The sequence below is a fragment of the Trichosurus vulpecula genome, chromosome 7 (assembly GCF_011100635.1).
Source record: "Trichosurus vulpecula isolate mTriVul1 chromosome 7, mTriVul1.pri, whole genome shotgun sequence".
NCBI lineage: Eukaryota > Metazoa > Chordata > Mammalia > Diprotodontia > Phalangeridae > Trichosurus > Trichosurus vulpecula.
In genome coordinates this window covers 65196546-65340724 of record NC_050579.1, presented here as the reverse complement: position 1 = coordinate 65340724, position 144179 = coordinate 65196546, and the positions used below count along the sequence as shown (strand labels likewise).

Below are 144179 nucleotides of genomic sequence, written 5' to 3'. Positions count from 1 at the left end.
ACTAGTACCTCTGGTATGAAGGCAACTGAGCACTTTTTCAGGCCTGCTTTACACTTTTGGTGTCCATCTGCCACCTGTGGCTCCCACCTGTGGATCCAAAAAGCTGTAGCTTGCCTAGCAGCCATGCTCCAGTAAACTGTTTCAGCACATGGGCTAAGCCAGGTAGAGGGTAAACAAAGGCCCTCGAACCCGTAATTGAGTTGGGCAGGGGTATGTGTCTTTTCCAAGCATGTGAAGACTTTCCTGGCAGAATATTCAGATGTGAACAATTTATTCCAAGGGCCATTAAGGCAGCTGAAGCAGGAGGTATGTAGTGCTTAGAACTTGATTAGACATTGAAGATGCCAAATCATCTATTGCATCCCAAGACATTGCTAGACATCTTGGCCTGCCACTGGACTTTGATGACTCTGGAATAGAAAGTGAGGCTGACAATTCTGCCTATCTTAAATCTAGTTTGTGCACTAGTCAAAAGGAATCACCGATAACATTTTGCCATTGTTACCTAGTTTAAGGTCCTGTGGTAATGGGCAAGCAGTAAAGCAGCAGGTGCAAATACACTGGGAGTTGTAGTCACAACCCTGCACATATTCAGCCCAGGCCATAGGGTTGTCTTCTCCCTGGAATGATGCAACAGAGGGATTCAGCAGCCCCCTGAGTTTCTGAGCAGCCTTTCTTAAGGACCATACTGCTTACCTCCTGACATAAGGAAGGGGATAGAAAAGGTTTCCTAAAGGTTGTCTGCTTCATCTAACCTAACGCTGACTTGCTTACTACAGCAGGCAGGAATCCTACCCTATGACTGAAATACATATAAATATATATATATACCAACTTGTGCAAAGATGAATCCACTCACCATTGGTGCATGGAATGTGTGTACGCTTACAGACAACACAAAATTCATTAGACCTGAAAGATGGACAGATCTTGTTACAAGAGAACTTAGCGAGTATCATATTCAAATAGCAGTTCTGATTGAAACAAGGCTCATAAATGAATACTAGCTCACCACAGTCAGAGCTGGATACACATTTTTTCTGGAGAAGTCAATGTAACAGGGAATACTGTGAAGCTGGTGTAGGTTTGGCAATCAAATCTAATCTAGTCAGCAAGCTTGTAAGCCTCCCAAAAGGAGAGAACTATAGGCATATAACAATACAATTGCCACTTTCAGGAAAGTGCCATGCCACCAGCATCATCGGGGCATATGCTCCTACCACAATGAACCCTGGTGAGATCCAAGAAAAATTTTGTGAAGACCTTGAGGCCAAGCTTGTAATTTTGTGTGACTTTAATGCCAGAGTAGGCACAGACTATCACCCATGGCAGGGAGTCATTGCAAGAATGCAGTCATAAAGAGCAACAGCAATGGTCATTTACTAAAGAAGACTTGTATATCTCCTGACTTTCTTATCACCATCACTGTCTTCTATTTACCTAAATGCAATAAAACTTCATGCATGCACCCTTACAGCAAACATTGGCGTTTAACAGACTATGTCATTGTAAGGAGAAGAGATAGACAGGATGTGAGTTATGAAGGCCATGTTTGACACAAAGTGTTTGATCAATCAGTCTCATCTTTGTGACATATGAAAAGGTTGAGAGATCATTTCTGGTAATTAATCATTTACTTATGGCTAGCAAGTACTTAATAAAAGGATTGCCATTTGGCCTTCTTTCCTAAAGCAAAGATGTATCATGCAGGCCTCTCAGTGATTATATGCCCTTGGAAGGGTGGGTATTTCTGACAGGTGGAAATCTACTCTGATTTGTTAATAATTAATGAGAGAATGAATAGTATAATGAGAGGTGGACCTTTTCTAATGAAGAACTAGGGGACTAGACTTTGATTATGTCACTCTTACTCCCAGACCACCCCCATGCCTGGGGCAATCTACACAAATGGATCTACCCCCTCAAGCCTGTCTGAATAGAACACAATGGCCCAGAATTCACCTGGATTAAAATCTCTTTGTAAGGTTTTCTAGTTGGGTGGGGTAAGATGGTCTAGGTGGGGTAAGTTTTTGGGCAAGGGCAGAAATGTCCTGGAGAGACTGGACTTTGAATGAAGTACTAGAAAAAACAAGTCTCAATCTCAATTAATAATTGGCTATTAATATAAGAGAGAAATAATCATTTCCCTCACCTCTGCAAGCTGGATATTTGCATTCAACAAAGGCATTAGTCTCCAAGGCAAGACAAGTACCAAAAGACAATATCAACAGATTTGACTTTCTCAAAGCGTGAACAGTACCCTGCTAACTTGGAGGGAAAGCTGAGCCAATAAGTGATTCAGAACAATGGAGCAGAAAAGGAGTGGGCAGCTTTCAGAAATTTGGTATATGGCACCAAATTTACTTGTCTGGGCCAGCATCCTCAAAAACCTTAAGATTGGTTTTGATTTAAAACAACAACAAGAACAATGGAGAAATTCAGAAGCTGATAAAAGAAAAAAATAAAAGAAAACTCTACAGGTTTACCAATACTGTGGTTTTGATGAGGTCAGGGAATTGTTTTTAAGGGTGCTCGAGACCCCAAAATGCCAACACAATGAGTCCTGCTTGAATGAATTTGACTCAAGTCTTCTCACAGCCAAAGAAATACAAAGTTTATTAAAGGTTTGCCATAATGGGTTGCCTTTGTGATGCTCATTTTCACAAGCGGGCCAGGTTCTATCTGAGGTAGATGGAATCTGAGCACCTTCATGGAGGCAAGATGAAACTTATATACACAAAGATTTTGGGAGGTGTTTAGGGTGGTCCTGGGGTGATGGAGGGAGGACTTTAGGGAGGGTCTTGAGGAGGAGTCTAAGGAGGAGCTTGATGGGACTGGGATGAGGTCAGACTCCAGGAACCAAGAGAATGGATTAAGGATGGGAAGTAGCTGAAGGCTACCTGGAGATAAAAATGTGGGGCTGGGTTAGTTTAAGGGTAACAGATTTAGGCACAGACACTTTGAAACTATCAAGGGTGGAAACTAGTCAGATAATGGAGGGCTAGGCTAGGTTAAGAGTAACCTAGTCTAGAGATTTGGACCTCCCAATAATGAAAGTTTTATGGCCTCAGGCAAATTCCTCATCCAGTGGGAAGATTCAAGGGGAGTTCAAGGGGGCTCCCACAATCTAAACCTCATCAGTTTGTCCATCTCTTTGAAGGCAACATTTAACTTTGTTAAAAGTACAAGTGGATCTTGGAGAAATGCAAGAGTCTTGGCTCAGTAAGATGGCAGATGTAATTCAATTTTATACTGATAATAACAATCCAAAATGGTTTTACAGTGATTTGCAGGCTATTTATAGGCCAAAAGCTTACAGGGCATCTCAGTTACTCAGCACTGATGGAGCCCCACATTGATTAGAGATAAGAACATGATCCTGGAAAGATGGGCTGAACACTGTTCTCAAGAGACCATTGTCAACTAATGCTAAAGCCATTGACTCTAAACTTTAAACACTGACTCTAAACACCAGCTGAACTTCCAACTAAAGCGGAGGTGTTGAATGTCATTTGAGAATTCTTGTGTGTCAAAGCACCTAGTCCTGATTCTGTCCCAATGGACATTTACAAAGCAGAGGATCCATTGCTAATACAAAAGTTGACAGAAATCTTCTGAATTATATGGCAAGAGGAAGTTATCCCCCAGGAGTACAAGAATGTCTCTATTGACCCTGTCTGTAAAGGAAAAGAAAATAGGTTCTCCTGTGACAATCACAGAGGGGTCATTCTCTTAGTCATTACCAGCAAGATTCTTGCCAAAGTCCTCTTTAATAAACTGATCCTTCACCTGGAAAGTGGTCATCTACCTGAGAGTCAGTGTGGTTTCAGAAAGGGCCAAGGAATGGTGAACACGCTGTTTGCTCCTCTACAACTCCAAGAAAAATGCCAGGAGTAGAACAGAGCTCTGTACGCAACATTCATTTAACTGACCAAGGCCTTTGATACTGTCAGTTATGAGGGCCTGTGGAAGATCATGGCTAAATTCGGATGCCTGCAGAAGTTCATCAGTACTGTATAGCAGTTTCATGATGACAAGCTTGCATGGGTTTTGGATAACAGACAATGCACTTGAGCTTTCCCAGTCACCAATGGAGTGAAGCAGGGTTGTGTGCTTGCTTTCATACTGTTTAGCATGATGTTTTCAGTGATGTCAGATGCCTTCAACAAGGAAGAAAATGTTATCAAGTTCAGCTAGTACATGTGTCAATTGTCTAAGGCCAGATTTGAACTCAGGTCCTCCTGACTCCAGGGCTGGTGCTCTACTCACTGCACCACCTAGCTGCCCCGAGATCCTTTTTTAAGTTGACCTGCCAGGCATTCAAATTCTACTGCAGAAAGCACAACTCCAATGTGCTGGGCACATTGTTTGAATGCCAAACCTACATTTGCCTAAAAGGCAATTTTATGTAGAACTTACACAAGACAATCACTCATAGAGAGGTCTGAAGAAGCAATATGAAGACACTCTCAAGGTCTCTCTGAAGAACTTTGGAAACTATTGTGAGACCTGAGAGACAACTGACACAGGATTGCTCAGCATGGCATCCTCCCTTCAAAAAAAGCACTGTGCTCTATGAAGAAAGCAGAATTTCAGTGACTCAAAAGACACAGGAGATGTGCAAATTTAGAGTCATTTCCACTCCAAATGTTGATATGGTCTATTTGTGCTGAACCTGTAGTAAAGCCATCCAAGCTCATATTGGTCTAATCAACCAGTGTTGGACATAGAATATCTTGACTCTGACATAGTGATGTCATTTTGGTCCTCTTTGAGTATGAAGGACAACAACCAATCAACTTATCTTTTGTGTAAAGTTTATTTTTTTTAAACATTTGAATCAGTTCCATATGCATATATACATATATACATGCATGTGTGTATATTATATCATATGGATATGAGACTTTCATCAGATAAACTTACTGCCAAGATTTTTTTCTAATTACATGATTCCCTTACAATTTTGCTGTATTCTTTTTATTTCTATTTTGTTTTCTGTGATGCACTATATCACCTGCTTGGACAGAAACTCTTTTCATGTCCGTAATTGTGTTAGGTATTTGTTTTTCCTTCTATCTCTCTTACAGTAATGTTTTATATCTAAGTCATATGCCTATTTAGATCTTATTTTCATATGTATTGTGAAATACTTGGTACATACACATTTTCTGCCAGATTACTTTCAAGTGTCCTCATTTGTTCTTGACAAATAATGAGTCCTTATTCCAAGACGTGGGGTCTTTGGCTTTGTCAAACACAAAGCTGCTGCATTTATTTGCTTCTATTTTGTGTGTTCAATCTGTTCCACTAATCTATTTTAAGGGTAGCTAGAAGGTGAAGTGGATAGAGTGCTGGACCTTGAGTCAGTACTCTTAGTAGAAGTATTTTATATTTTAAAAACATTCATCTATTGTATTTAAGTTATAAAATCTACCATTCAATAATACTTAAGTCAATCTACCTGACAGGGACACTCAAGTATTCTAGGGTAGTTTGGATAGTAGGTCTTTGGTTCTTTGTATTTCTTTTAGTCTTTAACATGGTGCCTAAGATTCAGCTCCACCATATTATTTATCTTGTTCAATTACCAAGTGCTTGCTCTCTCTCTCTCACTCTCGCTCTCTATCTCACTCTTGCTCTTGCTCTCTAGCTCTCCTTCTCTCCTGGAGATAGATTATTATGTATGAATCACAGCATGGAGACAAGTGGCAATAGATCACAAAATACACAAAATAGCACATGGAGAGGAGCCTGGTAAGTATGGAAATGGCTAGGTTAGGAGAGTCTTTAAATGCCAGTTAGAGGAGTCCCTATCTGATCCTCCAGAAAATAAGAAGCCACTGGACTTTATTAGTAGTGGGGCAGGAGAAAAATTGTCAGACATTAGTTTGAGAGAGATTAATTTGACAGGTGAGTGAGTGGAGGATCGACTGGAGTAGCAAGAAACTCCAGGTTAGGAAAACAATCAGCAGACTACTGCAACATCCAGCTGTGAGGTGATAAGGGCCTGATAATAGTGGATGATCATTTGAACTACTTCTTAAAAAGGGGGTAATTTCATTTGCTTATGTCTACAAAAATCACTACCACAAAAACAATTGCAAATTTTGTACAAAATCATTTTATCATTTCAATGCTATTACAATTCAAAGTACAATTGTAATTTTTCCATTTTCTTCTTTAATACAACTTTGGTCTCATTGCTATAGACACAACCTCCACTGGTACAGATTGTATCATGCACTACTCATGCTTGCTTTTACACTGTGGTACTTGTCTGTGATTTTCCTTTTAATACTCAATGCAGAGAAAAATTCATTCTATGTGCCTATTATCCCTTGTTTTTGTTATGTAACAATGTCTTTTCCTTTTCTGGTCCTTTGTTCATTTATGTATTCTTTCATTCATTCAGCAAGCATATTTCCACACCCACTAGCAAGGCCCTACGTTAAACAAGGAAGATGCAGTGACAAAAGTGAAAATCTCTGCTCTCAAGGACTTACATTCTACTGGGCTGAAGAACCAAGTTCATCATTTATCAAAGTCTGAATTTTAACATTTCTTTGGATGTGTGACATTCAAGTCAAATATATTTTACAATTATTTTAATTTATTCTAATGAAATTTAAAGTGCAAAAACAAAACAAAACAAATTCCTAGACTAAATGAAGAAAATCCTATTGAACATTGTTTTCTAAAAAGTGAATAAACTTTTTTGCAGATGGTTTTACTTACCTTCACCAGCGCGCACTTTGCACTTCTCATTTCAGGCCTGGAAGTCAAGGGATTATAGTAATTAGAATTTTTATATACATATACATATATACACATATATACACACACACATTTACACACATATATACATATAAATACACACAAATGTATGTGTGTTTGTGTGTGCATGTGTGTGTGCGTGTGTGTGTGTGTGGTACAAGGCATTCCTGGGAAGGTATGTTTTGGACCACATGACTTCTGAGATCCTTTTCAACTCTGAGATTGTCTGATTCTGCAGTATCTGAATGTTCTATAATGGTTAGGGATCTTTGAAAAAAAATAGATTCAATCATTCTGCTATTACCTTTAAAAGGGAATACAATCATATCCAAATACAAGCAAGTGCTCATATGTCCCTATCTCATAGTGAAAAACAAAATGGGCCAAGAACTCTCTAATTCTCTAGTCTATTTCAGAAAATAAGCTAAAATGTTTGTGTGTTTGTGTTTATACAGAGACATCCTTGTTGAACTCACCTTTTTTTCTAAATGCAAAGATCATAAACTTTCAAATTATTATATAATTTCTCCTTTTCCTCACAGTGATCTTCAAAATTCCAGGCTCCTGTGAGGTGTCTCATATCATCCTCTTCAGTTTGATTGTTATTCAAGAAATGGTTGTTTTAGCCAGAGAAGGAAGGAGGAACATGCATATAGGGCTGGTTACAATAACTAGTGGTTATCTATGTGAACAGGTCCTGACTCTAGAGGAATTCTAGTATTGGATTTTTTAGCTTGGTATGTCTCACAGCTGCAATATTTAAAGGTAGAAGAAGTTTACGTACCGAAGATTAGAACACTCTTTGTCTCAGCATAAAACTCCTTCATCACCTAACATCTGCAAATTATCTCAAAATACTTGGCAGCTGGAGCTTAGGCTGAGATTCAGCAATACATTAGTAGCTTAACGTCCCTGAATCAGACCAAAGAAGTGAAAAGGGATAGGAACAAGGCAGGGGCATAGATGTTTTTTTATTCTTCTTATGTGATATGTTTAAACGGTGTGTTTATCAACAATATGCCCCATAGGTATGATTTTTCTATATTCCTTTAAATCTTGAACTTGGTATTATGACTTAAAGTGAAGGAAAACAAGAACAACATTGCCTTCAGTCCTTAAAAGAAAGAATAGGATTTAGTGTGTTTAGTTTGTGATGTGGTCTAAAGACCTAATGAAAATAAATGTAAATTTGTTAATTTAAGTCCTATATCAAGCAGTGGAATATTGAATGGAAAATCTTTTTGAGTTAATATAAAATAATATTATTTGACTTTTCAATTTTAAAAGGAATTTAATTAAAAGATTTAAAAATATTAAAACCTCTACAAAATATACATTTTAATTACTTGACTACAGCTAAACAAAAAGACAGTTCCATTTGGGCAATTCAACCAATATTTTACAGAAAAGATAAGTAATGTAATTCACACAGCAATAGAAGTGATTTACAACCCTTAGGCATCCAAATATGATGCTAAAGTAGATGCCTATCTGGGAGGTAAAATAATTCAGGGATGTCTTTTTGGCACATTTTAGGGCCATTATTTCTGATTCCTCCCTATTCGATTCCATTAGTAAAGTGAAATTCACTTTGTGTTAACACATTTAACAAGGCGGAAACCACTGAGGAGAGTGAGATGTAAATATAAGCCATCTGGGCACAGTGATATTTTCTAAATAATTCCCCCCATAGTTGTAGTCAGTGAGGGAAGGTAATTGCATGTATTGGTATGGCATCTTTGCAAACTCTCCTGAATTGAGAACAGTCAGAAGAGGGGCCCATTCCTCTGGCTCTTCTTTGTCTGAATAGTCTTGGAAAGGAACATAGATTTGAATGTATATTTTTCCCCAATATGAGAAAGAAAAAAATGAAAATTCAGATGCCTGCCATTCTGGTCATATTTTTAGTCTGTGTTTGCTCCAAATCTGGTGAGGCACTTCGGTCCTGTGGTGTTTCAGGTTATCAAATTGCACTGACATGACATTTCAGCGATGCTTTCTGGAAGGAATAGCAGAAAGGGGAGGGGGTGTGTGTGTGGGGGGGGTGGGAGCAGAATTGTGCTGGATGTCTGAGAGAGAGGGAGGAAAGAAAAGGAGAAAAAATTAAATAGACTGAATATAGACGAATGACAGGAATATGAAATAGTATGCTGGGGGCTAAACAGTGTGCTGGCAATTCCAGCCCTGGCAGTGGGCTTTTAATTCCATCTCCCCTGAGGTACTGAGTGACCAAGGGGCTGCTGTTTCAACATGGGTTACGAGGAAATGAAACATTAAGCTAACTTTCAGGGTACTCATGGCAAAATTGTATATGAATAAAATTACATTCTTCCCTTTTGAGAAACTGATTTTCTGTATGAACCTTTATCATAAAATATGGACAGTAGAAAATTGAATGGACTCAAAAGAATAAGGAGTCTCTAAAAACAGTGATAATAAACAAATAAACAAAAAATGAAAGTAAGCAATACATTTCCCTCCCCCTTCATTTTATTTCCTTGCTATTTTGAGGCACTGGAGAGGAAATAATAGCTAAACTTACTTCACTTTATGCATGTAGTTGCAAGCCTTCAGTAAAGAACATTCTTAATATTTTGTCTGTCTCATTGGGGGCTCAGCATATATGATTTCCTGATTGCATCCAATATTTATTGCAAAGCTCCACAAGGACAGCTAGAAACATGAAGGGTGAGAAGGAAGATGTGTGTTTTTGAGAAATGCAAAGAAAACAAACACTAATATAAATGGAATTTTTCAGTCTTGGCTGTTTTCTTTCATTTGAAGAAGAGCAAAACTTACAAGTTACATAGCCAATTAAAGAAGCTTTCAAAGTAATCATTGTCTTCCTCATTTACTATTATCCATTGATCGAGGCATTTCTTTTATTAAAAAAATCTCATAGTTACTTGCTTAGTACAGTGTTATATTTATTCACCAACTTAATTTCTGGATTTATACCTTGCTTAGTTATAGTTGTTTAATATAGATAGAATGGTTCAGTGAAGATTAAATGGCATTACATAAAATGCTTTAGAGATCTTCAAGTTCTATAGAAATGTCAGTTAGGATGAAGGTGATGGTGATATGCATACAGATAGAAAGAGAGTAATCATCAATGACTGCTGGCCTAAAAGGCAAGAATTGAGTTCCAGCCTCACCTGACACATCTTGGCTGTGAATCTTTGGGCCAGCATCTTACACTCTCAGTACCACCAGGAACTCCATTAAGATTATATGCCAGAGGGGCAGCTAGGTGGTGCAGTGGGGCAGCTAGGTGGCACAGTGAGTAGAGCACCAGCCCTGGAGTCAGGAGGACCTGAGTTCAAATCCGGCCTCAGACACTTGACACACTTACTAGGTGTGTGACCTTGGGCAAGTCACTTAACCCCAATTGCCCTGCCAAAAAGGAAAAAAAAAAGATTATATGCCAGAGGGATGGAGCCAAAATGGTACATTAAAAACAGGGTCTCCCCCAAGCCCCTCAAAATACCTGTAAAAAACGACTCTAAGCAAATTCCAGAGCAGCAGAAGTCACAAAATGACAGACTGAAATAGATTTCCAGCCCAAGACAATCTAGAAGGTAGACAGGATTGCACCAGGCTCAAAGCACAGCACAGACCAGTGTGGGCCAAGCCAGCACAGATGGGGCTGGAGCAGGCCTTAGGGCACTGAATCACTGGTAGCTATGGTGGTTTCCAAACTTCTCAACCCACAGACATCAAAGACCACTTTGAAGATCAGTGGGAAAGTGGCCTTATGTGAGAGAGGATCATTGTCCAGCCCTAGCCCCAGCCCCAGTCCTAGGGCAGTGGTAGCCACTGCCTCAGCAGTGGCTGCTTCTGAAGCTCTTAGCCTACAGACAATGGGGGAATTGAGCAGCTGATCTGGGTCACAGTCCTGGGTGGCAGTCCTGGGGCAAGAAGGAGTACTGGCATGGCAGAGTTTGTAGTGACACTGGAGAAGGAATCTTCCTCACAGTTCCAAGAGGGCTTGTGGTTTCTCACAGACCAGGGTACAGGCCAGGAAAGGAGTAAACACCTCTCCTTTGAGCATATCATTTGGGAAGAACTGAAAATTTACAGGTCCCTAGAAATATCTCTGAAAACAGCTGTACAAAACCCCTAAAGCTTGGAGCAGTACCTCCTCTACTTACTAAAGAATTCAAATGTCAAGTAATTGCTAGAAAAATTGGCTAGGAGGAAAAAATAAGACTATAGAATCTTACTTTCTTGGTCAAAAGGTATTTACTTATGTCCTTGGTGACGAGGAAGATCAAAATATACAACTGGGGAAGACAACAAAGTTAAAGCTCCTGCTTCCAAAGCCTCCAAGAAAAATATGAATTGGCCTCAGGCCATGGAAGAGCTCAAAAAGGATTTCAAAAATCAACTAAGAATAGTAGAGGAAAAATTGGGAAGAGAAATGAGAGTGATGCCACAAAATCACGAAAAACGGGTCAACAGCTTGCTAAAGGAGACTCAAAAAGTACTGAAGAAAATAACGTTAAAAAATAGACTAACCCAACTGACAAAAGAGGTCCAAAAAGGCCAATGAGGAGCAGAATGCCTTAAAAAGCAGAATTGGCCAAATGGAAAAGGAGGTCCGAAAGCTCACTGAAGAAAATAATTCCCTAAAAATTAGAATGAAGCACATGGAAGCTAATGACTTTATGAAAAATTAGAAATTATTAAACAGAGATAAAAGAAAGAAAAAAAAATAGAAGACATGTTAAATATCTCTTTGGAAAAACCACTGACCTGGAAAATAGATCCAGAAGAGATAATTTGAAGATTATTGGACTAACTGAAAGCTATAAGAGAAAAAAGAGCCTAGGCATCATCTTTTAAGAAATTGTCAAGGAAAATTGCCCTAATATTCTAGAACCAGAGGGTAAAATAGAAATCGAAAGAATCTACCAATTGCCTCCTGAAAGATATCCCGAAAGGAAAATTCCTAGGAATATTGTAGCCAAATTCCAGAGTTCCCAGATCAAGGAGAAAATATTGTAAGCAGCCAGAAAGAAACAATTTGAGTATTATGGAAACACAATCAGGATAATACAAGATCCAGCAGCTTCTACATTAAGGGATCAAAGGGCTTGGAATATGATATTACATTTGTCAAAGGAGATAGGATTAAAACCAATAATCACTGACCCAGCAAAACTGAGTATAATCCTTCAGGGGAAAAATGGATATTAAATGAAACAGAAGACCTCAAGCATTCTTGATGACAAGACCAGAGCTGAATAGAAAAATTGACTTTCAAATAGCAGAATAAAAGAAGCATGAAACAGGAAAGAGAAATCATAACAGACTTATTAATGTTGAACTGTCTACATTCCTACATGGAAAGATGATATTTGTAAATTCATGAAACCTTTCTCAGCATTATGGTAGTAGAAGGGAATATATATATATATATATATATATATATATATATATATATATACACACGTCTGTGTGTATATATGTGTATATATGCATATATATATGTATGTATATGTGTATGTATTTATATGCATGCATATGTATACATCAGTGTATATATGTATATATGTGTGTGTATGTATATATCTATATCCGTATATCTGTGTGTATGTGTATATATTTATGTGCGCATATATGTATACATAAACACATATAAACAAAGGGCACAGGTTGAGTTGAATATGAAGGGATGATATCTAAAAAATAAAATAAAGGGGTGAGAGAAGAATATATTAGGAGAAGGAAAAAGGGAGAGATAGAATGGGGGTAAATTATCTCTCATAAAGGAGGCAAGAAAAAGCTGTTACAATGGAGGAGAAGAGGAGGCAGGTGAAAGGGAATGAGTGAACCTTCCTCTCATCAGATTTGGCTTAAGAAGGCAATAATATACACACTTAATTGGGTATCTTACTCTTCAGGAAAGTAGAGGGGAAGAGGATAAGAAGGAGGGATGATAGAAGGGAAGGAAGATTGGGGTAGGGGGTCATCAGAAGCAAACCCTTTTGAAAAGGGACAGGGTCAAAGGAGAAAATAGAATAAGTGGGGGGCAGGATAGAATAGAGGGAAATATAGTTAGTCTTTCACAACATGACTATTGTGGAAGTGTTTTGCGTTACTACACATGTATAACCTATAGTGAATTGCTTGCCTTCTCAATGAGGGTGGGTGGGTAGGGAAGAAGGGAGAGAATTTGGAACTAAAGTTTTAAAAACAAATGTTAAAAATTGTTTTTACATGCCCCTGGGAAATAAGATATACAGGCAATGGGGTATACAAACCCATCTTGCCCTACAAGAAAGTGAGGGGTAAGGGGATAAAGAGGTGCTAGAAGGGAGGGCAGACTGGGCAAAGGGGTAATCAGAATGCATGCCATCTTGGGGTGGGTGTGGGGAGAGATAAGGAGAAAATTCAGAACTCAAAATTTTGTGGAAACGAATGTTGAAAACTAAAAATAAATAAATTAATAAAAATAGACTAACCCAAATGGCAAAAGAGGTCTAAAAAGTCAGTAAGGAGAAGAATGCCTTAAAAAGCAGGAAGAAAAAAAGACTATATGCTACAAACATCAGACAATAGGAGATCACCCCATGCCAAGTTTCCAGCATCAAGGAAACACACATCCAAACCCCCAGTGCTTTCCCCTCAAAAAAGTAAATAAATGGTGTTATATGTTAGGCAGATCTAGTCTTCTTTAAGTTACAATCACTGAAATGATCAAACTACAATTTATATCAACTACAAAATCTTTGTTGGTATACAGAATATAGTAAAATTATTAAAAAAAATTTTTAAGAAGAATTCAGAATTATAAAATATTTTTCTCTTCCATAGCACAAAGTTGCTTCCTCTGTTCTATTTTCATCATTATTTTCTAATTCTTTTTTGTCCAGCTGTTAATTCTTTTCTCTCCAGATTTTCACTGAACTTACTAATACATACAGTGTCTATGCTCACCAAAATTAATTAATTTTATTTTTTTAAAGAAGCATTCATAGGATGAAGAAGTACCTTGTTGCTGTTCATTCATTTCAATTGTGTCTGACTCTTTGTGACCACATTTGGGGTTTTCTTGACAAAGTTTCTAGAGTGGTTTGTGATTTCCTTCTCCAGCCCAACTTACATATGAGAAAACTGAGGCATACAAGGTTAAATGACTTCCCCAGGATCACATAGCTATTAAGTGTCTGAGGACATATTTGAACTCAGGTCTTCCTGACTCCAGGCCCAGCACTCTCTTCACTGTACCATCTAGCTGATCAAAATGTAACATATGGCATAAATATCTAAAGACCGTCATGTTACAGAGGAGGAAACAGGTCCATAGAGGTAAATTTACTTGTACAACATCATACACATAGCAAATAGTAGAGTTGGGATTCAAATTCAAATTCTGTGACTTCAAATTCATCACCCTTTCTAGAAGCACCCAAGGTAAAAGGTCATCACAGTATGGGAGGTAGTTTAACGCAAAAATTTTACTTGTCACACTTTCAAATTAGTGAAGCTGCCTTTGATGAAATGCAGTCTTGGTGCTGTTAGGTTTTCCTGGGGGTGGGGTTGGGAATGGGGGGAGATTAATTAACTGAGCCTTCTTATCATATAAATATGCAAAGTGCTCCCTTCTCCACTGACAGTATCTCAGGATACAGGTCAATCATGAACAGCTATTATAGAAAATGAAGTGGTATAAAACTCTCTTTTAGCTTACTATCTCTCAAGGGAACTCTATGTTTTTAATGACAGTTCTGTGCCAATTGAAATATTTGCCTTGAAGAACTGATTCTCCTGAGGAAAGGGGTACTTCTCCTATGATCACATGCACATATTCATGATATTGTGCCCTTTAAAGAGGTAGATGTTTCGGTTGGGGTGAAATATCCAAAGAGAGTCTGGTAATGGATTTTCAATATGGTATTTCCCTCTGAGAAATACTACTAGGGAAATACGGCTTCATGAATGCTGCTACTGAACTATCAAATTTTTTCTATGTCTCAAGGAATTTAAGGAGACAGATGACACACAGCCTTCTGGGTCAAGGCCAAGTTAGACTTATTTTTAAATTGGAGGAGGAGGAGGAACAGCAGCCACAGCAGCAGTAGTTGTAGTAGTAGCAGAAGCAGCGGCAATTGTAGTAGCAAGGCAGTGGTAGGAATAGTAGCAATACCGATACTACTAATGTAATAGAGACATGGAGTGGTGATGGTGGTATTTATGTAATGGTGCCCTATGTTTAATAAATCTCTCATGTGTGGCAAGGTCCATCCTCAACATGTGGCATGGGGTTTTACTTTGTAGTTTAAAGGGAGGCAGATTAGATATCTCTAGCTTTTTCTTTTCCCATCCTTCTCCAAGGGAGATTTTAATTTGGTTACAGGCAGAGGCCAGGGTTCTGCTCTCCTCAGAGAGAGGGTATCAAAATATCTATCTGCTCTCTTAAATATTGTTAGTCTAGGAGATGTGATTAGACAAGCTAACTTTTGATTGTTGATTCATTATTGGAGGGAAGCAGGATCCCAATTTTATGTCTAAGATTTAAGCCCTTTCTCATCAAATACCATTTCCATAATGAACACAGGCATAGCAATTATCAAAGAAATCTAATTTATACAAATAAGCAGCAAAACAGAAATCAGAGAAATTAAACATAGGAAGAAATATACCAGAGAATACAGAGTGAAGGAGCTCTCTCACGTAGGAGACATTACTCAGCTCAACAAAGAGCAAGAGAGGACAAGATATCACCCATGGGGGAGTTCCATCAAGTCTAGTAAATCAAGATGGACATAGGGACAAGGTGGAGTCTGCCAGTTCCACTCACGTCTTCCCAGAGTCTTTTTCTGCAACAACCTGAAGTAGGGTTGTCCATCTCTCTCTGGAAGCTGGAAGAAGGCTAAAAAGAGTAAAATTGTTATTCTTGCCAGATCTTCCTCCACCCCTCACACAGAGCAGGGAATTCATCTCCACAAATGAGGAGAGATGTCCTGAACAATGGACTTTGGCACTAGGGATATAGTAGTAATAGTAAAATAATAGTAGCAAAAAAAAAGTAATAACTTGTACTTTAAGGATATATATATATATATATATATATATGCATTTATGCACACATATGAAGTTCCTCTATTTCTCTCTATCTCTTTTTCTCTGTCTCTTACCTCTTTGTCTCTGATTCTGTCTCTCTGTTTCCTTCTATCATTCTGTCTTTCTCTGTCTATCTCAAATAGGGAGAGAGAGAGACAGAGAGAGAGAGAGAGAGAGAGAGAGAGAGAGAGAGAGAGAGTTTGGTTCTCTCAGCAGTCAGAACATTTCATGCAACATATGTTTTTTCATCACCCAGTGTTCTGCATCTTATCTTTCATGCTGAGCTGTTTTAGCTATAGTTAGTCTTACATTAGCATGTTGTCACTCCCATCTACCAGTCATTCCCAGTTTCCTTCTAGATCCTGAAAGTTGAGTCAAACACTCACTCAGGGTCATACTTGAGCAAACAAACAATTAGATTAGATAGAATGATAAAAGTCAAAATGTTAGCCTCTTTTATCATAACAAATGGTACTTCAATCAATTGTCTATACAAACAGAAAACCCTCTCAGGAATTACTCAAATTCTTCCCCCTTTGATCTTGCAACTAAAACTTGGGAGTAATAGATCCTCGATTCAAGAGTTCAGCATATTTCAGTCTTTGCCCCTTGGAAATTCTGAGCAAAGTTCTTAAATAAAGATTAAGGATAGTTAACTTCTAGTTCTCCCTAAGTATGGATGAGGAGTTGCCGTCATCAAAAGTGCTCAATACACCAACTGAGTGTGGGATTTTAATCAATCTTTATTTTCATTATAGAAAATTAAAAGATTCATAGGAAACCATAAAATTTCTCTAAAAAATAAAACATGCAAATAAACGATAGTGTTCATTAGACTTGCCCTCAACATTTAAAATACTTTATGTCACTATTAAAAAAAAAGACTTCCCTTTTACCTTGTACTTGAATCATCTGAGAATCTCACAACAATGTTTGAAGGGTTGGTAAGATCCAAATCTAAATAGTCAATAGTCAATAAATATTGATTAAGTGCCTACTATATGTCACACACTGTGCTAAGGACTGTGGGTGCAAATCAGAAAAAAAAAGATAGTACCTCACCTCAGGGGGCTTACTATCTAATTCAGGAAGACAACATATACACAAAATGAAGCTGAAAGAAAGGGGCACCAGAGGGTGGCTAGTGTGAGGACAACAGTCCAGAAATGGAAGGTTTACTTGACAGAATGTTTTTTGGGAAAAAAGAGAATATCAAGGTAATCACCTTGCACTTGGAGAGCCCTCTATAAAGGGAGTGTTTTGCAGAAGTTCATTTTTGCTCTGCCCTCTAGACTTTCAGTTAGAGCAGAGAAGAAACTAAAGAGACTGAAGTACTGATGATGAGATTTCTAGTGAAGGGCTTATCCTTGGGGAAGCTCAGGGAACATTGTTTGTGGAGTCAAAACCAAGCCAAGAAACTAGGGGAAATGAATCTCTCAGCCCTTCATAATAGGGTTTTGCCCTGTTCCTCTTTGGGAACTACTCTCTCATTTAGACAGCAAGACCCGTATACCATAATCCCATAAAATTGTTTGGAAGGAAATCAGAAACTTTTTCATGAATACCCTTGGCTAAGACTAACTAAATTGACCAGTGAGAGAGAGACCAGCAGTTCATCCTCCACTGACTTAGAAAAGTGACCTTCATAAAGTGCAGGTCTGACCATGTCATTTCCATATTCATTAAACTGCACTAGCTCCCTGTTGCCTCCAAAAATAAATGTTAAATCCTCTGGCCTTTAAAATCCTGTATAATCTAGTCTACTTTTCTAATCTTCCTGTTCTTTATTCCCTTTCACTTAGTTGATGATCCAGTAATAGTGCCCTCTCTGCTAGACAATCCATAACCAGACTGTGTATTTTCCCTGATTGCTCCAAAAACTTGTATTTCCCTCCCTCCCCACCTAAGTTTCCTGGCTTCCATGGCTGCTTTCAAGTCTTGGATAAATTCACCCTTTCTTCAAGAAGTCTTCCCAATCCTTCTTAATATTAGTGACTTTCCTCTGAAATTATGTCCAATTTTTTCTGGTCTAACTACCATTTGTATAATTTATTTGTGTGAATTGTTTGCATTATATTGCTTTCTCCCCCATTAGACTGAGCTCCTTGAAGGTAGGGACTGTTTTTGCCTTTCTTTATATCCCTAACCCTTAGCATGGCACCTGAAACACAGAGACTTTAATAAAAGCTTATTCACTTGACTTATCTTGACCAGTCTCTCTAACTGTAAATTTCTTTTCTCTCTCTATTAATATACCACATGATGCTTCTGTACTATCTATGCCAGTCTCCACTTCCCCAAAACAACATCCTAAAGGTTCCAGGATGAACAGAGATAAATTAAGCTATCTATGCTGTGGTATGAATACCAGCATGATAGTAGGAGGTATCAGTAAGTGAATCAGTCAGTCAACTAGTATTTCTTGGTGTATAGAGTGGCAGGCCTAGAGTCAGGAAGACTCATCTTCCTGAGTGTAAATCTGGCTTCAGACACTTACTGGCTATGTGATTTTGGCCAAGTCACTTAACTCTGTTTGCCACAGTTTCCTCATGTGTAAAATGAGCTGGAGAAGGAATGGCAAAGCACTTCAGTATCCACCAAGAAAATCCCAAATGGGGTCACAAAGAGTTAGACGTGACTAACATGTCTAACAATCATTTTCTAGGTATTGTGATAAGTTCTGATGGTGTCAAGAGAAGTTTAAAAACAGCACTTGATCTCAAGGAGATGACATTCAATTAGAAGAGAAAATATATGCATATATAGACATAGACATAAACAAAATCCATGTAAAATAGATACAGAATGATTTGTGAAGAAGACACTGAATATTGAGGTGATAAGCACAGGCCTCATGTAAGTACAGGTGTCACAAAATCATATTTAAGTTACTACTATAAAGTGGCCTCAGAAAATATTCAATAGATAAGGAATCAGACATTCAAAGAGAAGTTCAAATTCATAGCACTAGTGTGTGTTAGAAGTGGGATTCAAGTCCAGGCTTCCAAGGTTCCCATTCAGTTCAATCTGTACTAGGCCAAGCAGAAAAAATGCTCTTGGGTGATGATCAAAGTAACGATCATTTCCCTTCATTTTAAAATTGTGTATTAGGGAATATCTACAGGGAAGAGCAATTTTCCAGTAAAATATGTTTCTGAAAACAAGTGTTTTATTTGGCAGCATCCTAATGACCCAAATACAGATTTCAAAGACAAGTGCTTATTTCACTGGTAAAGGTTCTAAAATGCCAGTATGTGTTTCCATCTTCAAAGCAAAGTAAACATTTGCTGTTAATGGATATTGCTAACACTTTCGTAACTGTTTTCAAAGACTAGTATCCATTTACGATTTCTTTCAGTACTCTCTCTATATGCATACACACATACACTCAAATATGGAACACCATCTGAGCATATCTATGTATTCGTGCATGTGTGTGTGTGTGTGTGTGTGTGTGTGTGTGTGTGTGTGTGGAGCATCATCAGAGCGCATGTGTGTATATGGAATATATTGTTTGTCCATTTTCAAAGAACACCAATGATATCACAGTGAAATATTGACGTGCATGTGAATTGAATTTAAGCAAGACAGAGCTGCACAAAGTTGTTAGCTTCACTCTCTTCTAGAGTCACCAGAGACATTCCAGGGGCAAGACAAGTCAAAATGACAGGCAATAGCCCAGGATGCAGTGAATGCAGTTTCATGTTTGATGTCTGACCAAGTTCTAAGTGCTCCAGTGTGCTGGCTTCACTACCCTTCATGGTCACTGGAACAAGTTGTTCTCATCTGACCATTCCACTGGAGGGTGGGTGTGGAAAATCTTTACATATTTTGGGTAGACATCCCCCTCACTCACCAATGGATTTGTGGCCCATCACTTACCATCAACTTGCTTTAATCCATCTGCTGAGATAATTTTGCCAGGCTACTGCTTAGGCTACAGCTTCTTGGAGCTACAGGTGTGATCTCTCTCTCTCTCTCTCTCTCTCTCTCTCTCTCTCTCTCTCTCACACACACACACACACACACACATACACACACACACACATGCACACACGCATATTATAAATAATTTCATACGAATCCTCTTACATTGAGAGGCAATGTGGCATAAAAATAAAAATCTGGCCACATTACTAGGATGATGTGGATCTTTTCATTGGCACATACTGGCTGTCTGAATCAGGACCAGTCATAAACTCTCAGTGCCCTTGACAATTTTCTAAGGCTTTAAGTTGCAGAGTAAGTTCATCATTGGAGATTCACTACACCAAGCAACTCACAGATCAGCCCCTATTCCTAAACCTCTAGAATTTCTCTCTCTAAAAAGTGAGCCATATATATGCAGCAAACTAATATATTTTAAATAGTCAAATACTGAAATGCATCTGTGATCTTATCAACATGGATGTTCCTTCCAACTATACAGATTGTCTCCATGAGCTTTTTTCCTTTGAGATTCTCATCCATGTCCTTCCAAAGATTATTACAGAGAGTCTACCCAAAATGCTAGAGATCACTCTTGCTTTTTCTTAACATAGTGAGAATACCAGTGGAACTTGGGGACTTTCAGTCTGTTATCTGTCACTCTCTCCATGTGACCAAACAATTTCCTTTTTCAATTATTCATTTTTTTTAATACTCTCCTTCAGTCAATAAGTACTAAGTACCTACTGTGTTCCAGGCACTATCTAAGGTACTGAATATACTTAGGTATTAAATAAGGTACTAAAAAATAATGAAATCATCTCTACTCACAATGAGCTTACATTTATAATATATACATAAATAATATACATGTACACATGCGTATTATATCACATATGCACATAATATATACACACATGTTCACACATATATGCACACATATGTTTGAGATTTTACATATATTTGTACACGTAATTAGTTAGATATAGATATGTTCTCTTGTTATTTGCTTACTCACACCCTTCGTTGACCTCTGAGGGAATTTGTTTCAGAGAATATAGAATCATTTGGACCTAGAAAACTAAATAAGGATCTTGGTATTAAAATGAATAATATTTTAAATAATATTTAATTTGTCATATTTAAAGATTTCACCAAAGGTTCAGGGATGGTACAAGGAAAACTTTTTTTAAAAAAAAAGTCTTCATAATTTTATTAATTTAATAAAGATTTACTAGACTCTTATCAAGTATAAGGCATTGTGTTATAAGCCGAGAATACAAAGACAAAAATGAAAATCAATCCGTGCAACCACAAAGAGGGAGGGAGAGAGAGAGAGACAGAGAGACAGAGAGAGAGAGACACAGAGAGACACAGAGAAAGAGTTAATGTTTCATTGCACATATGGATTAACAAACCTGAGGAAGAACATTAGCAGGAGGAACACAAGGACCACTTCACAGAGAGGATAGCATATGAAGTGATCATTGAAAGAAAGGAAGGATTCTCAGAGGAAGGCGAAAAGAAGGAAAATCTTCCAAGGAAAGTAAACAGCCAAGTTAAGGCCCACAGATGCCTTACCATCCAGTTAAGGATGGTAGAGTACATACAAAATAATATGAAATAAGTTTTCTAAGTTAAGTTAGAGTCAGATTATGGAAACTCTAAACAATTTATTGAGAAGTTTGTATTTTTATCCTGGTGGTGATAGGGAGCTATTACCACCAGATGATAATGAATGGTTTTGACCAAAGGAATGACATAATCCAGATAAGAAATGATGAGGTCATAAACACTTATCATCTCTCACCTGGACGTTCACATACTTCCTAATAGGGATCCTTTAATCTAATCTCTACTCTTTCTAACCCATCCTCCATGCAGCTGCAAAATTGATATTTACAAAAAAAAAAAAAAACAAAACATTTGGCATATATCCTGTATCTTACTGGTTATACGAGTTGCTTTTCTGATCTAAAAGTTACCTTGACTCCTTATCTCTAGGATAGAATGCATTTACATTTTACAATTCAAATTTTTTCAGGGTCTAAAACCATGAGACATTTCTAGAATTACTGTATCTTGCTCTCCTTTACATGATATATATTCTAATCAAATTAGTCTTACTGCTATGTCCCACATTTAACATTCCATCTCTCATCCCCATGCTGAGGCTGACTCTCATCTAGAGGCTGACTGTCATCTAGAATCCACTTCCTCTTCACCTCCATCGTTTAGAATCCTTCCTAAAAGGCTCAGCTAAAATCCTCCTACACAATATCTATCTTGATTACCACCACCCAGCATGACTTATTCCCACAATGGAGGCCCCGGACCGAACCTCAACAATAGGACAAAGGGGCCGCATAGCAGAAGGATATTCCAGGATACCCTATAGTGAGACAGCAGAGAATGGAAGCTACAGTCATCCTACTATATGTCCTACTATAATCCTACTTATAGTGAGGAAGACCTGAGTTTGAATCCTGCTGTAGAAGTAGTAGTAGTAATAATAGTAGTAGTAGTAGAAGTAGGAGTAGTAGCAGTCATAGTCATAGTAGTAGTAGTAATTGTAGTCATAGTAGTAGTAATTTTTTTATTATAAAAGTTTATTTTTATCTATCATTTTTAAAATACTATCTTATTTGAGCCTTACAATAACCTTATGGAGTTTGTAACTTAGGTATTATTATGCCAATTTTATAGGTGAGCAAGCTGAAGTTTGGAAACTTAAATGACTTGCTCATAAGTATATGTCTAGTAAGTTTCCAAAGCATTATTTATATCTAGGTCTTTTCTCACTCTAAATTCAATGCTTTTCTGCTACTCACATAATGTTTTGTAGTGTTATACAACTTTCATATGTGTATGTTTGGTCTCCTCAATGAGATTTTAAGATTTTCAATGGCTGGGAAGGGATCTTATATGCCCTGTGTTTCCCAAGGCATCTAGGAGCAATATTACTCATGTAGAAAGCACCATGTAAATTATTAATGATTGAATAATTAGTAGAAATTTTTCCAATTACTAAAGTAGCATCAAATTTGAATGCCCTCCAAATTTAAATAAGTAGTATCTCATGACAGCTACAAGAAGGTAAGCCCATAAGAGGGTGCTGACATACATTAGGAAACTAGAAAAAGAGAGCTGAAAATGGAAGTGAACGCAATTCAATCTGCAGAAATTGGAAAAAAAAAAAAAAAGGAATAATCTTTGGCTTCCTTCTCTCTCGCCCCACCATCTACACCCAATAATTTGTCATATCTTGCAAATTCTTCCTCTATACTATTCCTTTTCTCTCCCTTTTGCTTAGTCGCTGCCATATTTTAGGTCCTCATCACTTCTTACATGAACTAACACTGTAGTCTTCTAATATTCTTTCCCCATATCCAACCCATCTTCCCCAGTGTCGCAACATTGATATTCCAAGACATAGGTTTGACTATGGCACTTAGTTGCTTAGAATCTATAGTGCTTTCTTTTTGCTTAATAGACTAAATACAGAATCCTTAGCCTAACATTTATAATCCTTAACAACATGGCATATACCTATCTTTACAATTTTATGTTGTATTATTCCCACTTTTGTTCCAGTCAATACACTCTTAAGGTTCTTCTTGTACAAAAAAATTCCCATCTCCTACCTCTGTGCTTTTGCAAGCATGAATCCAGGGTTTAGGATATATGCCCTTCCTATTTTTGCATGATAAAAATCTATTTCTTCCTTTAAAACACAACACAAGTACTACTGCCTACATGAAACTTTTCCTGATTTCCAATTTGTGCTCTCTTCCTTTTGAAATAAATTATTTTTTTATTTCACAATTATTGTGTGTTTATTTATTCACATGTTGCATTCCTTCAGTCTAGAGTTAGTTCTTTAAAGGCTGACAATATTAACCCCAACACCTACCTTGATGATTTGTACAAAATAAGCACTTAGTAAATGTTTGAAGAATTGTATTTTATTATATCAAAACCTATACATTTAAACATCATTCTTGTGCAATAAATGCTAAGAAGAGAGTAAGAGCATCACCCATTAATTAATAGGGTTAGAATTGGAGTTAGAGTCAAGGTTTGGGATAGAAATAAGTTTCAAAATAAGAATTGATATAAATCCTTGGATTCTTGTATCACTCAAAGAGGAACTATTATTTAGGATATATATATATGTATATGTATATATACATATATATATTATGTATATTTAATTTTGTAGAATGTAGTCAAATAAATGAAGGAGGATACCTTTGAAACTAAGTGTAGTCTAGATTTGACAAGAGTGAGACAGAAAACAAATCTACTTATGCTTAATTTGCAAAAGAATATATTCAGTATCATGAGTTAATAGGATTAAATAATGTAGATTGGTCATTGACTGCTGGAAAATGACTTTACAAGTCACAATTAACATGATGAAGTATTGATTGTATTCAGCAATAGTATATGGTATTTGGACAGCTGGGTGGTGCAGTGTACAGAGTACTGGGCCTGGAGTCAGGAAGAGTGATCTTCCTAAGTTGAAATCTGGCCTCAGATAATTACTAGTTGTGTGACCCTGGGCAAGTCACAACCGTGTTTGCCTCATTTTTCTCATCTGTACAACAAGGTGGAAAAGAAAATTGAAAAGCACACTAGTGGTTTTCCCAAGAAAAACCCAAATGGAATCACAGAGTCAAACACAACTGAAAAAAACTGAGTAACAATAAAAATACAATACTTACTTGGTAGTATGAAAAATGAAAATCTCTGGTATACCATGAGGAGTTTAAGGTGCTTAAGTTTTGTGATATCTTCACAATTGTCACTTAACCTGACTGTAATCTTCAAGGAAATGGTATGGTGATTATATGCATAGACATGTAAGACATGTCTTAAAGAGAATTAGTGTCTTTTTCCAGTAGAAGAAACACTGATGGAGGTAGGGTAGGTAATGCAGTAGATAGAGCATCAGCCCTGGAGTAAGGAGGACCTGAGTTCAAATCAGGCCTCAGAGACTTATTGACGGTGAATAAGTTGCATTTGATCCTCAGTTTCTTCATCTGGAAAAATGAAGCTAGATCGCACTACCTACCTTGCAAAATTAATTTGATGAAAGTCTTTAGTTTATAAAGCCCTACAGAAATGTGTGCTATCATCCAATGTATACATCTCAGCTTTAAATGTTTTAAAACACAGCCCAGAGACAAGCTGGAACCCTGCAAAAATCACACGAGTGTAGTTTTCAATTCAATTAAATATATATTTATTGTATCTACTATATGCCCAACACTGTGCTAATCATGAGGTTTACAAATAAGAAAAAGAAAGACAGCCCTTGCCCTGAAAAAGCTTTCAATCCAGTGAGAGAAAACAACACACAAAGGGAATCCGGAGGGGAGGAGAGTGGAGCAGGCAGCTAAGGAGCTGGCAGCGACAAATACCCAGCATGGAGAGACAGCTTGCTCCTTGGAGTTGAAACCAAACAGAGTTGTAGAGAGTGGAGGTAGAAATTCAGTTTCTGCCCTCTGAAAAGGTAAACTTTGGAAGGAGTCTAGCAATTTACTCTTCACCCTTCTAATCAGAGGGGAGAGGAGGCTGAGGGTGGTGGGAAAGTGTTGAGGATCCAAAGCTTGAGTTAGCAGAATGGTGATGTGAGGTGGAGTGATTAACTTACTTAGGTCAGTCATGTTTTTTCAGAGTTGCAATCAAACTGAACTGCAAATGGAAAGTGGGGTGATGAATACAATCATATCCTAAGTTCATTCCTTTATTCAATATCTTTATGAAGCATGATAGTCAAGTTTCAAAGGGAATTTAGAAGAAATAGGGAATCAAGAATTTGACTGCCAGGTGGCACCATAGTATACAGAGCGCTAGGCTTGGAACCAGGAAGAACTGAAGACAAACCAGCCTCAGAAATTTACTAGCCGTTTGACCTTGAACAAGTCACTTAACCTATGTCTGAATCAATTTCCTCAACTGTAAAGTAGGTATAATAATAGTACCTACCTGTCATGGTTATTGTGAGGATCAAATGAGACAATATTTATAAACACTTGGCACATAGAAGACATTTAATAAATGCTTGTTCTCTTCTCCCTCTCCCATCCCACCGCTACTTTCCACCCCTGCAGCAGCCTATAATGTAATTAGTGATTTGAGACATAAAATAATGCAAAAAGCACTCTGCACCAACATCAACAATATAAAAAGTTGGATTTTTAAGGAGGTGAAGGGATCTTAGCATGGAGGTATTGGAGGCGGAGTGAGGCTATGCAGGAAAATTTCCTGTCTATGCAAATTGATGTTTTTATGGATAAGAGAAATTGTAAGGGTAAACAAAATATATGAGTAACATGTGCTTTGTAATGCCAAGGTATAAACTACAAGCATTTGAACCTCAAAGAGAATAATTAGACACATTTTAGTGATTCTCCCCACACATATATACTTGAGTTAAATTCCCTTTATTTATTCCTACATATCAATCTAGTATATGGTTAAATATCCATGAAATGGTCTCCATTAATTAAACTATTAATTCAGCAACATACGATATAGGCTCATAAATCATAGAATCATAGATTAGGGTTAGAAGGCATCACAGAGGCCATCTAGAGTGACTTATTGGCTCATTTTACACATAGCAAAGTAATCTTTAACTTAAGTAGTTGGAGAAAAACTGAGATGGATGACACAGAACAAGATAAAAATCCCTCTATTCTGATCTAATCTATGCACTGCCCATCTCTGAAAGAGGGCAATCTTTGCTGGAGGGCTGAAATCTCCCAAGAACCAAAAAGGGAACCACCACCATACTGCTGCTGCCATCACTGCATCGACTAGGAGTGGGTTTCAGGAAAAGCCTGTATTTGAAATATGAGGAAGCACCAGGAAACAAAATGCCAAATGATGATAGTGTCCCTCCCTCTTTAGGCAGCTAGGTGGCACTGTGGATATAACAGAAGATTCAGAGTCAGGAAGACCAGAGTTCAAATTCATGCACTCATTAGCTGTGAATTATCTGGGCTATTCACTTAACCTCTGTCTGACTCAGTTTCCTTAACTATAAAAGGAGGCTATATAAACAGTATCTATCTCACAAGGTTGTTATAAAGATAAAACGAGATAGATATGTGTAAAGACAATTCTTGTTTCCTTCCTTCCCATCCTACTTTTGGAATTTGCTTTAATTGTTTGGAAGGGGTTTTTGGGGGGGCAGAGGTGTTTATTTGTTTATATTTTTCCCTTGACATCAAGCTGAAATTTGTCTCTGCCACTTGTACCTATTGTTCCTGGCTCTGCCCCCTGATATGGTGCAAGATTTGGGAATCAGAAAACTTGGGATCTAATCCCAGCTCTGCCACTGAGTGTCTAGAAGTTATTTAACCTAACCAGGCCTTCTTCTCCTCATCTGTAAAATGAGGGGAGTATACTCAACGATCTTTAAGTTCCTTTCTAACCCTAAAACCCTATAAAATTATGTCTAATCCCTCTTCTAAATAACATTTCATATTCTTGAAGTTAACTTTCATATTCTGACAGAGTCTTCTATTATGCAGGGTAAATATCCCCACTTCTTTCTACCAGTCTTCATATGGCAAGGACTCTAGGCTATCCACAATCCTCATTGCCCTATATGGACACTCCCAAATGTATCAATGTCTGCTTAAAGTCATGGCACCCAAAACTAGACACAATATTCCATATGAGGTCTGAAGAGAACAGAGTAGAGTTCAACTATCACCTTCTTCTTTCTGGAAGCAATGTCCCTGTTATTGTAGCCTTACATTGGACTAACTATTTTGGCTGCCACCTCAACTGCTAACTCATACTGAGTCTGTAGGCCATTAAAATCCCAGATCTCCTTCAGAGAACTGTGGTCTATCCATGCCTCCTTCATTTATAATTGTGAAGTTAATTGTTTGTATCTAAGTGAAAAACTGTATCTTTATCTCTCTGGTATTATAGTAGGGAGACATATACATATATGTGTATATATGTGTGTGTGTATATATGTGTGTATATGTGTATATATGTATATAAATACATACACATATATACATATGTATCATATATAGATTTGTCCTTCACATACTTGCAAGGGAATATTTTCCCTCAGGGATTAAAAAAAATAAAAATGCTAGGCTTTTGAATAACCATCAATTAGAATTTTCTTAATGCCAACAATTTATTCATCTGCATACCCAAAATACAAAAGACATAATCCTTAACGACTTAATATACTCATTTCTAGTAAAAATTAAAATGAGTCCTGACAATAATATTACACTGAGTTGAATAAATTCCAAGAAAATTTGCTCAAATAGCTTGATACATTAATTTTCTACCCATGCAGTTGGCAGATTTGAGAATCAAAGCCTATGTTTCATCTCTGTGTTAAAAGCCACCCAACTTCAAGGTTCGATGAAGCTCTTCTATTTCTCTAAAGAGGAAGCTTTGACTCCTGAGACTATCCTGCTGACTATTTCTCAGGCCAACTTTTCAAAGTTTGAATGAGTTTCACATGTACAATATTTGCTCGTTAGAGTTTAGAATTATTTTCAGGTATCAAAACCACTCTTTTTTTTTTCCTACCTGAAAGACTAGCTTCTGAATACCCTCAGGTAGTATCCCTTTATCATTTCTGTTTTGAATTTTCCCCTTTTGCTGCCCAGGATGATACTATTTTCTTAAATTAATTGGGAAACTCAGCAAATAGAGTCCTTACCACAATGTACAGAGAAATATCTTTTGCCTTCCAGGAGATTTTTATTCTGCATTTACCCTTGAATGTCCATCATTGTTTGGTTTCTCCATCTCAGAACAGAATCTCCACATCAAGGGAAGCAGTATAGTGCTGTAGGAAAAGCCCTAAATTTGGTTTAAAATGACCTTGGATTAAATCCCATCTCTGCCACTCAGGAGGTGTACATCCTTGGCTAGTCACTTTGTATATTTGGGCAAGTTTCCTCATTTATAAAAGAAGAATGTTTATACACATTACCACTAAAGGCCCTTCCAGTTCTAAATCTATGGTTCTGATGAATTTTCCACATCTAGTTAACAAATGTTTTGAGAAAACATATTCCTAGAATGGGTGCCCAATAATAAAAGTCAGATTTGTTTTATATCAGAGAATTTTAGTGAAGTTAGTGGCTTGAAATTCATCTCCATTATTGAAGACATCTACATCTGTATGCTCTCCCATTTCATCACTTTCTCTGTAATCCACAAACATAGGGCTTTACCAGGGTGTAGTTTTTAGTTCAGTACTAAAAATAATTCAGAAAAGAATTCTCTCAAGGAATGTATACTCAGACCAAAAAGAGAATTTCTAGAAACTTAAATTAGATTCAATAAAAATAATGGAAACATGATTTCAGTGGTGTTTCCTACGTTGCAAAAGACAGCTAATATCCATATATACATATATATATGTGTGTGTGTGTGTGTGTGTGTGTGTGTATAATATGTATGTGTATATATATATATATATTTTTTTTGGAAGAAATTTGGGCCTGCCATGGTGGTGCAAGCCATGTGTATTGCTTTGAGTGTATCACTTTGAGTTCAGGAGTTTTGAGCTACAGTAGGAATAAAGCTGTTCACATGGCCACACTAAGTCAAGCAAAAATAAAAATCAGCCCCTGGGAGCAGGGAAAGGGAGTGAAGGTGAGTATATGAAGAGGGGGACCAGGCTGTCTAAGGAGGGATGGACTCTTCCTTGTTGGAAATGAAAGAAGTAGGATCAGGCCTATAAGTAGCCACTGACTTTATAACCTAGGCAACATAGAGGGAGGAAGAAAGGAAGAAAAGTAGGAAGGAAGGAAGGAAGGAAGGAAGGAAGGAAGGAAGGAAGGAAGGGAGGGAGGGAGAGAGGGAGAGAGGGAGGGAGGAGAGAAAGGAAGAAGGAATTAAAATTGAGATGTTCTAAAAACAAATGTGGGTAGATAAAGGCAGAAATGAATTAGACAAATGGATTGAATACACTTCCGTGAAAGAGCCTGTGTCAGATATTTGAGTAGCAAGTAAGGTTTTATGTTTTAGTCAGCAAATAAAACTAAAAAGTAGAAGAATTAGACAGGGGGCAGAGTGTGCATAAGGAAAAAGGGGAAGGAATATATAGTTTAGTTTCTCATTCCGCTGAATTCCATTGTGGGCATCACTCTGAACTCAAATAAGTGTATTATCTGAGTGTCAGAGGCAATCTTGTGTACAAGATCATAGATTTAAATCTGGAAGTCACTACAAAGATTTTCTAGACCTGACTACACATTGTATAGAGAAGGAACTAAATTACTGAGAGAAGTAAAGTGACTTGCATAAGGTCACACAGAGACTAAGTGGCAGAGCCAGATTTTCCCATTCTAAGATCATTAAGTGACTTGTTCAAGGTCACACAGTCAATAAATGTCTGAAAGAAGATTTGAACTAAGGTCTTCCTAACTCTAGGACTAATCCTTTAACCACTGTACCACCAGCTGCCTATGAGAAGCCCAGAGTCATATAGCCAGTGTATATCAATGGCAGCACTTGAGCAAATATTTTTCTGGCTTTATGACTGGCTCTCTACTATGATATGCTACTATGGCTTCTCTTTAGGGATCTGGTACTATGGGAAATAATCTAGTTCTTCCAAAAAGAAATTCAGGAGAAACTAGCAATTCTTTTTTCTAATTGCAAAATAAAGCATGATGGTTTACATGTTTTACATCATGACAGGCTAGATATCCTCCTCCCCCTTTCCCTCATCAATATAGGTCGTAACACAGTGGTTCTTGACCCTTGAAATAAAAGAAGCAGGGGGTCAGAGGCAAGATGGCAGCTTGAAAGCAGGGACTTACTTAAGCTCTACCCCAAATCCCTCCAAACACCTGTAAAAATTGGCCCTGAACAAATTCTAGATCTGCAGAACCCATGAAATAGAAGACAGAAGCAGGTCTCCAGCCCAGGACAGGCTGGATGGTCACTGAGAAGGACCTATCGCAAGGTGCTGGGAATGGAGCACAGCCCAGCATGGGCCGCACCAGGACCAACCAGACTGGGAGTTGGCAGATGGAGCAGGCCTTAGGGGTATGAATCACTGAGCTGTAGCAGTTACCAGACTTCTCAACCCACAAATGCCAAAGACAATGGAACAGGTTAGTGGGAAAACTTCTGGATTTGGTGACAGCAGTCTGACCCCAACCCTGGGGCTGCGGAGGTGGTACAGCAGCAGCAGCAGCAGGAAGCTCAGAGAGCTGCTTCCAGAGCTCCAACTGCAGTTGCTTCTGGCCCCAGGCCAACCCGGTGGGAGGAATCAAGTGCAGAATCAGAACAGGAGTGCAGGGAGCACTTTGCTGATACAGAGGCAGGGTTCTCTTGCTTTGCCCAGCTTCGATCTGGGTCACAGTCTTGGTTGGTGGTTCTTGGGGGAGGAGGAGCACTGGTTTGGCAGAGCTTGTGGTGATGGTGGAATAGAAATAGGTCTGAAAACAACAGTACAGCCCCTAAAGCTTGGGACAAAGTACTGTCTACTCTACAAGCAGTCATACACTGACAAAAAGCTCAAGGGCCAAGTAGTTGGCTGGGAACATGAACAAACAGTGGAAAAGGACTCAGACTCAGACTATAGAATCTTTTTTTGGTGACAAAGAAGATCAAAACATACAGCTTGAAGAAGTCAACAAAGTCAAAAAGCCTACTTCAAAAGCCTCCAAGAAAAATATGAATTGGTCTCAGGACATGGAAGAGCTCAAAAAGGATTTGGAAAAGCAAGTAAGAGAAGAAGAGGAAAAACTGGGAAGAAAAATGAGAGTGATGCAAGAAATTAATGAAAAACACATCAATGACTTGCTAAAGGAGAACCAAAAAAAAAATACTGAAGAAAATAACACCCTAAAAAAGAGACTAACTCAAATGTCAAAAGAGCTCCAAAAAGCCAATGAGGAGAAGAATGCCTTGAAAGGCAGAACTAGCCAAATGGAGAAGGAGGTCCAAAGACCACAGAAGAAAATACTACCTTAAAAATTAGATTTGAGCAAGTGGAAGCTAGTGGCTTTATGAGAAATCAAGAAATTATAAAACAGAACCAAAGAAATGAAAAAGTGGAAGACAATGTGAAATATCTCATTGGAAAAACCACTGACCTGGAGAATAGATCCAGGAGAGATAATTTTAAAATTACTGGTCTACCTGAAAGCCATGATCAAAAAAAGAGCCTAGACCTCATCTTTGAAGAAATTATTATGGAAAGAAAACTGCCCTGATATTCTAGAACCAGAGGGTAAAATAGAAATTGAAAGAATCTACCAATTACCTCTTGAAAAGGATCCCCAAAAGAAAACTGCTAGGAATATTGTCACCAAATTCCAGAGTTCCCAGATCAAGGAGGAAATACTGCAAGCAGCCAGAAAGAAACAGTTTGAGTATTGTGGAAACATAATTAGGATAATACAAGATCTAGCAGCTTCAACATTAAGGGATCAAAGGGTTTGGAATATGATATTCTATAGGTCAATGAAGCTAGGATTAAAACAAAAAATTACCTACCCAGCAAAACTGAGTATAATATCCTAAGGCAAAATATGGATTTTCAATAAAATAGAGGACTTTCAAGCTTTCTCAGTGAAAAGACCAGAGATGAATAGAAAATTTGACTTCCAAACACAACAATCAAGAAAAGCATGAAAAGGTAAACAAGAAAGAGAAATCATAAGGGACTCACTAAATTTGAACTATTTTGTTTACATCCCTTCATGGAAAGATGAAGTTTGTAATTCATGAGACCTTGCTCAGTATTAGGGTAGCTGAAGGTAATATATATACATATATGTGTGTGTGTGTGTGTGTGTGTGTGTGTGTGTGTGTGTATAGACAGAGGGCACAGGGTGAGTTGAATATGAAGGGGTGATATCTAAAAAAAATAAAATTAAAGGGTGAGAGAGGAATATATTGAGAGAGGGAGAAAGGGAGAGATAGAATGGAGCAAATTATTCCACATAAAAGTGGCAAGAAAAAGCAGTTCTGTTGGAAGGGAAGAGGGAGCACCTGACTGGGAATGAGTGAATCTAGTTCTCATTGGATTTGACTTGAGAAGGGAATAACATACATACTCAATTGGGTATCTTACCCCACAGGAAAGTAGGAGGAAGGGAATAAGAAAGGGGGATGATAGAAGGGAGGGCATATAGGGGGAGGAGGTAATCAAAAACAAACACTTTCAAAAAGGGACAGGGTCAAGGGAGAAAATTGAATAAAGGGGGACAGGATAGAATGGAGAGAAATATAGTCTTTCACAACATGACTATTATGGAAATGTTTGCATAATGACACATGTGTGGCTTATGTTGAATTGCTTGTCTTCTTCAGGAGGGTGGTTGGGAAGGGAAGAGGGGAGAGAATTTGGAACTCAAAAGCTGATGCTCAAAAAGAAAAAGTTTTTTTCCATGCAACTGGGGAATAAGATATACAGGCAATGGGATCTAGAAATCTATCTTGCCCTACAAGAAAGGAAGGGGAAAGGGGACAAGGGAGGGGAGTGGGGGTGACAGAAGTGAGGACTAACTGGGGAATGGGGCAATCAGAACATATGCTGTCATGGAGTGGGAGGAGGGTAAAAATGGGGAGAAAATTTGTAACTCAAAATCTTGTAGAAATCAATGTTGAAAACTAAAAATATTAAATAATATAATAAGAAAAAAAGAAATAAAAGAAGCAGGTAGTCATAGAACTAGCTCCTCATTTTCACTTTAGCTTGCTATTCTTTGCTTTTTTCAGGGTATATCTCCCCCTGTGAAGAACAGATAATGACCCAGTTAATAATTTTTGGAAAGTCGGTAACTCTTATAAGTTTAAAAGTTTTATCTCTGATGCGAATTGAGTAATTTTGTGGAGACAGCTTCAACAACACTTTGTAGCCATTTTTTGGTAAAATATCATACTCTTCTATATTTTAGGTAGGTCTATCATGATCTCTTCAGACTCTGGGCTCATTTAAAGACTTTTAAGGGCTGTTTGTATAATAGCTTGCACATATCTGTTGGTCACTCTTGTTTTCCTAGTCTTTATATTCTAATTTATCTTAATTCTTTTAAGAGCAATCTCACTTTCACTAAAGTGTGGATCTTTATGACTTTGGTCATTTGTATGATACAGAACTGTGATAAGATACACTAAAGAATGTCAGAAAACTTCTATTTGTTCCTGGGTCAGGAACTTCCCCGAACACTTAACTTGGTTTAATTGTGTACATAGTTTTTGTATGTTTATGTTATTCCCTGTTACAATAATTAGATTGTTTTAAGCATAGGGACAATATAATGTTCCCACAGGTCCACATGATTTTATCCTCTGTTGCTTTACGGAGCTTTTTTTTAGATGAAAAATCAGGAGTGTGATCACAATTGTTCTAAACCCCTTGTGGGTAAAATTCCTAATATCTGAACATAGGTTTGACTCTTTACATTAATTTACACTCATATCTATTTCTGGTTAGCCTTTAACCTCATTGTAGTTGAGACAAAGTTTCAGCTTCATGAAATATTTTGGAAAATGAAGTAGGTTAACTTATCATATCCACTAATACATAGGCACCTTGGAGAGAAACTTAGGAAAAGAATAGTCCTTGGAATTTCCCTCAATCTGTGAGTAAGTGGAGTCAACCTGAATCTTTCTGTTTGAAATGATGCTGTAGAGCTGAGGGCCATCTGTTGAACTTTTTTTTTTCTTTGTCCACTGCTCAATCTGATCTTTTAGTCCTTTTGCTGGTTGCTTCTGGGCAGCTTATTTTTTTTTTTGGCCCAATTCTTGATGTCTCCGCTCCTAACTTTTTTGCTGCCAGAAGCTCTGTATCTCTACCTGGTCCTCAGGTCTTGACTGAGTCTCTCATCCATTATCTTTGATTCAAGTAGATGTATTTGCTCACTCAGGGGTTCTAATTGATTAATTCAATCAAGAAGATTCTTACCCAATAAAAGTAAATATTTTTAAGTGGAGTGGGCTAATCAATAGAATTTCATTCTTATGTGCCTATTTTCTCTATTCTATGAATATATAAATCCCTTGAGAACAATTAAGAATTTCACTTTATTTTTTTGTATTTCAAATACTCAGCATTGTATCTGACCTAGAGGAGAAACCTGACAAATGCTTTGCCTTGATTAATTCCACCTCTGCAAACAATCTGGCCAAACAAAGTGATAGTTTTGGTCATAGTTGTCTTTATAGTTAGTTATAGTTATAATTATATATGTAATGCAATATATAGTGATGTTATATTTACATATAAAGGTCTTTGTTTAATAAAGTTTGAAAGGCAGTGCTTTAAAACTCAACCAATGATGATACATCTCAGAAGCAGAAATATTGACACCCTGGTTACTTCAGTGTACCTGAAAATACCTAAGTTTTGAAAAGAGATAATGATTTTTGGATTGTCTAGTATTCTAAAATCAATCAATCACAAATGTGAAGATAGCAATGTAATTAATATTAGTATCAATGAGTCTGAATTGGAAGTATTATTAAGTGGCACCCAGTCAAATCCTCTCATCCAGTGAAGGAAATTGTAGCCCAGAGAGGGAGAATAACTTACCCGAAGTTACATAGGTAGTAAATGGCAAAACTGGTATTCAAACCCAGCCCTTCTGAATTTAAACCCAGGTTCCTTTCTATGCTATAACCAGAAATTGCTTTTCCTACTATGATATATATATATATATATATATATATGTATGTATATATATATATATATATATGTGTGTGTGTGTGTGTGTGTGTTTGTGTGTGTATATGTGTGTGTATGTATATATATATATGTGTGTGTGTGTGTGTATAGGCATATATGTATATGTGTGTCTATATATGTATGTATATTATATATGTAGATATGTATGTGTGTTTGTGTGTGTATGTGTGTATATATATATATGTAATTCCAAGCAAAAGAATATGAATTCTTCTAAAACTAGATAAAAACATTGGGTGGTATTTATAATGTCTAACAATAATAACTGTTGCATGGGTTCTTAACAAATGGTTAAGTGCTCTTAATCTTTTTTTCTTGGTTTGAAAGAAAATTTATATGACTTATGTAACTTCATAATGATGAAAATATGAATCTATGTATATATTTTAGAGAAAATTTCAAAAAATGACATGTATATGTTATATAAATTGACTAAATCCAGTATATGATGCTCATCAAAGAGACTTGATTAAAACCACCATTTATTAATTTATAAGTAAGCAGATAATGATGTGTGATGAATAAAAAATCCCAAGGGACAGAGTTTCTGGATAATTAATAATAATTAGCCTAGCTAATAGTCAATAAATTGATGGTCATTGGTTTCTATTGGTAACCAAAGACAAAGATATGGAAGTCTGAACATGCTTTGGGAAAAGGGGTGCCCCTGACAAGTGAAAAGCAATCCTGATTGGTGAACAATCAATAAAGGGGTGGCCTAAAAGTCTTCAACTCCTCCTGCTGAGAACAAAGTTGTGAGACTGGTTAACCTTTCAATGTGGACAAAGGAATCCATCTCCACCCAAAGTTCTGTGGTTGGTTTTCTCCTTCATGAGCTAAGTCACCCTAAATTCCAATGGATGAGTGCAAGGGCAGGACCTCATTATTTTGGGACAGGAATTCACCTAGATAAGATTCTGTTTACACTTTAAACAGAAGTAAGGTCTCTTAGTTGGGTGGGGTCCTACCAAGATCCAGGAGCATCCCCACTGAGGATTAGGACAATCTCATCTATGAGCAATGTCCTTGAGATATAGGCTGACTGACCTACTGAGACTGGTCCCTGAATGAGGAAATAAAGACAAAATCTCCTAATTTCAAAACTGGTTGCTTTTAATAGCAAAATAACTTGTTTCAGATGATGATGTTGATGACATCTTCACTTCATTAAATGATATCCTAAAAAAGTAATAATACCTAATATTTATAAAGTAACATGAGGTCTGCAGAGAGTTTTGCATATCTGATCAAATGCTTTAGTCTGCCAGTCAGTGAAGGCAAACATGAATTTTGACTGGAACAGTTCCTAACAGGGCTTTAAGTTCCAAAGATCACTTATTATCTCATTTAGTCCTCATAACACCACTGTATTGTTATTCCCATTTTACAACTTAGCAAACTAAGGCAGGGAGTGGTTAAGTAATTGGCTAGGGGTCTCACAAATAGTAAATGACTGAGGGGTTTTTAACTTAGACATCCCTGACTGAGAGTTGACCTCTCAATCTATTATGCAAATCTGTCTCTCAGTATTAGAAGTCAAGAACAAAATGACATGACATGTGATTTTTAAAAAGTCATTAATAGGTCTATTTTACCAAAGGCCCATTTACAATGATAGAGATTTTTGTCTCAGTGCTTCCCAGAGAGGAAGCTCTGAATCAACGCTTGTTGAAGATAATTTGCAATGAAACATAAGCTAAATAAAGTGATTTTAAAAAATACATTTCTTTAGGGAAACCCACATTAAAAGGACAATAATATTTTCTAACCTATTTTTAAATTTGATTTTCATACAGAGTTACATAAGTTTAGCTCCTAAGAGTGATGGAAAAATATATGGAAAGAACAATGGACTGTCCACTTGTTGGCTATGGGACGCTGGGTGAGAGACTTTAAATGTCTGAGACTCATTGTTCTTATCTGAAAAATAGGGATACTAGTACTTGTCACCTAGGTGGGGCAGTGGATAGAGTGGAGGGCTTGAAGTCAGGAAGACTCATCTTCCTCAGTTCAAATCTGTCCTCAGACACTTACTAGCTGTATGACCCTGATCAAGTCACTTAACCTTGCTTGCCTCAATTTCCTCATCTATAAAATGAGCTGGAGAAGGAAATGGCAAACCACTATAGCATTTCTGCCAAGAAAACTCTGAATGGGGTCGTGAAAGTTTGGACAAGAATGAAATGACTGAACAAACAAGAACGAAAATATGTGAACTGCTTACCTTGAGCTATTCTTTATAAAATGTGTGTAGAGTTGGCATGAGTATTAACATATTGCGAAAATGTGCATAACTCCAGCGAATTCCACATTCTAAATAATATATTTGACCCTGGTTCTCCAACATAGTTATCTTGTGATTGAGCTGTGATACTTTTTGCAATAACATACTGCTACTGTAATCCTCTTTCTTTGTATTAACATTTAATCAGAATCATTGGCTTTTGATTCCTAGCTTTCAGTGTTCTATGTTGTGGAGACACCATTGACTAGTGCTGGGATGGGGAACTTGCACCTTTGAGGCCATGCATGGCCTTCTAGGTCCTTGGGTGGGGCCTTTTGACTGAATCCAAGTTTTACAGAACAAATCCTTTTATTAAGGGGATTTGTTATGCTAAGTTTGGATTCAATCTAAGGGCCAGGCCTCACTTGAGGACCTACAGGGCCACATGTGGCCTCTAGCCTCAAGTTCCTCACCCCTGGACTAGTGAAAAGGGCACTGAATTGGGAGTTAAAAAAATTTACAAAAAAGAAAATAAAATAAAACCTTGATTTAAATATCTCCACCTATCTACTTATGACTTATGCAGATGTCAATAAACACCTTGTCCTCCCTGGGCTCCAGCTTCTTCATTCCACTCCTGTTACATATTCCCTGCCTAGGCATCTGCTAATCTCTTGACCTCCCCATGCCTTAGTTTCCTCATCTGTAAAAATTAAAGTTGCCTCTCATGTCCTTTGCAACTTCAGATCTATGAATCTCAAACATGGTCAGTGTTTTGCCTCTACTACTTGAAAAGTACTTTATAAGTGTTTCTTAAATTGAATTGAATTGTATATCAAATTAGTCTTCAAATGTCATCTTCAAAATCAAATTAACAAATTAGAAAAAAAAATGTAATGGACACTAAGTACAAGGTATCTAAATAGGTGAGTTGGATAATCAAAGGAGTAAATATTATGCATTCCTTGTCCCAAAGGAACTGGCATACTATTAAAGCATGTTCCAATAAAGTTAGGAACAAAGCAGAGATCCAAACACAGTGCTTGAGGAAAATGCAAGGAGGAAAAGCTCACTTTAAGCTGGAGAGGAGTGGTGTGCATCATGGAAAGTGTTGTGGCAGAGGTAGCCCCAAAATGAGCCTGAAACAAAGAAGGATTCAGGGGGGGGGCGGAGCCAAGATGGCGGCTGGTAAGCACGGACTAGAGTGAGCTCCGTACCCGAGTCCCTCCAAAAACCTATAAAAATGGCTCTGAACCAATTCTAGAACGGCAGAACCCACAGAACAGCAGAGGGAAGCAGGGCTCCAGCCCAGGACAGCCCGGATGGTCTCTGGGTGAGCTCTATTCCACACGGAGCTGGGAGCTGGGAGCTGGGAGCTGGGAACGGAGTGGAGCAGAGCCCAGCCTGAGCGGCGTGGACGATCCAGACCGGAAGCCGGGCGGAGGGGGCCCTAGCGCCCTGAATACGTGAGCAGTTACCAGACCCCTCGACCCACAAACACCAAAGACTGCGGAGAAGGTTAGTGGGAAAAGCTGCGGGAGTGGAAGGAGTTCGCGGTTCGGCTTCCAGCCCCGGGGGCAGCGGAGGTGGGGCAGCTACAGCTGTTGTTACTTCCAGCTCCAGGCCCACCTGGTAGGGGGAATTAAGTGGCGGATCACAGCAGGGGTGCACAGCCTGCCGAAGATCTGAGCCCAGTCTGGACTGGGGGTCCTTGGGGAAGGAGGAGTGCGGCTCTGACAGAGCTGGCACCTCCCCCCCAAACGTAGAACATAGAACTCTGTAATCTACAAGCAGTCATACCCCACTGAAAAGCTCAAGGGTCAAGTTAGTTGGTTGTGAATATGGCCAGGACGCGAAAACGCGCCCAGATTCAGTCTCAGACTTTGGATTCTTTCTTTGGTGACAAAGAAGACCAAAACATACAGCCTAAAGAAGACAGCAAAGTCATAGAGCCTACAACCAAAGCCTCCAAGAAAAACATGAACTGGCCCCAGACCATAGAAGAACTCAAAAAGGATTTGGAAAAGCAAGTTAGAGAAGTAGAGGAAAAATTGGGAAGAGAAATAAGAAGGATGCGAGAAAACCATGAAAAACAAGTCAATGACTTGCTAAAGGAGACCCAAAAAAATACTGAAAAATACACTGAAGAAAACAACACCTTACAAAATAGACTAACTCAAATGGCAAAAGAGCTCCAAAAAGCCAATGAGGAGAAGAATTCCTTGAAAGGCAGAATTAGCCAAATGGAAAAGGAGGTCCAAAAGACCACTGAAGAAAATACTACTTTAAAAATTAGATTGGAGCAAGTGGAAGCTAGTGACTTTATGAGAAATCAGGATATTATAAAACAGAACCAGAGGAATGAAAAAATGGAAGACAATGTGAAATATCTCCTTGGAAAAACCACTGACCTGGAAAATAGATCCAGGAGAGATAATTTAAAAATTATTGGACTACCTGAAAGCCATGATCAAAAAAAGAGCCTAGATACCATCTTTCAGGAAATTATCAAGGAGAACTGCCCTGATATTCTAGAGCCACAGGGCAAAATAGAAATTGAAAGAATCCATCGATCGCCTCCTCAAATAGATCCCAAAAAGAAATCTCCTAGGAACATTGTTGCCAAATTCCAGAGCTCCCAGATCAAGGAGAAAATACTGCAAGCAGCCAGAAAGAAACAATTTGAATATTGTGGAAACCCAATCAGAATAACCCAAGATCTGGCAGCTTCTACATTAAGAGATCGAAGGGCGTGGAATGAGATATTCCGGAGGTCAATGGAGCTAGGATTAAAACCTAGAATCACCTACCCAGCAAAACTGAGTATCATGTTCCAAGGCAAAATATGGAGTTTCAATAAAATGGAGGACTTTCAAGCTTTCTCAGTGAAAAGACCAGAACTGAATAGAAAATTTGACTTTCAAACACAAGAATCAAGAGAAGCATGAAAAGGTAATCAAGAAACGGAAATTGCAAGGGACTTACTAAAGTTGAACTGTTTTGTTTACATTCCTACATGGAAAGATGATGAGTATGATTCATGAGACCTCAGTATTAGGGTAGTTGAAGGGAATATGCATATATATATGTTTATGTATATATATATAAGTGAATGTGTATGTATGCATGTATCTATGTGTATATGTATGTATGTGTATGTATGTGTATATATATATATATATGTAAAAGAAAGAGAGCAGACACAGGGTGAGTTGAGGATGAAGGGAAGATAGCTAAAAGAAATAAAATGAAATTAAGGGATGAGAGAGTAATTTAGTGAGAGAGGGAGATAGGGAGAGATAGAATGGGGTGGATTATCTCCCATAAAGGTGGCAAGAGGAAGCAGTTCTAGGAGAGGAGGGGAGTGGGCAGGTGAGGGGGGAATGAGTGAACCTTGCTCTCATCAGATTTGGCCTGAGGGGGAATACCATACATACTCAGTTGGGTATCTTACCCCACAGGAAAGAAAAGGGAGGAAGATAAAAAAAAAATAAAAGGCAGGGGGATGATGGAGTGGAGGGCAGATGGGGGTGGAGGTAATCAAAACAAACACTTTGGAAAGGGGACAGGGTCAAGGAAGAAAATTCAATAAAGCGGGATGGGTTGGGAAGGAGCAAAATGTAGTTAGCCTTTCACAACATGAATATTGTGGAAGGGTTATACATAATAATACATGTGTGGCCTAGGTTGAATTGCTCAACTTCTTAGGGAGGGTGGGTGGGAAGGGAAGAGGGAAGGGAATTTGGAACTCAAAGTTTTAAAATCAGATGTTCAAAAACAAAAAAACTTTTTGTATGCAACTAAAAAATAAGATACACAGGCAATGGGGCGTAGAAATTTATCTTGCCCTACAAGAAAGGAAGGGAAAAGGGGATGAGAGGGGAGGGGGGTGATAGAGGGGAGGGCTGACTGGGGAACAGGGCAACCAGAATATACGCCATCTTGGAGTGGGGGGGGAGGGCAGAAATGGGGAGAAAATTTGTAATTCAAACTGTTGTGAAAATCAATGCTGAAAACCAAATATGTTAAATAAATAAATAAAAAAAAAAAAGGTGAGGTCCATTAGGCTAAATTTTAAAAAATTTTTTATTCATTTTAAACCCAAATGCAAAATAAGAATATTGGATATAGAGAATTCAGTATAAAACAACAGATTTCCATTTCAAACTGTTTACTTATTTTTGAAAACCTATGTAATAAATTCACCTTGTTTTAAAAGCAAAAAAAAAAAAAAAAAAAAAAAGAGGGATTCAGGCTTACGACCTGATTTTTCTCCCCACTTCTAAAATGACATTTTGGCTGCTTAACAATGGATGACATTCTGTTGTGAAATTTTGCTTTCTTTGTTCAGAAGTTTAGAAGGTGAGATGGGGCCTTCCTTCTGGTTACAATTATCATAATTTGAATACGTGATTCTTTTGTTGTGAGGTATTTAACCTCATAGCCAATCTAAGGAGCATTGTTTCTCATCTCTACATTCTCAGGAAATTCCTGATCAGCTTTCTAAACAAAACAAAACAAAACAAAAACATGACAAACTAGGATGAAATTGCTATTTATAATGACTGCAACTGAAAATGAATTGATTTTAATTTTCTTTGTCTTTGTTTATAAAATATTCTAGCTCATGAAATATAATAATCTAGAGAGGCAGCCATGAATAATGTCGAGAAATCTAGTTTCAGAGCTGGGAAGACCTCAGGTTCTATTTCTGCCTTTGACATATACTTGCTTTGTGACCCTAGGCAAAGCATTGAAAGCTTCATTGCTCTAGGCAATTCTCTAGGACTATCAATTGCAGAGAAGGTATCAACCCACAGTGTTAGAAGTTTTCTCATGTGGACACTGAAATCACAGTTCCAGTTCCTATCTCTATCCTTAAACAATCATTGCCCTCCATAAAAGTCCAAATCTGAGTTCTGCATCACTGAATTGATTATGGCTTTTCATGGGCATGCCAAGGGAATGAGTACTGTGGCAACATCTACCAAGCTGAAAAGGTTTATAGTATGGGTCCAGTGACAAATTACATAATGGGTGCTGGATACCCAAGCTAAGTTTAGAAATTTGGCCTCTAGGTTGTACATGACCTTATTTTATTTAGTAGAGGAGCCCATCTGAATTATCTAAGGACCCCCTTCATGTACGTAGGTTTGAAGCATTTTGTGGTTGTGGTTCCAAATCCCCCAAAACTTTAGTTCATTAGCCTACACATGTTTGCATATATGTGTGTGTGCATATGTGTGGTTTTCTACATTATTTCAAAGGAAAATTCATTTAATAAGTACTATAGTAAGATAAGTGACAATAAATATTTCTCTCTTAAAAACACGGGTAAACTTGTTTAGTTACTGCACCACCAGAAGAGGGGGAAAAACACAGAGGGACAAAACATGGAGAAACTTAGGTGGACAGAATACATAAGTGACCCCTATGGCTGGCACTACCCACATGACCAATGCTGCAGAGTTTTAGATCTTCTCTGATGCTGTCATTGAGCAAACTGCTTTTCTTCCTGAGCTAGGATCATCCTCCAGTCTCTATTGGATATTTCCATTGTTGAGTACTGTTATTGCTTGACATCTCTACTACTACTATAGGACACCTCCAGTGTTCCTGATAAGTCTACTATGTTGTGCTTGGGTGTTATCTGATGATCTTCATCTATACAGCCTCTTTGGGACCTCTGCAATTCTTTGCTGTAATCTGCTGAAGCGCAGCTACCAGGCACACTCTGGCTGTAGTAACAGTGATAAGTTCTTACAGTCATAGTTCAAAACTACTAAATCAGGCTGCCAGTGATGGCCAACAGAAGTCTTCTGGATGATTATCTGCCCTATGAAGTGCTTTTCTATCCTCTAAGGTTCGGCTTGCTGATCTGTCTCTTATTTGATGTGGATGCTGAAAATTCCATTCAACCCCAGTAATATTCCTGGTCATTACTTTGCATACTTTTGAAATATACCAGGGACTCCACTTAGCACAATTGCTGAGGAACTATGTGGAATGTGGGTGCCAAAGTTGTTTTTATACTCCTAGTTTTCCTGGTTACCCTATAGATAAATTTGGGGTCAAAATAAAAGAAACAGTGACTTTGATCCTAGTTGCTTTTACATTCCCACTGGATGCACAAACACACACAGTCATACCTGTGCACATAATAAATACATGCAAATATATCTCTGTCTCTACATACAGTTATATAGAAACAGGTATATAGGTAGATAGGTAGTGATTGCCCTATACTTGAAATGGATAAAAATACAAAATACCATTCAGTCCTGCGGGACATCCTTCCACTTCCACACTGAAGCGTGCTAGCTTCATGTGAAATAGCATGGTGAACACTAAGAATTGCTCAGCCCCTAAACTAGAGTTTCTTATTTTTTTTGCACGTCAGGCATTCTTTTGGCTGTTTGATGTAACTTGTAAACTTCTTTGCAGAATAAGTTTTACATGCATGAAATAAGGCACATAGGGTTACAAAAGAAACTAAATATATTGAAATACAGTTATCAAAATAATTTTATAGTAAGTTTTAGGCCCCAGGTTAAGCACCTCTACCATGGACTGGTGACAAACATTCTTTGAACTATCTGAATGCATAATATTTTCCCAATCATCACTGAATTAAAAAACTGCTACAGAAACACAATTATATTCCAATAGGCTTTCTCAATATATGCAACTGGGGAAAATAATGGAAAACTATAAGGAATATTTCCTCAATGTCACTTCGTAAAACAGAGAAAAAAATTTAAGGAGAAAGAGCATAAACAAAATATTAAATTAGTCTAGAGTATATATGAATGACTATACTTGTGACTTTTTCAATATATGAAACTCCTTAGATAAAATATCTTTCTACTAATGTGAATGGGCACTATCTTTTCAACTCATATAGTCTTAGAGTCATATAATCATATAGTTGCCTAGTATATAGTATATAGTCATATAGTTGCCTAGAGCAATGAGAGGTCAAGAGACTTGACCATGGTTACCTAGCCCATCACAGACAGGACTTAAACCCATGTCTTCTTGTTTCCAAAGCTAATTCTCCTTTTACAAAACTGTGCTTCTGTTAAAGAGCAAAGGACCATAATTTTCAAAAGCTAGAACAAATCTTAGGTCCAATCTAGTCCAAATACCTCGTTGTATGATGAGGAAATGGGGGCTCAAGTAATGACTTCCATAAAGTCTCAGGTATTACATGAAAGATTCAATTTGAACGCAAGTCCTCCAAATCCAGAACCAAAGTTCTTTCCATTGTACCATACCACTTCATGTGCACATGCAAACACACACATACATACACAAAAACAAACACTATCACACACCTATTCATGTTGATTTGTATGTGCAATTATTTGAGGGGGAAAATCTCATTTAAAAACTCTTCAATACAGTTAAAATCTCTAGCAGAAATTGTGGCAATTGTCAATAAGATTAATATCAAGGTGGATTTCCAAAATACAATAAATAAATATCCCTCCTAGACTTTATTTTTAAAATTGTTATGTATATAATGAATGTTTTTTACTAAAATTTTAACAAAAAACTTGGTATTTATTGTGCAGAAATGTCAAAACTCACAGCCCACTGTCCTCCCTCCCCTACCACTACGACCTGCAGCAGTTTAAAAAGTAATTGGGAAATGTTTAAGAAATTATACAAAAATAAAATATAAACAATGTTAAATGTAGTTTTCCTAGTCAGTATGGGCCCATGGATATCTTTATGTGTGATTTAGTGGCCATGTTTCTATTTACTATGACACTGATGTAGAAGTGAAAGCTAGGATCAGGAGAGTAGAGATGTGACTTCTTTTTTTTTTTTTTTTTTTTTTTTTTTTAGAGATGTGACTTCTAATGCCAAGTCTGCCACTGGAAGGATATGTGATTACAGGCAAGTCAACTTTTAAGGGCTCTCCACTTAAACATCTATAAAATTAAGGAATTTTACTAAGCAATTACTAAAACATATAATAAAGTACAATAAAGATAAAAAAAACAAATTGCTAAAAAAAGATGAAATCTACTTAGATACAATTTAATATGGTTAAATATTAGATATTATATGAAGTAAAAATACTGCAAGATAGGAAAAAAATTTGGCTAGACAGAAATTATTTTTTTAAAGAACTTGAGACAAGTTAGCTAATATAGATAAATACCATGATGACAGAACAGAAGCAAAAATAAACTCATGGGTTCTTAGACTTTCTTAATAGAAATATAGTATCCAAAACAAGTAATGTGAACATTGATAAATATACTGCCTTGGTGAGACCATATCAGTAGTATTGCGATCTATTTTGAGTGTCATATTTTGATTTCATTTGGTTATGAGGTTTGTTGTAAGAGAAATAGAAGCACAAACTGAGATTTGATAACCACCACTAGAGGGCAGGGTTCTTTCTTAATAGTATTTAAATTAATCTTCCTAATCATCACTAAAGGATAGATGATAATTTGCCTGCTGAGTGTGGCAGACCTGTCATTTCTCCATTCTTCTGGCCCAGTGTTCATTCTCCTAAACCTTCCATACCCTCCTGAATACCTCTTAGGATACCCATTCTACTCTGCCAATACATGCTACTGTTTACAACTGAAGGACCTCCAAATTCAAGATCTTCCTAGTATTTGTTTTGCTCTTAAATGTAATCATATGTAATATTACCTTATAAGAAAAAATAATGTCAATTGGGGAATGTCTGAACAAGTTGGGGTGTGTGACTGAGATGGAATACTATTGTGCTATACGAAATGAGCTCAGTGATCTTAGAAAACATGGATGATCTTGCACAAAATGATAAAGACTGAAATGAGCAGAATGAAGAAGACATTGTATAAGTAACAACAATATTGTTTTAAGAACAGCTTTGAGTGACTAAGTCATTTTGACTATTATAAATCCCCTCAAAAAGGATATAAGAAGGAAGAGACTATCTGTAACCAGGGAAAGAACTGATAAATAGAAGTATGTACAGAATGGTCTTATACACACACACACACACACACACACACACACACACACACAAATATTTCTGTCTAATGTTATCCATCTCTTTGGTGGGAGGGGGGGATAAAGAAAAATGTTTAATATATAGTTAAAAGAATAGCAAGTAGTACAAGATAGATTTGCAGTTTCGTGTATGATCATCTTTTCCCCCCTCTTCTACTATGTTATGGATATGCTTATTTTATTTATTAATTTCAGAATAAAATAATTTTTTTAAAAAAGAAATAATTATGGCAATGGTTTCAAAGGCTAGAATGTTCTACCTTAGCTTCACTGTGAGTGTATACGTGTGTGTGCTTTCATTCCAAATCCATCACCACTTCTCCAGTCACCTTCTATTTGTGAAAAAAAGCATTAATATTTAATAGCTATATCTGGTTATCAGTGTAACTGATGTTTCAAGATGTTTTGCCTCTCGAAAAACAAAGCAACTCAGGAACTTTTTCAGGGCAGTAGGACATTTCAAAAAAAAGTACTAATTCTATAGAGGAAACATAGTTTGATGGATGGGGAAACTATATTGTTTTAGAGTTGGTGATTTCAACAATGACAAACGGAGAAAAGAGACATATAGCAGGAATTCTTTTAACTATAGTCAGCACTTATTTCTAAGGTTCCATGGCGTATGGTAAAGCACAATCGTTTGAAAAATAGAGGACCTCTCTTTGAATCTTGTTCTGTCATATATGAAACTTCAAACATGTCATGTAATATCTCATAGACTCAGTTTCTTCATCTATAAAATGATAAATGTTGACTTGATTGACTCTAAAAGTCTTTTATAACTCTAAACTTATGATCAATTGAACTAAAAACAGTTACAAATTTCCTCTTTTTGCTCAATATAGCCAAAGATAGGACCATTCCAAGGCAAAATTGTGAGTAGGTGAAACATTCCAGGTCCTTCCCTCTGGCCCAATCCTGCTAAGCCCTACTGAGGTACTGATTGAGTTTGACAGCCTGTCAATCAATAACAATTTATTAAGTGCCTACTATTTGACATGTACTTTGATAGTCTCTGAAAGGGGTGTAAATACAAAGGTGAAAGTCTGTCCTGATAGAGCTTACATTTTTGAAAAATGATTGGGGTTGAGGGGGGCATCCTGAGACAGGCATAAAAAGATTTAATCATCAAAGGAATGAAACTAGATTGTTGAAACAGTGCTCCATGAGGTTGATTAAAACAGAAAGCAACACTGACTTGTTTTAGAAGAATCATGTCTACCTATAAATTCTGATTCAACAATCATTTATTAATATCTACTATGTACAGGAATAATTAAGACTTCAGGGAGAGGAAGAGGTCTTCTCCCTGGGAACGGTTTCTCCCCTCAAGGTGAGGTTGGACAAGCCTTTGTTGGATATAACAGAGATATGGATAATGTCCCTTCTAACTCTCAAATTCTGTGAAAAATGAAACAATTACTGGCTTTGAGAGCTTACATTCTTTTTAAGTTTACAATATCTGGTATGCATGCTCCTTAATGTGCATGCTGCCCACTTCTTGTAAAATTAGGGGAATTTAAGCTCAGCTCATGTTCTCCCTATCCCACCACCATTGGAATGGTAGTTCTTCCTAGCTCCACTAATAAAAGAATGTACATTTGAAGAAAATCTTTTATTTGGTTGGCCTGTTCCACAACCTGAAATCATAGAATAAAGTTATCTGTATATGCTTTTTTTAATTTATTTTTTTATTTGATACTTTTTAGTTTTCAACATTGATTTCCACAAGATTTTGAGTTACAAATTTTCTCCCCATTTCTACCCTCCCCCCCTCCAAGATGGCATATATTCCAATTGTCCCATTCCCCAGTCAGCCCTCCTTTCTATCACCCCCCCTTTCCCTCCCCCCCCCACCCCTTTTCCTCTTACTTTCTGGTAGGACAAGATAGATTTCTATGCCCCATTGCCTGTATATTTTATTTTCCTGTTGCATGCAAAAACAACCTTTTTTTTTTTTGAGCATCTGCTTTTAAAACTTTGAGTTCCAAATTCTCTCCCCTCCTCCCTCCCCACCCACTCTCCCTAAGAAGGCAAGCAATTCAACACAGGCCACACATGTATCATTATGCAAAACACTCCCATAAATAGTCATGTTGTGAAAGACTAACTATTTTTCCCTCCCTCCTATCCTGTCCCCCTTTATTCAATTTTCTCCCTTGACCCTGTACCTTTTCAAAAGTGTTTTCTTTTGATTACTTCTTCTACCTATCTGCCCTCCCTTCTATGGTCCCCCTTTTTTATCCCCTTCCCCCTACTTTCATATGCGGTGAGATACCCAATTTAGTGTTTATGGTATTCCCTCCTCAAGTCAAATCTGATGAGAGCAAGATTCACTCATTCACCCTCACCTGCCCCCTCTTCCCTTCCAATGAACTGCTTTTTCTTGCCACTTTTATGCAAGATAATTTACCCCATTCTATCTCTCCCTTTCTCCCTCTCTCAATATATTCCTCTCACATCCCTAAATTTGATTGTATTTTTTTTAGATATCATCCCTTCATATTTAATGCACCCTGTGCCCTCTGTCTATATATATATATATATATATATAGTATATATATAGTATATGTATATATATATATATATATATATATATATATATATATATATATATGCGTGTGTGTGTGTGTGTGTGTGTGTGTACATATATGCATATTCCCTTCAGCTACCCTAATACTGAGGTCTCATGAATTACATCTTTCCATGTAGGAATGTAAACAAAACAGTTCAACTTTAGTAAGTGCCTTATGATTTTTCTTTCTTGTTTACCTTTTCATGTTTCTCTTGATTCTTGTGTTTGAAAGTCAAATTTTCTACTCAGCTCTGGTCTTTTCACTGAGAAAGCTTGAAAGTCCTCTATTTTATTGAAAATCTATATTTTGCCTTGGAGTATTACACTCAGTTTTGCTGGGTAGTTTTGCTGACTATTGGTTTTAATCCTAGCTTCATTGACCTATAGAATATCATATTCCAAACCCTTTGATCCGTTAATGTTGAAGCTGCTAGATCTTGTATTATCCTGATTGTGTTTCCACAATACTCAAATTGTTTCTTTCTGGCTACTTGAAGTATTTTCTCCTTGATCTGGGAACTCTGGAATTTGGTGACAATATTCCTAGGAGTTTTCTTTTTGGAATCTATTTGAGGAGGCGATATGTGGATTCTTTCTATTTCTATTTTACCCTCTGCTTCTAGAATATAAGGGCAGTTCTCCTTGAAAATTTCTTAAAAGATGATATCTAGGCTCTTTTTTTGATCATGGCTTTCAGGTAGTCCAATAATTTTAAAATTATCTCTCCTGGATATATTTAATAGGTCAGTGGTTTTTCCAATGAGATATTTCACATTGTCTTCCATTTTTTCATTCTTTTGGTTCTGTTTTATAATATCTTGATATGTTGTAAAGTCACTAGCTTCCAATTGCTCCAATCTTATTTTTAAGGTAGTATTTTCTTCAGTGGTCTTTTGGACCTCCTTTTCCATTTGACTAGTTCTGCCTTTCAAGGTATTCTTCTCCTCATTGGCTTTTTAGAGCTCTTTTGGTCTATTTCTAAGGTGCTATTTTCTTCAATATTTTTTTGGGTCTCCTTAAGCAAGTCACTGACTTATTTTTCATGATTTTCTCGCATCACTCTCATTTCTCTTCCCAACTTATGCTCTACTTCTCTTATTTGCCTTTCCAAATCCGTTTTGAGCTCTTCCATGTCCTGAGACCAATTCATGTTTTTCTTGGAGGCTTTTGAGGTAGGCTCTTTGACTTTGTTGACTTCTTCTGGCTGTATCTTTTGGTCTTCTTTGTCACCAAGAAAAGATCCCAAAGCCTGATTTAGAGTCCGGATCCAATTTTGCTGCCTGTTCGGGTTCCCAGCCAACTACTTGACCCTTGAGCTTTTCATAAAGGTATGACTGCTTGTAGAGTAGAGAGTGCTTTGTCTCAAGCTTTAGGGGTCTTGTGCTGCTGTTTTCAGAGCTACTTCTACACAGCAAGCTCTGCCACACCAGTGCTCCTCCTCCCCCAAGAACAGCCAACACTGACCACGACTCAGATCTGAATAGGCTCTACACTCCCTCTTGGATCTGCCACTTAATTTTTCCCACCTGGTGAGCCTGGGGCCAGAAGCAACTGCAGCTGGAAGCATCCCCAGAGCTGTACCACTTCTGTGCCCGTGGAGCTGGGGCAGACTGCGCATTCCTTTCACTCCTTTCTAGCTGTTCTTCCCACTAACTTTCTCTGTTGTCTTTGGTGTTTGTGGGTTGAGAAGTCTAGTACCTGCCACAGATCAGTGATTCAAGGCCCTGTGGCCTGTTCTACCTGGCTTCTGGTCTGGTTGGTCCTGGTGCAGTTCACGCTGGGCTCTGCTCCACTCCACTCCCAGATCCATGCAATAGACCCTTCCCCGAGACCATCCATGCTTTCCTGGGCTAGAGCCCTGCTTCTCTCTTCTATTTAGTGGGTTCTCCAGCTGTAGAATTTGTTCAGAGCCATTTTTGTAGGTGTTTGGAGGGACCTGGGGGAGAGCTCATGCAAGTCCCTGCTTTCCAGCTACTATCTGAAATCTGTATATTCTAATTAACATAAAGACGACCCTGGGAGTATCAGGGAGCAGCAATAAACACAGTGAGATCTGATATTTTCTGTACTTTTCATTCCATTGTGCATGTGATTAAAAAGATGTGGTCTCCTGGAGAATATTGTTTCCAAAAAAAAAACAAAAAATAAACTGCTGGTTCCTTTCTCATATTTCATCAAGCGTATATGCATGGTTCATTCCCATTAAAAATTTATGGAGGTGAGAGCATAGACTTATGGGTCAGTTGTTATCAATATCTTTCTATCTGTTTTTCCCCAGTAGTAATATCACCTGATATCAGAAGCAGCCATGGCATATCTGATATTAGAGATCTGACCCTCAGAGCCAGAAAGAACTAGGTTCCAGTCCTTCATATGATACAGGCTGGCTCTGAGACCTTGGACAAATCACTTAACCTCAGTGCTCTTACATATAACACTCAGACTATGTTATAGAACAGGTGCTAATTTGAATTGCTAAACTTTTTTTTCATTGAGAATTCCAAAAACAAGTGAAATCACAGATCTAATCAAATCTCTCCTCTCTGTCTCTGTCCCTTTCTCTCTCTCTCTCTCTCTCTCTCTCTCTCTCTCTCTCTCTCTTTCTCCAGAAAGATATTTTTTTTTTCTCTAAGGCATCTTGATACTCTGCCCTTCAATGGCCCCTTCTCTACCAAGAAGAAATGACCTTCTTTGTCTATGGTTTTCCTGGGATAGCTGTCTCATCCCTATCAATGTTGTTGTCATTGCTGTCTTTATTCAGTGTTATTTCTATTTCTTCATGCAACATATCAAAGACTGGGCTGTTAGAATTCAAATGTGTAAGTTTTACCATGATTGATAAAAAATTGTTTATTTTTAAAAAATAATTAAAGATTTGTTCAATGTTTTGTCATTTTTACCTTCCTGCTAGCTCCTCTTTAATCACTTTTACAGCTTAGGCTGGTCTGAAACCAAATTTTCTGAAGGGAGGTTATGTGAGTGTGGCCTATCATGGAGATGTCAGAGAGGTCCCATGGCTATACTGAGACCAGGAAAGATAACACAAAATGCTTGCCAATCTCAGTTGAACATAGGTGAAAGCTAGAGAGCAGGCTGTAACTCTGGGCAATGACCTACAAATAAGCTATAGGGCATCCATCCCATTGTGATAAAGGCCTTCTTCTAGATCTCTTGATATTCAACCCATAATATTGGATTAGAATATTCATTGTTATCATTGAAGAAATTTTAATTCAAAAACTAATATCATTCTGCACTAGAAAATATACTTATATAAGGAATATGCCCAAAAGAGAAATTTTAACCACACACCAAACACACATACAGTAATAGGATTCATGGGGATTACATCTTCTCAAGTATCCCTGTTAATTTTGTGTGACCTGGCCAAGAATAGTCTCAGTCAGCCATTAGTGTTAGGTCAATAAGGAAGGTAAGGGCAGCTAAGATGCAAGGATAGGAAGAAGCAGGTTTGATAGCTTGGAGAATTTTTTCTGGAGTTCGCTTTAAGAATGGCTACACTCAGGCAGAATATTTGAGCTAGTATCCTGACTCAGACTACAAGATTGTAATGGTCAAGGGATTCTCTCTGTGTTTTCCCATCAGGTCTATTTATGATTTGTTTTGATGCCTATCTTTTAACCAAGGCGCCTGAGAAAATATGTTTTAAGTGTTTGTCCCCTCTGAATCCTATATTTCCCTCTATGAGTTAAGTGACTTGGGACTTTAAGTGTGATGTATATGTGTCACAAACCCAGTTAAAGTTATATCTTTGATAGCATATCTAAACTACTTCTTTCCTTTTAGAAGTATAGATTGATGCCATTAATGTACATTAAGGTACATTCTAATTGATGTAGCACCCTTCTCTGTCCTCAGATAATTAAATGTTTATGTTAAGTGGCAAATTTTTGCCATATTTCCATTTCCAGAAATGTTTCTGCCCTCCTGGAAAGAATTTGGCACCATTCTTTTTTTTTTTTTTTTTTGTATCTTTCAGCAAGATACAGTTTCTTCCTTATTTCTTTTTAATTAGATCTATTTTTGCTCATGCTTTGTCTGAGATCCTGATTGCTGCTCCTGTTTTCTTTGCTTCAGCTGAAGCATAATATATTCTGCTTCAGCCTTTTATCTTTACCCTGTGTGTATTTCTCTGCTTCAGATGTGTTTTTTGTAAGCAACATATTGTAGGATTCTGGTTTTTAATACACTCTGCTATTTGCTTCCATTTTATGGGTGAGTTCATCCCATTCACATTTACAGTTATGATAAGTAACTGTGTATTTTTCCCAATGCTATTTTCCCCTTGTTTATCTCCCTCTCACTCTTAACTACCCCACCCCACCCTGTCCCTCCTCACTAGTGTTTTGTTTCTGACCAACACCACCCTCAGTCTGCCATCCCTTTTGTCGGTCCCTATTTCCCCTTCTATTATCTCCATTCCCTTTTGCTTCCTTATTGGGTAAGACAGATTTCTACGTCTATATCTATATTGAGTGTTCATGTGTTATTTTCTACTTGAGCCAATTTCAATGAGAGGAAGGTTTGAGCTTTGCCCACCACCTCCCACCCTATTTTCCCCTCCATTATAGTGGCTCTCTTATGCAGTATAATTTACTCCATTCAATCTCCCCCCTCCCTCTTCCAGTGGAATTTTCCTTCTCACCCCTTTATTTTGTTGTTGTTTTTTTTTTTTCATTTTTTTGGCAGGGCAATTGGGGTTAAGTGATTTGCCCAAGGTCACACAGCTGGTACATATGTCAAGTGTCTGAGGCCAGATTTGAACTCAAGTCCTGCTGACTCCAGGACCAGTGCTCTATTCACTGTGCCACCTAGCTACCCTGACTTTATTTTGAATTTTGGGGGGGGTATCATCCCATCAAAGTCACCTTATATCCACATATCCACACTTTCTGCCTACATACATACACATACATACATATATAATATATAATATATATGTGTATATATATATATATATATATATATATATATATATATATATGGCTTTTATATTAATAAAGTTCTTAAGAGTTACAAATATTATCTTGCCATATAAAATATAAATAGTTAACCTCATTGAATTTTTAATGTTTTCTCTTTATTGTTTCTTTTTTACCTTTTTATATTTTCCCTGAGTCCTATATTTGGAGGTGAAATTTTTATTCAGCTCTGGTCTTTCACTTAGGAATGCTTGGAAGTCCTCTATTCTGTTAAATATCCATTTGTTTTTTCTCCTGAAAGACTCTCTTCAATTTTGCTGTGTAGGTGATTTTGGATTGCAATCCTAAGTCCTTTGCCTTCCAATATATCATATTACAAGGCCTCTGCTTCTTTAATCTGGAAGCTGCCAAATCCTGTGTAATCCTTACTATATTTGAATGGTTCCCTTTTGGCTGCTTGCGGTACTTTCCCCACTTTCTCCCTGATCTGTGAGTTGTGGAATTTAGCTACAATATTCTTTGGAGTTTTAATTTTAGGATCTCTTTCAGGTGGTGATTGGGGGATTCTTTCAACTTCTATTTTGCCCTCTGGTTCTAATAAATCAGGCAGTTTTCTTTGATATTTTCTTGAAAGATATTGTCCAGGCTTGTTTTGTTTTGTTTTTTAAATCATGGTTTTCAGGTAGTCCAATAAGTCTTATATTATCCCTCCTGGATCTACTTTTTAGGTTAGTTGTTTTTCCAATGAGAAATTTTGCATTTTCTCCATTTTTTTTTATCTTTATCGACTTTGTTTTATCACATCTTGATATCTCATAGAGTAATTAGCTGTCACTTGCTCAATTCTAATTTTTAATGAATTATTTTCTTCAGTAAGCATTTGTATTTCCTTTTCCATTTGGCCAATTCTATTTTTAAGGAGTTATTTTCCTCGGTAAATTTTTATCTTTTCCCATGCTATTGACTCTTTTTTCATGATTCTTTTGCATTATTCTCATTTCTTTTCCCAGTTTTTCTTCTACTTTTCTAATTTGTTTTTTAAAATCATTTTTAAGCTCTTCCAGGAATTCTTTTGGGGCCTGACACCAAGTTACATTTTTCTTTGAGGCTTCACATGTAGTCATTTTGACACTATTGTCTTCTTCTAAGTTTATGCCTTGATCCTCTCTGGCACCATAGTAACCTTCTATAGTCAAGTCTTTTTTTTTTTCTTATTTGTTTTTTGCTAATTTTTTTTCTGCCTTTTTTGTGCCTTAGTGTTTTTATGTGGTAATTGGGCTCTGGTCCTGCACAGTCCAAAGACTCTCATGCTAAGGCTCAGGGTGTTACTGCTGGCTTTTACTGGGCTTCAGGGTTTAGCTGTTTGCTTTCACTGGAGGACAGGCTACCCTTCTGGCTTGTACTAGGGGATAGAGTCTCCCTGTTGGCTTCCCCTGGGTGTGGGGCTTAGTTACTTCCTTGCCCTAGGGGTGGGGCTTTTCTGCTGGGTTGCTATTTTAACAGTCTTTTTGTTGGATAACTCTGGATCTTATTGCTGGTCTGTTCTAAGTGGGGAGGTGGGGAACATGCTGTTGGGTTTTTATGGAAACAAAGTCTCTCTGCTGGCTGGCCCCAGGGGCAGGGTCTTGCTGCTGGTCAGTAATGGGGACAAGGCCTCAATGGTGGCTTGTGCTAGCAGTGGAGTCTCTGGGGTGGGACCATGCTGTGCTGCATAGACTGCTCACTTGCCTAGGGGACTGCTGGTTTGCAGGAGGGAGGAGTTTCAATGGTGAATTGCCCCAGGCTTGGATCCTTGCTTCAGGCCCCCTGCTGCGAGAGTAGTGGTGGTGGTAGTGGTGGTGGCTGCTGCTGCTGCTGTTGCTGCTGCTGCTGCTTCTCTTAGACTTTGCTCCCCTCCCACCCTAGTGAGACAGACCCTTCATGTCAGGCTGGTAAGCTGCTTCCCTGCTCCTAGATTTAATTCTGAGTTGGTTTTCTAGTTATTTGGAGGGGAATTTGGGAGAGCTTCAGAAGGTTCCTTCTTCTCTCTGACATTTTGGCACCAGAAGTCAAGTACTTCTGCCAGTGCCTTGTACCAAAGAATCAGAACAAAATACAAGAAACAAAATTTAGTTTAAAACAGTGAGCCTTCCAATTACATATTAAGACAAACAAAACTTATTTTATTCAGCATAGTTGTTAAATAATCTTAAAACTTCATGAATCTGCCTGATTTAATTTTTTTTTTCACAATTGGCATCCCTCTTACCACCCCTTAATGGTTGGCTATATCCACATACAGCTACAGAACAGAACTTGTTCTGCTGTATTTCATTTCAGAAAATCCATTTAAAATCAAATTCCTTGAAAGCAGGGAAGGCACACTTTTCTGGAGGTCTCCTACCAGTGGTGAAATTAACTCTTGGCAATACAAAGTAGGGGAGGGAATAAGCAGTTTAAAGTACCTTCAATGTGCCAAGTGCTTTTCAAAGTATGTCACATGAAGCTCCCAACCACCCTGAAAGATAGGTGATATTTGTTTCCCAATTTTACAGTTGAGGAAACTGAAATAGACAGAAAATTGTCTGAGGTCATGTTTAAACTCAGGTCTTGCTGAATCTGGGACCAGTGCTCTATCCACTAAGCTACCAACTGACTATTTTATAGTTAGTACAAAGATATAGGCATTACAAATACATATGCAATACAACAGTCACAGCAAAGTTTGAGCACAGCTAGTTCTTTTGAATTTGACCTTTCCTAGTAAAGGTAAAAATCTATTTTTTTGATGCCTAAAATTCAGTCCCTCCAGGCTACTCTGTAGTTAAAATGAATTCTAAAAGAAATTTCCAAGTAGAATTTGAAAGATGCTTAAATTACAAGGAAGGTCCAGAACAACTGCTGTATGGACTAAAACACAATTTACTACCATTATCTTCAAGGTACGTGTTCTTAAAGACAGAGAGAATATTCATTCCTTTTTTTTTTAATAGGCCACAGGTGGTTTACTCTCTAATTTCCCAGCAGTGAGGGATACCTCTCTAGACGCAGCCACCAACTCTAGAGTCATCACCAAAAGCACTACCCGAATCAGGAAGGCCAGTCTTAGCCAATCGTCATCTTCGCCACACATCTCTCACTTCAAAGAGTTTGTTATATTACAGTTCTTCAAGATGTCACCAACTGTTCTAAGATCGTCTTGACATGAGCCCATTTCTTGGCATTTTAGAATGATAATGGAACAAAATAAGATGCTTGTTGGTCATTCAGTAGTTTCCAGGATGACAATTGCCTAGCCAAAACAGGATATTTAACAAGGATGTGCATGGAAGATCCTTCGTGTTGATTCAATTCAACAAAGCTACTATGTGGGAGTGACCCATCAAAACCCTCCAACCAAACATCAGAATGTTCCTGGAGCTTCTCATGGCAGTTTTGCATTCTGGCAACCAGGAAATGATGTCAACCCTGTGAGCCAACCAAGTCGGAAGGAAGATCTCAATAACTTTTAATGGGGGAAAGTAAACAACGATCCTAGCTTTCATCAGAGCAGAGATTAGGATACTGTTACTACCACAGAGAGGCTGGTTCAAACTACAGGGAGACTAACACGGCAAGTTTAAGAATTGTGGAGAGTGCTGAGCTAAAGCAGTGTCATAGACTTAACACTACCCATTCCTAGTAGAGACATTGAGCTGTCCCAGATACGTCGGCTCTCCCTTACCTCATTCTGTGAGTAGCAGCATGCTTTGTCTGGGCCAGTAGTGACCTTTTACAGACAGCCCCACATGTTCCTGGAGAATGTGGTTTAATTGCGTTATCATACTGAAGAGATCAGTTGGGGGACACGAAGAGTGAAGGAGAACCCTCTTTAAACTCTGTCTTTTAATGGATGAAAGGAGGTCTCTATTTGTGAATTATCATAGTTCAAGTCAGAATTTCTAGGTAATTTACTGTTTTTTTCCACTGTAGAAAAGCCACTGCTGAAGCCATGGCACATATATAAGACTGGAGGCACATTCTAGTGACATATTAATGAAATCAGCCAGTTGAAAGTGATCTTAAGCTGGGATGTTGCAGTATTAATAGAAATCTTTGAAACAGTGTTAATTCAACATAATATGGCTAGTACAGGGATCTTTCCTCCTTAGCCATCTCACCTCTGGCTAGCTAGGGAAAATAGTGCCTGCCTGAGGGCATACATGCCTGAGGGCTGCTAAAAGCACTGTCCCCAGTTTAAGCAGAGTATGTAACAGCCGAATTTATTGACAGCCTTAGGTGGTTTGACTAATCCCACCTATGCTATTAAAAAGCTAATTGGGAGCCATTAGGTTGCTTTGTTTGTTTCTAAATGAGGCTGCTTCCCTGGATAGGAGACATGCTCCCAGGATGCATAAGGGAAAAGAAAGTCAAGATTTGTTGTCTCTGTATCAGAAACTAGAGTTTTGACTTTTCAAAAGCTGTAGAGCAATGGAAGCCTTCGTTTTCCTGTCATAATTTATCTTGATTCTCCTCCTGTCTGTCTGTCTAGTCCTTCTCATTCTCCTTTGCAAGATGATCATACATCTTCCTTCACCCTAAATACTGGTCCTCCAATGCTTCATCCTAGGTCTTTTTTTTTATCTAAGTAATTTCATCTATTCCTTTGATTTAATGATAAATGCAGCTGCTGAAGTTGAGATGCAACAAAATAAGGATTGATTCTCTGCTGCTTGTGCTAATTTTGGCCTAACAGTTTACACCAAGAAAACACAGGTACTCCATCAGCCAGCACCACACCACCCACACATGGAACCATTGGTTACTACAAATGGAGAAGTTTTGAAGTCTGTGGATAAGTTAGCTTCCCTTGGCAGTACACTTTCTAGGGATGTACACATTGATGATAAGGCTAACATACCCATTGCCAGATCTAGCGTAATGTTTGGGAGTCTCAGAGGAAAAGTGTGGGAGAGAAGAGGTATTAGATTGACTACCAAACTAAAGCTCTACAGACCATTGTGCTATTGTAGTATGCTGATGAAACCTGGAAAGTATACCAGCGCCATGCCAGGAAACTGAATCACTTCCATTTGAGTTGTCTTAGAAAGATTTTGCAGATCACGTTGAAGGATAAAATACCAGACACTGAGGGCCTTTCTAGAATTTAATTGCCAAGCATTCATACTCGACTGCAGAGAACATAACTCCAATGGGCTGGCCATATTGTTTGAATGCCAAACCTACACTTGCCTAGCAGACTATTTTATGGAGAATTCACACAGGGCAAGTGCTCACTTGGTGGTCAGAAGAAGTGGTACAGGGACACTCTCAAGGTCTCTCTTAAGCACTTCAGATTTGATTTGTGACATGGGAGACACTGGCACAGGACCTCCCAAAATGGTGTAACCTGGAGAAGGTGCTATGCTCTATGAGCAAAGGAGAATTGAAGTAGCTCAAAAGAAATGTGAGATGCCACCCCAAATGTTCACATGGACTATTTGTGTCCAACCTGTATTAGTACATTCCAAGTTTATATTGGTCTTGGCAGCTGCAGTCAGGCTCATGGAAACTTGACTCTAAAATACTGATGTCATTCTGGTCCTCTTTGAGAATGCACAACAACCAACCAGCCAAATATTCATCTAGACCATTTTCTTCACTAAAACTCTGCTCTACATTGCCACCTATCCATTGGATGTTTCCAGTTTGGAATCCCATTAGTATCTCAAATGCAACAGATCCAAAATGGAACCCAACTTCCCTTCTAAATGTTCCACTGCTCCAAATTTCTCTATTCATGTCATCCTCTCAATCACTCAAGTCACTCTGATCTCTTAGTGTTTCCTCACCAGTTCCAACATACAATGGAAAAATCATGTTAATACTACCTTCATATAATCTTACACTTTGGTTTCCTCTCCACTCACAAAGCCTAATACAAAGGATGGTTTTCATAGCTATTATTTGAAAGGACTGCGTAAGGAAGATATGGATTCAGAGAGATAAATTAGGAGACTATTTCATTGACTAGGTGAGAAATGAAAGGACCTGAGGGGATTCTAGTGGACAGATGAGAGACAGGTTGCAGATATAAAATCTCCAAGACTTAGCCACTGAAAGAAAAGGACAGAAAGCAAAGCTTCCCTGAAAGACAATCTACTCAACTATTAATCAGCTTCTGCTTGTGACTGATGTTCTTTGCTTGTTTTTTTTTCTTTCTAAAAGAAATTATCTCTGAACTGGAAATGACAAAATGAAAATGACTAATAAAAAGTTGAAACCCTAACTAAACAGAGGAATAGTAAGATGTTGGTATAGGAGAAATAGCTCGTCTTTGAGTTCTTGAGGTAGGTTTTTGCTGTCAAGATAAATCGACCCCAGTGTAGAAATTATAAAGGTAAAAACATATGTTTTATTGTGCTTAATCTGGATTAAAAATAAATAACTGAACAAAGACTAAGATTTTCTGATAGGTTCTTTATAGAGAAAATTATACAAGACACAAATAAATTTTCTTACACATTGCAATCTCATACATTCTTTTAGTTTATAAGAATTAAAAAAGACAGGTGTATAATCTCTTGCTTCCATACATGTCATAAAAGTTGAACAAATGTAAATGGAATCATAATATCACATATCCCCTAATGGAACAAACCTAGTAAAAAGTTCTGTGGATAAATTAAGTCAGGTTACTGATTAAACTACATTTAGAAGGTTCACAGTGAACTGATTAAGATTATTATCTGATTGAGATACCTACAGAGTAGAAAACCTTCCTCAAGTAAGGTAAGTCAATTATTTGAGGAAGCTGTGCCTTTTCTTTTCTTCTTATCTGAGGAACGTTTGGACCCTTAAGTAAATTTTCACACCTATGGGACGTGTTTCATCCAGTCCAATTATTTCCTAATTAAGAAAAAGGGCCTTGATCCCTCTAATAAAATGTAATAAAAGTAATTAAAAATAAAATGTCTTGCAAGAAAATGTAACAACATGTTAAAATCATCAGGTTGTCAATCTGAAATGAAGAAGACTACTAAAGTAGCAAAAACTAGGATCTTTTTTTTTAATTTAAATTTATTTATTTAACATATTTGGTTTTCAGCATTGATTTTCACAACAATTTGAATTACAAATTTTCTCCCCATTTCTACCCTCCCCCCCACTCCAAGATGGCTTATATTCTGGTTGCCCTGTTCCCCAGTCAGCCCTCCCCTCTATCACCCCCCTCCCCTCTCATCCCCTTTTCCCTTCCTTTCTTGTAGGGCAAGATAAATTTCTATGCCCCATTGCCTGTGTATCTTATTTTTTAGTTGCATGCAAAAACTTTTTTTTTTGAACATCTGATTTTAAAACTTTGAGTTCCAAATTCTCTGCCCTCTTCCCTTCCTACCCACCCTCCCTAAGAAGTCGAGCAATTCAACCTAGGCCACACATGTATCATTATGTATAACCCTTCCATAATACTCATGTTGTGAAAGGCTAACTACATTTTGCTTCTTTTCAACCCATCCCGCTTTATTGAATTTTCTCCCTTGACCCTGTCCCCTTTCCAAAGTGTTTGTTTTGATTACCTCCACCCCCATCTGCCCTCCCCTCCATCATCCCCCCCACCTTTTATTTATTTTTTTATCTTCCTCCCTCTTCTTTCCTGTGGGGTGAGATACCCAACTGAGTATGTATGGTATTCCCCCTCAGGCCAAATCTGATGAGAGCAAGGTTCACTCATTCCCCCCTCACTTGCCCTCTCCCCTCCTCCCACAGAACTGCTTCCTCTTGCCACCTTTATGTGAGATAATCCACCCCATTCTATCTCTCCCTATCTCCCTCTCTCAGTTTGTTGCTCTCTCATCCCTTAATTTCATTTTATTTCTTTTAGATATCTTCCCTTCATCTTCAACTCACCGTGTCTCCTCTCTCTCTTTTACATATATATATATATATATATATATATATATATATACACACATACAAACAGACATATATATATGCATATATATATACACATACATACACATACCTACATATACACATACATACATACATACACATTATCTTATATATATACATAAACATATACATATACATATACATATATATATATTTATATACACATATATATATATATATGCATAATCCCTTCAACTACCCTAATACTGAGGTCTCATGAATCATACATATTATCTTTCCATGTAGGAATGTAAACAAAACAGTTCAACTTTAGTAAGTCCCTTGCAATTCCCGTTTCTTGATTACCTTTTCATGCTTCTCTTGATTCTTGTGTTTGAAAGTCAAATTTTCTATTCAGTTCTGGTCTTTTCATTGAGAAAGCTTGAAAGTCCTCTATTTTATTGAAACTCCATATTTTGCCTTGGAACATGATACTCAGTTTTGCTGGGTAGGTGATTCCAGGTTTTAATCCTAGCTCCATTGACCTTCGGAATATTGCATTTCAAGCCCTTCGATCTCTTAATGTAGAAGCTGCCAGGTCTTGAGTTATTCTGATTGGGTTTCCACAATATTCAAATTGTTTCTTTCTGGCTGCTTGCAGTATTTTCTCCTGGATCTGGGAGCTCTGGAATTTGGCAACAATATTCCTAGGAGATTTCTTTTTGGGATCTATTTGAGGAGGCGATCGATGGATTCTTTCAATTTCTATTTTGCCCTGTGGCTCTAGAATATCAGGGCAGTTCTCCTTGATAATTTCTTGAAAGATGGTATCTAGGCTCTTTTTTTGATCATGGCTTTCAGGTAGTCCAATGATTTTTAAATTATCTCTCCTGGATCTATTTTCCAGGTCAGTGGTTTTTCCAAGGAGATATTTCACATTGTCTTCCATTTTTCATTCCTTGGGTTCTGTTTTCTAATATCCTGATTCCTCATAAAGGCACTAGCTTCCACTTGCTCCAATCTAATTTTTAAAGTAGTATTTTCTTCAGTGGTCTTTTGGACCTCTTTTTCCATTTGGCTAATTCTGCCTTTCAAGGCATTCTTCTCCTCATTGGCTTTTTGGAGCTCTTTTGCCATTTGAGTTAGTCTGTTTTTTAAAGTGTTGTTTTCTTCAGTGTATTTTTCAGTATTTTTTTGGGTCTCCTTTAGCAGGTCATTGACTTGTTTTTCATGGTTTTCTCGCATCCTCCTCATTTCTCTTCCCAATTTTTCCTCTACTTCTCTAACTTGCTTTTCCAAATCCTTTTTGAGTTCTTCTATGGCCTGGAGCCAGTTCATGTTTTTCTTGGAGGCTTTTGTTGTAGGCTCTATGACTTTGTTGTCTTCTTTAGGCTGTATGTTTTGGTCTTCTTTGTCACCAAAGAAAGAATCCAAAGTCTGAGACTGAATCTGGGCTCGTTTTTGCTGCCTGGCCATATTCCCAACCAACTAACTTGACCCTTGAGTTTTTCAGTGGGGTATGACTGCTTGTAGACTAAGGAGTTCTATGTACCATGTTTGGGGGGGAGGTGCCAGCTCTGTCAGACCCGCACTGCTCCTTCCCCAAGAACCCCCAACCCGAACTGCGCTTAGATCTTCGGCAGGCTGTGCACCCCTGCTCTGATCCGCCACTTAATTCCTCCTACCAGGTGGGCCTGGAGCGGGAAGTAACAACAGATGTAGCTGCCCCACCTCCGCTGCCCCCAGGGCTGGAAGCCGAACTGCGAACTCCTTCCACTTCTGCAGCTTTTCCCACTGACCTTCTCCGCAGTCTTTGGTGTTTGTGGGTCGAGGGGTCTGGTAACTGCTGCAGCTCACTGAATCAGGGCGTTAGGGCCCCCTCCGCCCGGCTTCTGGTCTGGATGGTCCACGCCGCTCAGGCTGGGCTCTGCTCCACTCTGTTCCCAGCTCCCATCTCCCAGCTCCCAGGTCCCAGCTCCATGTGGGATAGACCTCACCCAGAGACCATCCAGGCTGTCCTGGGCTGGAGTCCTGCTTCCCTCTGCTGTTCTGTGGGTTCTGCTGTTCTAGAATTGGTTCAGAGCCATTTTTTATAGGTTTTTGGAGGGACTCAGTAATGGAGCTCACTTTAGTCCCTGCTTACCAGCCGCCATCTTGGGTCCACCCCCCAAAAAAAACTAGGATCTTTGATCAAGGAAAGAGAACTATAGTTTGGGACCCCACACAGCACCAAAGTCTTGGAGTGCCCATGATGGGCAGAAAGGGCAGTGTCTAAATATATTTGAAGAGGAAGGGTGTGTCTCAGAAGGCACAGCCTCCTGAAGGAGTTACAGAAATTGTTTTGCCTAACAACCAAAAGTCCATAGAAATGCCTGGGGAGGCTCCATAGGCTGGGGAATGGCAACATCTGGTGAGAACAGTAGGTTCCATGTATAGCAAAGGGAAGTTTCCAGAGATATCACAAAGACCCACTCAACCATGGGGTCAGAGTCTGGTAGCCCCTCTGATGGCTACGTTCAAAAAATTCTAGACAAATTAGTGCACTAGAGTACACTGAAAAAAAAAAAAAAGGAAGATGTGACTGCTCAGCCACTGTCCACAGACTTTAAAAGTCCCTGTAGAAGAGGAAAGATGTCACAGCATTAGGGAATGCTAAAAAATTGTCTCAATTCTCAAAAAGATTAAAAAAAATGGAAGATGATGGATTATGAGAACTATATGTGCCAGAAAAGGGGCAGCTAGGTGGTGAATTGGTTAGAGTACTGGCCTAGAGTCGAGAAGACTTACCTTCCTGAGTTCAAATCTGGCCTCCATCACTTACTAGCTGTGTTACCCTGGGCAAGTCACTTACAGTCACAAATCCTGTTTGCTTTAGTTTCTTCACCTGCAAAACAAGCTGGAGAGAGAAATTGCAAACTGTTTTAGTATCATTGACAAGAAAAACTCAAATAGGGTCATAAAGAGTAAGATGCAACTGAAAAATGACTGAACAGATAGGTCAGTAAGTTTGATTTCATTCCTAGTAAAATTATAGAAAGTTCTATTAAATAAATGCTTTATACAAGGAACAGTGATCAGAAAAAGTCACAACCTTAAATTAATCTCTATTAAATTTCTTTTCAGATCTTTCCCATCATTCCAGAAAAGTGAGGACATGATCAGACATTTAACGCTTATCTCTTCTCACATAGTCAACAGCCTACTGAGACACTATGTGATCCTCAAATTTGCAAGATACTCAGCATAACTGATACTTGTCAATGGATTTCTTGTGAGATGTAGTCTGTAGCTATTATGGTCCCTGATGAAATCATAGTAGTAATAATAGTTATAGCAGCTAGCATTTATATAGTGCTTTAAGATTTTCAAAACATCTTACAAATATCTCGTTTTACTTCATAATCGCCCTGGGAGGTTGGTGCTATTATTATCTACATTTTATAGATAAGGAAACTGAGGCAAGTAGATGTTAACTGACTTGCTACAAAGTTGTGTAGCTATGAAGTATCTGAAGCTGGATTTGAACTTAGGTTAGCACTCTATCCGCTATGCCTCCTAGCTGCCATGATGGCATTTGATATATCATCTTTCCTACCCTATGTGTGTTTCACACTATGATTACCTTCTATATAACATGACTATAGGAACATTCCCTCATCAAAGAGACCTCATTACAGAATTTTATAGTAAATGTTCTTTTTTTCACACTCTTTGTAATGCTTTGAATTGGATTGTGATATCAAAAACAGATTAGTTGGTGATTGTGGAAGACTAAGCAGAAGGAATTCTGAAAAAAAGAGGTACACAAAGCCAGGGTGATTAGGCTAAGTTTTATTAGAAGATGTACTTACAGGAGCCCCCTGCAGTTAGCACTTTGAAGTAGACAGCAAGCAAGTAGGGCATAGGCATAGAAGTCCATACACAGGCTTAGTTAAGCTATTTATGTACTTGACCAAAAAGGCTTAAGGAGGGCATGGGTTAAAACATGCAGGATGTGGCTGAGGAAGCAGGATGTGTACATGTTCAATCAAAACAGCATTGATTTCTAACCACACATCAGTCTTGACCAAGTGAGAATGTTTATTAGGAGTTTCCACAATGCTCCTACCACAATCAGTTTAACACACTGCAATACATGGTACAAGAAACTCTATTCCATGGCGTACTAGAAACCAAATTCCATTGGAAAGCAGATCCCTTCCCTATCTAAATCAAGATTAGAAAAGAATATTGAACAGAGTTGGCCCAGAGTTCTTTGACATGACTTAGTTAGTGGGGAAGGTTTTGTGTTTGTTTGTTTTATTTTGGTTTTTGGTAGGGGGGCAGATAAACTACTGAGAACTATAGCTTTGTCTTAGGGTGATCAGAATCTCTTCTGCTTAACCCATACCTGAACACTCCCCATCTGTGGGAGATTATTAGTTTCTATTCAAAATATGTACTGGCCCAAGACGTAGCCAAGTATGTTTGGGATTCTGGGGCTCAGAGGCGACTACAGAAGTACATACGTTCCTGACAAGTATCCCTGCCAATAAATATCTTATAGTGGTTCATGAGGACTTCTCCCTTAGTTTGAACCAGAACCCTTGGTAAAAGCCTTACTGACCTGCCAGTTGGTGTTCTGTTATCCCTTTCTGAGTGGCACAGTTACCTTTTGTTTCCAAGACCAGATCACTTTAACTGCTTGCTGTTTCTCTTATTCCCTGATTATGTTTTTCAATTGGGAAGAACTGGGAGATGGGTCATATTTTGGGTCAGTTAGGGCTGCCACAAAAGCATTTCATCATCCAAGGTCCCCTTAAGCACTTGAGTAAGCTCAATTTGGTTTGTGGACTCTAAGATCCCTCCTAACATAGCTAGAAGGATTTTAACCCTCCTTCTTTATTGTATTTGGGAACTTGACATAGAGGTCCTCAGCACTCCCCATGCACCCAAAGTGATGATTCATTGCCCTCAAGCAATCATGAGCCACAATATAAGTGTTACACATTTTTATAGTACCCAACAAATGAAATCCCCATCTGCTAAGACTCTCTTCTAGTCATCTTCACTTTTCTGTCACTGATAAATGTCCCTCTAATATCACTTCAATGCCATGTGCTGGCCATGGTTTCTTCTTTCTTTTCTGGGCCCCATATTGCCTGAGAATAATGGCAACTACACATAGAAGAATCACTGAAAATACACTCATAATTCTCTCCAGATCCTTCCCATGACATAGACCCATAATTCTGGTAGTTTGGCCACATTGGGCTATATTTGCCCAAGTCTATTATTTGTTGTCTTGGTTTTTATTCCCATATCTAATAGATTTAATTTTTTATTTTTAAAAGACTTGTTTCTTCAAGAACTCATCATGTGAAGTAGTGGGCTTTATGATATCCATTCATGCACCTTCTTCTTTGGGTCTCTAGTCTAGGAGGTTTAGATTTTATAGCTTCAGGGATTCTCTAGGGGCTATATCAGGATTGCCCTTCCTTCTGAATAGCTGTGATTTTCTCTTTTCCAAGAAGGATAGGAGGCACCAGGGACATGTCAGTAAAATGGAAAAAAAATCCAGAACAAGGGAAGATGCCAGAAAGCCATCTTCCTAAGTAGCCTTAGTTGACCATATTCCCTAAAATATATCCCTAGGTAAATGAGATAGCCTGTCATTGCTCTACTTAACGGATTTTGAAACAGGAAGAGAAAAGAGAAACTGCATTCAAGTAGAGGCTGGTTGAGCAGTATATTTGCCTGTAGATTCATGATATGGAATGGGTTTCATTTTGTTGGTTTTTAGGGTCCTCTCCAACTCAGTCAGTCAGTCCATAAGTATTTATTAGGTGCCTACTTTGTACAGGCATTGTACTAAGTTCTGGGGATACATAGAAAAACAAAAGACAGTCTTTGCTTTCAAGGAGCTCAGAAATTCTGATATTGTCCAGCTTTTTAGACCAACCTATCTCCAATTTTCCTACTGAGTTCATTCCTTGCAAAGAATATACTCCATGGATATACTAAAGGGCATATTCCTCTGGCAGTATTTTGACTGACCAAAGCCACATATCATTACATAATCTTTTGATGTCAGTAAGCAGTAAGAAAGTAAAAGTATAAAAAGATGGCCAGAGTATCACTACTCTTGATTTATTCCATCTTCATTTTTAATAGCACAGTTACTTTCTAGGTGCTTTTTTAGATTGTGGGATAAGATTATTCTTTCTTTTCATACTTAACAATTCCTTCATTTGGGTCCATGTCCAATAAAATTTCATCCTTAATTTAATTGGGAAGGATTGTATACTGTCCTGCTCAAGAGAAAAGGTCAAGGGAGAGTGAGGAAATTCTGTCTCATTTTGTAAAAGAAGCGGCTCTTTAGTCTATTCACGTAGAACCAAATACTCTCTTCCTTAAACCTTTGACTTCTTTTCATCTTGCTGTACGTGTTTATGAGAAGATGAAATGGGGCAAAGTGGGAGGGGGAGGGAGGGAGAAGCAGAGCCAAGACAGCAGACAAACGGTAGGAATTTGTGTGAACAATTCCAAATTCCTTCCAAACAACTTTAAAATAAATAAAACCTCAAAGTGAATTCTGGAAGAGTAGAACCTACAAAAAGGCCGGGTTGAAACACTTTTTCCACACAGGAAAGGGCTGTCTCACTGGGGTGAGAGGAAGACCGTCCAGTGGAGGTAATGCCCTGGGAAGCCAACAGCACAAGCTAGGGCTACTTAACATGGAGCAATAACTTCCAGAGCTTTCAGAAACAGATAGTAAGGGGGTCAGACAACTGGTCAGAAAGAGATTACAGGTCCCTTTGCTGGCATTGGGTGCAGGACTTTTTGCATTATCCAGATGTAGATCCAAGTCACAGTTCTGGGTTTCAGTCCCAGGGCAAGGAAGAATGCTTACACACCAGAACTTGAAGCAGAAGGAGTGGCAGAAACCCTGGTCTCATTTCCAGGGCAGAAAAGAGTGCTTGTGGTCTCTCACACTCCAGAGAATATGCCAGGAGAGTAGATCATGCCACCTTGGAAGAGCTAAAAACCCACACACCACCAGAACTAGCTCTGAAAACAGCTGCACAGAAAACCAGTAGGCTAAAAAAGTGCCCCTCCACCCCAGGAGTAGAACTCAACTTTAAAATCAAGTTAAAAGTCAAGAAATAGGCTGGAAAAAAATGAGGAAACAAGGAAAAAAAAAACACCTGAGAAGAGTAAGTTACTATGGTGAAAGGCAAGACCAAAACACAAACTCAGAAGAAGAGAACAAAGTCAAAACAGGTACACCAAAGACTCAAAGAAAAATGTGAATTTGCTTCAGACCCAAAAACAATACCTGCAAAAGTTCAAAAAAGAATATTTAAAATCAAATAAGAAAGATAGAGGAAAATTTGGGGAAAGCAGTGAGAGTGATACAATAAAATTATGAAAAAAAAGGTCAGAAGATTGATAAAGGAGGTACCAAAAAAAAAAAAAAACAATGAAGAACAAAATGCCTTAAAAAAGCCAAATTAGCAGGGGTGGAGCCAAGATGGTGGAGAAAAGGCAGTGGCCCACCTAAGCTCTCCCCAAACCCATCCAAATACCTTTAAATAATGCCATAATTCCTGGAGTGGCAGAACCCACAAAAGGTTGGGGTGAAATAATTTTCCCACCAAAGAAAACCTAGAAGGTCAGTAGGAAAGGTCTGTGAGACCTAGGTGAGAGTGGAGCACAGTCAAGCACAGGTCACATCAGGATAGACTGGGCCCCAGAAAACCAGGAGTGGGCCTTTGGAGCCACTGAATCATCAGCCACAGATGATAAGGGGGTCGAACAACATACAGAAGGATATTACAGAGGTCTCTTTACTAGAACTGGGGGCAGGAATCTGTTAGTTTGCCCATACTCAGATCTGGATCACAGACCTGGGTGGCAGTTCCAGGGCCAGGAAGAGCACTAGCACACCAGAGCTTGCAACCACAGAGTGGAGATGAAGATCATCACAGAACAAGTACAAAAAAGAGTATTTGTGGTAGCTCACAGACCAGAGAACAGGGCAGGAAAGTAATAAACACACCTCTCCTTAGGTCCTAGCACCTTAGGAGAACTGAAAACTTACAGGTCTCTAGATGTATCTCTAAAAGCAGCTGCATAAAACACCTGAAGCTTGGGACAGTGCACCCTCCAACCTGGAAGCACAGTCCTACTTTAACATAGAGTTAAAAATCAAGTAATAGGCTTGAAAAATGAGCAAACAATAGGCAAAATTCTGACCATAGAAAGTGTCTATGGTAACAAGGAAGATCAAAATGCACACCCAGAAGAAGATGACAAAATCTAAGTCCTGACATCAAAAGCCTCCAAAAAAAATAAGAACTGGTACCAAGCCATGGAAGAACTCACAAATATTTGAAAATAAAGTAGAAGAGTTAGAAAAAACAGGAAGAGAAATGAGAGTGATACAAGAAAGTCATGAACAAAGAGTCAACAGCTCGGTAAAGGAGACACAAAAAATTAGTGAAGGAAATAGCACCTTAAAAAACAGACTAAGCTAAATGGTAAAAGAGGTCCAAAAAGCCAATGAGATGAAGAATACCTTAAATATCAGAGTTGACCAAATGGAAACAGAGGCACAAAAATTCAACAAAGGGAGAGGAAAAAAAAATTTTTTTAAAAAGTAGAATTGACCAATTGGAAAAGGAGGTACAAAAACTCACTGAAGAAAATAATTCTTTAAAAATTAGAATTGAACAAGTAGAAGCTAATGACTTTGTGAGAAATCAAGAAATAATAAAACAAAACCAAATTATGAAAAAATAGAAGACAATGTGAAATATCTCATTGGAAAGAGAACTGACCTGGAAAATATATTCAAGAAATAATTGGACTACCTGAAAGCCATAACAAAAAAAGAGGCTAGATATCATCTTTCAAGAAATTATCAAGGAAAACTGCCCTAATATTCTAGAACCAGAGGGTATAATAGAAAGTGAAGGAATCCACTGATTTCATCCTCAAAAGAGATCCCAAAGTAAAAACTCCTGGGAATATTATAGCCAAATTCCAGAGCTCCCAGATCATGGTGAAAATATTGCAAGCAGCCAGAAAGAAACAATTAAAATATCATGGAGCCATAATCAGAATAAGACAAGATTTTACTGTTCCTATATGAAAAGATAGGAGGGCTTTGAATATGATATTCCAGAGGGCAAAGGGGCTAGATTTACAACCAAGAATCACTACCCAGGAAAAATGAGTTTAATCCTTCGGGAGAAATTGATATTCAATAAAATAGACAACTTTCAAGCATTCCTGATATAAAGACCAAAGCTGAATTAAAAAAAACAGACTTCAAATACTAGATGCAAGAGAAGCATGAAAAGGTAAACAGGAAAGAAAATCCATAAGGGATTCAATAAGATTGATCTGCTTATTGCTTTATTCCTACATGGGAAGATAATACTTGTTAGAACTTTATCCTTATTATGGGAATTAGAAGGAATATAAATAGAAAGAGGGCACACGTATGAGTTGAATATGATGGGATATCTTAAAAATATAAATTTGAGGGGTGAAAAAGAAAAAAAACGCACTGAAGGGAAGAAGGGTAGAATATAGGACATTGTCTCATATAAAATAATAACAAAAGAGTTTCTTCAGTAAAGAGGAGTTTGTGAAGAATTTGATGAAGAGGGTGTCCACTCTTACTCTCATCAGAATTAGTTGAAGTAATAACATACATGATCAGTTGGATATAAAAAAACCTACAGAAAAGTAGGAGGGGAGGGGGATAAAAGAAGGGGTCTGATAGAAGGGAGGGCAGATTGGTAGAAACAGTAGTTAAAAGCAAAACACTTTTTAGGATGAACAGGGTAAAAGGAGAGAGGAAGAATTTTATAATAGGAGGGGAAAATAGGATGGAGGGAAGTAGCAATAATAACAGTGAAAAAAATATTGCAAGTTTCTCTGATAAAGGCCTTATTTCTCAAATATACAGATGACTGAGTCAAATTTATGAGAATATCAGTCATTTCCCTATTCATAAATGGTCAAAGGATATGAACAAGCAGGTTTTGACATGAAATAATGAAAGCAATATATAGTCATATGAAAAGATGCTCTAAATCTCCATTGACTAAAAAATTGCAATTTTAAACAACTCTAAGCTTAGCCCCACCCCCCCACACACACCTATTAGACTGGTTAATAAGACAGAACAAGAAAATTATAAATATTGGAGGGGATGTAGGAAAATTGAGACACCAATGCACTGCTGGTAGAGTTGTGAACTGATTCACCCATTCTGGAGAGCAGTTTGGAACTGTGCCCAAAGGACTGTATAAAACCATGCATACCCTCTGACCAAGCAATAGCATTGCTAGGTCTGTATCCCAGAGAGATAAGAAAAAAAGGAAAAGGACATATATGTACAAAAATATTTATAGCAGATTTTATTGATGGGAAAGAGTTGGAAATGGAGGGCATGCCCATCAACTGGGGGATGGCTGAACAAATTGTGCTGGAATACTGTTGTGCTGTAAGAAATGGCAAGCAGATGCTCTCAGAAAAACCTAGAAAGACTTACATGAGCAGATGCAAAGAAAAGTAACCAGAGCCAGGACTACACTGTTCACAGTAATAGCAATATGTAGAATGCTCAATGGCGAATGACTTAGCTATTCTCAGCAATATAAATATCTAAGGCCATTTCAAAGGACTTATTATGAAAAGTGCAATATACTGCCAGAGAAAGAACTGATGGAATCTTAACGCAGATCAAAGCATAGTTTTTTTTTAAACAATTTTTCTTGTTTATTTGTTTTGTTCTGAGTTTTCTTTCACAACATGACAAATATGGAAATATGTTTTTCATGACTGCGTGTGTATAACCTGTATCAGGTTGCTTGATATCTCAATAAGGAGCCAAGGGAGGGAAGGAAGGAGAAAATTTGGAACTCCAAATTTAAAAAAAAATGAATGCTAAAAATTATTTTTACATGTAATTGGGAAAAATAAAATATAAATTAAAAAATCAGAAACAAAAAAGTGAAAGCGTGAATAGACATTAACTAGTTCAATTTATGGCCTCCATGTTTCAAAGTATTTGGCAAGTAGAATGTTAATTATGTTTATCCTGGGAAATGTAGCTGTTTTTATTAAAATTGTGACAAACTACAATAACAACAATCTCATATGTAGAATTCCTGGTCTTTAAGTAAAATCATTGTTGAACAAATAAAACAAACAAGCAATCATTGTGTAAGAAGCCTAATCATAAGCTCAGTCCTTTCCAAGTAGGATTTGGAACCAAAGAGAATCATCTTGACTGAAGAAGTAACTCAAGGAGCATATTGCATTAGAATAATCCTTTTAGAGTCAGAAGACCAAGTTCAAATTTCAACTGATCTGCTTACTACCAATATGTACTCGAACAAGTCAGTTAACCACTTGGCCTCAGGTTCCTCATTTGCAAATGTGAAGGACAGAGCAGATGACCTTCAAGATCCCATATAGTTCTAAATTTATGAGCATGGGGCTATCTCTAATCTGAGAAGATTTTAGAGAGCTAGTGCTGGAAGAGGGAGAAACAAACAGAATGACAATTAGAAGAAACAGCTAACATAACTTACACTGCAGCTCAATGTAGAAAGTTCAACACTCCCATAGCCTCCATATAGAAACAAGCATGAGATGTCTACTAAATTGAATGGGGAGGGTGTGATGCCAAAGGACAAGAAACTAGCTTGGTTGCTTGGTTTATTGCAAGCAGAGCATTGTAGGCATAGAATTCAACTGATAGCACTTGTTTACGAACAAACTTCCTTTACCTCTTTACCTTTGTTTGTGAATAAAACTGAAAGATTGGATAATACTGACTTGAGATTTACACACACATACACATCTAAAGGTCTATACGTATCTAATGCCCTGCTGGTACAGCCATGATATGGAAGTTGCAGCTGAAACTACAATCTCCCATCACTCTAAATTACATACATGCGGAATGGATTTAGCCCTTTTAGCAACAGGTGATAGAAATTATTCATTTAAATAAATTCATTTAAATTATTCATTCAAATGTTTGCCTTGCCTTTTATTTCAAGTTAGGGGTTTTTGCACTGATTTACTATCCTAATGCACTAAGCTAATGTAATGGCAGTTAGTTCAGGGGATAGAATCCCAGACCTAGAGTGAATAAGATCTAAATTGAATCCAGCCTCAGGCACTTATATGCTGTGTGACCCTGAGCAAGTCACTTAACCTGTTTTCCTCAGTTTTGTCATCCATAAAACAGAGATAATAATAGTACCTAGCTCTCACAGTTCTTTTGAGGATCCATTGAGATAATAAATGTCAAGCACTTAATACAATTCCTGGCACATAGTAAACACTATATAAATGTTTAGTAGCAGCAGTAGTAATGTGTCCTCTGGTTGGTCTGGTTAAAGAAAGTTTTTTGATGTCATTTCAGTCATGTCTGACTCTTTGTGATTTTCTTGGAGTGGTTTGCCTTTTCCTTCTCCAATTCAACCTCCACATGAGGAAATAGAAGTAGTGTTAAGTGACTTGAGCAGGGTCACACAGTGTTTGAAGTTCATTAAATATGATTTAGAATACAGGCACTAAGAAAGAGGCCTCATACCTGAGATTTCTTTCAGGAGGTCAAGATTAAGAAGCATACAGGGCACTACCAGAGTTACAAATAATTGTGTCACAACAACTTCTAAATTTGTATTATAAAAATGTTGACAGTCTCTAGGGTACTTCATTATCCATTTTGTTTTTCAAAACTCTTACTGTAGCAGTAAAATAAGCATGTTTTTCTTGAGTAATCAAACACTTCTATTGTTGGTGAGCAGTGAGAATGATGGTTTTTGTCCTAGAATACATTTAACCATATAGAAGGGTAATGCATAGCTATTTAGCCTTGTTTTCCATTAACATGAAAAAGGTAAATATTTATAGCATACTTATCACAAGATATTTATGCTGGGATTCACTATAATGAAGTCAACAGAAGAAAAATAAATAGTCAAAAGTTACATGAATATATTTAAATATTTAGAGTAAAAAGCACAACATTGAAGGTATTACAACTTACGATTATCTTCAAAGCTATTAACATAAAATCAGTACAAATGGGGAGTGACAAAAACAAGGAAGTCTATGACAATGTTATAACCATTCAAGAATGATTTAAGGAAAGATGAAAACCATAGGAAACCAAAACAATGACTCTGAAGAAAAATTCATTATAATTCTTGATCTGCTACAACTAACATATAAAGTCAAAAAGGCAATTTCACCTGAGTTTTTATGACTAGGTCCCGATTAGTGTGAATAATGAGTTCTGTAAAGTGGATGCATTATCTGATTTCAAAATGAATGTTTCCGTGGGGATGGAACCAGTTTCCATACTTTACATAATTATAACTAAGATCAATATGAATTAAAATATATGTGACCCCTTCATTCATTCTTTATTTGTACTCATTAGGATGTAACTATAATATGTTTCACACTTTGCCACTGTAAGAACTAGGCCTTAAGTGATACTTTCATCAGGTACATTACAAATAATTGAAGAGAAGATATCCATTAATCACAATCTTAGATCTTAATCTAAAAAAGCATATTCTTGTTTGTAGTGGCAGGAAGTATAGTTTATAAAGAGTTGGCTTTGGAATCAGAAAGAAAAATAATTCAAGCTTCGCCTTTCTCACATACCAGCTATGTGACCTTGGGAAAATAATTGGTGAAACAGTGGATAGAGACCTGGGCCTAGAATCAAGAAGACTTAAGTTCAAATCCAGTTATAGACACTTACTAGCTGTGTGACCTGGGCAAATTACTTGGCTTCTGTCTGCCTTAGTTTCCTCTATAATAAAATGGAGATGATAATAATACCTACCTCATAGGATGAAATAAATATTTATAAAAAAACACTTAACACAGTGCCTGTTACATTATAAAGGCTATATAAATGCTGATTCCCTTCGCTTCCCACTTACTCTCAGTGCTCCAGGAAACTAGTCTAAAACTACAAATTAACAAAATTGACAGTCTTTATCAATAGAACGTATTACACTCACTGGCAGTCACAACAATGATAAAAAATAAACCTTCGTTTCTGATTCAAGAGGACAATATCTCATTTCATGTTCACGTATGGCTTAAGGTCCAGGTGAACCCTTGTATGTGGCATGTGTTTGATTCACCACGTGCAGAATGTGGAGGTATAACCAAATTGAATCAATAATGTATCAGTGATCAATCAGGTTGAACATTCAATTGTTTCCAATTCCAAAAAGAATAGCCAAGCAATTACTGGATGTAATACATTGAAGGAGGAATGAGAATTTCAAAGATAGGTAGTGGCATGGGACACGAGCTCAAATATAGGTGAAAAGTGATATAATCAGATTTATATTACAGAAGATTGTATGTAGTACAAAGAAATTAGAGAAGAAAATTCAAGATGAATAGGGAATGGGCCCTTGTGATAGTGCAGGTGAGGAGCAGTGAAAGGTGAGCTACTGAGTCGAAAGGATGAGACAGATCTAAGAGAATTTCAGAGGCAGTCAATAATCGTGATGATTAGTTGAACATGAGGTAGTGAGGTAGAGGAAAGAGTTAAGACCCATTGAGTACTTGCACCTGGAAAAATAGGAGAGATAACTAACATGATGGAAGACAGTCTTCAGAAAGATCTTAGGCTAGAAAAATAGTTAAATCAAATAAGATAAAATTAAATAGGCATAAATATCATCTTACATTGTGAAAAATTTACAAGTAGAAGATAGGAAAGGTGTAGTTCATCAAGTAAGTATTTGTGTGAACAAAATATTAGGGCTTTAGTGAATCACATGCTCTTACTAGTAGTCAACAAAGTGCTAAAGCAGTCAACAAGTATATAAACCTTGTATTAAGAGAGGAATAGGATTTAGGAGGTGATCGCCCAGTTATGCCTTCCCTTCAGCATTCCCCATCGAGAGTATTGTTCCTATTTCTGTGAATCCAGAGAAAAGCATGAAGAAAGCTTTAAATTCATCATCTATTCTGGGAATATTTATTCCATAAAAGTGAACTCTTGGTGAGAGGTGCAGGGACAGATTAATATCTGCCTTGAAGTATTTGAAGGATTTGATATATAGAAGAAAATTAGACATGATTTGTTTCTCCTCAGAAGGTAGTGGAAAAGGGATATAACTGGTAGAAATGGCTGAGAAGCAGAGTACAAACTTACTGCATTTAAAACCTGACCGAAGATGAGAGTTGTCCAGAAATGTGACAGGTTCCTCAGTAGACAGACGATTCTTCATCAGTGGAGGTCTTCACATAGAGATTGGTGGACCACTTTTTGATGTTGTAGAAGATATCCTTGGTCAAACCTGTATTGGACCAAATGGCCTCTAATGTTCCTTCCATCTCTGAGACTCTGGGAAAGGCCAGTCATTTTCAAGTAGAACATATCCTGCCACAAACATTGAGCACTTAGCATGCAGTGGAAATGAAGATGGAAGCAATTAATGAGTATAGCCTATAGCATCATCTTCTAAGGCAGAGAGAGAGAGAGAGAGAGAGAGAGAGAGGTATATATATATATATATGTATACATACATATATATATTCCCTTCAAACTATTCTTTACTAATTCATAAACCCACATGTTTATGGAAAAATGTGTCCATATGTTTCTGATTCATTTACTATTATAGCATTCAAATGTTATATGAGTCATTTTATGTTCAGGAAGCCTTCTATCTTTAAGCCAAAAATTCACATTTGACTCAGAATGAATAAACCTCAAATAGCTTAAATTTGATTGTCATCTCTAAATCAATTAAATTGATGGGACCTTCCTAGATGGAAAAAATATGTCAGCCCCTTATACCATCACTTCCTAGTGGACATTCAATATCAGTATTAACCTCTGAAGTCTTGGAGGAGAGGGAAAGAAAGAAAAAGTTCTATTTTTAGGGACCACTCAGAATTCTGTATGCTCTTTCTCATACACTTTTCTTCTCTGTGTGTGACTAACAGTTTATATTTTTCAACTCCAAAACCAAATGAAATTTAGTAGTTCAATTTCCTTCTGTGACTCCTAGCAGATTTCCTCTGTTCTGAACCAGTGGAGAATAACGGCAGCCAGCAGAATTTCTTTCTGTCCCAAACTATCTTTACTTCCTCGCCAGCTGCATCAAAGATTCCCTGGTTGGCATCACACCTTGCCCCTAGAAAAATGTAACAGCAGACAGAGCAGTATCCACTGCTCTCCACCCCCCCATCAATTCATGAACACACTGTAGGCACTCAACCAGCACTCAAGAAGTAATAAACTATTTATTCCTTCGGCATCTCTACAATAGATCCTCATTTATCCCAGAGCAATGAAACAGACAGAGCTCCCAAAATAAGAGTTCTGTTTTGAAGCATTTCTGGACTGACATCCGTATGGTAGCTGTTTTCTTGAATTTTCTTTTTCCTAATTCCTGGTCATAACCAGTTTCCAGTTTCCAGAACTTTGGTGGATAAAAGTGGCTTCTGAAAAACCAGTCCTTCTAAATGCTATACTTATAAATTGGGTGTTTCCTAAAGGCCAAAAGAACCCAATAGTTGACTTTGAAGAATATATATATATATGCAACATCTACTGCCTTCTAGTCCCATCTATTGCTGTCTTATTGAGAGAGAGAGAGAGAGAGAGAGAGAGGGAGGGAGAGAGAGAGAGAGAGAGATCTCCACTTTCAGCTGCTGCCCTGGTAGAGTTCCCTAGTCACTCCATTGCACTAGTTTTCCAATTAATTTCCCTGCCATAAATCTCTCCCCAATCCAAAAGATCATTTACTCAGCTGCCAAAGGGAACTTCCTAAAGTGCAGACTTGACTTTGTTACTCCTCCCTTCAACAAACTCCAACGGTTTTTTTCACCTGTATGATAAAATATAAAAATCATTTGGATTTTAAAGCTATTTGCCTTCATATCTTTCCATCTTCTTATATTTCCATGTACTCTGTGAACCAGCAACATAGCTCTACTTGCTGTCATCTCATATGACTATCTCTTGAGCCCATACTGTTTTTAATTCACTGTTTCTGTTTCCTGGAATATTCTTTCTTTTCCTCTGATGTGGCCTCCTCAGCACTCAACTCAAAATTCACCTTCTGCAATAGGTTTCAGCCACACCACCCTCCACTAGTACTGTCTTTCCTCTTATATTATCTCTCATTAACATTGTATATATCCTGGATTAACCTAATTTTTGATTGGTTGGTTGGTTTTTCACATGTTATTTACCTCTTTGGAAGGTGAGCTCCTTATAAGTATGAACCACTTGTCATATTCCCAGAACTTAGCAAAGTACCTGGTACATACTAAATATTTCATAAATGCTTCTTTATTGACACTGGAATGACTGGTAATCTTAATTACTAATCTTTTTGGAATTAAATCCCTACTATTGTTATAACATATTTCAGCATTTTAAAAAAATGAAATAAATGATATAAGGTGAATGTTCTACTTTTCCGGCCTTCATTAGGATAAAGCAGACATGCAAATGCATCAAAATGTGAGATTTAATTTTTGACATAAAGACAGAGATTTAATGATATTGATGATCCTGAGTTAAACATTTCATTTTATAGTCAGTTTTCATTTAATCAGTCGCTCAACCAATAAAACATCATTGAGCACTTACTATGTTCTAGGTACTGTGTTGTGATGGGAATGCAAAGAGTGGCAAAAAATAGTATTTGACTTCAAGGAGCTTGCAAATGGCAGGATCCCTACACCAAGACCACCCCTCTCCTTTCACTCCTCTTTTTGCTATTAGGAGACACCCTGTTTTCCAGAGCTAAGGCCCACCAAGCAAGCTGTGCCCTGAGCTTGGCATAACAACAGTCCTTTGCACGTACCCTCTGGATGAACTCAGCCATAGCAAAATTGCAGAATTGTTTCATACCAGCACCAGGTGGTCTCTGAGCCTGCATGAGCACCTGTCACACCCGTGTTATGGTTATGAAGTCCTGCTATGAATCAAACTTGTCTCATTGTTGCTGTTACCTCTCATTGTCAGTAGCTCACTGTGTAGCCACTAGTATACATATATTGGGATTTGCCCAATAGGTCTCTTACTAGAGAGGTCCCCTGAACATGTGGCTAGTTTCTGTCCTCCAATGGAATAAAGAAAGCTTTTCACTTATGATCACTGTTATTTCTTTTATTTTTAATATTTTCCAGAGTTAACTATGGTTGTGATAACCTGTTTGAGCTGTTTGGTATTTTTAGAGTTAACAGTGGTTGTAAACCCTCTGTGACTCTTTTAATCATTTGTTTTAAGGGTTGACACAATCTAATGGGAGAAAAGCAAAACCAATAATTTTCTCAGGGTACAAAGTGACTTTAAAAGCCTTGTTAAATATATTTAACTTCCTTAATAATCAGAAGCTCATTGAATGAAGTTATTTTGGGAGTTGCATCTGTTTCGATTGCCTTGAATGATATTAACATAGACAAACATAAAGGATATCTTAAATAAAGAGGGGTTTTAGGATTGTGCTTTGTTCTACCATATGAAATACTATACATAGTCACTTCATTCTATACACCTTTTTGTCAATCATCCGAATATAAAGATTTATTCTTTGATTTGTATGGTGTGACAGTCTATAGGTTCTTTAAGAAATAATTCCATCAAGGATGCTTAGGTAGTTTATAGATCATTCTCAAACATTTTTTAGCTAAATGAGAGAGTCAGAATGTGTGTTGATAGTTTTCCAAATACTTTTTTATTAGTAATCGTACCATCTGTACCATTTTTCTACTTTTAAAATATCTTTTTTTTTAAAATATTGTAGTAATATTCACCCAAGTACCTTTAAATTTGTGTGGCTTTTTCCATTGGTTTAGTCTGTGTGGATCTGGTCAGGTCCAACTGCAGGTTTTATTTATATAGTGCCATTTACACTTGATCACATAGCACATAAAGTATTAGAGTAATAAAACCGTATCATCATAGTTCTTAGCAGACATTATCAAAAGTCTTGGAAATAACAAGGACAGTGGTTCCTGAAAACTATGGTAAGATCTCTATGAACTGATGCAAAGTGAAGGGAGAAGAACAAGGAAGATCATTGTGCACAGTCGTAGCAATGTTATAATAATGATGAAAGCCTTGACTACTCTGATCAACACAGTGATCCAAGACAATTCCAAAGTTCTCAGAATGAAAAATATGTTATCCATCTCCAGAGAGAGAAGTGATGAACACTGAGTGCAAACTGAAATATAATTTTCTCTCTTTACTTTTTCTTGCTTTTTAAAACAAAATATAGGTAATACGGAAATATACTTTGCATGATTTCACATGTATAATTGCTATATTGCTTGGCTTCTCAGTGAGTTGGGGAAGGCATGGGATGGAGGGAGAAAATTTAGAACTACAAATTTTGAAAGAAAAGAATGTTAAAAATAAAGACATATTAATGATAATAATAATAAATACCAATGCTATATTTGGATGGTTATTAGTAACACCTCAGTCTAAAATGACCTCTGATTCCAGCATAATTTATTTGCTGAATTCTTAGGAATGTTTTGGATTTTATATTTCTAATATGGTGATGTTTCATCTATCATTTTAAAAAACAATAGTCAATTTCCAAAGTTTAACACTAGCCATTACATCATTCTGGGCATCCAGTAGATTTTTAATTTCTGCAACCTGCCGTAAGAGCATAGCTCCCACCATGTCATTAAGTCAATCAATAAGCCTAGCTCATGAAGAAGAAATCATTGTTTCATAATTTCCGGTCTCAGTGATCTGATTCTGAATTGCTATCATAAACCTTCCATTTATATATATAAATATATATATATATATATATATACACACACATGTATATATCCACATATTTGTATATGCATACATGTAACACATATAAATGTATACACACACACATATATATGTACATATATAATTATATAATTCAGATATTTCTTCAATGCTTCTTTTCCCACATGTTGCTTCATGAGTTCATGCAGATATTGCTTGTGGAGCACCTTTTGATTCCACTATTGAATCTTTGCTGTTTGATAGGCTCCATTCTGGGTTAAATCACTTTTCATTCCATTCAACAAATTCAGCAGCTTATACCTCTTGTTAGGCTCTACTAGGCTCTTCTATTGTTCTACAAAAAGAGGTCTCTTTATTCCAAAAGAATTTCTGTAAATTTTTAACTTGTTTATTGTATGGTCTGATAATATCAATCAATTTTCTTTCTCCTTTTTTGACAAGGAAGTGTTAATCTTCCTAGAGCTGCCTTGGGGCAATAAACTTTTATTATTATCACAGTTTTCTTGTTCTCATCTTTTTATAGAGTTCAGATAGAATCAGTCAGAGGACAAGTTGTTATCCTGGTAATATTCTTATATGTTTCATATTCTATGACTATTACGTAGGCAGATAAAATGACTGTCTTATGTAATTGACCAAGATTAATGGGATATAAGCTTATCTTCTATAGACTTGCTGAAAATACCTTTGGGAAAATTTGAGTGACAGACAAGATGACATGAATTTTGCCCTGTTCACACATTATTTTAGTTTCTTCCTCTAGGCTTCTATAGTTTGAAAGCTTTTCATTCCATGTAGTTTGGAGATTATAACTATTTAGGATGGCAGTATCTGTGAAAATGTAGTTTTTAAGTTTTTTGGATTAGTATTATATCTGGAAAATTATGGCCAGGAGTTAAGTTTGCAAGTCATTGGTTGCATTCTCCTAGACCTTTTCTGATCTATTTTTATAGTGAGGAGATTTGTTTTCTGTCAGCACATGAAAGATCACAGACTTCTGATTTTAATCAACTAAGTACTTTCTAAGTACTTGGTATTCGCTTCATTTTTAAAGCCTACAATGATGTTTTGCAAAATGTCTACAATTTTCTTTGCCAGCTAGATGGTGGAAGGACTAGAGCCCTGGGCCTGAAATGAAGAAGGTCTGATTTTAAATCCAATCTCAGACACTTACTAGCTGCATGAACCTAAGGAAATCACTTAACCTTGTTTGCCTCAGTTTCCTCAACTGTAAAATGGAAATAATATTTGCACCTACCTCCCATGGTTTTGGGGGTATTAAATGAGATAATATTGTGCATCATGTAATGCAGGGCTTGAGACATCATAGATACTTAATAAATACTTATTTCTTTCCTTCTTTGAGCAATCTATGTTCAATAATAAATCTAGGATCCTTGAAGGATGTCTTCATCTTCTAGTGATCAGGTCAAGGAATTACCTGTTCCTAAACTGCCATCATGAATCCCATTATTAAGAAAGAGAGAGAGAGAGAGAGAGAGAGAGAGAGAGAGAGAGAGAGAGAGAGAAGGAGGGAGGAAAGAAAGAAGGAAAGAAGGAAGGAAGGAAGGAAGGAAGGAAGGAAGGAAGGAAGGAAGGAAGGAAGGAAGGAAGGAAGGAAGGAAGGAAGGAAGGAGAAAGGAAAAAAATTCTGCTTGATTCATCCATTTGGTCAATGTTTCTTTTATAATATATTGTTAAATAAGTTCATGTGGATATTACCCATGGGGGGGTTAATTTTTATTCTCAAATTTTGGATAGTTCATGGGCATCATCGGGAGGTAGACCACTTTAGGTTACACTTGACAAATCTAATCATATATAGTTATTATCAGCATTTGGTATTACCTAATGAAGGGGCATCTACTTACTGTTAATATACTTCTGTAGGTAGCAGCTAGGGGATATAGGGGACTCAGCGCTGGACTTGGAGTCAGGAAGACCTGAGTTTGAATCCTACCTCAGAGATTTTGCTGTGTGATTTTGAGCAAGGCCCTTGACATCCCTCAGCTTTGGTTTCCTTATCTGTAAAACGGAGTTAATGGCACCTAATTTATAAGATGGTTATGAGGTTCAAATAAGACAATATGTGAAAAGTACATTGCTAATCTTAAAGCATTATTCAAATTCATTATCATTATTATTATATTTTTCTTTGCTTTAAGAATATCTTTTAATCTCCGTCCTTATTTATGTGTGTTTGTAAATGTTTATCTTTCTATAGTTGCCTTAGGACAAGAGGATCTATGTTTCTTTAATATAGGTTTGTTAGAATACTTTCCAAATATGCTTTTGTTCACTTCACAATTACAAAGTTGTGCATTGACTGTTAGTGCATATGTCTGTCAATTTACATGTGTTGGTTCTATTCAGCTTTGATTTCAGGGCACCAGTAAGTCTCTTGATGTATTCATTCATCATTAAGTCAAATCAAGTCAACATACATTTATTAAATAATCTGCCAGACATTGTGCTAGGTGCTGGAATTAAAAAGAAAGTTAAAACAAACAAACAAACGAACAACCTCTATTCTCAAAGAGCTCACAAATTAATGGGAGGAAACAACATGCAAATACATGAGTATCAAAATATATAGAAAGGATAAATTTGAGAAAATCTTAGAGAAAAGGCAGTAAGATTAAGGTCTAGGAAGAATTTCTGGCAGAAGGTAGGATTTTAACTGAGTCTTGAAGGAAATCGAGGCAGCCAGGAGGCAGAGGTGGAAAGTAGGGAAATCCAGGCATGAGAATAGCCTGTGAAAATACATGGAAAATTCATTGGAAAGACAGCAAGATGGCAAAAGTCACTAGACTCAAGAGGATATGGAAAAGAGTAAGAGGTAAGACGGTTAGAGAGTTAGGAATGGCCCAGTTTATGAATGGCTTAAAAAACCTAGCAAATGATTTTATGTTAGATCCTGGAGGCAATAGGAAAGTACTGTGGTTTTCGAATAGGGGAATGATATGGTCAGACCTGTGCTTTAGAAAGATCATTTTAATAGCTGACTGGAAGTTGGATGGGAGTATAGAGAAACTAGATCTAGGAGGCCAACTCAATATATCTTTGCTCTAAACAATATCTTTGTTCTAATTGTGACTTACCTGGATCAATATGACCTCTGAATTTCACCTCTCAGTATTCTTCCTTTGATATATTATAAGAATCTTACACTAATCAAGCCCAACTTCTATTTTGATGTCACTGAAAAGATTTCATGAGAAGAATCAGTCAATCAGTAAACATTTATTAAATGCCATCTATGTGCCTGGCACTTTCCAAAGTGCTGGAGCTAGAAAAGGAGGCAAATGGTCACAACTTACAATCTGATAGGACAATATGCAAACACAGACATACACATGTGTATGTGTTCATATGTGTTTATACGTGCGGTGTGAATACATATATATATATACATATATATATGTGTATATATATACACACACATGTATATGTGTGAGTGTATGAAGGAAGTACTTCATTTTTTTCCAGTGGAGCCATACAGAATGATGTTACCCATATACATCCATTAGTATCAAGTGGTTAATAAGATATTTTGGTTTAAATCCTTTAATAATGAAGTCATGCTCCTACTTAGGAGATTTGATAAGGGATTTGGTGTCAGGCATAAGAATGATGGTTTACTACTGCATTCAATTTTGCTATAATATGATATTGTGTATAAGGAAAGCGATCCAGCATTCATCCCACTTTATGTGCATTGGTGTTTTGTTCCTTTCAGTGGCCAGACCTGCCTGTACTGAAGAATAACCATTATGAGAGGTTTTTGTATTTCTGACTCATGCTATAGAGTCTATGAGAGTAGTGATCAATCAGGAGTCTGCTGATAAATGGTTAACACCCAGATCTGCAGGTTGAAAAATTATAAGCACAACATAATTTTAAGTTTAATTTGCAATAATCACATTTTTCTCCATCACTTTCTTAAGTCCAGAAAATCAATAATTCATCATGTAAATATTTATATGATATAAATAATATGTTATTATAATATACATATTTCATTATGATATATTTATACAATATTAATATGTTATTTATATATCAAGCCTTGATTTCTATTATTTGTCTCTCCCCTGCCACCGAAACCATTTAAATTAAGTCCTACCCACTATTGGTAGTAATTGTCCTCAGCTTAGTTAAGGACAGTTTTCAGTTTCTGACTTTATCTAGATTAGGCAGCCTTATTCTGTAACATCATGTGTAATTGTAAGAGAGGCAATGGATGAGGTTTGCAATCCGAGGCAGGCATGGCTGTCCTTGGGTGTCATGAGTTCCTTCCCTTTTGTGGAAACTCTAACTCACTAATGCATTGCATTCTCAGTCCCAAAAGGTGGCTGGGCTTTTGTCCAAAGTGTGTGTTCCTCGGGACATGGTTGCAGAAATGCCATTTGTTTTATCTGGGGTTGATGGAGGAAGTCCCTAAAAATAACAGTTCAGTAGAATTTAGACAATAATCTAAAGGAAAGTAGTCACACAATAATCTGCTGTACTTTACTGTGAAAGATTTAAAGGTATTTAAATAAAGTAGTGACTGAATTCCATTTGGAACTATACATGAAAGTGCATTGAATGTTCTGAACTCCACAGAAGCCCCATAACTCTTGGTTGTGTTTAGATCATTATTAGTTGGTTTAATAATCTCAACGAGAGCAGGAGTACCATGGACTCTCTGAAATGATGTGTTCCTTTTGAAAAACAATTTAAAGGGAAGAGCAAACCCAAAGTGCTTAACCACGCTCTATTTAGAAATTAATACTGAAAACAACAAATATGACTGGCTACAGTGTAAAGACAGATCAAAGGATAAGCTGTTGAACTAGCTTTAATGCACCTTCCCTCTGAGTAACAGAATACATCTCTTCTTTCTCTCTTTTCTTTGACTTCCTACTGTGCATCCTTTCTAAAACAGAAAAGAAAAAGAAAAAAATAGCTTAGCTGATAATTCCCGTATAAATAGTGTTCTAAGACCAAACCCTCTAGGTGCCGGTTCTGTCTTCTCAAAGTGACAGTCATGTAACAGAGACTGCAAATAGCTTGGCAGGTCTTGTTTGGATCAACGTGTTTTTGGAAAGAAAAAAAAAGGCAAGAAAGAAAAGAAAAAGACATTGCTTCAGCCACACCAATGATATGGATTTCCCTGATTTTGTTTCTAACAGTACCACTGCATGTTTAGAAACACTGAAATTATCTTTAGGTTTTACGGCTGATATTGAGGTGTCTACTATCATTTGAGGAGTAACTTTGATGCTCTGTGGCTTCATCCTGAGATTTATTATTTTTAAATTTCTTTTTTCCCTTCTCCTTTATTGTTTTTTTCTTTCTGTAGACTCCTAACAACTATATTCTGTCTAACATTTTCTCTTTGCAACTAATGGAATGTGTGGCAAGGCTAGAATCAGAGGACCTGGGTTTAAATCCTGACTCTACTCCTTATATAACATCGGGTAAGCCATTTTGTCTCTTTAGGCCTCTGTTTCCTTATTTGTAGAAGATTAGAGGTTGGACTGTATGACCTTGAAGGCCTCTTCTAGTTCTAAATCTGTATTTTTTTGGTATGACCTCACTTTTGGGGTGGGGGGGGAAGGATACAGCATAAAGCTCATCATATGAAGAAAAAATAAGGAACAAGAAAAATTTTTTTTTAAAAAAGCAACGTTTCCAATTACTGTCATTCTAGTGTGATTTCCACCCTTATTCAGTTCTCCTGGGACTATTAGATCCAAGGACCTAGAATCATATGTCCTCAGCTTTGTTAAGTTGGACATAGTGGTTTGGGTTCATTTTAAAACAAATAATCCTCCACTCTCCTGAAAAGGGTTATTTTATTTTATTTTATTTTATTTTATTTTATTTTATTTTATTTTATTTTATTCAAGAATTAAATGCCTTCTTCTAAATCCATTCCCCCTAAGACTATTATCTTTTTCTCTCCTTTCATTCCCATACTTTTCAGCATCCTCAATGAATAAAGGTATTATAATAACAATAGTCTCAGTAATTGCTCTCCTACTAACATCCACTTCTTCTATAACCCCCAAATTCCCTGAACACTGTTGGATATCACCAAGCAACACTTAGCAACGTGTGACATATATTCTGCTATCATTCCCAGCTCTGAGGCTCTACCTTTTTCAAGTTTAACAAACTTGTTTGTGATATTTCACATGCCATGAGATGCCACTTGCCATTGACTTGAAGGTGTTTAATTGATCATTCAATTGCTGGCACACAGAACAAGACACCACCACTTACTTACATCATTAGTTTCTAACAAATGGTGGCAGCAACTCTACAGGGCACCTACATTCCTGAAAGAGAGAGAGAGAGACAGAGAGAGAGAGAGAGAGAGAGAGAAGGAGGGAGAAAATTTACTTAATATTAGAGATACAAAAACAAGCAAACAAGGCAGTATCTACCTTCAAAAAGCTAATATTCTAATGGAAGAAAATGACATAAAGTGAATATGTAAAAGCAGTGTGTGAGGAGGAGAGGGAGCCAGGTAGTACCAAAGCTGTTTGCCCAGAGGTAGAGAAATCCAGATAGTTTGTTAACCTGGGAATTAAGCATGTATGTCTAGGATTCCTTGTGAAATGGGAATCCAGACTAAGCTCTCACCAATCGTGGGAATGGGCCTCAGGATGCAAATATTTCTAGGATAGAAAAGTTTAAAAAAACAAATAAAGGGTCCAGAAACCTAGTCTAGCAAGGGGAAATAAATATAAAACAAAATAAAGATAAGAGAGCAAGGCAGGAGGAAAAGGCCAAAACTTTAATTCATGGATTGGTATACTAGTCTAACTAATGTAAAACATTACATTTTTTAAAAACACATCTTGGTTTCTTATGAAGTCATTACTTGGCTATTGGATCAGTATTTTAAAATCCTCTTATTTTGTCTTTTTGGAAATTCATACATTTCTAATATTGTTAATATTAATATCTTCACTTTCAAAAACAAACTATTGTCAGGACATGTCAGGCACTATACTTAGTCCTCAGTAGGTGATGAAAACTGTTCAATTTGGGGTCAAAAAATCTTGGGATAATAGCTATACAGTGAGAAAAATCATTATAAGGACCTCAAGCTCTTGTTCCATGGACAAAAAAAATTCAAAAGCATAAGCAATATGAAAAGAGTAAAAACATTCAGAACAAGGAAGGTGATAGTATAACTGTTTTCTTTCTTGTGTGATTAAATCTCATTGGAAGTATTGTGGTTACTATATTTGGAGAAAGACACTGATGAGCTGTAGGAGAGTGACTAGAATAATGAGGAATTAAAGACTGTATCCTAAGAGGATCACTTACCAGAATTGGTGATGCTTAGCCTGAGTGGTTAGGTGGCTTAGGGGATAGAGCACCGGGTCTGGAGTTAGAAAGAGCTCTCTTCCTGAATTCAAATCTGGCCTCAGATACTTACTACTTGTACAACCCTGGGCAAGTCACTTAACCCTGTTTGCCTCATTTTTCTCATCTGGAAAAGGAAATGGCAAATAATTCCAGTATTCTTGCCAAGAAAACTCCAAATGGGGTCACTAAGAGTCAGACACAACTGAACGACAATAGCCTGGAGAAAATAAGTCTTTAGTGGAAGGGAGGGAAATGTATGATTGCTGTTTCTAAGAATTTCTTTTTCATTTGACTTGTTCTGTTTCACATCAGAAGGCAGAACAAAAGAACATTAGTTTGAATGAAGAAGCAAAAGGTAGGATTGTTGTAAGGGGGAAAAGTGATAAAAATTTGAAATATCCAAAGGTATAATAGGTTATTTCTGTTGAGAATGACTTCCCCCTTACTAGTGGTCTTCAAGTAAGCACCTATTAGGAATGTTCAATGGGATAGAGGTTAGGGGGAAGATGGCGTTCTATTGAGACACAGGTTGTTGAGAAGGTCAATGATTTTCAGAGATAGGCAGTAGTTTCCATGGAAATGCAGAAGTTGAAGATAAAATGTTGAATTTAGGAAATAGCCAGTAATTCAGTTTAGTTGGATCAATGAGAGAATGAATTATAGGCAAAGTGAAATAAGTCTGGATATATAGTTTGGAACTAGATTGTAAAGAGATCTGATAAGCCACGCAATTGACTTTTTATTTAATCTTGGAGGTAATAGGGAGCAACTGAAGTTTTTTAGCAAGCCACATCAGCCTTGTGGTTAAAGAAGAATATTTGGGCAGCTCTATGAAGGATTGTTTGCAGAAGGGAGAGAATGGTGTGAAGAGGAACAATTAGAGGAATATTACAATAGTTCATCTGAGAGTTGATATGATAAAAGTCTTATCTAGAGCAATGGTCATGTGAGTGGAAGGGAGAGGATAGACACAAAAACCGAGGAAGTACGATCAGCAGGACTTGGCAATAAAGCTAATATGATCCTAGGGAGAAGCAACAGAAATACGTCTTAGAAAAAACGGAGATGAGGGTTCCTTTTGTAGTTTCTCTCATCATACCATAAGCGGAATACTGTTTCCCATTCTGAATGCACAGTTTAGGATTCCCATTGACAAACTGGACCACATAATAGTGGGAAGGGAAAAGGATGATAAAGGACTGAAAACCACCCTTGGTTGATAGAAATTGATGTTTTAGCCCAGAGGTTCCCAACTTGTTAGTTTCAGGAGGCCTTTAAGATCTTAAAAATCTTGGGAGTCCTCAGAGCTTTTGTTTATCTGGGCTATATCTATGGATCTTTGATATGTTAAATATTAAAATGTCATAATATTATTATAAAAATTTTTGATCTCATGGATCCCCAGAAAATGTTTCAGACCTCCAAGTGTTTTTGGATTGCACTTCGTGAATATCTATTTTAGCTTTTAGCAGACAAAACACAGGGAGTGTAGGATAGCTATTTAAAATATTTTAAGGATTGCTGTTAAAGTAGGACTATGCTTTTGCCTTCCCCCCCCCACCCCAGAAAGCAGAGACTGAGTGTTGGGTAGGAGTTGCATAGAGGTATTTTTTGGCTACTATTATAAGGTAAAGCAGAAATAAAAACTTCTTAATAATTGGAGCGAAACAAAAGTAAAATAGGTTCCTTTAGGACTGGATGTTCTCATTTCGTGGAGCATCTTCATGTGGAAGCCGGCTGATGAAAAATAAGTGATATCATAGAGGAAACGTTGGGCTCAAGTACAGGTTGGGACAGGTGACATCTGTGGTTCTTATTGATCCTGAGACTAATTAAATTATGTGAAATTGAACCTGAGGGCCTCAAACGATAGGTAGAAGAGTTATGATATTCTTTGGATAATGGAGATTCTTTGATGACTTCTAATCAGAGGATGATGTAAAAAATGGAGAATTAGTCCATGGAATTTCAAAATGTGAGATTTCAGAAGGTCCACAAGGTCAAAACTTGGATATGATAAATATTGATAGTTATAACCATATAAATAAAAAGCTTTTTGGACTCTTCAACAATTTTTAATGCTATAAAGGGATCTTGAGACCAAAATATTTTAGTCCTGGTGAATTAATCAGAAGTACCAAAGTAGTACAGCTAGAGACAGGGGACTCCTTAAAAAGTGGCTGCACTAATTCTGTTGTGAAATGATACAGAGTTGAACTGGGATCTTGGCAATGAGAATGGAATACAAAGTACTGATATATGATAAAGTATCTTAAAGATTAACATACTGATGTTTATAACAGCAGAAATGAATGAGTTGGACAGATCACTTCTCATAACGAGGAATATTTAATGATAGGTCCTCTATTTTGAAATATTTCCTTTTCCACCTTAACCAAAGTATTTTATTGTTCAATCCCTTAATGGTCTGGGTCCCATGTCAAAATGGCAAGTCTGCACCTGGTTTTCTGTTTCTGTAAAACTACTGGCACTTTAAATTACACTTTCACAATAATAATATGAACTTGATTTCTTGCCATAATGATGAAAGCTGTTTTCTTGACAGTTTCTTTTTCTACAACTGAGAATAGATTTGGAGAAAGTGTTAGCCTAGAGAATAAGCAAGCACTTTGTACTTGGCAGTCAGGGCTAGAGCCAGCCAGACAAATAGAATGTTTGTATTATTAAAAATAAATACTTTTAAAAGGTATAATTTGTGATTCACTGGAGAAAAAGTAAACTAGGAGAGATTTGGTCTACAGATGTTCTCTTTCAAAACACTAAGAGTTGCTGAGATTCTTACAAATTGGAGTGAGTCATCCTTACATACAATAAAAGAATCTTAGAGTGGGGTAGGGGCTGAGGTTATTGAAGATATCTGTTTCTGTCCCTCATCAGTGTCTTCCTCTATTTCCTTATGATGTTATCCACTTTTATAAAACTTCTCTGCCCCAAAGTATAGGTCAATGAGTCCTAAATGGGAAACATGTTTGCATCCGTTTCATATTTCTTAGGCAGGTAGATTTTACATTTGGTAGAAGTTCTAGAATTGAAGGTAGGAATACCTGTGTTTGCATTCTGCCTCAGACATTTCATATTTATTTCACCCTGGGAAAAACTGAAGGCCTCTCAGGCTCAGTTTCTTCTGTAAAAACAGGGATAATAACAGCACCCAGCTCACCAGGTGATTGTGAGAATCAAATGAGATGACAGAAGTAAAGTGCATTGCACATCATAAAGCACTATAAAATGCTGACTATTATTAGGGAGGCTGCAAGGTGCTACAAGTGCTTGACTTGGCCTTGGAAGACTTGGGTTCAAATCTGAACACAGGCACTTAGTAGACATGGAAGTGATACAGGGATAGTCATTTAACTTCTACATCTCTCAGAAAACACCCTAAGACTTGTCTATAAAATCATAGGTGAGTCACAATCTGCCTTTGTGAAGGTAGACACAATGACATTTTCCATGCTGACAAAACCACATGTTCTCCCTGTGACTGAAATTGAAACATTAAGTAGCAAAATATACTTATATTTCACCTATAATTTAGATTCTCTGTTAAATTGATGAGGTAAGAATTCCATTTATAAAGATTTTAAAAACTTTTTTTGGTTGTTTTGGTAAAACCTGAAACAAACACTAATGCTGAGCTCTGCTTTATATGACTTCCTGTCTATGTAGCTGTCCTTTCCAAAAATCATAGATCCATGACTATCTATCTTGCTGCTTGTTGTTAATGATGTTATTAAGGAAAACTATATAAAAAATATTATGTTACACAAACACATCATCAAACTGGATACTCCTCAATTTTTTTTTCCAAATTTGTTATGCCAAATGCCTCCCAGAATTTCCATCATAGGAAAAGCTATGCATTTTGAATTCAGGAAAGATGACACATGGTATATTTTATAGAACACAGTAGGCTTTTTGGAAGGATTTCAAGTTTTCAGAATGCTAGGCTCCTCTTAATTCTATAATCACATACTAAGAAGATTATGGGAGTGTGATCGGAGTCAAAGAGAAAGGGATATTTACAAAGCCATTTAAATCGTATGTAGCAGACAATATCACCAAATAAAATAAGCAATACCTTTTGACTTATTATTGTCTCTATGAGGAAAAAATGTCCTTACTGAGCAATTAATAGAGCAGAGAAAATGGCAAAGAAGAGGACTACCTTGCTTAAAACAAAAGCAAAGCATTAAAAACGACATAAAACCCCACATCTGTTTAAGAGTACTTCCACTTTACACCATAATCTTAGTCTTTATATCTTTTGCTGTACATATTTGGAAATAGTAAAATAGTTTTTTGTTTGTTTTTCAAAGAGGATACTGGAAATGTGAGAATCTTGAAACTGAGGGAGTTTGCTCCTAACAAATTTCTTTTACTCTTTTTGCATTCAAAGGTTTCAGGGGTTTCCAATGAGAAAAATCTTCTACCAAGGCAGCTGTACAACATCTCTTTATATTATACTCTTAATGAGTGATCTGGGGTACTAAGAGGTTAAGTGACTTACTTGCCTAAATCCGACAGGAAAGGGAATTGCCAGAGAAAGGGTTTAAGCCTTGGTCTTCCTGACCGAGGGGCCAGCTCTCTATCCCCTGCTTCTCACTAACTCTTACACTTAGCTGTCTACAATGCATCCTCTTTACATGAGTCTCTAGCCTTGTAGAGTTAAGGAACCAAACAGTGTAACATGATGAAATGAATGGTGGGGAATGCTCTGTACATATCTACTCTTTTTGTTGAACTGATAAATTTTGAAGACAATTATCCTACAATTCAATTGTGAAATACGATTGTGCAATCAGTCTGAAGGTTCCTTTAACAACATTTGTTAAATGTCTATTATGTGCAGAGGAGGATGCTATACACTGGGATGGATACAGAGCATAGCTAAAACACAATCCCTTTCTTCGTGGTGCTTATACTATAGCTGTGAGAGAAGGGGGTGGGGTGGGGAGAAGGGAAGGAACTGGAAGGGAATTAAAGCATCTATCATGCTATGCTAAGCACTTTTACATATATTATCATTGATTTGATCCTTGTAATGAATTTGTGAGGTAGACGGTATTATTATAACTATTTTTCAGTTGAGAAAACTGAGGCAAAAGAAGGTTAAGTGACTTGCCTAGTCTTGCACAGCTAGTAATCATCTGAGGCTATATTTGCATTCATGTCTTCATGACCCCAGGCCCAGCACTCTATCCAATGAACCATCAGTTCCCAAAATGTCTCTGGCACATATACAGACAGTTGACTCTTCAAATCCACCTAAAGAAATACCTTATATCACTTTTTCAAAACCTTGGCTCTGCATGACTGACAACTGAGTCACCTATGTAGTCATTTCCATTTTAAAAGACTGACATTTTTTCTCATATTAGAGCTTTTACACTGACTTCATATTAATGATAGGGTCATATTTGATATTTTACTTTTATCAAGTGGTGGCCTGGTTACAAGCTCTCTAATGAGCACTTACTCCATATGTACCAGATCTTTCTTTGAATCAGCTGTTTGTCTTCCTGAAACTCCCACATCCATCTTAATTATTTGGAAGGTAAGTCTCTTTATCAGTTACTTCCCATGGCTTCTAATGCACACCCAGGGAGATCTGAGAGCTTCCCTGTTGCTTCCTGTTCACATCTGAACATAATACAACAAAAAGTATTTCAGGAACGTCCGCTGCACCATTTCAATAATGTGGTTTGGCTTAGATATTTTTCATTTATTCCTTTATTGTTTCTATCTATCATGCACAGCCATGTGTGATAAGCAATTATGGAAGATCCTTTATGAAATTGCATTATGTGGGTCTGGGTTCTGTGTTCTATGTAACCCAAGGCGTTTATCTCCACAACATCAAATCAATTAAGAGAATGTGTGATGGTTGGAGGATAATAAGACCAAGTAATTCAACAATTTGACATTTAACTGTTCAGATTGATTCTCAAGGTTATGCCGAGTACACAGTATGCTCAACATCCTGAGGACTGAACTGTGGAAAATTCAGCACACATTTAATTTAAGCTGTGTGGGACTTTCCCTGGGAAAGACAAAGCCATTCAAAACACACCTGGTTTGGATCTATCACTCACAGTACTCAAAATGGCTCAGTCTTACTTGAATGTGGATTCAGGCTTGTAAAAAAGCTTAATTTGTAAGATAAATTGTTTCCTTTATCTAGAAAGACAGAGATCTGTTAGATTGCAAGGAACCAAGACATACTTTCAACCTGTAGTTAAAAGAAAAATTTTAAAAAGATATAGGCTTTGTAGATGCCAGTGTTTTGTTTATTTGTTTGTTTTGTTGTGTTTTTATACTTGTATTGGCACCCTCACTGTGCTGCAAACACTCAAATACACAGTACAATTCTGTACTATACTTATGATCTTCAGTAGCCAAAAAAATTAAAAAAGAAAAAAAATAAATGATCTTCATATCATGAAATCTATAGCTAGAAGACACCTTAGAGTCTTTGTCTTCTTAGTGAAATTTGGTGGTTTTCTATGTATTTATCCTATGTCATTTATACCATAGTTCTTTGTGAATGTATCATATTGTTCAAAAAGAATGGAAGTTTCATAAAGGCCAACTTGCCCATGCACCTATACTTTATCTCCAACATCTAGCACAGTTCTCTGCATATACTAGTCAGAGTTGGAGAACCTGTAGCCTTGAGGCCTTGTAGGTCCTAGCGTATGGCCTTTTGAATGAGTCCGAGTGTTACAGAACAAATCCTTTTATTAAGGGGATTTGTTCTGTGAAGTTTGGATTCAATCAAAGGGCCACACTTGATATCCTAGAGGGTCACATGTGCCCTTGAGGTCATAGATTTCCTACCCCTGTCTAGATATTTAACAAATGTTTATTGAATCAAATGTTATCTAACACTATAATATGTTCCCCAAGCACTAGGCTTGCTCTTTCTTAGAAAACGAAATTCTTAAAAATCTTATTTTTGTTCATTTCAGAATTTTCATGAGTCTCAACTCATTCTAGGCTTTAGCTGTCTGCTGCTAGATTGAACTCGTGAGTAATAGCTAGAGAGCTGATATCAGAGGTGAGTTCTAGGTTCAAGTTTTTTTTCTTTTCTCAGATACATACTAGCTATTCGATCCTGACTAGTTGTTCCACTTTGCAGGGCCGCAGGAACCACTCTAAGACTAACAGTTACAGAGCATATGCCAATGTGTATTGGGAGAAGCAGTTTTGTCCCTTGGCATTCCTTATACTGATGTAATCACACATCCACTACAAAAATATGGGGATGGGGGGAGGGAGAGAAGAAACTTCCTAATATACTTTGTAAAGACTCATGCCATACTTCTGAATTTTTCATGGATGTAAACAATTTCTTCCATCTTTCAACTTCTATTAAAGTTGTAATCATGGAGCTGATTGTGCCTTCCTTTTGGGTTTCTACCTCACTGGAATGTATGAGGTTACAGATATTGTTCCTGTTGTTCTCAGGTAACAGTGATTCTGAGAAGTGCTGCATTTATACCCACTTAGTCCTGTCTCTCCTCTCTGCTAACCTGCCAACTTGCTGTGGAATGTTGGTGATTAAAGAGGTGACAACCACCTTCCCCACACAAAACTCTCTCACAGAACTCAGCCTACCTCTAAAATACTCCTAACTCATATGATAACAAGTAAGAGTCTGTTACTCTATCTCTAATGATTCTCTGATTTTTTGGTGCTGAAACTCATTGATTTAAATGTAAATAATTGTGGAGCAAGTTTAGTTGGTTGTTTTGTTCCTTAATATTTTTGTTGGGGTACTCAGACCCTAGCCCTGAGTCTGGAAGCCTCCTGATTTCTCAGTAGGCCCCTGCCCTGTGGGAAAATGTTCTCTTTTTGCAGAACACATTCTCTTATCAGAACAGAAGCAGGGGTGCCTGGCCAAGGATTTTTGTCCCTGACTGGCCCAAGGACACTCCCTCATGCCAGATCTTCAAGGTCCATGCCTCTGTAACAACCTCAATGTCCGATATAAACAAAGTTATCTCAGCAGGCTCCCTGTATTTTCCCATCCATTGCTCCCAAAGACACCTGAACCCTTAGATTACCTAATCAGAATCCTTGGCATCCTTTCCCTTGTCTTTTTTCCATATATGCCCCAGCACCATTCTCACTAGGTTGCAAATTGCCTAAGGATCCTCCTTGCCTGCTTTTGCTAAAAAGTTACAAAAAACATTTTGGCCACTTGATTAAGAGAAGACTTGAATCTGTGACTTCATTCCAAGCAATTCTGCCTTGGCATTTTTGGGGTCCCACCACCCCCAAACCTCTTCATTTTGATACCTCTGCTTCCTTACCTCTTAAAATTCCCTTATCTCAAAGAACACCTCTGGTAGAAAACCTTTCCTTCTTCTTACTCCCAAGTTACTAGAACTTTCCATTTTAAGGTTATTATCTATCTACTACATATATATTATGAATATAGGTGCATATGTGTGTGTTTATATATATATATATATATATGTTTGTCTATTCATTTATTTATCTATTTACTTATTTGCTTGACTCCACATTTATCATGTAAGTGGGTTTGGGTTTTGTTTTTGTTTTTGTTTGCTTTTCTTTGTATCTCCAGCACTTAGCAAAGTGCCTGGCAGATAGTAAGCATATGCTTAATCTCCTTTCATTCCATTCCTGACTTCCCTTCCTTTTTCCCCTTCCCCTTCCCCTTCTCTTCTTCCCTTATTTTTCAGCTCTCTTTTTTGTGTTATCCTCCTCCATTAGAATAGAAGTTCCTTGAGGGCAAGGATTCTTTTTCTTTTTGATGTTATTTGTATTAATAAGCACTTGATAAATTATCTATCATCTATCTTTCTATCTATCTACCTATCATCTATCTGTCCATCTGTCTGTGTATCTATCTATCATCTAGCTTTCTATCTGTCCATCTGTCTATCTATCTATCCATTTATCTATTTGTTATTTTTTCTGTTTGTCCTTCATTTTCAAAGAGGATCAATGATATCGTGGGTTCTGGAAGTGAATAAATTTTGCACAAAATCTTCAGCCTCACTCTTTTTTTCAGACTCATTGGAGTCCAGTGGCAAGACAAAAGTCAAGACAACTGGCAGTGGCCTGGGATGAAGTAGATGACCTTTGCATCTTTGCTGTCTGACCAAGCTCTAAGTGATCCACAATGCCTGCTTCAGCTACATTGATGACTATTGGAAAGAATTGTTAGGGTAGACATCCCCCTAGCTTACCATCAGGTTTGGGGCCCATTGGTTACCCTAACCTGGTTTAACTGTCTGCTGAGATGGTTTTACGGGGGTATGGTCACTTGCATGCTACAGCTTCTAGGAGCCACAGGTGAGAATTGGGTGACAGGTGGACACCAAAGGTGGATAAGCAGCCTTGAAAAAGGCTCATCAAGCCCTCACACCTGAGGTCCTCTCTCAACAGTTCCTTAACACCCAATAAATCCCTTCTATCTTTCTATCTAAGCAAATAAGAAAAGTATTTTTACTGATTACATTGATGGGAATATAATCTCATTGACATGGATCCTTATTCCAGTGTGGTGTTAATGTGATTGAAGATCTTCCCTGCCCATTCAATAGGGCCTTTACTTATACCCTTTACTTACTAGGTGTGAAACCTCAGGCCCACACCCTTTCACTAACTAACTAGACTGAGACCCCAGGCCCACACCCTTTTCCTAATTAGGTCAGGAGAGATGGGAAGCTCTCAGGGCCCTGAGGAGATGTGCTAAGACCACAGCCAATTGTATGTGCCCTGAGTTCTAGCCAATCAAATCCTGGCTAGAACTGTATAAAGGAGAGCCCAGAGTGTTAGAGAAACAGAATTAAGAAGCAGAATTGAGAAGCAGACATCAAGAAGACATTGAGGTAGTAGACATTGAGAGAGAGCCAGCATTGAGAGACTGCAGAGCAATGAGTGCAGACCAGAGAGTTGTGGAGATCAAAGAGCTGAGAATCTACAACACTGAGAGACTGGAGATCTGAGAATACAGGGGATCCAGGAGATTGCAAGGACTCTGAGAACTGCAAGTGTACTCAGAACTGTGGGAGAGGGTCCAGGCAAGCAGACAGGATTAGTGAGTGATTGTTTACTGGAAGGCCCTAGCAGGGGGGAAGGTTATACTGTGTTATCATTTTCTTGTTGCTACATTGAGGTGGGCTTACTGGTTCTGGAATATAATTACCGCTATATTGATTTGGAGTCATTGGTCTTGGGATTTGATACTCTGGTGTCTAAATAAATGTTATACTTCCTCTGCCTTCTACCTCGAGAGTTTTTTATACTTGGTGATTCTGAATCATATAGGCATGTTCATGGTCATCTTCGAGGTCATGAATCTTGCCTTACTGATACATGAAGAAGAAAACCTTTCCATGTCTGCCTGTAAATCCTAAACAGGTAGTTCACCAGTGTTTTGAGAGTTTTTTTTCTAGATCTCTTAAGAATCTGTCAACAATCCCAATGAAACATGCATACTTCTTCTCAATTATCCCTTGCTTCATGACAGGTCAATCTCCCTCAAACTACTGTCATATCACTTTTCCCTTCTAAACTTGTTGTGTCTCTACTTCATTCTCCATTCATTCTTTTCTCAGTGATTTGCAATCTGGTTTCTTACCTCATCATTCAACTGAAATAGTCCCTTCTCACTTAAAAAAAAAAAGAGAGAGAGAGGAAAGAAAGAAGGAAAGAAAGAAAGAAAGCTTGCATTCTAATGGGGAAGACAAATGCAAAAAATTTGGGTACACCTTGTATTATATATATATATATATGTGTGTGTGTGTGTGTGTGTGTGTGTGTACACATATACATATATTCATAAATTATAATAAATATAAGCATATACAAAATAGTTAAATATAAGATACTTTGAGAGGGAGGGCACTAGCTGTTAGGGGAGTCAGGAAAGGCTTCATGCACTAGATGTTGCTTGAGTTGCATCTTAGAATTAGATAAAAACCATCTCTTAGGAGGATAGAAGGAGGGTCTGATTTCCAAGCCTATGCAATAGCTGGTGAAAAGTCCCTGACTTGGGAGATGGAGTGTCATGAGTAAGAAGTTGAGAGAAAGCCATTTGGCTGAGTCATAGAGTGTGGGAGGGAGAGTAGTATCCAATGAATCTGGCTCAGAGGCAAGTTCTGTAGGACCTTAAAAGCTAAGTGGAGATTTTTTTTTTTATTCTAGAGCCAATAGTTACCTATGATCTCTCCATCTGCAGACAATCTTCTCTCAGTACTAATCTTTCTTAACCAACTCATTGCATTCAACACTGTTAATCACCCTTTCTTCCCAGAAACTCTCTCAGTCTTTGTGATTCTAATCTAGTCTCATTCACATCCTGTTTGACTGTCCTTCCCCAGGCTCCTTTGCTGGTTTATTCTGCAAGGTTTTTGTCCTTGGCCCTCTTTCATGCTCTTTTGGTAATCTCATCAGCTCTTTTAAGCCTAACTATTATCTCTATGTAGATGATTTTCCTATCTTTATATCCAGCCTGTATTACTAATTGACTTTGTATGTTTCAAAATAAGAGTTCTCCAGCCATCTTAAATTCAATATCTAAAACTAAACTCATTATCTTTCCCATAAATCCTCCCCTCTTGCAGAATTCCCTGTTTCTTTCAAAAGCATCAACATCTTTCCAGTTTCCAGGTTTGTATTATCTTGCATTCCTCACTCTCCCTCACTGCACATACCTAATCATTTGCTGCCTCTATAGCATCTCTCCCATCTGACCCTTTCTCTCCACTCACAGGATTTTAATGTCATCTCCTCTTACCTAGATTATTACAACAGACCCTTGATTGATCTTCCTGCCTCAATTTAATTCCCCAATCCAATACATCTTACATACTATTACCGAGGTAACTTTTTCTCATGTGCAGATCTGACCACATCACTTCCATCCTCAAGGTATTCCAATGGCTTTTTATACCATTTAGAATAAAAACAAATGCACACTTTCTCCCATTTACTTTTCCAAGCTCTTCAAAACCCAGCTTCCTCCTACCTTTCCATCCTCATTGGAAATTTCTGTCTTTCCTGTCCTCAGTGATCCAGCCATTACTCATACACGGAGTTCCATATCCCATCTCAGTCTCTTTGCACTGGTTGTTCCATATGCATATAATGCACTTCCTCTTTCCCTCCTCCTCATAGAGTCTCCTTCTGCCTTTAATACATGGCTCAAGTACCATCTTCTGAATGAAGCCTTTTTTGATCTTACCAACTGCTAGCAACTTCACTCTCAAAATATCTTGTATTTAACTACTTTGCATATATTTATGTATTCATTTTGTATTTATGTTGCATGTATTTTTATATTCCCCTGTCTCTTTTGGTAGATACAAGGTTTCTCCGAGTAGGGAATCATGTCATTTTTTTTTTTTTGCAAGTGAATACCCAGCACCTAATACTGCACTTTGCACATAGTAGGTATCTCATAAATTCTTGTTGATTGATAGATTCATCTTCCTATATTTTTTTTTGTTGCCTATCAGTAAGAACTTAATTGATAATGAACCAACTGCTACACTGAAGGCTCTCCTCCAACAAGCTGCCTCCTTTGCCTATGTCAAATTCATACATGTTTCCTTGAAATATATTAAAACCTAAATTTGTGTGATGTCCCTCTATTTATAAATATCAATTCAGGTGTGAAGCAGGGAAACATATGATGGTTAAAAGTGTTGGCCTTTGTTATGATAAATGCCTAGACCATAGTCTAAGTCAAGGAGATAAAGTCATCCAGATGTTTCAATTCATGTGCTAATTAATACAAACTCCACACCAAAGATTTTCCTAAATGAAATTCACAGCTACTCAAAAGATTTTGATCAATCTATGAAAAATGCCCTTGACAAAGAGTGCTTCTTTTCCAGACTATGATACACATTTGGATGGGCTACCCATTTCATTAGTATGAAAACATTGCACAGGCATTGAAAGTGAACAATGAGCCAGAAATAAACAAGAAGAGGAAAGAGGGCTGGATTGCCTTCATAAAACTCTACTAGGTCCATCTTTTTAACACTAATATTCTCCTAGTGATAGTCTATCGCTCCAAGTCATGAATCATTACAGTTTCCAAAGGATTCAAGTCAAGAGTCACACGAGGGACAATGAAGGGCAGCATTACATTCTAAAGGAAGAACTGAACAAAAGATGTCTTCAGAGAATGTTACAGGACCTAAATTCATATCCTGATTTGTCACTTATGAGCTGTTTGAACTACGCCAAGTCATTTTTCTTGGCACATATTAAGCCATTAATAAATGCTTGTTAATTTGTTGACTTGTTATCTTAATCTAATTTGGCTTCAGTTTCCTCATCTGTAAGAAGAAGCGATTGAACAACTAGATGTTGTCCAAGGTCTCTTCTGGCTCTAAATATATGTTGCTATCATTCCAAAATGCATGACTGTCAGGAAAATAGATGGGAGAATCCAAGCATAAGATCCCCGTGGAAGACATATTAGAAGATTTGGATGGAAGTCACGTAGGAGAGAAAGGTATGGATAGGTTGAAATCTGCATAGTTGGACCTGAGTGTGATGATAGATATATTTAAGAATGTCATTCTTTGAATTGTCAAATTATGAAGTACAGAAGATAACTCAGAGAAAAACCTTTCAGGAAACATCTTTTACTACCAAATTAAAGTGCTTTTTTTTTAAAAAAAAATGTCCACAACAAATAATACAGTGAGATTTGCATTCTCTATACTTTTGCATGAATTGTATGATTGAAAAGATGAAATGTGTCTGCTTATTCCTCTCTCATGCCTCAACAAAGATGTCCTTGATATGTATGTATATTATTTTTATAGATATTTTATAGGGACAAGAACAATTACTCAACAAGGATCATTAAGCATTTACTCCATGCAAGGCATGGGAGAAATAAGCCCATTGGTCAGGAGTTCTTAATATTTCCTTCACTGCCTTTTTTGGGTAATGATAGTATACATAATATCTTTGTGAACCTTTAGTGTCTTCCCTTCTTTCAGATATCTTGAGACTCAATCCTTCAGTCCCTCAAAATTGTTTTGCTACCATCATGGAGCTTTTCTTTTCGTACTCAGTCTAGTCCAGGCATATATGAGGTGTTCAAAGAGAACTACTATCTCCAGTGTGAGAGCTTGCTTAGTCCTCTTCAGGGCTGCCCATCCATCCATGGTATCCACTTTTCACCCAACTTTTGCCTGTAGCTCCAAGAAGCTATAGCATGTGCAGTGGCCACACCTTGGTAAACTGTCTCGGCAAATGGGCTAAACAAGATTGAGGGTATGGGCTTCAAACCTGTTGGTGAGTTGGGGGGGGTAGCTACTCCTAAAACATGAAGGCTTCTTCTGTCAGAATGGGTAGAAGAGAATAATTTGTTTCAATGGCCATGAATGCAGCTGAAACAGGTGCTGTGGAGTGCTTAGAGCTTGGTCAGGCATCCAAGATACCAAGGTTATAAACTACATCCTGAGTCACGGCCAGTTGTCCTGACTTTTGTCTTGCCACTGGACTTTGATGTCTCTGGAAAAGAGAGTGAGGCTGATGAATTTGTGCAACTCAGCCTCACTTAAACCTAATTCACCCACGAATCAAGACTTTACCCTATGATGTCATTGGTCCTCTTCAAAAATGAAGGACAAAACAAACAGCAACAGCAGGACCACCTGTTCTTCTGAATTTTGTTTCTTTTAATCATAATCATTTCTATTTCCTCATGTGGTATACAGTGAGATGTAGAATACAATCCAAAAAACATCTATTAGGCATATACTATATAATTCATATCCTACTAGACAGTAGAGATTCAGAGACAGAAATGAAAATCCCCCCTGTACAAGTTCACTCAAATGTTTAGCACTAGAGTACTAGAGTACTAGAGTACTAGATTTGTCAGAGGACTTGGGCTTGTTGAGGAATGTTAAGGGGTACCTCAAACTTGTCTTTTTGAGTTGCCATATTTTCCAGAAACACTGGACCTGAGAATGAAGGAGGCCTGAATGTGTCAAGGACAAACTCTGCCGCGCCACACCCCCCCAAAAACAAAGAAACCAAACCACACACCCATTACATAATTCATTGTTTGCCTCCCAAACTGGACTTCCAGTGTCTTTGGGAGTTGACAGGTGCCAGTCAGTCAGCACTAAACTGGGAAATTGCTTATGCAGCTCAGACACTTGTAGATAAGCAGATCATCCTATCTTCATAGTCTAGCAGTGCTGAAGGGAAAAGAATGTGACTTTTGCTGTGGCCTTGCTCTTCCCCTTCAGGAGAGGTTTTATCTTTTTGCCACTCTTACCACACCTTTCCCCCTCTTATGCCATGCTCCTTTAGGTGGAGATTTTTGTTTTCTCCTTCCTTTGTCCTATTGTTATAAATATGTAAAGTTTTGTATGTATTGTGAACTCTTTGGATTCCACAGGCATGTTCATTTGTCTTGTAATAAATCTAGTTTTCACCTAAGTTTTGTGAAGTTGTGATTCCATGTTGACAGGTTCAAATCCTCAAGGAACATGTGTTCTGTTGGAGGAGTTCAAATGTGGTGGCTCCTCTGACAGTGATGGAGGTAATTTTATAGATCTTAAGATGCTATAGCAACGTCTTGTGATTGTCTTACATTTTTAGTTACAATACTAGAGCTTACATAAAGAAGTGACATGAGAGGAAGCATGGTGTAGTGGATAGTGTCTGCTTCAGAGTTAGGAAGCCCTAGATTCAAGCTCCACCTCTGACACATATTGGCTATGAGCCTATGACAGAACATTTCAGTGCCCTGGTCACTTTTCTAAACCTATTAATGATGCCCAATGGGTGCTGATTTCACTCAAGACAAAATGAAATCCCTGTTCCAATCTTGCTCCCCCCCCCAAAAAAAGCTGGTTATAACCTCAGTAAGCTGAAATCAGTGGGTGCTCAGATGATAATGATGATGACGATGATGGTAATGATGATGATGACATGGGGTCATTCTCTGACTATTTGCAGTATTCTAAGGACCTGGGTATAGAGGATGCTTGCCTAAGTTGCTTTGGAGACCATTTAGGCCCCATCTCCTGTCTGTCTCCCCCTGACATTCACAAAGCAGAGGTAGCATCCCTGAGGACTCTAACACATTCGCCTGGCAGCATCTTTTCTTCCTCATGGGCACCTCCCTGCAAAATTAGCAGCCAGATTTCCCCACCTGTCACTACATCTCAGGCTCACAGTAACATGTCATCAGGGGGCTGGAAACACTTCAGAGTATCTGGCTTATATTAATCCCAGCTGTAGAGAAGGAGAGCTGCATCATTTTATCCTACAATTAGGATGGGTCCCTGATCCCACTGGGATTTGGAATTAAACAGGAAGGAGCATGTTAAAATACATCAAAACTCCTTTCAAGGCATTTGGTCATTATAACCAGTTCACACAAGCTCCTGCCTGGCAGGTTGTCGAAAACCAAATCGGTAAGCCAAATTCAATGAAACCAAATGAATTAAAACTGACACAGGAGCGTTCTTAAGGTTCTGCAAATGGGAAACAAGTGAGGCTCTCTCCTGGCTTTAGTTTTAATTACAATCACCTTTATATATGCAAAGTTTATTATTTTCAAATTACTCACCAAGGGCCTTATTAAAAATAGTGTTCATGCTACTCATTCTTCAGTTCTATAATACGTTCTTGGAAGGGGAGGGGATGATGGCAGCAAAGAGCTTACCATACACAGGAATTAATTAAATTCAATAGGCTTGCTGTTCATTAAACCTCCTCTGATAGTGCAACTGTATCACTTTAGATTGTGCAACTGGGAGGTGTGGAATCTAAGGAAAGGGTAGAGGCAAGGAAAAGCAAATAGAAAGAAATTAACATTGTCTCAATGTAATGCGTATGGGGCCACAAGGTTGGGCTGATGGTGGGTGCAGCAGCTGGTATTATAGAGAGGAAATATCCCCACCCCAGAAGATGAGTGTTCCCTACTAAACAGCAGGCAGTATTCTAATAGCATTTGTTTATTGGCCTTTGATATGCCTTCCCATTTTCTGTGTCTCTAAGGCCCCTTTCCTCACTGAGGCATTCTGAGCAACTCATCAGGTTTGCCAGAAATGCTTCTGGCTTGATATGCAAATCAAATGAAGAGCTCCCAGTCATCTGAATGGAAAATTTGAATGGACTGGGGAAAAATGTAGTGAAATATCAAGTTTCTTGGAGTATAGGTAATGTTTTACTAGAATTTGAGGCCTGAAAGTCAGAAAAGCACCTTGGCCATAAGGATAATGGTTACTTGTACACTTAGGCATTATATTAGAACCAATGCATTATAGCTATAACCAAGAGTTTGTTAATAAACATTTAACAATCAGCTGGAGGGGGAGATAAAGTATAAACTACATACTTTTAAGTTTAATCTTCATTATTATCATTTTCTTCTTAAGTCTAGACAACTAATAAAAACAATAAATTAAGGCCTTTATGTAGCTGATCTCCCAGGTGTAAATACTTACACTAAAATTTCAAAAATTGGGCTCACAAGTGAGTGAGCCGGGTCTAGCTGACTATAGCTTTTATTTTATTATTTTTTTTTTTTTGCTCCTGGGCCATGCATTACAAATTTGCCTTCGCTTCAGTTTTGAGAGGCAAAGATTTAGTGGACACCAAGATTCTAGGACAGAAGTTCTTATCTTGGGGTTTTTAAAATAAAAAAAAATACTTTGATAACTATATCATGATATAAATGGTTTCTTTTATGAACCTATTTATTTTTTTATGCATTTAAAAACATTATCATTTTTAAGCTTCATCACATTGCCAAAAGGGTCTCTTGTTGTGGTGGAATAAAGACTTGGAGTAGTTATATCCACAAAATGTTTTCTTTACCAGTGGATGTGGTTGCGGAAACAAATTGAGGCCAAGGCTGTTGGGCTGTTGGACCAAGAACCCTAGTTTCTACACAGTTAACATACAGTTAAAGGAGTAAATAACAGGATATAGGAATTGAGTCACCTCATTCCCTATTTTTGGAAAGAATCAGAAGACACTGAGGTGGGAGAGGAGGCATAGTCTTGTGACTTCCCCATTATCAGATGACTTACAAGAAGTTGGAACTTAACTTCACAAAATGGCAGATAAAGGCAAAATGGAGTTATTCATGCTGTTCTAAATTTAACACTATGACACCAAAGAGGCTAAGAATCCCTGTTCTAGGGTAGGATGCTGCCTGCGGTAAAGTGTGGGGCAGGGAGCAGCGCAACTGGACTGGAGAGTTGCTTATTTGGAATGAGGCAGGTGTGGGTTTGGAGAGGAAACCACTATTAGCTAGCTTTTAGTTATGTCTAAATTGTGCTTGCTTACTAGTTGCTAAGTATGGTTGTTTCTCTGCTGTTGAGGAGCATATAGTTAGCAGTCTTTAAATTTCGGTACCCTAGAGGAAAGCCACATTTTTTTCAACCTTAGTCAGACTTTGTCATTTTGTGTCATAATCACAAAAAATCCAATTACGGGCTCTACAGCAAAGGAACAGCTAAGTTATATCTGGCTTAGGTTGGGGGCCATACTTTGAAGCAATTCAGCAAGGATCTAATGGAGAGGTCTACCTTAAACAGTAGCTCTCTAAGAAATGTCTAAACTGATAATTAATCATTAACCTTTATAAACATGAAAAAAATCCATCATTGTTTATTTCCTAGCTAATGCTTGTCATTACTCTTGTCTAAGTCCTTATTTTACAGAAAGAATAAGAAATCACAGAATTGGAACAAGAGCTATTACCCTCTGAAATCTCTCATCTAGTCTGTACTTGAAGAACCTGTAGGATGATAAATTCAATCCTGAATGAGGCTGCCAAATATACTTTTGAATAGATCTAATTGATATATTTACAGTCTTATATGTTCCGCCTTCCATGCACTCCATGATGGAATACTTGCTATTCTAAACACAGAATGCTTCCATCTGCTATTATACTAATTTTGCACTAGTTGCCCCCAATGCCTGGAATATACTTTCCCCTTAGCTCTGCCTCTTAGAAGTCTTGATTTCCATCTAGATTCTGCTCAAATTCTTTCTACATGAAACTTTTCATTATCCCCTCCCCCACTCATCTTTTAGGGATCCCTATCCCAAAATCCTTTATTTCATTTTGTATATATTCTGTATACACTTATCTATCATAGATGTTAGAGACATCACTTGGCTGAGACCACAGGGTTGACAACCTGAGGTAACTGGAATATATAATAAATGTAACACTTACCACTCTGATCTCAACCCACTTGGAAGGACAGATATGTCACATTTCTCACCTATCTGCCAGGATTCTCTGGTACTCTTAAGGGGATTTAAGGTTCTAGGTTCTCTGTGATTGGCTTCAGCCACCACCAGCAGTGTTACCTTGATTTTAGTGGGTGATTCTCTACTCTCTAGTTCCATTTAACTACTAACAGTTGGGTTCATTTTTATAGAAGACTATTCTCAGACAGTAAAATCGGAAACATACAAGTTTACTCCCCCCAAAATAAGGTTTAATCTTCCTCCCCACACCACCTAATCCCTGAGAAGGGGAAGGAATTAGGGTCACAGTTAATCTCAGTTCCTATAGAATAAAGTCCCAAACCCCACTCAGGCTCAAGTCTCAGGCATCCTGGCATCTCAGGGCTTCCAGGAAGGACTCCCTGGCTGTAAGATCCACACTGTAATCCTGCCCCAAGATCACTATAGCTCAAACTCTGGGTCCAGTGGGGATTACTGCCTGTACCTTGAAAATGAGAAGGATAAACAACACAGAACAGAAGCAAACATGCCAGGATCATTTCTCAAAGGTAGGGTAAATGAGGAAGATTGGGGAAAGAAGTCCTTCCTCTCTCACCTGTTCATTTCATGGCCCTCATACTCTGGGTGAACTGGGATCTTCACCCTCTGGAAGCAGCAAGAAAGAATGTACAGGAAAGATTGCACAGGGAAAGGGGGGAGACAGAAAGAGAGTGACTATCTCAGTATAGCCAGTTTTTAAGATTCTGCCTGTCCTGTCTATAAAGCTAATCAAAGGAGGTTAACCTTGCCCCCACTCCCCCAACTATCCCATACACACACAGTAGGGGATTTAAATTGTCTCCATGATAGGCAATCTGGGCATGTCCCAAATCCCCATTATGTGTATGCATACATATGGAACTTCGAAGAACTGGAATAAAGAATGTCATCCTGGAAATCTATAATCAGGAAAGGAGATGGGCTATTTATATGGTGAGATCAAGGGATAACTGATGGACAGATTGCATGATACAATGGTATCCTCTCAATATCAAAGGAAGGCAAGAAAAAGCTCTAGTATATTGATGAGATCTTTTGTTGTTAACTAAGGTAAGGGGAAAAGTTAGGTAGGATGGGCATGCACATCATTGAAAAGGGCATCCGAATTGTTCTAATCATAGATCATAGTCTTATACATCTGTAATCAGGAGCCATTTGGCCCAATGCCCTCATTTTAAAGTTGAGAACACTGAAATTCAGAGAGCTCAAATTACTTACACAAGTTCACATATATAGTAAGAATCAATCCTAATTTAAACCTAAATCCTTTGACACTGGTGTCAGCATATGATACTCTCAAGTATTTAAGTAATTAAGTAAAATATATATATATATATATATCAAGCAAAAATATGTCTGGGATTTTAAAGAATCAGAAGATATAAGAGTTGGATGGGCCTTTAAAGATGATCAAATGAAAGTGTTATCAATATGGGAGTCTATGAACCTGTTTTTGCATCTATATATATGCAAATATATTTTATGACTATAAAAATATATCCAAGTATATAGAAATATATCTATTCTATGTACTTTATACATTTAAAATATTCATATTTTTTGTTGCCCACAGGCTTCATCAGCCTGCCAAAGGGCTTCATGACCTAAAAACAAACAAACAAAGAAAAACTTTACCTCTGGTTTAGCACAACTTTTTCATTCTAAAGATAACGACATTGGGACACTTAAGGTCAAATACTAAAGCTGAAGCTTAAATACTTTGGCCACATGACGAGAAAACAGCACTCATTGGAAAAGACCTTGATGTTGGGAAAGATCAGAGACAAAAAACAGTGAGGGAGGACAACAGAAGATAAGATGGAGAGATAATTTCATGGAAGCAACAAACATGAAGTTTGACAGATTTCAAGAGGATAGAAGGGATACACGCCATAATCCATGAAGTCCTAAAGAATTGGACATAACCGAACAACTGAACAGCAACAACAGCAACAAATATGTAGGGATTATCTCCTATTTGGAACATGAGCAAGACTTCCTTCATGACTCCTTGAAAATCAGAATTGGGCAAGGGGAAGCCAGCAAAGGTATAAGAGATCAAGAAATAATAAAACAAAATATAAAGAATGAAAAAAATAGAAGAGAATGTGAAACACTCATAAGAAAAACAACTAATCTGGAGAAAAGCCTAAGAAAAGAAAACATAAGAATAGTCAGACTTCCTGAAAGTGATGATCATAAAAAGAATCATGATGTAATAATACAAGAAATAATTAAAGAAAATTGTCCTGAAGCATTAGAACAAGAGGGGAAGGTAGAAATAGAAAAAAAAAAAGCTACCAATCTCCACCTGAAAGAGATCCTACAAGGAAAACCCATAGAATTCTGAAACTCCAAGCTCAAGGATAAAATTATTATGACCAACAAGAAAACAACAACAATTTCCACACGGAGGTGCCACAACTAGAATTACATAAGACCTAGCCTACAGGTCTTGGAACACCATTTATCAAAGAGCAAAAGAGCTGGGGTTCCAGCCAAAAAATATCATATCCAGCAAAGCTAAGCATAATTGTGAATTAAAAAAAGAATATTTAATGAATTGTCAAGACTTTCAGGACTTCGTTTAAAAAAAAATCTGAACTTAATAGAAAATTTGACACATGAGAGCCAAGAGTAACATAAGGTATATATGAAAGACTAATTACAAGGGATTCAATAAGGGCAGACTTCATCTTTTATATGGGGAAATGTAAAATGTATGTCTAAGATTGTTATTAGTAATTGGGGATTTCATAGGGAAGATCAGGGTAGACCTGAGCATGATATGACTTCAAAGAATAAAAGTGTTCAGGAACAGCTAAAGAGTAATTATCTCACATAACTGAGTTGCAAGAGGAAGAACTGATACAGGAGAATTAGATGGGGGAGGAGGACTGTTAGTTCTGGAAACCTACTTTCACTCAGAATGGGTTCAAGAGGGAACAATACATATACATCCAGAGGAGTATAAACTCTTCTAAATTTAGTAAGAAAGAAAATGCTAAGGGGATAGGGAGGGGAAAGAGGATAAGGGAGGTATCTGTAGAGGGGAGAGTGAGGGAATAGATTAAAGGGGGATATAGAAGTTTAGATTAATGGGAATGGGAAGATAAGAGAGGGATCCTTGGCAGTGTAAGGGAAGGATCTTTAGAGGGGAGAGTGAGGGATCAGATCAAAGGGGCTTATAAAAGGGTGTTTAGATTTATGAGAATGGGAGGATAACTGACCATTGGAGTGGAAGTAGGTTAAGTAATTGGAGGGCAAGGTAGTGGGTAGAAGTAAAGTAGGAGTCAGGAGGAATAGGAAATAAGAGATATGCACAAACATAAAAACAAAGATTAGGAGTAGAATCTGTTAGGGAAAGTATATGTTTATGTATGTATGAATGTGCATATATGTATACATGTATATATCCATATCTATATATAAATATATCCACTCTTAATTGTAGCCTCTGGAGAAGGGTGGGGAGGAAGGGAGAAAAAAGAACAAAGAACAAAGTATACAGCAGAGAACAAAAGAAAACTTACAAAGAAGCAAGGAAAAGATGGGAAGCTCTCAACACAATGCATGGTATTTATTATATAGGCTTTCTTGAAATGGAAATGGAAATGGAAATTATTGCTATAGATTTTGAATTGTCTCTTATGTCCTTCTGTACACATGACTTTTTTTTTTTTTTTAGGGGTCCAAGCGTTTTATTTCTCGTCGTTCTGTGGTGGTGTACAAAAACCGGCAGAGGAAGGAAACAAATGGTCAGGGAACATAATTTATGCCTGGCAGTATTTTCTCCGTGATGGCTTCTAGATAAAATTCTCTTGGTAGGGCGGGCTCTGGAGGTCCTGCACGGCCCCCGGCCTCAGGCCTCCCTACTGACACTTGACAAACCCTTTCAGATCTTCCGGAAAGTTGATGTACTCCTGGTGCTCTAGGGCTGTGCTGAGCTGGATCAGTTCGTCTGCAAACGTGTTGTCCACCCCTCAGTCAGCCAGGAAGTCCATCAAGTGGTCGTACAGGGCCCAGTATAGCGAATCCGTGTTGAGTGTGTAATTTGTATCCTTCCAGTCGGATTCAGTAGCGGGCTGAAAGCTGATTTCCTGGATGGAGAAGATATCACACTCATCCTCTTCTTCTTGTTCAACCTCATCCTCTGGATAGTGGCAGTCTAGCCTTCTCGGTATCGTCCTTCACAATTTCCACCACAAAGTTCCGGCTTGATGTAAGTTCAGGCTCTTGCTGTTCTTGGGTTTTCTGTCACTCTGGTGGCTCGTCATCAAATGTCGGTGGGATACTGTTGTTAATATTGAATGACTGTGATCCTCTCAACAGCTAATCTCGGGACTAACTTGGCTTCTGTCCCTTGCACACCCAGTTCCCAATCCTCAGACATCTTGGGGAGGGATTTGTGTTTCTGGATTTTCCTCCCCTCTTTAATTTCAACTGTCAAGAATTGAGCAAAGGCCTTGTCCCCCTCGGTGTGGAGTCCCCCGCACGTGCATGAGCATAGACCGGGCGCGCTCCGAAGCAGCTACAGGAGACGAGGGCGCGCGGGCTCCGGCCCGCTGGCGATTCCTCCTCCCAGGAAGCCTCCGAAGGCGCGGGTGGCGGCGGCCACGGCGGGGCGCAGTGTCGGGAGGGCGGCAGGGCGCAATGCCTGGGCTGCAGGGCGCAGCAGTAGGGGCAGCAGCAACGCTGCCATGACCTAGACACGCGGATGGGGGTGGAAGCGACAGCGGAGAGCAGAAGGAGAGCAGAGAGCGCAGAGCACGCCGGGATATCCCCAGGCCGGAAGGGCACAAGATTGGCCCGCCCCGGAAGTTTCTGCCCTTTTTTCTTTCATATTAAAGTTTTAATATTTAAGTTTATAATGTTTCTTTTTCCTTTATTATACACTTAAGTTTTAGTATTTAATAAAAAAAATTTCACCAAAAAAAGAAAATCAAGTTCTCAGAACCAAGGCTGACATATTAAAGAACAGTTCACATGAAAGGGACCTAGTGGTCTATAAACTTAATCTGTCAAGAGTATGATATGCCAACCCCCCCAAAAAAAGGCTATACCATCTTATATTTCATTAATAGAAACCCAAAAGAACAAACAGTATAATCTTTCTGAACTCTACCCTGTTTTAACTACAGCTGGCTTTGAGTTCCACTCTGGACAATACACTTTAGGAAGGGCATTGACAAGCCATGAGGTATCCTATGGAAAGACACTTAGAATGATGAGACTTGAAATCATTCCATATAAGAGTCAGTTGAAGGAGGCTGAAATGTTTATCCTGTAACAAGAAACAATTCAGGATGGACTATGATAGTTATCTTAAAATATTTGGAAGACAGTCATGAAGAACAATAATTATATTACTTTTGCTTGATTCAGGAGGTCAAAACAAGGACTGATGTCTCTGTTTTTTAGTATGCCGTCCAGATTTGCCATAGCTTTCCTACCAAGAAGCAAACATCTTTTAATTTCACAGCTCCGGTTTCTGTCTGCAGTGATCTTTGAGCCCTAGAATGTAAAATCTAACACTGGTTGCATTTCTTCTTCCTCTATTTACCAGGAAGTGAGAGGGATCTATGACACTAGAAAACTCAAGAATCCCTGATATAGATAGCAAAGTCCTCCAGCTGTTCCCATTTTTAGATGACATTGCTTTTATTGCATTAAGCTTCTTCAGTGAAATTCATGATAACTTTAAAGAGAACATGCTAACAGTCAACAAAGGGGGAAAAAAACCCAGATATATCAAAAATGGAAGATCATGAAATTGGACTAGCTGGTTTACTGAATCAATCTATTGCTGATTATATCTTGAACAGGAACTCCAGATAGATATTGAGGTAGACCAAGAATTAAACTAGTAATTCACTAGGCCTGACGATAACAGAATCTCAGTGTTTGATGGGACTCCTTACCATGAATACCTTCTATATATCTCTCTAAGTAACCATCCAACCTTCCCTTGAAGCTCTCTAATGGGAAAAATCTCTCTACTCTCAGAGGCAGGGAATGGTGTTTCTGGGCAAATTTTATTGTTAGGAAGTTTTAGATTTTTTTTCCTTATTAAAAAACCCTGTGACTTCCTCTTGCAATATCTATCATTTGCTATTTGTTCTACCACCTGGAACAAAATAAAATAAACCACATGGCAACCTTTTCAAAATTTCTTTCTCTGGGTCACAATTTAAAAAAAAATTATAATAATAAAGTATATTTCCTGTTCCCCATTCACAGCATTGGCATTCATATGGATCTTCATGCTCAGTGATCCTAAACTTGTTTTGGCTCTCTAGCATGGACTTCCTTTATAATTACTTGGTCTAGATTTCTAGGTCTTTGTACCCATCTCATTATGTCCTTGATCAAATTTTGATGAAAAAAATGTTATAATTAGTGTTGGTGTCTATTCTTTCTTTTGCATTTTTTTGTCAGCATCAATACCTGGCATGAAAAGGTCAAGGTGGAGTTATTTTAATTGCATATCATCCGTTTTCCTCATATTCAGGTTTTCCTCTAGTTTTGTATTAATTTTGATTTTTCTTTAACAGCTTGGTATTTTGACTAAGTCAGAAATAACTCCTACATCATTAACAAGTCATTTTTTGTCAATTAGAATAACATGAATTCAATTTGGGGAAATGCCATTTGGAGTTCCCCATGCATAGGACATTCCAATTCTTTTTTTCAAAGAAAGTATTTATGAAGGGTGGTAGGCTTCTCTTTAACCTTTGGCCTCTTTTATTCCTTAGTCATGAGCCATGTTTTTAACACCTTTCTTTGCCTATCCTCCTTCATGCTTACATTTTCCTTGATATCACCAAATATCACAAAGTGTCTTGATTTAATTTATAACTTCCCACTGAGTTTTTCATAGAATTTGCCCACGTCCTCATCCTCTTCAACTGGTGTTAGTGTATAAACTAAGATTGTTTATGGTGATCATTTTGCTAACACCAGAGTACTGAAATACACAATGACTAAATGTCTCATGAAATCAAGTTTCTTGTTTTATTTGGACACTATATAAAATTAACTCCACCAATCCCTTTTATTTGTCTCTCCATGAATTAACTATATACCACCTTACCTTTTAATTGCTACATCCTATTTTCTTCTAATTTCATTTATAGTGAGGATGTCACAACTGAAATGATATACTTCATCTGGCAATATGTAAATTTGAAGGCTATTGGACAGGGATCTTACGTTTAAAGTAGTAAGAACTAAAGTAATGTTAATATATGATCAAAAAACTCTTTGCAGCATCTGATCCCTTTTCTTCTACTGTGCCACTGTCTCTGAAGAAGCATCAGAGGACCATTTTGTACATTTCTTTGGTTTGTAAAATGTTCATGGTTGGTTGTGATCATCTGCATACTAATCTCTTGAAATTAGACACAGTTTGTTGTTGGGAACATACCTGAAACTTTTCTAGCAAGGTAGGATTGCTATGTCAGAGCTTGCATTTCACTGGTATATATTGCATTTGAGAATCTGGAATCATCACCATTCCAAAGGGAAGTTATCAGAGATGACTTACATTATGACTAGCAAATTGTTGCAAGCACTTCCTTTCACCCCTCTTGTTTAGACTATCCACCTCCATCACCTGCTATCTGGTTGAAAGTTTTTTCCCTGCTACTTTTCCCCACATTCTCATTACTAACCTTCTCAACCCATGCTAATCCAGGTCCCTATCCTTTGCTGCCCTCCATTTGCACTGTGTCCTCTGGAACTTTATTCCAGAGAGTTAACAGACTCTTCTTTATCCTCTCATATCTCTTCTCATATCTCTTCTACAGTTTGACAGACACGGTAATCCTAGTTTTCATATCCTGAAAGCTGGTACTCCTCTCATAGTCCTTGAAAAACATAGACCTGAGAAGTAGTTAGCTTACTCATTGCTACTTTTAGCACCTCCCTTTCCCACCATTGGATAGCTAGGTGGCATAGTGGATAGGGTACCAGGCCAGGAAGACTTCTCTTACTCATTTCAAATTTGGTCGCAGATGCTTAGTAGCTGTGTGACCCTGGGCAAGTCACTTAACACAGTTAGCCTCATTTTCCTCACCTGTAAAATGAGCTGGAGAAGGAAATATCAAACCACTCCAGTATCTCTGCCAAGAAAGTCCCAAATGAGGTCATGAAGAGTTGTAAACAACTGAAAAACCACTGAACAACAACTCCCACCATTACTCTGTAATTACTCTCCTGATTTAACATTAATCCCTTCAAATCTAGATTGTTGTTCTGCTCATCTATTCACCTCCAGATCACTCTCCTACCTCCCTAACGAGTTAAATGCCTCGCTCATTATTGTCTTTTCAGTTTCAAACATCAGTTTCTTAAAGCACTTACATTCCCATTTCTACAGCCTCATTGACTCTCATGACCTCTGACTCATAGAAGGGGCTCCATCCTTCACTCAACTGATTCCTCTCCTCGGGCCAGAAATCCTAATTATAGCACTAGGTAGATAAATATATAATGGGAGAGTTACTGGAGAAAAGGGACAAGTATCACACAGAATGAATCAGAAGGCACTGATGGATTGTAATCTGAAGTTTTAGAAGTGACATCAGGAATCCATTGAAAGTACCATTAGTTAATTTCTTATTAAATTTATGTTATCAATTGATTCTCAAGTGTTTTCCCCCCTTTAAATCTGTGGTCTAATGTATTAGCTGTTCCTCTAAGCACTATCAAAATAGAGGCTGTCCTAGGTATATGAAATGAAACTAATCCCTCAAAATCCAAAAGTTCTATGAATGTGCTGAGTCAAATTTCATGACACAAGAACACTGACACTAACATCTTCTTTAGATTTGCAAAAGCTGTTACTGATTTCTTCCTCATTCTCAGTCATATTCCAGAGAGTTGAGTCCAAATAAATATACATATGTGTCAATTTTTCATTTAGATTTAAATTAAGATTAAAGATGTTTTGAGAATTCTCCAAACATTTTGTGATTACTTTTGAGAGTGGTAGAAGATATGTTACTGAGGTAGTCTCGTGGATTAAAACTTTGCATCAAGAACTACTGATATTACAGAGATGGAGGGAAAGCGCTTTTCTAGATTACATGGAAGTTATGTGTTAGGGAAGAGTCAAAACATGGAACATCAAAATTACTACATTAAGATACTAGGATATATATTATAAATGCTTTCTTTTTCTTTTTTTTAATAACCTTGCTAAACTTTATAGATGATAAAATTCATTATAGATCAATTCGTTCACAGTGTGTTTCACCCTGTATATATCTCCGTAGTGCCCAGCGGAATGCTTTGTATATAGTAAGTGTTTAATGTTTGTTGATTCACTGAGAACAGGATCCATCATCTTTCTTTCTTAACTCAGGGGCAACTAGGTGGCACAGTGGATAGTGTGCTGGGCCTGGAGTCAGCAAGATTTCAGTTCAAATTTAACCTCAGATGTTTACTAGCTGTTTGATTCTGGGCAAATCACTTAATCTGCCTACTTTATCTCTCAACTATAAAAGTGGAGAAAATATTAGCACCTATCTTGCAGGGTTATTATGAGAATGAAATGCAATAGTATTTGTAAAGCACTTAGCATAGGACTTTGCACATAGTAGACACTTAATAATTGCTTACTTTTTCCTCTAAACTCCTTGAGTTCTTTAATGATCTAATACCTGGGACCAGAATCTACTATATTACATATAGTAATAAATTCCTCATGAGTTTGTTGAGTGACTATATGAACAAACAACAGATTTTAAATATCCTTCTATTGAGTCATTAATCAATTAGTACTTTTTAAACTCCTACTATGAGTGAGGCACTGGAATAAGCCCTAAGGACAAAAATACAAAGAATAAAATCTTACTGGCAAAGAGCTTACATTCTAATAGGGAGGCAAGAAGTTCATAAACAAATGTATACAGCAAAAAATGTAAAATGAATAAATACAAAATACCCAAAATAGTCGAAAGGTCTACACAGTGAATTAATTACACCTACAAACATAATATATACAGCAAATTAAACAATGTAAATGGAAGTGAGGAAGGAGGAGAGACAGAGATGAATACAGTACAATTTACTTCTCTCTCTTTGTCCCTTCCTTACAGAGGGAAGGGATTATGAATGTCCAAAATCACATACAATGTCAAACATTGTAGATGTATTTAGTTTTTACTTCTGAACTACATCTTCTCTCCTTTTAAAATCATTTTTATAAGGGATTTGTGACCCTGAAGGGAAAAAGGGAGGGCTATATGCTCAGAAATTAATGAGATATATAATAAAAGATAGAAAAAAATTAAAAGAGAAACCATTGTGGGTTATATTTCTTGATCAACCAAGTGGTGAGTGCAGACTCCTATCTTGGCTCAAGCACAGAACTTGGATAAAAGTTCAAAGGATTGACACTGTTGACACAGTTAGCACTTTGCTGGCTCAGACAGACTGGCCCAGGGATCTCTCAGGTCCCTTCTAGCTTTAAATTCTGTGACCATTGGTAATGTGTCTTTATAGCAGGCACTCTTTTGCAGCTAAAGGAAACTTCCTACGATTTATTCACCCAAGTAGCAATGCGCTTGTTTTTTTAATAGTAACTTGAGTCTATTTCTCTTCTTTTCATTTTTCCTTTGGTTCTTTGGGACAAGCAAAATAGCTGGGAGAAAAAAGCTTTTAGGGAATGGACAGATGGTATGTGGGAAGATTAAGCAGAACTAATTTTCTTCTCTGGAAAGAAAAAGAAAAGGCCTACCTTTAAGGGGAAGTGGTTAGGTAAAAGATTTGGATTCAAAAAACAACACCCTAAAAGTAGTTAAATTGATGTCACAGGGAAGTGGATACAAAGATTAAATGTATTTATCCTTTTGATACAAGAGGATGAAGGTTAAATGGGGTGACTACGAAGAGAAAAAATCTAGATAAGGGAGAATTCATGATGGTGGTGTGTAAATCTTTCTGTTTTCATGATGGCCTTGAAAGAGTAGTTTCCAAAAATTCATTGAAAGACATGGACATTCTGTCATCACAGTGCCTAACATCTGGATTGAAACTAAAAAACAAAAATCCAGATATTTCCAAATATTTAAAAAGTGGCATGGAAGACATAGGATTGTTTAACTTTTATCTATAATTTTGGGGTCATTATGTGGAAACCAAGAATGCATCAAAGAAGTAAAGTGAGAACAGCCATTATTAAATCAGGGCCAGATTTTGAGACTCTTTTTTTAAATGAATTTTTACATGGTATTAATTGGGGATGGACAGGTGTATTAGGAGGGCAGAGTTTATAATCTCAAAGAGGATCATAAACATGTCTGAAACGTTCGGAACCGCCGGATATAAGAAACTCTCAAAGTAGAAGGCAGAAGAATCAAAACATTTATTTAGGCTCCACAGTAACCAACCCATGAACCAGCAACCCCATTTTGATATATTGATCAAAAGCTTCCAGGCCCAATAAGTACGCCTTGAAAGAGTAACCAGGAGGCTACAGAGAAGCATGATTGCGTAAAGCAAAATCATGTTTCCCCCTCTATGGTAATAAGATTACCCACTGGACTGAAGTCTTTGTTCAGCTTTCTCCCGTAGGTCAGCTCTGCTACTGGCAGCTCCTGCTTCAGCTGTGTCTGTGTCTGTGGCTGTAACTGACGTAACTGCCGTAACTGTCGCTGTAACTGTCGCTGTAACTGCCTCTGGTTCCAACGGAAGCTGCTTTTAACCATCCAGCTTCTGCGGGGGTGTAAGGTACGCTGGGGAAAACACAGGCTCCCCCAATCCACTGGCCTGAAGTCTTTGTTCAGCTTCCTCCCGTAGGTCAGCTCTGCTACTGGCAGCTCCTGTTTCAGCTGTGTCTGTGGCTGTAACTGACGTAACTGTCGTAACTGCCTCTGTAACTGCCTCTGGCTCCAACTGTCGCTGTAACTGTCGCTGTAACTGTCGCTGCAACTGTCGCTGGCTCCAACCGGAAAAGGAAAAGAGGATCTTCAAGCTGTCCTCTCCCCTCTTATAGAGTTTTTGACATCATCAAGCACCGCCTGAACGACCAGGGCCGATTGGTTCTTGACTTGGCCCCTCCCCCTAGCGTAGCCGTTAACACCTCCCCTCAGCCAGCCCCATGACTCATCACACAGGAAGTTGTCTGCTTCCCTGGAATGCTCCTTGGGCCTCCTGCCCCGGAAGAGCAAGCCACAGTGTCCAGAGGCTCAATGAGGTAAGCTGAGTCATTCAAAGAAAACAAAGGCCATTCTGGCTACAACAGGTTGCATGACCTGATGCTATAACCCATGATGGTAATAAAAAGGATGATGGAACAAACAAACAAAAATCTATCATGTAATCTTGAAAAAAGGATGCCTCTCTGACTTATGAGACACCAGCTGTTTCTGAACTCACATTACTGCTTTTCCTTCCCCAAGAAATAGACCATTTCTGATTTTGCTTATAGAGAAAAAGACTTCTAATTATGAAATACTGTCTGTAGCCAGCATCCTACCAGTCATCATAGGTAACCCTGACTACTTGCCCTGCTATCATCCAATTAACCCATCATCATACTGTCCAACAATGAGGACACAGAGCAGTATCCATCATAAATGGCTCTAATGCATGCTCACTCAGCTGTGGCATATGTATTCAACAGGCCCCACACTGGAGGAACACTTATTCAAAGACTTAATTTTCTATTCTTTTGTGTTTGTTTAAAATCCTCTCTGCAATACTATGTTAACTCTGCCCCCTTGACCCCTAACATTCCTCTTCAATCACAACAAGAGGCCATACAAAAAGAATATTATTAGAGCCAGACATGCTCTACAGTGATTCTATGGCTTCCAGGGAGACCCAGCAAAGTGATCATCCAGTTAACAAGGTATACAAATTATTTATGTGCCCTTTGCTTACTACGGCAGCTGTGTTCTCAAATCATTTTCTGATTCTGGAAGTAGGGAACTTACACAGCTGACTAAATATTAATGGAGTCAGACAGGCCTATTCTATATGTATAATTGACAAGGATAAAATGTTGGAGTGCTTGGATGATGTCAGCATTCGATTTCTTTTTAACTTGGGTTTTCATTCATTGTTTAACAAATGGAAATCCACAGGTCCAAAGGTTAGGTGACTGTGACATAGTGGAACAAAAGCTATATGTTTCTGAGTTGCAACTTTTATTTTTAATGTTTTATTCTCTTCCCTTTTTTACATATAATTGCCTGATCAGTCCATCTCTCTCCCTCTCTCTCTCTCTCTCTCTCTCTCTCTCTCTCTCTCTTTCTCGCTCACTCTCTTACACACGCACACACACCCACCCACACACACAAACACACAGAGCACAGTACACACCATTGTATGATCCCTGGTCCTTTAGAAGAACAGTCAAGCAAAATTAACCAGCAACATGACTGTGTCTGAAGGTATGTGTTATTTCTCCCTTGAAGACCCTACTTCTGAAAGGATCAATCGATCAATAAACATTTATTAAGCTCCTACCCTGTGCCAGGCACTGTGTTACTCACTAGAAGAAAGGAAGGGCATTTCATCTGAGATCAAGACTGATCCTTACAATTAGAGTTCCACTGCCTTTTAATTGTTTTCATTTACATCGTTGTAGTTATAATGTACATTGTTCTCCTATCACTTTATACAAATCTTTACATATTCCTCTGAATTCTTCAAAGTTACCATTGCCTCTGAGGTAATAATATGCCATTAAATATATGTACCACAACTTGCTTAACTGTCCCTCAGTTTGTGGGCACCCATTTCTTACTGTTCTTTAAGTTAATTGTCCTTGTAGAAAATACACTTTGGCTACATATTAGGAAAACTGGCAGCTTTAAAAATTTTCTGCTTCAATGTTTACCTTGTGCAAATATAATTAATCTGTTAACAGTTGCCAGAAAGCAATGTGACTAATATAAATGATTTTTCCAACTGAAATCCAGAGATAGCTTTAACTTTTCTAATTAGATCTAAATTATTATTAATCATCCAGTCATCTTGTAGAAACTGTGATCCCTTCATTTTCCAAAACTTTTAGTTGGAATTCTTTTTGTTACATTCACTGTGCCTAGCCTATTTGCTATCATTTTTCTCTTGTGTAGGAGGTATACGAGGAAGAGTGAAGAAAAAGTGAAGTAAAACAAAAAAAAATGTTACCCTTACATGAACATTAGTTCATAATCATATCAGAATGATAGTAATAGCTTTTACAACCCAGAATTGTTACAAGGATAAAATTAAATAACATTTGTAAAGCTTTTAGCAATCTGCACAACATAGGTTCTACATAAATGTTAGCTATTATGATTACCACCACCACCATCATCATCATCATCATCATCATCATCATCATCATCATCATCATCATCATCATCATCAATGAATTACTGGGATATTGAAATCTACACAAAATGTCATTGCCAGATTGAAGAATCCCAGGATTAGATATGGTGTAGACCTGTTCTGTCATTGATTGAATTTGGGAATTCATTTCAATATGCAGTTACTAAATATCTATTGCGTTTACAGCTCCCCTCTTCTTGCCCCACCCTCCTTTGTTTTCTTAGAATCATTTAATTTTAGAAGGAATATCAGATATCAGAATCCACCACCACCTATCACAGAAGTAATCATAGTCCTTTGTTTAATGATCTCCTGGGACTTGTAGTAGCCTCTCTCAAAGCAGCTGATTTCATTTTGACACAATGCCTATTAGGAAAGTTTTACTTGTAGGCATTGTGGAAAAAGAAGGGGAATAAACATTTATGGAGTGCCTATTATGTGTGAGGAGCTTTTTACAAATATCATCTCATTTGATCCTTGAGGTAATATGGTTATGTCATAGTAGGGATTGTTTTTGAGCATAGGTTAGATTAGATGGCCACTGGAATAACTCAGAACTCTAAAATTCTTTGATTCTGTAATTCTGTGATTATCTGAACAGAGATGTCATTTTCCGATGATACTCCAGGGTTACTTTGAATGTATTAAACATATACAGATATAGATAGATAGATAGACAGACAGCTAGAGAGACAGACATGGACATATAGACATAACTGGATGACTCAGGGGATGGAGAATTGGTATTGGAGTCTGGAAGCCCAGAGTTCAAATCCAGCCTCAGACATTTTCTAGATGTGAGATCTTGGGCAAATCATTTTACTTTTGCTTGCCTCATTTTCTTCACTGTTGAGTGGGGATAATATCAATACTTACTTCACTGTATTGTGAACATTAATGAGATAATGCTTGTAAAGCACTTAGCACAGTGATGGACACCAAGTAAGTACTTAATAAATGTTTATTCTCTTCCTTCAGGTACCTGCTTTCTTCTTCATTAGAATGTAAGTTCTTTGAGGGAAGGGACAGTTTTACATTTGCCTTTGTATACCTAGTGTTTATAATAATAATGATAGCTAACATTTACATGACACCTCAAAGTACATCAAAAGTTTTACATGTATCACTTCATTTGATCAACACAACAACCCTATGATGAGGGTGTCATTGTAATCCACACTTTAAAGATGAGGAAACTGAGGCTGAGCAAGGTCAAGCCATTTGCCCAGTGGTCATAGAGCTAATAAATATCGGAGACAAGATGTGGACTCAGGTCTTCTAGACCCACAATCCAGGACACTGTCAACAATGTGCCCTAGTCAACTTACCCTGGTTATGACCCTGCCTTTTACTAAGAATTCATTTCTCAGTGTTAAGGATTATATTTTTATCCACTCATAACCAATGAATGGCAGACAGAGTTGATTTTCTTCATGTCTTCCATTGGCTCAATGGAGATTTCCCTGTTTTTAAATTCTTCAGTTCCTTTTCATCAAAGACCTCATCCCCTGGTGTCCTATACTCCCTGACCAAGTCAAGGTTCTGATGAAATCAAGGCATATCCAATGGCCCTAGGCTTGAGACTCATTACTAGCAAGTTACATCCCAACTTAAATATTTTTCTATATATGAAATTCATAAGCCTATATTTCTCTTAAAATATCCTTAAATTTGCATTTCATTAATGCCTCCCACTCTTACCCTCTAATTCTGAATTATTAATTAAATTTTACTCTGTCTTCATACAAGCCCAGAACATGCATTGCTCCAGTATTTCTGCATGTGGCAAATTATATGCATCCTTCTATAGGCTTAGTGTCTGTTAGAAGTCATTGAGTAGTTTAAGATAAAACCATTAGTGATCCACAAGCTTCCTGGTGCTTATTGAGGGCACTGTGAATGCTGCACTTCATTGCAAAACCCATTCATTCTGATTACTTGGTCCCATCACCTTTGGAGTAATTAAAGTCCCTAGCTCCTCCTCCCACAGTGCAATTTGTCTCCAAAATGCAGACTTACAGACACAATTTTCTCAACCATTTCACATCACTGCATGACAATAATCTCTTGTAATAATGTCATCAAACACAACAGCAGTTGTTTTGGATTAGGATAAAACATTACCTTTAAATTGAAGAGTATCATACATTTCCCCTCACAGTACTATACATATAGCATAAGGCTATCATTTTTGATAAAGTTTAAATCTTAGAATAGAGTCTTTCATGTCAGAAACTAATAAATATCAGAGATTTCAGTGAGAGTCGAGACTGAGAAGTTGAAATCTGTGTGCTAATCCCAAAGGTGGATTAACAAACCACTTTGGGTTTGACCAAGGTGTTTGTTATATTAAATCACTAGAAGTGTGGTAATTCTCTCTAACACACTATTTGTGGTATTCCCAATATAGTTTACTGACTGTTCTCCCAGTAGGGGATTTAGCAACAATCAGAGTGGGAAAATTGAAGTGAACATTTTACAGTATAAGTTTTTAGAATGGGTTGGGAGTGGCGGGGAGAGTAGGATTTCAGCACACAATTAAGAAAGTATATGGGCATATCATAGAAGTTCCCACAAAGTATATTTTTCTTCATTACTAAAAGCAGTGGGTTTTGATTGTCTGAAAGAAGGCAGAAACTGAATCCACATGCAGGAATAACCAACTCCTGCACAACAGGGAAATGAATTCCTCCCTCCTTTCCAAGCTCCATCCTAGAAGCCTTCTCTCCGGAGTTCTGACATGCAGTTATCAATCTCCAAGTCAGAGAAATGGCATAGTAAAAACAGAGGCATTCCCTCTAAGTGTTTTCAATTCCACAGCCCAGAATATACAACTAAGAAAGTGGATTCTAGCTTCAACTTTAAACCCCTGATGGATATTAGTTGAATAGAAATGGTAAAAAAAAGTTAAGAAACATTTATATTTTAATACTTCCAGGATGAATTTCCTCTCATGTCTGTGAAAAAGGGGAAAGCCTTTTTAAACACCAAAATTACCTTCATCACCTTATTTCATTGGGTGGCTTAAATTGACTCCTCAATGCCTTAAGTGAGTATGACAAATCATTTTGCTTTCCTGGGTCTCAGTTTCCTTATCTGTAAAAGGAATGGTTTGGACATGATGATCTCTGGCAAAAGGTCTTTGTGAATAGAAGAAACTACCCTTGCACATGAAATTACACATGAAAAAATCATCTTTTCAAACTTTTTCTAATTAAAAAGGAGAGTAAGAGGAATTAATTCATTTCTTTTCCCCCTTAACTAATTTTAAACCAATGATCATTTACCAGCACTTGAATTTCCTCCATTCAAGTTCATGTCATTTATACCTCTTTCATATTCCCATTGGTTTTAACTACTGACTTCATCAACCCCCGTGAAACAAAACAATGAGACCTTCTGCCGTTATATGAGCTCTGGCTCTTGTTTTCATCCATTCCCAATACTCTCCAACCTTCTTTTGTCATCCATGGTATCATTGTTGATATTCGTATCACATCCCATTTGACATTGTGAATTCACAATTCTTTAATATTCTCATATCCACTGTTTTCCATGGCTGCTGCACTTCAGTGATGTACCAGAAACCTAGATCTCATCATCAGTTATAAATCCATTCATTCTTTTATTCAACAAGAAATAATTAAGTACTTACTATGTGCATGTTGGCAGGAAATAGAGCTAGATGGTATAGTGGATACAACACTAGATTTTCAGTCTGGAAGGGTTGAGTGTGAATCCTCCTTCAGACACTGATTATGGGACCCTGGGAAAGCCATTTCAACTTTTGAACCTCGCTTTCCTCATCTGTAAGTGTTGTAAATAATAGGGTCATTGTCAGAATAAAATGAGAATTTGTGGAAAATTCTTTGCAAACCTGAAATAGCTAGCTGTCATCATCACCATCATCATCATCATCATCATCATCATCATCATCATCATCATTGAAATGCCTCCCTCAAAAATCAGGTCAACATATATTCAGATTCAACTTCTGACACATCTGGGCTCTACCACCCTGGGAATGTAGTCTCTTAGTATCCCCCAGGCAACTCCATAAGGTTATTTACGTAAGGGTGTGTATATATATATATATATATATATGTATATATACACACACATATATATGCATACACACATATGTGCATATGTATGTATATATGTCTATACATATATGTATGTATGTATGAGTATACATGTACATATGGGTATATATGTGTGCATATATATTTATATGTAGGTATGTATCCTTTTTATGACTAAAATCCTTAAGGACATTTATAAGGACACTTCCTTCTGCAACCTTTAACAATTTTAATCAGCCTCTTCTCTTTTATACCCCTTTCTTTCATGGTTTTTGGAAAACTGCTCTTCTGTTTCTCCTCCCACCCATCTGACGACTCATTCAGAGTCTCCTTTGCTGGATCTTCATCCAGATCAATCTCATTTACTGTGGGTTTCCCACAGGTTTATGTCCTGCACCCTCTTCTCTCCTTTCTCTTTAATATTTCGCTAAGTGATCCCATCAGCTCTTATGGTTTCAAGCATCATGTATATACCGATTAGTCTCAGATCTATTTATTTGATCTCTCTCTCAATCTCTAGACTCTCCTATCCAAATACCCATCAGAAATCTCAAACTCAATGTCCTGTAGATATTTTATGCATTTTCCTCAATTTCTTCCCCCCAAAATTTCCTCAGTTTCCTGGTTTGAGCTTATTTGGTCTCAAGGCTTGAATTCAAGTATTTATAGAAAATTGTACTTGGAAAACTAAAATAATCATGAGCTTTATTACTATGTGGTACAGCAAGCAGGCAGAAACCAACACATACATAACATACATAAGCACTCACACAGTGTATATAGCAATGAACCCAGAAATTTGCCCAAACACATACAAAGGGCCAAGGTCCCTCACATGAGGGGGAGGTATATTGTGGCAAGTACACCCTCAGGGTGTAGTCTTAGCAAGGAAATTTTATACCTTAAACATGGGCTTGGTTGAGAACAGGTTACCACTTGCCAGATATTGGAGGGGGCATTCCTAATCAGACAAAGATGTAGGGGGGAATCTCCTCTGGTCACTCACTGATACCAGACTTCGGTGGGATATTTCTTAATTGGCACCAGAATTGTGGAGGGTTTGGGTTAGTAACTGGTTACCCTAGATAAGAATGTTGGTGCGCAGCCACTCTAGGCAAAAGAGAACCTCATCCAATCAGGAACTGGGATTGTTCACATTTTTGATACAGAGTCAGAATGAGACAAGACAGTGGATAAAGCTATCATATCTTATATGTTTATAGTTATTAAAACCACTTACCTTATATAATTCCATGTTGGGGTCATATCACCTAGAATATAACATCAAATAACATAGTTCAAAAATAATTATTATCACAGAATAGGTGCTATATAAGTGCTCATTCTCTTCCCTTCCCACCAATTTCCTATCCAGGGATATGGCTGAAAGACTTATTGTATAAGACTTCATTATCTTATCTTGTGGTAAGGTGGAAAGGGTACTGTCTTTGGATTTGGAGGAACTGTTTTCAAATTTTTTTATTAATTTATTTAATATATTTAGTTTTCAGCATTGATTTTCACAAGAGTTTGAATTACAAATTTTCTCCCCATTTCTACCCTCCTGCCCACTTCAAGATGGCATATATTCTGGTTACCCCATTCCCCAGTCAGCCCTCCCTTCTGTCACCCCACTCCCCTCCCATCCCCTTTTCCCTTACTTTCTTGTAGGGCAAGATAAATTTCTATGCCCCATTGCCTGTGTATCTTATTTCCTAGTTGCATGCAAAAAGTTTTCTTTTTTATTTTTGAACATCTGTTTTTAAAACTTTGAGTTCCAAATTCTCTCCCCTTCCCTCCCCACCCACCCTCCCTAAGAAGACAAGCAATTCAACATAGGCCCACATGCATATTATTATGTAAAACACTTCCACAATACTCATGTTGTGAAAGACTAACTATATTTTGCTCCTTCCTAACCTAACTCCCTTTATTGAATTTTCTCCCTTGACCCTGTCCCTTTTCAAAAGTGTTTGTTTTTGATTACCTCCTTCCCCCACCTGCCCTCCCTTGTATCATCCCCCCTTTTTATCTTCTTCCTCCTTCTTTCCTGTGGGGTAAGATACCCAATTGAGTGTGTATGGTATTCCCTCCTCACGTCAAATCTGATGGGAGCAAGATTCACTCATTCCCCCTTACCTGCCCCCTCTTCCCTTCCTACAGAACCATTTTTTCTTGCCACTTTTATGCGAGAGAATTTACCCCATTCTATCTCTCCCTTTCTCCCTCTCTCAATATATTCCTCTCTCATGCCTTAATTTGATTTTATTTTTTTAGATATCATCCCTTCTTATTCAACTCACCCTGTGCCCTCTGTCTATATATATATATATACATATATATATACACATACACACATACACATATATATACATACATACATATATACATATACACACATATATATGAATATATATATATATATATACATATACACATTTATATATATATGTGTATATATAGATATATGCATATTCCCTTCAGCTACCCTAATACTGAAGTCTCATAAATTATACACATCATTTCCTTCCATGTAGTAATGTGAACAAAACAGTTCAACTTTAGTAAGTCCCTTATGACTTCTCTTTCTTGTTTACCTTTTCATGCTTCTCTTGATTCTTGCGTTTGAAAGTCAAATTTTCTATTCAGCTCTGGTCTTTTCACTGAGAAAGCTTGAAAGTTCTCTATTTTATTGAAAATCCATATTTTGCCTTGGAGCATGTGTGTTGGTAACCAAAAATGGGCTCCTTAGCACTTAGTCAACAAGTGCCCTTGACTAGTTTGGCTTTTTCCCCTGAACTGAATGCTGTTTGTGTGTTGGATTGGAGTAAGCTTGTCGGCCCCTTCACCTTGCTTCCCTTGCTTAAGCTGATCTAAAGAACCTGTGCTTTCCCGGTCAACCCCTTCACCTTGCTTAAGCAGATTGAAAGAACCTGTGCTTTCCCCGTGTACCTTACACCCCCGCAGAAGCTGGATGGTTAAAAACAGCTTCCGTTGGAGCCAGAGGCTGCTACAGCTACAGCCACAGCCGAAGCTGAAGCTGAAGCAGGAGCTGCCAGTAGCAGAGCTGACCTACGGGAGGAAGCTGAACAAGGACTTGAGGCCAGTGGGTAATCTTTTTACCATAGAGGGGAAGCATGTATATGATTCTGCTTCACAGCATCATGCTTCTCTGTGGCCTCCTGGTTACTCTTGTGAGGCGTACTTATTGGGCCTGGAAGCTTTTGATCAATATATCAAAATGGGGATGCTGGTTCATGGGTTGGTTACTGTGGAGCCTAACTATATGCTTTGATTCTTCTGCCTCCTACTTTGAGAATTTCTTATATCCGGCGGTTCCGAACCTTTCAGACATATATATGATCCTCTTTGAAATTATAAACTCTGCCCTCCTAATACAGCATGATACTCAGTTTTGCTGGGTAGGTGATTCTTGGTTTTAATCCTAGCTCCATTGACCGCCAGAATATCATATTCCAAGCCCCTCGATCCCTTAATGTAGAAGCTGCTAGATCCTGGGTTATCCTGTTTGTGTTTCCACAATATTCAAATTGTTTCTTTCTGGCTACTTGCAGTATTTTCTGTTTGATCTGGGAGCTCTGTAATTTGGCAACAATATTCCTAGGAGTTTTCTTTTTGGGATCTATTTGAGGAGGTGATCTGTGGATTCTTTCAATTTCTATTTTACCCTCTGGCTCTAGAATATCAGGGCAGTTATCCTTGATAATTTCTTGAAAGATGATATCTAGGCTCTTTTTTTGATCATGGCTTTCAGGTAGTCCAATAATTTTTAAATTATCTCTCCTGGATCTATTTTCCAGGTCAGTGGTTTTTCCAATGAGATATTTCACATTGTCTTCCACTTTTTCATTCCTTTGGTTCTGTTTTATAATATCTTGATTTCTCAAAAAGTCACCAGCTTCCACTTGCTCCAATCTAATTTTTAAGGTGGTATTTTTTTCAGTGGTCTTTTGGACCTCCTTTTCCATTTGGGTAATTCTGCCTTTCAAGACATTCTTCTCCTCATTGACTTTTTGGAGCTCCTTAGCCATTTGAGTTAGTCTATTTTTTAAGGTGTTGTTTTCTTCAGTATTTTTTTCTCTATTTTTGTTGGGTCTCCTTTATCAGGTCATTGACTTGTTTTTCATGGTTTTCTCACATCATTCTCATTTCTCTTCCCAATTTTTCCTCTACTTCTCTAACTTGCTTTTCCAAATCCTTTTTGAGCTCTTCCATGGCCTGAGACCAGTTCATGTTTTTCTTGGAGGCTTTTAATGTAGGCTCTTTGACTTTGTTGACTTCTTCTGCTTGTATGTTTTGGTCTTCTTTGTCACCAAAGAAAGATTCCAAAGTCTGAGACTGAATCTGAGTTCTTTTTCGCTGCCTGGCCATGGTCCCAGCCAACTTACTTGACTTGAGTCTTTTTTCCGGGTATGACTCCTTGTGGAGTAAAGAGTACTTTGTTCCGAGCTTGAGGGGATGCACTGTCATTTTCAGAGCTATTTCTATACAGCCAGCTCTGCCACACCAGCACTCCTCCTTCCTCAAGAACTGCCTACCCAGATTGGACTCTGATTTTAAGCAGGCTCTGCACTCCTGCTCTGATCCATCACTTTATTCCTCCTACCAGGTGGGCCTGGGGCTGGAAGCAACTGCAGCCATAGTTCTGTAGCTGCCCCACTTCCGCTGCCCCCGGGGTGGTGGCCAAACCACAACTCCTATCACTCTGTCCTGGAAGCTTTTCCCACTAACCTTCTCTGTTGTCTTTGTTGTTTGTGGGTTGAGAAGTCTGGTAACTGCCACAGTTCCCTGATTCAGGGCACCAGGGCCTGCTCCACCTGGCTCCCAGTCTGGGGTCTGGTTGGTCCTGCCGCCACCCATGCTGGGCTCTGCTCCACTCTGCTCCCAGCTCCGTGCACGATAGACCTTACCCAGAGACTATCCAGGCTGTCCTGGGCTGGAGCCCTACCTCCCTCTGCTATTTTTTGGGTTCTGCAGTTCTAGGATTTGTTCAGAGACATTTTTTATAGGTTTTTGGAGGGACCTGGCGGGGAGCTCACGCAAGTCCCTGCTTTCCAGCTGCCATCTTGGCTCCGCCCCTGTTTTCAAATTTTACATCTAATATTTGTTAGCTGTGTGATCTTGGGCAAGTGACTTTAATTTTCTAGGGTTTAAGATTCTTCATCAGTAAGATGAGGGTTCACCAACTCCCTTCCAGCTCTCTCTCTGTGTTTGGAGGAGGGAGACTTTGGATGCAGTCAGAGAAAAGCCCAGTCATGTCTACCTCTTGTAGAGATCTATTGATTAGTGAAAACATAGCTACTTTAACCTTTTTTCCTTGAATATGAGAGATTATTATTTAAATTGTAGGTAGTTTGTTGTGCTTGTCTTTTTTTGTTTGTTTTGCTGCTTTAAAAATCAATACACTAAAACAGATAAAAAGAAAAAAGGAAGTCAATACATGTGAGTGTTATAATAAAAACTAGAGTTGGAGGCAAGTACATATCTATTCCTAAATAGGATTTAGATGATTTTAAAATTACCTTATTGTAAAGATTTGCTAAGAATCAATTATTCTATATATTTTAAGGGCTAATTAATTTTTCTTTAAACTCATGTTCATCCTCAGACTGAATATTTATATTGATTTTATGTGTCTCATCATATTTACATTTCTCCTACCACCTTTCCATGCACATCCCTGTAATGGCCTATCTTTTACAAACCGAACCATAATGTAAACACAGACAGATAGCACATACACAGCTACATATATACAAACATACAAACAGACACATGTGGAAAAATAAAATCCCAAACAAGGCAGGATGAGAATTCTGCTCTTGGTTTTTTGTTTTTATTTATTTTTAATCTGATTTTATTGATAACTTTTGTGTTTAGATAATTATCATTGTGAAATGTATGTCTCCCCCTTTATTTATACAGCCAGCCACCCCATATACCAAAATATAATAGGAAATAAAAAAGCAGTTCAGCAAAACATCAACTATATTTGACAATATATTTAACATTCTACATCCCTGTCCTCACCCACTTCTTAGTCTCTTTTATCTTTAAAAAATAATGTAATTATTCTCCTAGCTGACACCAAAACACTTTACTAAGCAACACAAGTAATTCCATTTAACCTCCTTCTAAAATAGAGAAAAGACCACATAGGCCTTCTCCATCCCCTCACTTTCATGCTTGTCACCTGAGAGAATCTTAAACACTCCTTTTATCAACTTGGCACCAGTTCTCTTAGGGTTCAAAGAAAACACAAACTCTCTTTGAGGAGGATTTTGAACTAATGTGAAATTAAACCATATTTCAAGTTTATAACTAATTCTCAGGAACAGGGACAAAGTCATAATGGAGAAAGCAGAATGTTCCTAAGGGCTATGGATTAGTCATACAAAGGGAAGGGAGGTATATGTGGGGAAGACAGAAATAGGGTGAGGGGAGTCAAAAAGTATTTAGCATGGAGTTCTTCTACACCTCCCATTCTCAAACATGTTTCACTTCACTTCCTTTTCTGCTAAGTCCTCTGCAATCTGCTCATCAATCTCCTATCTGAGAGCATGTCCTGGAGGTACTTCTAAATAAGTTTTTCTTTTCTTTTCTCTTTCTTTTTGGAGGGGTAAGGCAGAGCAATTAGGGTTAAGTGACTTGCCCCAAGGTCACACAGCTAGTGTGTCAAGTGTCTGAGACCGGATTTGAACTCAGTACCTCCTGAATCCAGGGCCAATGCTCTATTCACTACATCACCTAGCTGCCTGCCTTGGAGGTACTTCTGCCCAGAGGAGCTGCTCTCTTGATTGGTTACTGTGTCTCTAGGAGAATCATTTCAGGAAAGCCCCCACCATGCTTCACTGACCAATTCAGTCAATAAATATTTATCCAAAGCACCTATTATGTCCAGGCACTATGCTAAGTGCTGGGGAAACAAAGAAAGTCAAAGGACAGTGACTGATCTCAGGAAACTCACCGTGTAATGGAGCAGCCAACATGAAAATGACAATGTACAAACAAGGTATATACAGGGTAATTTGCAAATAATCATCAGAGGGAAGGCACTAGAATTAAGGCTTTGACCATAACCTCCTGCAGCCCCTCATTGCAAACCTTATACCCTTCTTTTCCAGGTCTCTCTTCTTCCCCCAACCTTATCCTCTGGAAGACAACCAAGATCAAATCAACTCAGCCTTAGTTCACAGTTAGGTTGTATTAGTCCACTCCATTATGGCCTCAGATACTACCTCTGCAACATTTTTTTTTTTGACAAAAGTGTCCCCCTCTGGACACTATTCCCCTAGGTGTATTATTTTTTCCCTATTAAAATATGAATTATTTAGGCAGTGGCAATCTTTGGTTTTGTATTTTTACCTCAATGTTTAAGCCTATGTTTGGCACCTTATGAGTACTTAATACATGATTTTCACATTTTTGATTCTCCTTTCTTCCTTCCTTCTTTTCTTCCTTCCTTCCTTCTTTTCTTCCTTCCTTCCTTCTTTTCTTCCTTCCTTCCTTTTATTCCTTCCTTCCTTCTTTTCTTCCTTCCTTCCTTCTTTTCTTCCTTCCTTCCTTCTTTTCTTTCCTTACTTTTTTTTTCCTTCCTTCCTTCCTTTCTTTATCCTTCCTTCCTTCCTTCCTTCCTTCCTTCCTTCCTTCCTTCCCTCTTCCTTCTTTCCTTCTTTCTTTCTCCTTCCATCCTTTTTTCTTTCTTTCTTTCCTTCCTTCCTTCCTTTCTCTCTTTCCTTCTTTCTTTCTCTGCCAGAAAACACTGTTCTTGTATATTTATTACACAGACATGTCTATGTTCAGACTCTACTTACCTAATGGCACAGATACTAGCAAACTATAAAATTTCAATGACTCCTCCTACTATGGACCCATCTGTAGTAAAATTCATCTCTTGGAATGATGTCAGTTATATGAACCATGGTGTTTTGTTTGTTTGTTTGTTTTTAGCTCTCCATTATCCCTATCCTTCTACATTATATGAAACACTTCTGTATGAGACTTCTAGGAGTAGAGTTTTTGACTAAGGGATGAAGGTCCTTAGATGTCTCCAGGCTAGCTTTTTAATCTATTGTTCAAGAGAATAATTGATAAAAGTGGTCTCCATTTACTTTTTGTCTTTCTGAAAGTTAAGTAAAATTTAAAAGAGGAAAAAATAAAGGTAGGACAAAATAGAGACAGTATGACTCAGTTACATGGGGCTTTAGACCCTAAATCTGAAGACCTGAACTTAAGTCTCAACTTTGACATTTCTAACCTCACTGGATTTCAACATTCTTGTCTAAAAAAATCTAATTAACAATTCATGCATTACCTACCTCACAGGGTTATTGTAAAGAAAATGCTTTGTAAACTTGAAATATATAAATTTGAGCAATTATTAGAAAATGAAATGAATCTTCAAAATTAGCATTCCATCAGGTGGCAAATGGCCAGTCGGGAATATATTTGTAAGAGTACTTATGACGTTTATAGTAAAAATAATGGTGCATTGAAATATTTTTCACCTAGGAATTAACACCTAATGTTGTTTTTCCTTTATTTTCAAAGAGGACCAATGACATCACAGGGTGATGTCTTGACTTGTGTGTGAATTGGACTTACATGAGGCAGAGTTGCACAAAATTGTCAGAGTCAACCTTTCTTCCAGAGTCTTAACTTTCATCTTGCCACTGTACTTTGATGACTCGGGGATGCAGTGGATGACCCTGGCATCTATGATGTCTGATCAAGCTTTCAGTACCTCATAGAACCTGTCGCAGCTGCCTTCATGGCTATTGGAACAAATTGTTCTCATCCACCCATTCTGCCAGGAAGAGGTCTTAACATAATTGGGGTAGATGCCCCTCTAACTCACTGATAGGTTTGAAGCTCATTGGTTACCCTCAACTTAGTTTAGCTCGTCTACTGAGTTGGTTTATCAGTATGTGGCCATTGAGAATGCTATAGCTTCTTGGAGCCACAGGTGAGAGTTGAGTGCTAGGTATACATGAAAGGTGAGTCAGCAGCCATGAAAGGGTGTTGGCAAGCCTTCACACCTGAGCTATTATTTCTCCTTGAACATCCTATACACCCATAAGTTCTAATAATAGCCATTTGGAATATGTGATATTATTATCCTCATTTTCTATCCAAAGAAACATAGGCTGAGAAGAATTTAAACTTGTCTAGAATCACAAAACTATCAAATGTCTGAAGTAAGTTTAAAACTCATGTTTTCCTGCCTTGAAAGGTCATAACTCTATCTACCTCATCGCTTAGTTTGCTGCCTTAATTTTGGGTACTACCATAGATCCTGCAGATAACTAGTAGGTCATAGGACATATTCCTGGCCCTTGAAATCTCTCCAATCTAACTGGGGAGATAAAGATGAACAATTCAATAAAATAGAGGAAAAAGCAATTACAAAGCATTGAGGAGGTCAGGAAAAGCTTCAGAGCATAAAGAGCAGAAAAGAATAGAAAGGACCTAGGCAAATTAGGAAGGCATTCCAGGGAGAGAACCTGATAAAAGGAGAGGCACAGAGGTGGAAATGCACATGGTATATTTAGATATGCCTGTTTGATTGAAGCCAGCTCATAGAGTCTTTTAAAAGCCCATAGTTAAACTTTCAATGTGAGCAATGGGCAAACTGTACAAATTAGGGCTTGACTTATTGTCACCTAAGAAAGTGATGAATAAAATGTTAATTAAGAAGATTAAGCTTAAAAGTATACTTAGTATATATAGATAAGTGGATATAGATATTGATTATATATAAATGTTGAGTGTACATATAGAGAGAGTATATATGTATAAATACATACACACATATACATATAAATATGTACATATATACACACACATTATATATACATATACACAAACACATATATATGTATATGTGTATACATATATGTGTGTGTGTATATATATGTGAGTATATATGTGTATGTATACATACATATATATAATATATATAAATATTATATATGAATATATATATATATATATATATATATATATATATATATATATATATATATATATATATGTTTGCATATTGGTGGTGGAGGGAAATCAGCTTTTTATGGACCATCAAAGTGATAAATACTAAGCTATAGTATCTAAAGAATTCTAAGCAGCTCCAAAACCCATCCCATATTCGGAACACATAAAGATTCTTTTCCTTTTAATATAGATTCACTATGTCTACCAACCTTTTGGGGAAAGGGGCGGAAAGGAAATGATTTCATAATGATATACTACCAAAAATATCCCCTCAACTAGAATCACAGGCATAGTCAAAAGTGATTAATAAATCTCATCAAATGAATTTTGTAGGTGTATTGAAGCCAATGTTATTGCAATGTCAAAACTGTATTTAACCAATTTGTTAGACTCATTCAGAGGTGACTTTCTTTTTCAGAGTATTTTTTGAGCTTTTCAGCTGATAGAGAATGATTGTCAGTAGGCTGGAAGACACTACTAATGTGTAAATCAATATCACTTTATTATATTCACTGACAACTATCATCAAATGCTCTGCAATGCTATCAATGGGAAAACTTTAAAAATTAAACAATATTGATAGAAAAATGAAATGTGAACATAAAATAGTCTTGATGGGAATATTTGTTATTCTACAGTATATACTGAATTGGTGGACTTGCTTTTGGGGCCTCTCCTATAATATGATACTACATTAAAAATGTAGAGGTTGGTATTCAACATAGGGCAGCCCAATGACTTGAAAGTACTGTTGAAGAATGCATTCTTCCACAGTATTCTACATCCTCTGTAGGAGGAGGAAATGTAGGAGCCAAAGCTAAGGCCAGATAGGGCAATGTGAGACATGTAAAGTAATTCAAGGAAACATAAAGGCAAACAAGTGTTCCGTACTATAAAACAATTTCCAAAGAGCTTTGCATGTTATTTCACTGGATCCTCACAAGATCAATGGAAACTAAATAGTATTATTACTATCATCCCCATTTTAAAGAGGAGAAAATAAGGATCCGAGACCTTAAGTGTCTTCTATGTGTTCACACAATTGATAAATGAAGTGGTCAGATTTTAACCTGTTTTTTTTTTTTCCTGAAGCCAAGTCCAGCATTGTAGTTCACTTTTAACTTTCTATCTCTTACCATAAAAAATAACCCTGACAATCTCACACTCCTCTATGTAGTATCTGCTTACTTTCCCCTTGCTCAGGCTCTGTATTTCCTCCATGTTCATTCTTCTCATTCTCAATAGATCATTCTTTTCACCATCTAAGAACTACCTTAAGTTTTACAGTTCTTCTTGTTGACACCCCTGGCCTTTGTTTATGCTTTTAAAAAATTCTTCCTCAGTACTGGATTCCTCCACACTGTTTCCTATACCATTACTCATCATGTGCCTACATTTTAAAATAAGGTTTGCCACCCTGGTCCTCTTTTCCAAATCTTACATGGCCCTTGAAAACCATTGAGGCACCAGGAAGCAGAGTGCACAGTTACAGAGCCATGGAAAGGATAGCTATAATGACAATGAGAGTCAGCCATCTACAACACATCTTATGGTTACAAAGCATTTTTAGGATATAATTTCATAGGATAGTAGATGTGGAGCTAAAAGGTTACAGTTTATCTCACCTAAAATACTCATTTCACATATGAGGAACCAAAGATATCGAGATATTTTGGCCAGAGATATTGAATAATTTGACCAAGGTCATATAGGAAGTAATTAATCAATAGGACCTAGATTCAAACTCAAGTTCTCTGATGGCAAATCCATCACTCTCTACTAAGACATCTTCACAACGACCCCATAAGTAAGAAAATGTGTACATTATAACCCATATTTTACCCATGATAAAAAAATGTATTTGAAGTTATTATTCTTAGTAAGCATTAAAAAATCATTCTAGAGTTCGTTTCTGCAAATCTGTTGTTCTCACTTTCATCTTGTTGTTTGCCAGTACCATTACTTTGATAGAGCGATGATTGTGTCCATTGGATTATGGACCCTAATTCAGTTTCACCCTGTGATATTCTGGCATATGTCGCCTCATATGTCCTTTATTAAGAGTCTATATCTCTTTCTCTTATTCTTTTAGTAACTTGTTCAACCACAGTACCATTCAGGCTATCCAGAAAATTAACAATTTTTTATTCTCAATATGTGACCAACTGATCTAGAAATTCCCTATTAACTTTTGTTACACAGCTTCTCTTGTGCAAGTCTCAGTGTCATTATAACAATTCTAGACTTTAATGGATTGGTCATCTCAATAACGTGAGTGCTTCTTCCAATGGCAGTTGGTTGGTATCCTCTCATCCTGTGTGAACCTTGTGAATGTGCTTCCCTAAATATTTAACATGAGTTCCATCCAACGTTCTAGAAGTAATGCTGCCCTTCTCATTTGAAACAGTGAATGTTCAGATATCAAAGGATTATTCATAAATACGCAATGAAACTTTGGCCCTATTAAAGTCCATAACTGCCATAATTACAAAGAATATACATTTAAAGTATTGGGTATCCTTTGTTCCTATGCTGTTTTTGATCTCTAATGTCTTTCTTTTTCCTATTTTTATCCCCAGCCCTTAGAACAGTGCCTGACACATAGTAGGCTCTAAAGAAATGTTTTTTTTTTTTATAATTGACTAAGTATCAGGTGAAAAAAAAATCCAGGCTTTAAAAGAAAAATAAAACATTTCTCTGTTTAAAATTGCTCCTGTGATATTTCTATGGAAATGACAAAAGAAAAATAGCCAATTAAACAGAGGCAAGAATAAATAATTGAGATTTAATATGCTTAATATTAAACCAAAATTAGAATCAGATGAAATCCAAGGGCAAGGTCTGTGTTAAAACATAATAGATATTTAAGTTACCAATAGTAAAGGCAAATGGACAATTCCACTGCTTTCAGTTATTATTTACATAAGTACTAAGCAGAAGAGCAACAATTTACTGTGCTCTGTGAACAAGATCTGATAAGTTATATGTTTTAGCAGTCACATCCATAAGATCAAGAAGGATACTTGCATACCTTAATTTGAGACTGTAGGTCAAAATTCATTTAAAATATTCAATGGTTCACTTCACTCCCTGGATAGTATAATATGTTTATGTGACTTTTTGTTAAGAGTTCAATCTCATCACGCAGCAGTAGGCTCCAAAGGTTCTCCAACTTTCAAAGTATTATTAACCAATAAATCCAATGACCTTTTCTTGGTACTCATTCTTGAATTTTTCTGTAGCACTTGACTTTTTGTAATAACTTCACATTTTTCTTTTGGCTTTTGTGAACCTTTACTATCCTGAAATGCTGAACCCTGTGATTCCTGTTTCCTCCTTTGCCCTCAGTTACCTAAAAGTGAGTAAACTCAAAATTCTATACTCAGGCCTTGTCATTAAGATACCCCATCTACTCTCAATACTTCTTTGGAAATTACTGAAAAATGTATTACTATATCCAAAATTCTGCTGAAGCCAGCTTCTACTGGTTCCAGAGAGCAATTATTAAATTTTTAGTGCGACTATTTATACATTGGATATCTGCAAATTCTACAAAACAGGACTTGTGTTACATTACAAATAGCATGAGTAACTCCATTTCACCCTTATTCACCATTTGGTGAAGTTAAATTTCAATTTCTTGTAAAGGTCACAAAATGGGAAAGGCACAAGACTGCACCTTCCCCCAGTGCCTCCCAGTCCTCTCCCCCTATATAACTGCATATTAAATGTACAGAAACCAAAGTTTCAGGACCTGAGCTAACTGAGAGCCTTGGACCCGATTTGTTTCTGCAATGGCATGCAAAATAAATTACTGTCTAGATGTAAACTCTATATCTTTATTCCACTGTAACACTTCACATAGCATTTTATTGATTTTCTAAATGTAAGAAAGTAATGGAGAAAATGTTAATGATGCAGATTAGATTAAATACCATGCTAATCTGAACACATTGTTATTTATCAAGACACCAGGCTTGTAATTCTTATCTTTTCCCCACCTTCAATTTCAATTTTCTCCTTCATGTTTACATACTAAAGTCCTTCTTTTGTCTCAAAACATATCTTATCACCCCTCGCCCATCTTCTTACTAAATCTATTCACTTTTTCCCCTACAGTATGACTTGAATAATTTTCATTTCCGTTCTTTACTCTCTTATTTTAGATCCTTAGCATTTCACATCTAGACAATTAAGTCTCCTAATTGGACCTTCTTCTTGTTTTTCAGCACCCTGTCCATTTCATCTATTCTATGTATCTGAGATAGGCTAATATTCCTAAAACACCACATCAAACTACTGTAATACTTAAAATCCTTCATTGGCTACACAATCCATAAAATATAAAGCCCAAACAGTAACATTCCAAGACCTCCATAGTCTGGCCCCCAAAATGTCTTTTTAACCTTACTTTCCTTTATACAAACAATCTATTTCAAATACATTTACCCATTACTTCTTAAACATATCTTGTTGTTCCAATTACTTAAAGAATATACTTTTTCCCACCTTTACATAAATATATTATATAGAATAAATTTCTTTTCACACTGGTTAGATAACAGCCTTTCTAAGTACTCATTTTAATTACCTCCATATAATCAGTCAATCAAAAGCATTATTAATTTTCTAGTATATACTAGGCATTCTTGGGCAAAAAGACAAAAAAAGAAAAAAGAAAAAAAATGAATTGACAAAAGAGAAATTATCCTTGTTCTCAAGGAATTTATAGTTTATCAGGGAAGACAACATCTACATAGACAAATTCCTACTGAATAGGATACTAGCAGCTCCAGTCCTTAGCACATTGCTTGGCCCATAGTACTCATTTAATCAATTGTTATTGAATTGGATTGGAGGGGGAAAGATTGGTCAACGAAACAGTGCATATGAAGGAATGAAGGATAAAGCATTTATTAGCACTGAGTATTTGACCAGACTGGGGTTTATCTCTGGGGCACAATATGAGAAACTAAAACTGTCTCTGCCTTCAGGCTGCGTAAATACTAAAGGGAGAAGCCTAAATATAAAGGATGATTATAAGGTGGGGAAGAAGAGGGAAGGGAGGAATTAAGAGCGGAGTAAAACATAAGATATGGAAATAGCCTGAAAAGGATTTAGAGTCCTAGTTTTGACAAGATTAGGAGAAAGTCTGCCTATCAAATCCCAAAGGAACACAAATTACTTGAATTAATTGTTAGCAATGCAATTCTAACATTAGTTTGTTAACTTCCTCCCACCTAAATACTGCCCTAGCTAATTTTTATGGTTCCTGGCCATCTGTTTCAGTGTATGTATACTTGGCTGCTACTTAGTGAAGAAAAAAGGCTTTAAACAACTTATTAATACATTTATATTACTCACTCTGAAAAGGAAATGCTTCCTTACAATGCCAGCATGACAGTAACCAGCAGCAAACTTCAAGGTCTACTCTCTTCTTTGTTTTGTCTAGTAGCTTTGCTTTGCTCTTTGAAAAAAGAGACATATAGTAGTGTTGAAGTTTTGCTTGCTTCTCTCCATTCCACACCATTCACCTGGGAGATGATACAAAATGAGAAACAAATAAAAACATGGGAATAAAAAAGATGTCTTCCGATAGGTCATACTACAGTAATTTGAAATTGTGCATATGTATATATATATATATGTATATGTGTATATATATATATATATATGTATATGTATATGCACACACATATGCACCTGTGGATGTATTTATATACATATAAAATAGTTTATGTCTCTTAAATCTATTTTAAATCATTAAAGCTTAAAATTACACTAAGACTTTTGGGATATCATATGTGCTATGTTACGGTTTTCATTTAATTGCCCTTTAATCTCATCTGTACATGTGCGTATACATATATGCATATACATATTTATATATACATATACACATATATATGAGGAAAGATAGATAGATAGAGAAAGAGAATACTTAATATAAACGACCACTAGCTATTTCCCCTTGATTATACCTTGCTTATCTAATATATTTTTTCCTTGACTTTCAACTTTGCCAACATCCTCTCTTCAAATATAGAGGAAAATCAGGATAAATAAGAATAAATTGGCTTACAGTTGTCATTTAATTTGGTTTAATTGGGATTTTTCTCCTGTGACTTGAAAACTGCCAATTGCCATTGTGTCACTCAGCTATGTTTCTCCCACTAACTGTTCCCTTGTTCCCACCCTGCTGAATCGATACCTCCCAATTTCCCACTCTAAAGTAACCTCTTTTCCTTTGAAATTAATTTTATCCATATTTATAACTCAATCAAAACTTTGGAAGCTGTTGTCTACAGACCTCAAGGACACTTTCCCTCCTTCCCAGATGAGTTCAGTGCTTGTCTTTCTATCCTTCCCTACTCTTGCCCTCATACTAGTGCACTTTAGAATACATATAAAGCTAGAGAGCTTTTAATCTAATCATTTCCCTTGATCTACTCCTCCACCCCACCACAGCTACACAGATAGTCATATATACCCATGATCTTGCTCTCCTACAAGTGTTCTACATTTATGTTCAGGAACTCTGAAATCTCTTTATCTGAAATTTGTTGCTATTCTACTTCTCCCTACACCTTGCAAATCCAAACCCTGTTTTTCATCTTCATCAAGACCTGTAATCTCTCCAATTCTCAATTCTTTCCCAGGCCATTACCTCTGCGCTGGTTATACGCTCTTTTCTTCCCTATTATGACATCTTGGTGGACAGTTCAATTTTACACTGTCTTCTTCTCTTGAGTACATTGTTCCTTTATCTTATCAAAGATCTTGCCCTGTCAAAAATGAGCATTGGGTTGCTATCATCATTCACAACCTTTTCTCAGATTTGTGTACTGCTGAAAGAAGCTAGGGAAAGTCATAAAACTGTGCTAATTGTGTCCTTTACAAGTTTATGTTACACAATTTCAACTGGAAACATAGACCTTTTTCTTGCCAAGGCAAACCTTTCACTTGGATAAGTGATCCCATTTCATCTCATTTTCTCCAGCAGATTCCTCCCTGTATCATTGCTACTGTTTTATTAATCTTCAGTCTCTCCTTGCCTACTAGTTGATTTCTTACTGCCTACAAACATGGCCACATCACCCCCAAGTATAAAAAACTCTCAAATGATTCATCCAACCCACCAGCTAT

At 37.5% G+C, this 144179-nt stretch overlaps 1 pseudogene; it reads right to left on the bottom strand.

Moving 5' to 3' along the window:
- Positions 1 to 112475: 112475 nt before the first annotated feature.
- On the bottom strand, positions 112476 to 113320 carry LOC118858714 (annotated as a pseudogene).
- Positions 113321 to 144179: the final 30859 nt, after the last annotated feature.